This window comes from Capra hircus, chromosome 2, assembly GCF_001704415.2.
Source record: "Capra hircus breed San Clemente chromosome 2, ASM170441v1, whole genome shotgun sequence".
NCBI lineage: Eukaryota > Metazoa > Chordata > Mammalia > Artiodactyla > Bovidae > Capra > Capra hircus.
The window spans coordinates 131,006,018-131,149,619 of NC_030809.1; the positions used below are offsets into that span (position 1 = coordinate 131,006,018).

General features: G+C 51.6%; 1 protein-coding gene across 19 annotated transcripts; it reads right to left on the reverse strand.

Moving 5' to 3' along the window:
• BIN1 (bridging integrator 1) lies at positions 60,620 to 115,857 on the reverse strand. Of its 19 annotated transcripts, XM_018065669.1 has the most exons (20): positions 115,623 to 115,857; positions 87,197 to 87,277; positions 81,663 to 81,717; positions 81,352 to 81,446; positions 80,573 to 80,668; positions 79,559 to 79,666; positions 78,722 to 78,814; positions 74,950 to 75,035; positions 74,687 to 74,762; positions 73,233 to 73,315; positions 71,947 to 71,991; positions 70,216 to 70,363; positions 68,828 to 68,956; positions 65,788 to 65,895; positions 65,279 to 65,302; positions 64,389 to 64,496; positions 63,560 to 63,628; positions 63,230 to 63,340; positions 62,901 to 63,002; positions 60,620 to 61,264 (listed from the first exon to the last, which is right to left on the reverse strand). In XM_018065669.1, exons 1-20 carry the CDS (start codon positions 115,704 to 115,706, stop codon positions 61,157 to 61,159), a joined length of 1,809 nt encoding a protein of 602 aa, XP_017921158.1. In that variant the 5' UTR covers positions 115,707 to 115,857; the 3' UTR covers positions 60,620 to 61,156. The 19 variants fall into 19 exon arrangements, with proteins under 19 accessions (XP_017921158.1, XP_017921161.1, XP_017921168.1 ...); XM_018065672.1 differs by lacking the exon at positions 71,947 to 71,991; XM_018065679.1 differs by lacking the exon at positions 78,722 to 78,814 and having other exon boundaries at positions 115,623 to 115,854.

Sequence of the window (143,602 nt, forward strand, 5' to 3'; positions counted from 1 at the left end):
AAAGTGTAATAAAGTAATTTTTTATGTCACTAAACTCTGGGGGCAAACTAAAGTCTGGTGTCTAGTGCCTAGGAAGACACAGGGCACCATGTTAACACCTGGAGTTTCGGCTCCTCCACCCCTCCTGGAGACCCCTCGGTCCTCTTCCCACCCCTCAAAGGTTTCCACCCTACAGCCCTTGCAGCTCCATAAAGGACCCCTGTGAGCATCCATCCTAGGGGGCTGGGCCCCCAGCTTCAGACAGGTCAGGTAAACGTGCCCTCCCAGTTATTCCCTTGTACAACTCAAGACTGAAGGGGGGGACTGTTGACTGAAACTGTATCTTTGCTGATCATATGACTATATGCAGGCAGTGTAATAACAGCTGGGGATGTGGTTAAGATTCAGTTCAGGACTTTCCAGTTGTCCAGTGGTTTGGACTCAAGAGTTTCCACTGTAGGGGCACAAGCTCGATTCCTGATTGGGGAACTAAGATCCCACATGCCACACGGCATAGCCAAAATAAATAAATGAATAAAAATAAAATCCAACTCAAAATATATGATCCGTACCGTCCAGAATTTATAATCTAGTATCTAGTGGGGAAGACACAGGCTCAGACATTTCTAGCTAGCCATAGTCATTTCTGACTATAGACGTCACACATTAGTCTTTAAGAATGAGTGAAGTATGACATGGGGCATCTGGAGGGAGGCCATTGCCTTTGATACTGTGGAGGAAGACAGATCTTACCTGACTCTCAATTTTGATAAATGGTTCAGATTAGAACAGCTAATGCTATGAACTGTAAAATGCTTTTAACATAATAATTCTGATAGTATTTAAGTTATTGGATTTACACAATCCAGTGTCCTAAAATTCTATCATGCTATGCAGTTGTCTGCCTTTCTTATTTTACCCTTAGAAAGAGCCCTAGAAGTAGGTACTATTAGCAGGTACTCTGTTTTACAGAGAGAAAAACTGAAGTTTAGTGAAGTGACTTACCAAGGTCACATAATTAGAAAATGGCAGAGTCGGGATATCCAAAGAGTCCAGGATATTTCAAACTAAATTTTGCACTGTACAATGTCAGGAAAGTATCTGGATTCTTTGCCTCCACAATATAATGATTTGAATATTTAAATATACTGTTGTGGTCTAGTTTCCTCTTACCCTCAAGAAGAAAAGAAATTTAACACAAGCCTTAATTTATAACTCAAGATCTATCCAATAGAGCATTATCTATATCTTTAGATCTACAACAGAGTATTAGTTGTCTAACAGCTTTTCTAGTTAATTGCTAATTAATTATATATTTCAAATTGCTTGTAATATGTTTGCTTTACAGCTAGAGAGCTTCATTGGTAGGTTACAATTATGAGATTATACAGTTCCCACCACTGCTTTAAAAATGATTAATGAAGGCTCGTATGGCTGCTAGAATAACTGACACAACCTTGAGTCTTTACAGTTTCTCCTGTCCTTCCTACCTGGGACTGCATTGTGCGGTAAATCACTTCTCCGTAGTCAAGGGCTTGGCAGTAAACAGATGTTGTTTAATAGTCATCAGGACCAGGTGGCCTCTATGATCTGTTAGTTCCAAAACAATGATGAAAACCTTTGCTAAGGTATTCCTGATACCCACGAGGCTTCCCTGGTAGCTCAGAGGGTAAAGCGTCTGCCTCCAATGTGGGAGACCGGGGTTCGATCCCTGGGTCAGGAAGATTCCCTGGAGAAGGAAATGGCAACCCACTCCAGTATTCTTGCCTGGAGAATCCCATGGACGGAGAAGCCTAGTAGGTTGCAGTCCACAGGGTCGCAAAGAGTCAGACACGACTGAGCAACTTCACCTTATACTAGACTAGTAGCCCATTCATAAACCTTGACTTAGGAATGCATGTCTGGCCTCCAAGCACCTGCTTCCACACCCTGCTGCTGCTGCTGCTAAGTCGCTTCAGTCGTGTCCAACTCTGTGCGACCCCACAGACGGCAGCCCACCAGGCTCCCCGGTCCGTGGGATTCTCCAGGCAAGAACACTAGAGTGGGTTGCCATTTCCTTCTCCAATGCATGAAGGTGAAAATTGAAAGTGAATTCTCTCAGTCGTGTCCGACTCTTAGCGACCCCATGGACTGCAGCCCACCAGGCTCCTCCATCCATAGGATTTTCCAGGCAAGAGTACTGGAGTGGGGTGCCATTGCCTTCTCCGTTCCACACCCTAAGTTAACTACAAAATTATCCAATGGCCCCTCAGGCGTGAGGAACACAGCTGCAAATGCTTCCAGATCGTTGTCCACCCGATCCAATCCCACCTTGTAAGTTACGGTTTTTCAGTTACTAAGTCCTGTCTAATTGTTTTGCAACCCCATAGACTGTAGACTGCCAGACTCCTCTGTCCATGGGATTTTCCAGGCAAGAATACTGGAGTCGGTGGCCATTCCCTTCTCCAGGGATTGAACCCGTGTCTCCTGCATTGGTAGATGGATTCTTTACTGTTGAACCAGGGAAGCCTTTGTGAGTAAGTTACCCTATAACAAACTTGATCCATTGATTATGTGGAGCTGCCTGCCTCATTTTTTTGGTCTTTCAATGCCTCCTCAGTTCGGTGGATACTTTTGCTCCTTTCTTCTCCCAAAGAGGCTCAGGTTTCAAAATAGCAAGGACATTATTTCAAAAATGTTAATTCCTAGTTCACTGGGGGCAGCAAGAACGTTTTCAGATATTTTATCTTCAAAAGTGTCAAAATTTCCTATACCAAAATACACAGACCATAATTTTTGAGCAAAGACTTCTATGGTACACTAGTGGCTCCGTGAATTATATATCATACCATATCAACCATTCCACCCACCTGGAGCAGAAACAAGGAAGCTTCTGTAGCTTGTATCAATATTGCTTTCTTTGAAGCCTAGGGGATCACAATTTCCTCTCCATTTGAGAATAGAATTATAGCCTTTATTCAATAGATTAGTTTATCAACTGACCTTTGGTTTCCAAATTAATCAACAAATATAAAGTAGGGCTTCCCTGTGGACTCAGTAGTAAAGAACCTGCCTGCCAATGAAGGAGACGTGGGTTCGATCCCTGGGTTGGGAAGTTCCCTTGGAGAAGGAAATGGCAACCTGCTCCAGTATTCTTGCCTGGAGAAGCTCATGGACAGAGGAGCCTGGCAGGCTACCGTCCATGGGGTCAAAAAAGAGTCAGACATGACTTAGTGACCAAACAACAACAATACAAGTAGGGACATAATGCCCGGGGAAAGAAAAAGTGCAAACGCATCTGGTATCCCAGACTGGATTAAGCAGTGTGTGTGTGCTTAGGGTGCCACGAAAAGGTAAAACAGCAGATGAGCAATCATTAGCAGAGAGAAGTAGACTCAATGAATATATTACACCGCGTTTATAAATCAGACTTCAAAGTTTTCTGGAACAGGTATGAGAGGTTGAGGGGAGGTGGAGGCATCGTAACCTTTTCAGAGGTTGAGGCCACAAGGCGCTCAATCCCTCTTTATAGCTCAGAGTACAGCAGTTTGGCATAGAATACAGTTGCTCATCCAGAACCCCTCCAAACTCTTCATTTGTAACAGATCCTGGAAACTTTTCATGTAGTTCACAAAATAGTTCTAGTCAACAACGGCATCTGTTCCTAAGTACTTGTCCTTATGTGGCCTTAGTGTTTCGACAGTGGGTTGTTTTGACTGAGGTTTCTATAGAAAAAAAATTGTGGACATGCTTCAGTGGATGGTAATTGAATGAATGAACTAGAACCAGTAGAGCTGGATTCAAAACCCACTTTTTAAAAAATTTCTGATCTGTGACCTTCGATCCCTTGCTTAGGTTTCTACAGCTATAAAACGAAAATCATTACATACTTCAAGCAGTTGTTATGATTCTAAAATGAGACTTTGTGAGATTATCTAGTTAAAGTAGTTGAATCTCTAATTTGGGGATGGAGGGATTAGAAATGAGACACTTATTTAAGGAATTGTATGAAAATCCATCATAACTTCCCCATAATGATTCATTCCTTCAAAGCATATAGAATACCTACCTGTCCAGTATTAGGTACGAAGAAGCTTCTATGATAAAACCTTAAGGAATCAGATTTTTTATGTCCATTTGGACAGAGTTGACAAACTACATAGTCTTTGACAGAATCTGCAACAATTGATTGTAGTTTCAATCTAACCATCTCTCACTGGTGCCTCCTCTCCTCTTTGAGAATAAAAAAGGGAGTGCGCGGCTTCCCTGGTGACTTACTGGTAAAGAATCCTCCTGTCAATGCAGGAGACACAGGTTCAATCCCTGATCCATGCTCCACACGCTGTGGAGCAACCAAGCCCGTGTGCCACAGCTATTGAGCCTATGCTCCAGGGCCCGGGAGCTGCAACCACTGACCTCTCGAGCTGCAACAACTGAAGCCTGTGCTCCCTGGAGCCCACGCTCTGCCGTAAGAGAAGCCGCTGCAATGAAAAGCTTGTGCGCCGCAGCTGGAGGACAGCCCTTACAACCAGAGAAAGGTCCTCGCAGCCACGAAGCCCCAGCACAGCCAGAAATAAAATAAAGAAATAAAATTATGTTTTTAAAAAAAGAGAGGAAGTGAGAGTGTCTGTTTTAAAATCACCTAATTATTTTCAGAAATCAAAGTTTAATGACTTGGTACTTTGACAGTCACAATACAGGTGCAAATGTCAAAACTGCCCACCCAAAATGTCATCCCCTCCATGACTCAAAATGTCATATCCCCTTGAAGGCACCCTCCTCTCTGATCTCTAAGATTTCACAGAGGCTGCTCCGTGTGTCTGAGTCACACTCTCTTGACCTCCCTGCCTCAGCTTATTGGCTGCTACCCAAATTTCAGCACTCTCTTCAGCCATTCCCTGGGCTGGATGGTTCCTCTGTCCTTATTCCCACTGTCTCCAGTCTAAACAGAGATCTTTCTCACCCTTATACTAGGGTATTAAATGAAATCAAGTTTGGTTTTTTCTTAACTGGAAAGATCATTTAAAATGTATTAGTAGTGGAAACATTCATTCACCTTTGAAGTCAACTCTTTTGCTTCAGGAAAATCACTAGAATAATTTCATACACATAATAACCACCTATTGTTCTTGGAGAAAAATGTCAAGTCCTCTTTAATCTGAAGGCTAATACTTCAGACAGAGATGTGAAATGAGCCGTGGACGGCTATACATTTTGTTGTCTTGAGCATAAACTAAATATGTCCTTGAAGGGACAGATAATATTGTTTTCTTTTTTCTAACTATGTATTTAATCTTGACCCTGAAACCCAACCCACCCCTGACCCAGGAGATGTGTATATCTTTTATATAAGAACTTTTTCACGGATAGATTTAGAACAGTCCATATCAGGCCTTCACTTAATATGTTGGAGTAAAGATCTGAAATGGCCTTATGGCTGAAACCATGGGGGTTTTTTTAAACTGAATAACCCGGACTTTGAAGTTTGTCTTTTAAACCATTGCATTGTCTTGTCTGTTGCCCTAAGGCTAAAGAGAACTTGTTCGGTGAGGGTGAAGGAACTGGGTGTTTCCACTGTCAATCATCCTGGGGTAAGCGATGAGGCAGGCTTGGGCACGGACTGGCAGACCTCTTCCCAGTTTAGACAAAGGGGAGGGAAGTGTAAAAACTGCCCTGTGCATAGATGCCTGGGGTGACTGGCCACATGAAACACTCTGACATACAAAATCAATTTTAATATATTTCATATACAATATTTAATATTGATGGAAGATCCTAAGAGCAGAGAGTCACTTTTAGTGGCAGCTGAATTATAAGGCACTTTCTATGTTGTGCTTGAGTTATCCCTAACCCATCAGTGAAGGGTTGAGTATTTCAGGAGACTTGGCTGTGCTCTGGGGAATTAGGGAAGAACTGTGTGCATGTTTCTAGTGTGGAGCAGAGAAGAGCAGCAGCGCTGAAAGGCATTTACAGGACATCAAAAATAAGCTGGAGTATGGAGCTGTAGCGTCTAGACCAGCATGTCCGATCAGCTGGTCAGAGATCATCTAGACGGACTGCGGAACATGGAAGTGCTCTCTGCAGATTTACAGAACTTATTTGGGAAGGAAATCTGGGTAAAGAACAGATTTCCCACAGCTCCCTCTGAGGGCTATTGCTATTGTTTGGGGGAAATATTGATAGAAAAGCATGTGATTTTTAAAGATTAAAAAGCTTGAATTGCATCCTTCAAATTCACTCTGTCTTTTCTACAAAACCATCGACGTACTGATAATAAGGACTGTGGGTTTTTTTCCTTAAATCTTTACAACATCGCAATTTATAGAACAGTGTCTGGAATATAGTGGGTGTTCAAAGATATCTGCTGAGTTACACATGCACAAAGGCTGTCACAGAATTTTCTTCAACTTGAGATGACTTAGGTCAACAGTCATTTAAAACTGGTTTTGAAACCAGAAACTGAAAAACTCAGAAGAAAACACAGGCAGAACACTCTTTGACATAAATCATAGCAATATTTTCTAGATTGGTTTCCTGAGGCAAAGTAAGCAAAGCAAAATAAACAAGGGGGACCTAATTAAACAGAAACACTTTTGCACAGCAAAGGAGACCACGGGCAAAAGGAAAAGACAACCTATTGAATGGGAGAAAATGTTTGCAAATGATGACCAAGAAGAGGTTAATATCCAAAATATACAACAGCTCATACAACTCAATATCAAAACCCCCAAACAATCCCATAAAAGATGGGCATTAGATCTAAATGAACATTTTTCCAGAGAAGACATACAGACGACCAATACACGTGTGAAAAGATGCTCAACATTGCTAATCACTAGAGAAATGCAAATCAAAATCACAATGATATATCACCTCACACTTGTCAGAATGTCTAAAAGACCACAAATAACAAATGTTGGCGAGGATGTGGAGAAAAGGAAGCCCTTATACCCTGTTAGTAGGAATCCGAATTGGTGCAATTAATCTGGAAAACAGTATGGAAGTTCCTCAAAAGACTAAAAATAGAACTACCATATGCTCCAGCAATTCCATTCCTGAGTATATATCCAAAGAAAACAAAAACAATTTTAAAAGATATACGTATCCCTATGTTCATAACAGCATTATTTACAACAACCAAGATATGAAAGCAACCTACGTGTCTATCAACAGAAGACTGAATGAAGATGTGATGCAAACACACACACACGCACACACCTGATGGAATGAGATACCACTTAGCCACAAAAAGAATGACATTTTGCCCCTTGCAACAACATGAATGGACCTGGAGGGTACCATGTCTAGTGAAGTAATTAGACAGAGAAAGACAAACACTGCCAACTGTATGTCACCACTTGTATGTGGAATCTAAAAAATAAAACAAATGAATGAATATAACAAAACAGAAGCAGACTCACAGATATAGAGAATAAACCAGTGCTCACCAGCGGGGAGAAAGAAGTGGGGAGGGGCACGACGAGTGTGGGCAGAGAGGCACAAACTACAATATATTTTGAACTACTCTGTTGTACAGTTCAGTTCAGTCACTCAGTAGTGTCCGACTCTTTGCGACCCCATGAGTCGCAGCACGCCAGGCCTCCCTGTCCATCACCAACTCCCAAGGTTCATCCAAACCCACATCCATTGAGTCGGTGATGCCATCCAGCCACCTCATCCTCTGTTGTCCCCTTCTCCTCCTGCCCCCAATCCCTCCCAGCATCAGAGTCTTCTCCAATGAGTCAACTCTTCGCATGAAGTGGCCAAAGTACTGGAGTTTCACCCTCAGCATCATTCCTTCCAAAGAACACCCAGGGCTGATCTACTTCAGAATGGACTGGTTGGATCTCCTTGCAGTCCAAGGGACTCTCAAGAGTCTTCTCCAACACCACAGTTCAAAAGCATCAGTTCTTCGGTGCTCAGTCTTCTTCATAGTCCAACTCTCACATCCATACATGACCACTGGAAAAACCATAGCCTTGACTAGATGGACCTTTGTTGGCAAAGTAACGTCTCTGCTTTTGAATATGCTATCTAAGTTGGTCATAACTTTCCTTCCAAGGAGTAAGCGTCTTTTCATTTCACGGCTGCAATCATCATCTGCAGTGATTTGGGAGCCCCCCAAATAAAGTCTGACACTGTTTCCCCCTCTATTTCCCATGAAGTGATGGGACCAGATACCATGATCATCGTTTTCTGAATGTTGAGCTTTAACCCAACTCTTTCACTCTCCTCTTTCACTTTCAACAAGATGCTTTTTAGTTCCTCTTCACTTTCTGCCATAATGGTGGTATCATTTACATATCTGAGGTTATCGATATTTCTCCCAGCAATCTTGATTCCAGCTTGTGCTTCTTCCAGGCCAGTGTTTCTCATGATGTACTCTGCATAGAAGTTAAACAAGCAGGGTGACAATATACAGCCTTGACGTACTCCTTGTCCTATTTGGAACCAGTCTGTTGTTCCATGTCCAGTTCTAACTGTTGCTTCCTGACCTGCATACAGGTTTCTCAAGAGGCCGGTCAGGTGCTCTGGTATTCCCATCTTGTTCAGAATTTTCCATGGTTTATTGTGATCCACACAGTCAAAGGATTTGGCATAGTCAATAAAGCAGAAATAGATGTTTTTCTAGAACCCTCTTGCTTTTTTGATGATCTGGCGGATGTTGGCAATCTGATCTCTGGTTCCTCTGCCTTTTCTAAATCCAGCTTGAGCATCTGGAAGTTCACAGTTCACATATTGCTGAAGCCTGGCATGGAGAATTTTGAGCATGACTTTACTAGCATGTGAGATGAGTGCAATTGTGCAGTAGTTTGAGCATTCTTTGCCCTTGCCTTTCTTTGGGATTGGAATGGAAACTGACCTTTTCCAGTCCTGTGGCCACTGCTGAGTTTTCCAAATTTTCTGGCATATTGAGTGCAGCACTTTCACAGCATCATCTTTCAGGATTTGAAATAGCTCAACTGGAATTCCATCATCTCCACTAGCTTTGTTAGTAGTGATGTTTTCTGAGGTCAGGGGTGGCGGCTGAGAGGAGCAACCCCACGTCCAAGGAGTGGTGGCTGCCTGGGCGCAGGAGGGCCGGGAGGAGCTACTCCACGTTCAAGATCAGGAGGGGTGGCAGTGAGGAGATACCCCTCGTCCAAGGTGAGGAGCAGTGGCTGCGCTTTGCTGGAGCAGCCGTGAAGAGATACCCCACGCCCAAGGTAAGAGAAACCCAAATAAGATGGTAGGTGTTGCAAGAGAGCATCAGAGGGCAGACATAATGAAACCATAATCACAGAAAACTAGTCAATCTAATCACACCAGGACCACAACCTTGTCTAACTCAATGAAACTAAGCCATGCCCGTGGGGCCACCCAAGTCGGGCGGGTCATGGTGGAGAGGTCTGACAGAATGTGGTCCACTGGAGAAGGGAATGGCAAACCACCTCAGTATTCTTGCCTTGAGAACCCCATGAACAGTATGAAAAGGCAAAATGATAGGATACTGAAAGAGGAACTCCCCGGATCGGTAGGTGCCCAATATGCTACTGGATAACAGTGGAGAAATAACTCCAGAAAGAATGAAGGGATGGAGCCAAAGCAAAAATAATACCCAGTTGTGGATGTGACTGGTGATAGAAGCAGGGTCCAATGCTGTAAAGAGCAATATTGCATAGGAACCGGGAATGTTAGATCCATGAATCAGGGCAAATTGGAAGTGGTCAAACAGGAGATGGCAAGAGCGAACATCGACATTCTAGGAATCAGCCAACTAAAATGGACTGGAATGGGTGAATTTAACTCAGATGACCATTATATCTACTACTGCAGGCTGGAATCCCTCAGAAGAAATGGAGTAGCCATCATGGTCAACAAAAGAGTCCAAAATGCAGTACTTGGATGCAATCTCAAAAATGACAGAATGATCTCTGTTTGTTTTCAAGGCAAACCATTCAATATTACAGTAATCCAAGTCTATGCCCCAACCAATAATGCTGAAGAAGCTGAAGTTGAATGGTTTTATGAAGACCTACAAGACCTTTCAGAACTAATACCCAAAAAAGATGTCCTTTTCATTATAGGGGACTGGAATGCAAAAGTAGGAAATCAAGAAACACCTGGAGTAACAGACAAATTTGGCCTTGGAATACCGAATGAAGCAAGGCAAAGGCTAATAGAGTTTTGCCAAGAGAATGCACTGGTCATAGCAAACACCCTCTTCCAACAACACAAGAGAAGACTCTACACATGGACATCACCAGATGGTCAACACCGAAATCAGATTGATTATATTCTCTGCAGCCAAAGATGGAGAAGCTCTATACAGTCAACAGAAACAAGACCAGGAGCTGACTGTGGCTCAGATCATGAACTCCTCATTGCCAAATTCAGACTCAAATTAAAGAAAGTAGGGAAAACCACTAGACCATTCAGGTGTGACCTAAATCAAATCCCTTATGATTATACAGTGGAAGTGAGAAATAGATTTAAGGGACTAGATCTGATAGATAGAGTGCCTGATGAAGTATGGAATGAGGTTCGTGACATTGTACAGGAGACAGGGATCAAGACCATCCCCATGGAAAAGAAATTCAATATCACGGTAATCCAAATCTGTGCCCCAACGAGTAATGCTGAAGAAGCTAAAGTTGAATGGCTCAGTGAAGACCTACAAGACCTTCTGAAACTAACACCCAAGAATGTTGTCCTTTTCATTCTAGGGGACTGGAATGCAAAAGCAGAAATTCAAGCGATACCTGGAGTAATGGGCACATTTGGCCTTGGAGTACAAAATGAAGCAGGTCAAAGTTTAACAGTTTTGCCAAGAGAACATTGTCCTAGGCAGGTGGAAATGTCTTTTTCCACTCTCTCAACATTCAGAAAATGAAGATCATGGCATCCGGTCCCATCACTTCATGGGAAATAGATGGAGAAACAGTGGAAACAGTGTCAGACTTTATTTTTCTGGGCTCCAAAATCACTGCAGATGGTGATTGCAGCCATGAAATTAAAAGACGCTTACTCCTTGGAAGAAAAGTTTTGACCAATCTAGATAGTATATTCAAAAGCAGAGACATTACTTTGCCGACTTAGGTCCATCTAGTCAAGGCTATGGTTTTTCCAGTAGTCATGTATGGATGTGAGAGTTGGACTGTGAAGAAGGCTAAGTGCTGAAGAATTGATGCTTTTGAACTGTGGTGTTGGAGAAGACTCTTGAGAGTCCCTTGGACTGCAAGGAGATCCAACCAGTCCATTCTGAAGGAGATCAGCCCTGGGATTTCTTTGGAAGGAATGATGCTAAAGCTGAAACTCCAGTACTTTGGCCACCTCATGCAAAGAGTTGACTCATTGGAAGAGACTGTGATGCTGGGAGGGATTGGGGGCAGGAGGAGAAGGGGACGGCAGAGGATGAGATGGCTGGATAGCATCACTGACTCAATGGACATGAGTCTGAGTGAACTCCAGGAGTTGGTGATGGACAGGGAGGCCTGGCGTGCTGCGATTCATGGGGTCACAAAGAGTCGGACACGACTGAGTGACTGAACTGAACTGAACTGATATTGAATTGTTTGCCTTGGAAACAAACAGAGCTCATTCTGTCATTTTTGAGACTGCATCCAACTACTGCATTTCAGACTCTTGTTGACTGTGAGGGCTACTCCACTTCCTCTAAGGGATTCTTGCCCACCATAGTAGATACATTGGTCATCTGAGTTAAATTCACCCATTCCAGTCCATTTTAGTTCACTGATTCCTAAAATATCGATGTTCACTCTTGCCATCTCCTGTTTGACCACTTCCAGGTTGCTTTGATTCATGAACCTAACATTCCAGGTTCCTTTACAGCATCAGACTTTACTTCCATCACCACTCACACCCACAACTGGGTGTTGTTTTTGCTTTGACTCCGTCTCTTCATTCTTTCTGGAGTTATTTCTCCACCGATCTCCAGTAACATATTGGGCACCTACCGACCTGGGGAGTTCATCTTTCAGTGTCCTATCTTTTTGCCTTTTCATACTGCAAGGAGATCAAACCAGTCCATCCTAAAGGAAATCAGTCCTGAATATTCAGTGGAAGGACTGACGCTGAAGCTGAAACTCCAATACTTTGGCCACCTGATGTGGAGAACTGACTCATTGGAAAAGACCCTAATGCTGGGGAAGGTTGAAGACAGGAGGAGAAGGGGATGACAGAGGATGAGATGGTTGGATGGCATCACAGACTCGATGGATAGCAGTTTGAGCAACCTCCAGGAGTTAGTGATGGACAGGGAAGCCTGGCATACTGCAGTCCATGGGGTTGCAAAGAGTCAGGCACAACTGAGCAACTGAACTGAACTGAGGACAACATGTTGTATTAGAGAATAGATCTCCATAGAACTGTATGATCAGCAAGAAACATGATCATTTGACCTCAGCCACCAGGGACATTTTTACCTATGGTGTATGTCCTCTTTGTTCAAAGTTACCCAGGAGAAGTATTTTTTATTTTCTTTCATTATGGGTGGCTGGTGGCTCAGCTAGTAAAAAATCCACCTGCAATCTGGGAGACCTAGGCTTGATTCCTGGGTTGGGAGCATGCCCTGGAGAAGGGAAAGGCTGCTACTCCAGTTTTCTTGCCTGAAGAATTCCATGGACACAGGAGCCTGGAAGGCTGCTGTCCAAGGGGTCTCAAAGAGTTGGACACAACTGAGCGACTTTCACTTTTATTTTTAGTCACACTGCTGAGAACATTAACCAATTGAATGTTTAACTGCTGTCTTCCATGGAAATGAAGAACAATGAATAGATTAGATTGCCTCCTTACACATCTTTTCTTTAGTTGTGGACTCACAAATTCAAAACCTAACCTTCTCTCCATTCAGTTCAGTTCAGGTCAGTTCAGTCACTCAGTCGTGTCCGACTCTTTGCGACCCCATGAATCGCAGCACGCCAGGCCTCCCTGTCCATCACCAACTCCTGGAGTTCACTCAGACTCATGTCCATTGAGTCAGTGATGCCATCCAGCCATCACATCCTCGGTCGTCCCCTTCTCCTCCTGCCCCAATCCCTCCCAGCATCACAGTCTCTTCCAATGAGTCAACTCTTTGCATGAGGTGGCCAAAGTACTGGAGCTTCAGCTTTAGCATCATTTCTTCCAAAGAAATCCCAGGGCTGATCTCCTTTAGAATGGACTGGTTGGATCTCCTTGCAGTCCAAGGGACTCTCAAGAGTCTTCTCCAACACCACAGTTCAAAAGCATCAATTCTTCGGTGCTCAGCCTTCTTCACAGTCCAACTCTCACACCCATACATGACCACAGGAAAAACCATAGCCTTGACTAGACAGACCTTAGTCAGCAAAGTAATGTCTTTGCTTTTGAATACGCTGTCTAGGTTGGTCAAAACTTTTCTTCCAAGGAGTAAGTGTCTTTTAATTTCATGGCTGCAATCACCATCTGCAGTGATTTTGGAGCCCCAAAAAATAAATTCTGACACTGTTTCCACTGTTTCTCCATCTATTTCCCATGAAGTGATGGGACCCGATGCCATGATATTTGTTTTCTGAATGTTGAGCGTTAAGCCAACTCTTTCACTCTCCTCTTTCATTTTAATCAAGAGGCTTTTTAGTTTTTCTTCACTTTCTGCCATAAGGGTGGTGTCATCTGCATATCTGAGGTTATTGATTTTTCTCTCGGTAATCTTGATTCCAGCTTGTGCCTCATCCCGCCCAGCGTTTCTCCTGATGTACTCTGCATAGAAGTTATAATAAGCAGGGTGACAATATACAGCCTTGCTGTACTCCTTTTCCTATTTGGAATCAGTCGTTGTTCCATGTCCAGTTCTAACTGTTGATTTCTGACCTGCATATAGGTTTCTCAAGAGACAGGTCAGGTGGTCTAGTATTCCCATCTCGTTCAGAATTTTCCACAGTTTCTTGTGATCCACACAGTCAAAGGCTTTGGCATAGTCAATAAAGCAGAAATAGATGTTTTTCTGGAACTCTTTGCTTTTTCCATGATCCAGTGGATGTTGGCAATTTGATCTCTGGTTCCTCTGCCTTTTCTAAAGCCAGTCTGAACATCAGGGAATTCACGGTTCACGTATTGCTGAAGCCTGGCTTGGAGAATTTTGAGCATTACTTTACTAGCATGTGAGATGAGTACAATTGCGCAGTAGTTTGAGCATTCTTTGGCATCGGCTTTCTTTGGGATTGGAATGAAAACTGACCTTTTCCAGTCCTGTGGCCACTGCTGAGTTTTCCAAATTTGCTGGCATATTGAGTGCAGCACTTTCACAGCATCATCTTTTAGGATTTGAAATAGCTCCACTGGAATTCCATCACCTCCACTAGCTTTGTTCGTAGTGATGCTTTCTCAGGCCCACTTGAGTTCACATTCCAGAATGTCTGGCTCTAAATGAGTGGTCACATCATCGTGATTATCTGAGTCATGATCTTTTTTGTATAGTTCTTCTGTGTATTCTTGCCACCTCTTCTTAATATCTTCTGCTTCTGTTAGGTCCAGACCATTTCTGTCCTTTATCGAGCCCATCTTTGCATGAAATGTTCCTTTGGTATCTCTAATTTTCTTGAAGCGATCTCTAGTCTTTCCCATTCTGTTCTTTTCCTCTATTTCTTTGCATTGATCGCTGAAGAAGGCTTTCTTATCTCTCCTTGCTATTCTTTGGAACTCTGCATTCAGATGCTTATATCTTTCCTTTTCTCCTTTGCTTTTTGCTTCTCTTCTTTTCACAGCTATTTGTAAGGCCTCCCCAGGCAGCCATTTTGCTTTTTTGCATTTCTTGTCCATGGGGATGGTCTTGATCCCTGTCTCCTGTACAATGTCACGCACCTCATTCCATACTTCATCAGGCACTCTATCTATCAGATCTAGTCCCTTAAATCTATTTCTCACTTCCACTGTATAATCATAAGGGATTTGATTTAGGTCACACCTGAATGGTCTAGCGGTTTTCCCTACTTTCTTCAATTTCAATCTGAATTTGGTAATAAGGAGTTCATAATCTGAGCCACAGTCACCTCCTGGTCTTGTTTCTGTTGACTGTATAGAGCTTCTCCATCTTTGGCTGCAAAGAATATAATCAATCTGATTTGGGTGTTGACTATCTGGTGATGTCCATGTGTAGAGTCTTCTCTTGTGTTGTTGGAAGAGGGTGTTTGCTATGACCAGTGCGTTCTCTTGGCAAAACTCTATTAGTCTTTGCCCTGCTTTATTCTGCATTCCAAGGCCAAATTTGCCTGTTACTCCAGGTGTTTCTTGACAATAAAAATTTAACCTGTCATGATGGCCTACAGTTTATAACCATTTATAGTTTTCATTTCTCCTCCCTGAATATAATCAGAGCACAGTGTAATAAAACAATTTACATTTGCTTTAACATCATGTAAAAGTGAAAAAAGGCAATGAAGTCATCATTTTTAAGTATCATTACCTTCATTCTCAAGTACTTTCCATTTTTTTACCTTATTTTTCAACTTTAAGACCTGAAATACAGTTCCTGGGTCACAAATTATAATTATCTTGCCTTGTATCTGAAAACAAAGTGCAAGCATAAAGATTTCTTGCTTTGGTGATTTCTGTAATTTATACATAGCGTTGATGAGGCCCTGGGTGTAATTCAAATGTACAGACAGCACCCGCAATACCATAAACATAAGCTTTTCTCAGAGCAAGTTGTTACCGAAGCACAAACCAGGATAAAAGAATTAATCATTAACTCTTCAGGCAGCCTTTACATTTTCTTTATGTAGTGTTTTCTATACTCACCTGTACTCGTCGTAATATTGTGCCATTTTTACCAGCTAGTTAAGATTTCATTGTATAAACAGTAGCTGAATATATTCATGTCAAAGATAATCATGCCTTTAAAAGGTTTCTTTGTCAGGTATTCATTAAAGTGGGTTTCACATCAAAATGATAGTCACTAATATAGGGCAAACATCTTACCCATTTGGCAGGTTTTTAAAATTTTTTAATTTTATTAGCACTGTATCAAATCCTCAGCCTATATTATGTCTCCTTAACAGCACAGAAATCTGTTTTATGAATGCACACAATTGGTGGCCATCCAAAGTGGAAATAATCTGTGTATCATTTACAAATATGTATTGGAGACTGTAACAGCAATGATGCTGCTCATGAATGCATCAGAAATTCGTTATTAGAAATATCTCCTTGCACCAGTGGTACACCTTATAAATAGTGCTTCCGCTTTCTTAATAATTGGTCTTCAAAAATTCATTCTGCGATAAATTCTCTAAATAAAGACTTCTTCCCAGCTGATGTTTACCACTCCGGGTTGCATGAAGCGCTGGCATTTTGCTTCAAGACAGGAGGTAACAGGAATGAACACAGCACCAGCAGCTACATTTCCTCCGGATCAGATACGTGAATGATGTGAACATTGTAATGGGTGGTGTGGGTGACACGGAACTTCACAGAAGCGCCCACACGGAGAGCAGCCCGTCTTCAGAAAGCACAGGAGACACCGTTTTGTCTCATTCTAAAGCAACTCACAACCTTCTCCAGTTTTCCGGTGGAAGCTTTCAGACACAAAGTTTTTAATCTAAACCTGATGGGATATGATGAATTTTTAGGAGGTAGTTTGATTTCTAGACAGCAGGCAGGAGAATAGAAAAGGGCAACAACTGAGGACACAGCTGTAACTATCTCTGAGATCTCTGAAGGAGTAGAGTGAGACTACCTTGATTTTTAGTCATGTAGACAGTGATAGGGGCTTCCCTGGTGGCTCAGCTGGTAAAGCATCTCCTGCATTGCAGGAGACCTGGCTTCCATCCCTGGGTTGGGAAGATCCCCTGGAGAAGGGAACGGCTGCCCACTCCAGTATTCTGGCCTGGAGAATTCCATGGTCCATGGGGCCACAAAGAATCGGACACGACTGAGCGACTTTCACTTCACTTCACTTCAGGGACTGATAGGCACTAAATTAATGACAATGTAAGATTTCATTCTTACGTTTCCTCTCAGGAGGGACCCATACTTGCCCAGGGGGCTTGGCGGCAGAGGGTCAGGGTGGGGGTGAGTCATGAATCCCTCCCCAGGCCCTTCTGTGCAGACACCTGAGAAGACTGTGGACTGCTGCCTAGGAAGCCCTGCGCACTGAGACCTCGCGGGACTCTGATCGGCCGGGCTATGAATGTGTCGACCATGATTGCACATGCAGGGCTTTAGCTGTTTGTGGGGAGTCTTGCAGTGATTTTTAGCTTCGTTTGCTTTTGCTTTCGTTTTTCGCAAGCCAAAGGATATATCTAAGTGAGAGCTGGCTTTCAGCATTGCAACCTGACATTTTCCCAAATATTTACTGTCATGGCTTCAGACATTTCTGGGTGTGTCTTTTAGAATTCCCCTCGACTCCAGCGGCACATTTTTTTCGATACAGTGAGTACCATCAGTCTTCATCCTTTGAGGGAAGATTTGATTCTGTTTTACTTACGTGTGTTTGCTTCCCATTGTGGAGAACACATATAACATAAACTTTGTCATCTTAAAGTGCACAACCTGATGGCATTCAGTGTGGCCACAATGCTGTGCAGTTATCACTGCCGGTCTCCCCAGAGGCTGGCAAATCAGTCTTTGCAGGATGTCTGCCCTCCCTCTTGGTTGCCAGCATCCGAAATAAAGCAAACTTTCCTTTCCAGGAACCTCTCCTCTTTAATGGCTTTTGAGTGGTTAAGCAGCCAGACCCCACTTTCAGTAACAAGCTGAGCTTCCTTTGCTTTACAGCGTGTTCCCACCAGGTAGCTATTTTACACACGGCAGTGTATGTATGTCAACCCTAACCTCCCAATTCATCCCACTGAATGATACTTTTATCCAGCTTTTGTGAAGGAGGCAACATTTCCTTCTCACTTTGTTGGGACTTTTTTTTTTTTTAACTGCCAATGTTTCATAAGATCCTGACATTCTATGGCTCAAATGGTCAAGGATCTGCCTGCAATGCAAGAGGCACGGGTTCGATCCCTTGGTCAGAAAGATCCCCTGGAGAAGGGAATGGCTATGCACTCCAGTATTCTTGCCTGCAGTATACCACGGACAGAGGAGCGTGGCAGGCTCCACGCAGTCGCAGAGTCAGACACGACTGAGCGACTAACACTTTCACGTTCACTAGGACTTCTTTAGTTAGCAGAAGAAGGAGGGAAAGAAAAGAGGCCAGGAGCCCATAACTTGCAAGATGGAAAAGAAACGGGTAGAGCTGAATAGTGAAATAAATGGCATAGTATTTTGAGTCTACAATTATTTAGGACTTTAGCTGAACTACAATGGGCTTCCCTGGTGACTCAGATGGTGAAGAATCTGCCTGCAATGAGGGAGATCCAGGTTTGATTCCTGCATCTGTAAGACCCCCTGGAGAAGGAAATGGCAGCCCACTCCAGTATTCTTGCCTGGAAAAACCCATGCACAAAGGAGCCTGGCGGGCTACAGTCCATGTGGTTGCAAGAGTCGGACATGAAGTGACTAAACAACAGCAATGGTGACGTATGTCAGCTAGACTTATTATGGAAGCCATTTTGCAATAGATACAAGTATCGAATCATTATACCGTACACCTAAAACTAATATGACATTTCCCTGGTAGCTCAGCTGGTAAAGAATCCACCTGGAATGCAGGAGACCCTGGTTTGATTCCTGGATCAGGAAGATCTGCTGGAGAAGGGACAGCAAGCACCCACCCGTTATTCCTGGGCTTCCCTAGTGGCTCAGCTGGTAAAGAATCTGCCCGCAGTGTGGGAGACCTGGGTTCGATCTCTGGGTTGGGAAGATCCGCTGGAGAAGGGAACAGCTCTCCACTCCAGTATTCTGGCCTGGAGAGTTCCATGGGCACTGTAGACCATGGGGTTGCAAAGAGTCAGACACGACTAAGCGACTTTCACTTTCACTTTACGTCAATGATACTGAAAAAAAGAAAAAGGAATAAATGTAAAAGTAAAAGCAATAGAAACAGAAAGTAAACAACAGAGAAAATAAATAAAACCAAAAGTTGATTCCTTTAAAAGACTCTGAAAGTCAGTAAGCCCCTAGCTAGATTAACCAAGACAAAAAGAGGAAAGACGATAAACCATCGAGGAGATACAGCTATGGCTGCTACAGACGCAGAGAAGGTGATGAAGGGAGTGATGGGAGCTCCACGGCGACAGTCAACCGCACAGAGAGTTCCCGAGAAGATGCAGGTCGTAACTAACCGAGAAGAAATAGAAAACCTGGATACACTTATGTCCGTCTTTTTTTTCATGTTTTATAATTTAAAACCTTCCTAAATAGAAAACTCCAGGGCTAGATGGCTTCCCTGGTGGATTCTATCAAAACTTTACACAAACTATTTCAGAAACTAGAGGAGATGAATATATTTTTCAACTCATTTATAAACCCAGCTGAACCCACCAATATATTTTAAGTATGATGAGCAAGTGGGGTTTTTCCCAGGAATATTAAGAAAACAAATCATTGCATTCACAGAAGAAAAGAGGAGGGTAATCATATAATCATATCAATCGATGGAGGAAAAGACATTTGACAAAATGCAATATCTACTTGTGCATTTTTCTTAAAAAATCAGGAATAGCAACCTCTCAGAGGGAATTTACAGAAAATCTACAGTTAACATCATATTTTAAGGTAGAAGACTGAATACTTTCCCCTAAGATCAAGAGCAAGGCAAGAATGCTCACTTACCACTTCACTTCAGCACAATAATGGAACTTCTATCTAGGGCAATGGGCAGGAAAAATAAATGAATAAAGCCATAAAGATTAGAAAGATATTACACTGTCTTTTTTCACAGTAGACATAATTATGTACATATAAAGTCTTAGAGAATCTACAAAAACTATTAAAACTAATGGCTAAATTTAACAAAACTGTAGAATACAAGCTCAGTAAAGAAAACCTGGGGCTTCCCTGGTGGTCCAGTAGTTAAGTCTTCATCCCCCTAATGCAGGGGAGCCAGGTTCGGTCCCTAGTGAGAAAACTAGATCCGACATGCCACGACTAAGAGTTTCCGTGCCACAGCTGAAAATGCCACATGCTGCAACTAAGCCCAGGCACAGCCAAATAAGTAAATAAATACCCCTCTGGATTCAATGGACAAACAGATTCAAGGGATGAGATCTGATAGACAGAGTGCCTGAAGAACTGTGGACGGAGGTTTCTGACATTGTAGAGGAGGCAGTGATCAAGACCATCCCCAAGAACAAGAAATATAAAAAGGCAAAATGGTTGTCTGAGGAGGCCTTACAAATAGCTGACAAAAGAAGAGAAGCAAAAGGCAAAGGAGAAAAGGAAAGATATACCCATTTGAATGCAGAGTTCCAAAGGATAGCAAGGAGAGATAAGAAAGATTTCCTCAGTGATCAATGCAAGGAAATAGAGGAAAACAATAGAAGGGGAAAGACCTGAGATCTCTGCAAGAAAATTAGAGATGCCAAGGGAACATTTCATGCAAACATGGGTATAATAAAGGACAGAAATGGTATGGACCTAACAGAAGCAAAAGATATTAAGAAAAGGTGGCAAGAATACACAGAACTATGTAAAAAATATCTTCATGACCCAGATAACCATGATGGTATGATCACTCACCTAGAGCCAGACATCCTGGAAAGCAAAGTCAAGTGGCCCTTAGGAAGCATCACTACCAACAAAGCTAGTGAGGGTGATGGAATTCCAGTGGAGCTCTTTCAAATCCTAAAAGATGATGCTGTGAAAGTGCTGCACTCAATATGCCAGCAAATTTGGAAAACTCAGCAGTGGCCACAGGACTGGAAAAGGTCAGTTTTCATTTCAGTCCCAAAGAAAGGCAATGCCAAAGAATATTCAAACTACCACAGAATTGCACTCATCTCACACTCTAGTAAAGTCATGCTCAAAATTCTCCAAGTCAGGCTTCAACAGTATGTGAATCATGAACTTCCAGATGTTCAAGGTGGATTTACAAAAGGCAGAGGAACCAGAGATCAAACTTCCAACATCTACTGGATCATAGAAAAAGCAAGAGAGTTCCAGAAAAACATCTACTTCTGCTTTATTGAGTATACCAAAGCCTTTGACGCTGTGGATCACACCAAACTGTGGAAAATTCTTAAAGAGATGGGAATACCAAACCACCTGACCTGCCTCCTGAGAAATCTGTATGCAGGTCAAGAAGTAACAGTAAGAACCGGACATGGAACAACAGACTGGTTCCAAATTGGGAAAGGAGTATGTCAAGGCTGTATATTGTCACTCTGCTTATTTAACTTATATGCAGAGTACATCATGAGAAATGCTAGGCTGGATGAGGCACAAGCTGGAATCAAGATTGCTGGGAGAAATATCAATAACCTCAGATATGCAGATGACATCACCCTTATGGCAGAAACTGAAGACGAACTAAAGAGCCTCTTGATGAAAATGAAAGAGGGGAATGAAAAAATTGGCTTAAAACTCAACATTCAGAAAACGAAGATCATGGCATCTGGTCCCATCAGTTCAGTTCAGTCACTCAGTCAGGTCCAACGCGACCCCATGAATCACAGCACACCAGGCCTCTCTGTCCATCACCAACTCCCGGAGTTCACCCAAACTCATGTGCACTGAGTCGGTGATGCCATCCAGCCATCTCATCCTCTGTCATCCCCTTCACCTCCTGCCCCCAGTCCCTATCAGCATCAGGGTCTTTTCCAATGAGTCAGTCACTTCATGGCAAATTAATGGGGAAAGAATGGAAACAGCAAGAGACTTTATTTTCTTGGGCTCCAAAATCACTACAGATTGTGACTGCAGCCATGAAATTAAAAGATGCTTGCTCCTTGGAAGAAAAACTATGACCAACCTAGATAGCATATTAAAAAGCAGAGACATTACTTTGCCAACAAAGGTCCCTCTAGTCAAAAATATAGTTTTTCTAGCAGTCATGTATGGATGTGAGAGTTAGACTATAAAGAAAGCTGAGCACCAAAGAATTGATGCTTTTGAACTGTGATGTTGGAGAAGACTCTTGAGAGTCCCTTGGACTTCAAGGAGATCCAACCAGTCCAACCTAAAAGAAATCACTCCTGAATATTCATTAGAAGGATGACACTGAAGCTGAAACTCTAATAATTTGGCCACCTGATGAGAAGAACTATTGGAAAAAACCCTAATGCTAGGGAAGATTGAGGGCAGGAGGAGAAGGGGAAGACAGAGGATGAGATGGTTGGATGGCATCACTGACTCGCTGGACATGAGTTTGAGCAAGCTCCAGGAATTGATGATGGACAGGGAAGCCTGGTGTGCTGCAGTCCATGGGGTCACAAAGAGTCAGACAATGGCTGAGCGACTGAACTGAACTGAACCTCTCTGGGGAAATAAAAAAAGAAAACTTTTTTTCCCTCTTGTCCCACAGGAGTCATTTTCTTTCAAAATTTTTATTAAAGCTTTCCAAAAGTATAATTGACATATAATAAACTGCACATATTTAAATTTTACAAGTTAGTAAGTTTTGACGTCGGTGGTTGGCTTGGATGGTAAAGAATATGCCTGCAATGCAGGAGACCTGGGTTTGATCCCTAGGCTGAGAAGATCCCCTGAGGAGGGCACGGCAACCCACTCCAGTACTCTTGCCTGGAGAATCCTCATGGACGGAGGAGCCTGGCGGGCTACGGTCCACGGGGTCGCAAAGAGTCAGACACGACTGAGCGACTAAGCACAGTGAGCACATATACCTGTGAAACCAAAATCGGGGTAATGAATATGCCCATCACCCCTCAAGTTTCGGTGTGCCCCTTTGTAATCGCTGTCTTCTTTCCATACTCCTCCATCTTCAGGCAGCCACTGGACTGCATTCTGTCAGTACAGATGTTTGCATTTCTTAAAGTCTTACATAAGTGGACTGACATGTATGTTATGTACTTTCTCTGATTTCGTTCGCACAGCATAATTATGTTGAGATACACCCTGTTGTAACCATTTGCATATCTTCCTTGGGAAAAACTCTGCTGAAGTTCTTTGTCCGTTTTGTACTCGGATCATTTGTCTTGTTGTCGAGTTGCTTTAATAGACCTTCTCTATATATCCTGTATATTAAGCCCTTCTTGGACATATGATTAGAAGCATTTCTGCCGTTGTGCAGGCTGCCTTTCTACTCTGTTCAGTGTCCTCTGGTGCACAAAAGTTTCTAATTTTGAAGTTCGTTTTGTCTTTCGTTTGCTGCCTGTGCCCTTGGTGACGCACGGCCAAATTCAAGGACATTTCTGTCCTGCCTTCTCAGAGTTTTATAGTTTCAACCCTTACGTTCCTATCTTTGCTTTCCAAGTTCATTCTTGTTCATGTTGTCAGGTGAGGCTCTGTCGGCCACAAACTGTCACTTGCCATGGGCACTTGCCGTCTGCCTTTACAAGGGCTCGCTTATGCGCTGCTGCAGCCGCTGAGCCTCATCTCCTGCTCAAGGGCGTTCAGGGTGGAGACCATGAATGGGGTACTCTGTGCTCTGGGAACAGGTCTTCAGATAGGTATTTTCAGGAAAAGATTTTTGTGAACCCCGTCCTTATGTCGGGGCTTCCCAGGTGGTTCTAGTGGTAAAGACCTTGAGCACCAAGGCGGGATTCGATCCCTGGGTTGGGAAGGTTCCCCTGGAGGGGGAAACGGCAACCCACTCCAGTATTTTTGCCTGGAAAATCCCGTGGACAGAGGAGCCTGGCGGGCTACCATCCATGGGGTCACAAAGAAACTGAAGTGACTTAGCCCAATCCTTATATGTCCTCGTATCTAGAAAATCACTTAATCCCTTCATGGTGACAGCAGCTTCTTGGGACTAGCAGAAAATTTTGGCAAAGATAAGTGCTTGATTGCATGAACTTCTTCACCAAAATCACATGTATATTGACCATCCCCCTGTGAAATGGAGTATTTCCTGCCACATCAGGAAACAAGGATGTCACGGTCACCAGGGACTTCAGACTTCCGGGTGTGAGCCAGTAAGCCCTAAGGGAATTCAGAAAGAAGTATACCTGCTATCTAACAGCCATCAGGCTGCAGCCATTCCCTATGAAGGGAGGAAGTGAAAACTGCAGGGTGTTGGCCCCAGATAGCTGAGATGAATATAAAAATGATTTCAGTGAGCCCAGATGCTTGCATCTTCCTGTACACAGAAGAGAGCTAAATAACTTGAGAAACCTGGTTTTCCTTAATTAACAATAACCTTTTGATGTTCAGGCTACCTGCCTCTTTGTTGCAAACTTCTGTATAACCTGACTCCTTCCCCTGCCTCCATGGAGCAGTTTCTCAGGGCTACTTGAGATGCTCTTGCCCAGGTATGAAGTCCTAAGAATTTCCCACTGAATAAAACAACTCTCTACTTTCAGGTTGTGACCGTTTTTTAGGTCAATACCCTCTACTTCTTTAGAGCAGTTTTCTCAGAACTATCTGAAGTGCTGTCTCCTGAGCTGCAGTCTTAATTTTCCCCTAAATAAAATTAAACTCGCAATTCTCACACTGAGCATTTTTCTAAGTCAACAGGCCCAACTTGATTCTTTTGCATCTGAACATCCAGTTTTCTCCACATCATTTGTTGAAATGTTGTAGCCACACATCCCAGGAAACAAACTCACTCAAGAACGATGAAGATAGTGGAGGGCAGTTTATTACACCAGTGGGCCCAAGGCAGAGTCCCCTTAGCCAAGGACGGCAACCGACTTTTGTGAAAGCCTTATATACCTTCAGTGTACGGCTCAAGCCCACATCCCCAAATTCCTTAAACCTAGCCTGGAACGTGTTAACGGGAGATACGATCAGGTGACAGCCATGATTCATAATCAGAAGGGTCAGCTGATTGAACATTGCAGCCTACTCCAATGGGTGCCGTCAAGGTTACAAAGGTGATTGACTGCATAGGGGGTCATTACATTCCTTTTGGTGATGCGAAATCTTGGTATGGAATCTGGTGTTTATCAGTCCCGGAGGCCAGTTCAGCCACAGGTATGTTATCGCATGCCTACCAGGCACATAGCCAAAGCTCACTGAAAGTGCAAGATGGACTTTCCTTCTTTTTCCAGAAGGAGTCAGCTCGGTCTGTTCCTTTCCTCCCTGAGAAGAAGACTGTCCTTTCCCCGTTGAATGGTCTTTGCAGTTTGTCAGAGACAGAGGTGCTGTCTCCTGGGTTGTGTCCTCATTTTGAGACTTAAACCACAGGCTTTTTTTTTTTTTTTTAAATGATCGAATGGAATCTTTCTGAATGCTGGTGAATGCATGGAACTTAATACAAACAGGTATGGTACTGGAGTTTATCTTTCAAATCCCAAATTGAAAAAACACCAAGTAAAAAATAGAAATATTTAATTACTAAAAAATTTTTTTCTCTGTCATAATTCTTCTGCTCCCTGTGGGCCTCATCTGTGCCACTCCCTGGATGTCAAGGTCAGGCCTTGGATATAACTGCTGGATGGGTGGTTGAGAACTCAACCTGAGCTCCTGATGCTGGGAGCCATATTGAAACTGATTCAGCTTTCTGACAGAAAATGGTCGTTCACAAGCATAGACCATGATCTTTTAACTGAGATGACACTGAACCTGATTCAGCTTTCTGACAGAAAATGGTTGTTCACAAGCATAGACCACAATCTTTTAACTGAGATGACACTGGTCTCAGGACTTAATGAAGCTCAGGTTCTTGATGTCTTGTCACAGAAAGAATTCAGTGAGAGACAGAGTGACAGGTAAGAAGTGAATTTACTTTGAGAGAAGCATACTCTACAGAAGACTTCCCTGGTGGCTCAGATGGTAAAGCATCTGCCTACAATGCGGGAGACCCAGGTTCGATCCCTGGGTTGGGAAGATCTCCTGGAGAAGGAAATGGCAACCCACTCCAGTATTCTTGCCTGGAAAATTCCATGGACGGAGGAGCCTGGTAGGCTACAGTCCAGGGGGTTGCAAAGAGTCAGACACGACTGAGTGACTTCAATGTCAATGTTAATGTCAGTACTCACAGATACAGTGTAGGTCACTTCAGAAAGCGAAAGTGGCACCAGGGTACGGGGTTGTCAGTTTTTCGTTGCCGTTGTTGTTGTTCAGTTGCTAAGCTGTATCTGACTCTTTGCAACCCCGTTGACCACAGCAAGCCAGGCTCCTCTGTCCTCCACTGTCTCCCGGAACTCGCTCAGATTCATGCCCACTGAGTCAGTGATGCTACCAACATTTGTCTCTCTCTTGAGTATGATATTTTGAGCAGGGAGCAGCCAGACCTCAGTTCAGTCACACTTCTACTAGTTACCCCCTGTTCCTTTGTTCCCTTTGCAGCAAAACTCAGAATCACCCACACTCACTGTTCCCGTGCCTCTCCTGGCATCCTTTTTTAACCCACTCATTGGAGTTTCTGTCCCAACCGCTCTGCTCTTGCTGCCAGGTCAAGCTCACAATAACTGATGTGGCTAAATCTGATCTCAATTCTCCTCCTCCCCCTCCACTAAGCAGTGCTGGACACGGCAGAGAATCCCCCTCCCTCATGCCCTCTCTTCATTGGCTTCTAAAACATCTAAGACTCTAGCACCAACTCCAATGTGCAGGGGTTTTTTTACCCCTACACCAACAAGCAATTCTCAGATACCAGTTCAGTGTGCTACCATTTAAGTCAGTTCTGACACCACCTACCTGCAGACAGCATCGGATCTCCCAGATGAGGCTCAGTCCTACAAGGCTGCCCTCCTGCCCGACTTTACACGCCAATCGCAAGTCCAGGGTGTTACCTGTGATTCTGACCGATCGGCTAGGAGATTGGAGGTTCCCATGGCCCCCTTCTTGGATGTGATTAACTTGTAGAGTTGCTCACAGAACTCAGAGAAACATTTTACTCTCCAGATTCTAGGTTCATTACAAAGGCTATAACTCAGGAGCAGCGAGAGGGAAGAGACGCGTAGGGCAAAGCATTTCGGGAGGAGGACGAGCTTCCATGCTGTCTCTGAGCACGCCCCTCTCCCCGGATCTCCCTGGGTTTATCCACCTGGATGTTCTCTGAACCCTTTTTGGATTTTTACTGGAAGTTCCATGCATAGGCATGGGTGATTACATTTGTTGGCCATGGGGACTGATTCAAGCTCTAGCCTTACTCCTCCTCCCTCGATGTCAGGGGACTTGACAGTTAAGGTTCCAGTTCTCTCGTCACGTGGCCACCAGCCACCATCCTTAGGTGCTTTCCAAAACCCACTTCATTAACATAACAAAGACAGGTTCCAAGGGCTTTAGGAGCTCTGTGCCAGAAAAGGGGACAGACTAAATATACCTTCCTTTTTGTAAATCACAGTATCACAGCTTCCAGCTCTGGGCTGTCCATCTCCATCCCCATTTCCTCGGCTGAGTCTTCCTCTCCCTGGCTGTTTCCGGTGAAGGCAAAGCATCCGTCGCCAGTGCCCCTCTCTCTCCACACCCTTTGTGGTCATTTAGGCCATGGCGCAAAGACCACCCTTTTGCCCATAGCTCTTGGATTTAGCTATCTGCTCCCCAGACATCTTCCCAGCACTGCAGGCCACCTGGACTCCTGCCCCTTCCACACCTCCACCAGATGCCTCGTGGGCAAATCATCCCTAACAGGTCCAACAGTGATCTCCGCCAGAGATCAGACGAAAAACCCAGAGTCAGCTTCCCCCCTGCTCTCTTCCTCCTACAGCCCCACACCTGAACTTCTGGGACATTCTCTTGGCTTTGACTTCAAAACGTGTCTGGAACCTGGCCATGCCCACCACCTCCGCTGCTATCTCCCTGGTGCAAGCCTAGGTGACTAACACAGTGTCCTAATGGGGCCCTTGCTGCCGCGACAGCCAAGGAGAGCCTTTCGAAATTCGAGTTCTATTGTGTCACTCCTCTGCTCAGACCCCTGCCATAACCCCCATCTCACTCAGAGTCCTTACAAACGGCCACCACTTGGCCCCACCAGCCCCACCAGCAACTCTTACTGTCCGCCCCTCAACCTCCACTGCAGCCACCTGGCTGCCTCACTGCTCCTGGGACACCCAGGAACATGTCCACCTCCATGTCTCTGCACCAGCTGCTCTCGATCTGGAACATTCTTCCTCCAGAAAACTCCTCAATGAGGCCTGCCCCAATTACCAAGTTGGATCGTGCACCCTGTCATCTCCTTGCTGTGTCAGGATCTTGCCCTGCATGGGAGATCTTTAGTTTTGACACGCAGGATCTAGTTCCCCAGGGATGGAACCCGGGTCCCTTGCATTGGGCGTGCAGACTCTCAGCCACTGGGAAGTCCTTCGCTCTCCTTATTCCTATCACTTTTAACATTTTTGAAAGAAACTGACTACAGTTACTGTCTACCGCCCTCTGCTGGAACATGGGCGCCTGGACAAGGTTCTCCACTTGATTTTTGTTCCCTGGTTTAACTCCAGCCCGGAGAACAGTAAAATGCATGCGGTAGGCACCCAGTAAATATTTGTTGGATGAATGAATGAATGAGATGATATCTCTTCCTCTGTTCACTGTGAGGTGTAGACACGAAGGCTGAAACGTGCTCCCAGCCTGAAGGGAGCGCCCAGGCCTGCTGCAAGGCAGAGCCAAGACAACGGTGAAGACAAGCTGAGCCAGACGCTGGACACGTCACCCCATTGCGCTGGGGAAACTGCTGGAGATGGGAGTTTTGCTACTAGCAACTACGACCCTTCTGTGACAGGAGGGGACAGCAGTTGTCTATGAAGGCTGCGAGAAATCGCTCCAGAGGCATATGGAATTATTATTAAAGTTGCGATTGACAGCTGGTGGGTAGGGCCGAGTTGCCCACCATATCCGCCTGTGGGACCCCCAAAGGTTTGCTTTCTCCTGCTGACTTCTCTCATCCTCCACACCGCAGGCTCCCACGCAGGATTTGTTCTGATAACATCCTGTGTAAACAACAGCCCTCCTTAGCCTCCATCCCAATTAACAGGCAGGCAGCTGAAAGTAACCCCCACACCTGCCGTTCCGGAAGTGCAGCCCAGAGGACACGGTCCGCAGTGGATGGGGACACAGGCAGTTCCTGGAGGGTGCTTCTCGCGTGCGGGCATGGGTTCCTCGTGAAAGCCCTCCACTCGGCTTCTCTCCTCCTCACCCCACGGGCCAAGCTGGTGACCCTTCCCTGCGTCCCCCAGCCTCTCAGCCTGCACACTGCCCCCACTCCCACCCTGTGGGAGGCCTCCTGTGATGGGCGCACCAGCCCCCAGCCTCGGGGTAGGTCATCCGGATCTCTCACACGCCTCGCCCCGCAGCTCAGCGCTCAGAGACCCCGGTCCCCAGTTCTGGCTCCTCCCTCTCCTCCTGGATGATCGGGGGTAAGCCCAAGCCCTTCTGTGAGCCTCCATTTCTCTCCTGTGACATTGGCAGGAGCTAAGATTACCTCCGCAGTCTATTAGGGCCTGGTCTCAGCGGGGCAAACCTAGAACTGATTGGACAATTTTATCATTCTGCTCTATAAGCTGTGCTTCAGGTCTAAGCTCCTCCGCCTCATTTTGAGCCACCCCTGACCTGGCCCTCCCTGCCACCCAAGATGGTCACACACACGCATCCTCCGCACACTCAGCCCAGGTCCCGCCACTGCCTGCAAGCTATTTCTCTCCCTTCCCAGAGGCCTGGCCCGTCCCAGAACACTCACCCCTCCTTTCTTCCTTCCCAAACACCAACCATCTTTCTCCTTTCAGGGTCCCCCTCATGCCCTGCTTCCTCCAGAAGGCCCTGTGCTCTGGGCTTAGCCTGAGCTCTCCTTTCTCTTTATTAGACTCAGGCCCCAGTTCAGTTCAGTTCAGTCGCTCAGTTGTGTCCAACTCTTTGCGACCCCATGAATTGCAGCACACCAGGCCTCCCTGTCCATCACCATCTCCCAGAGTTCACTCAGACTCATGTCCATCGAGTCTGTGATGCCATCCAGCCATCTCATCCTCTGTTGTCCCCTTCTCCTCCTGCCCCCAATCCCTCCCAGCATCAGTCTTTTCCAATGAGTCAACTCTTCACATGAGGTGGCCAAAGTACTGGAGTTTCAGCTTTAGCATCATTCCTTCCAAAGAAATCCCAGGGCTGATCTCCTTCAGAATGGATTGGTTGGATCTCCTTGCAGTCCAAGGGACTCTCAAGAGTCTTCTCCAACACCACAGTTCAAAAGCATCAATTCTTCAGCACTCAGCCTTCTTCACAGTCCAACTCTCACATCCATACATGACTACTGGAAAAACCATAGCCTTGACTAGATGGACCTTAGTCGGCAAAGTAATGTCTCTGCTTTTGAATATACTATCTAGGTTGGTCATAACTTTTCTTCCAAGGAGTAAGCGTCTTTTAATTTCATGGCTGCAGTCACCATCTGCAGTGATTTTGGAGCCCCCCAAAAATAAAGTCTGACACTGTTTCTACTGTTTCTCCATCTATTTCCCATAAAGTGATGGGACCAGATGCCATGATCTTCGTTTTCTGAATGTTGAGCTTTAAACCAACTTTTTCGCTCTCCTTTTTCACTTTCATCAAGAGGCTTTTTAGCTCTTCTTCACTTTCTGCCATAAGGGTGGTGTCCTCTGCATATCTGAGGTTATTTCCCCCATATTTAGATCACTGTCGATGACAGCATAAATCCTCCCCTTAGGTCAACTAGTGATGTGCCTGCAGCTTTCGGAAGTTTGCCAGTAAGGCAGAGCAGTGATGTGACCAGAACAGAGGCTGTGTGATCTTGAGTCAATTAGTCAACGTCTCTGAGTCCCAGTTTAGTGGTCAATAAAAACAAGAATAATAACATGGGCTTTGGGGGACGTTATGAGAATTAGATGCAGAGGTTAAAGTGTCTGCCTGCAATGTGGGAGACCTGGGTTCGATCCCTGGGTCGGGAAGATCCCCTGGAGAAGAAAATGGCAACCCACTCCAGTATTCTTGCCTGGAGAATCCCATGGATGGAGGAGCTTGATGGGCTACAGTCCACGGGTCGCAAAGAGTCAGACACGACTGAGTGACTTCACTTTCACTTTCCAAATATAAAGTACCCAGTACAGTTTCTGGAACCCAATAGGCCCTTAATAAATGGAAATTAATGTTCTAGCCACCATAGAAAAGGACTTCTTAGCTGTGTCACAAAAAGCTATATTCCAACTGTTTTTGCTGGGCTAGGCTAACAGAGTCTTTGGATAAAAAAATATTCCAGCATCTACAAAACTGCCTCTTTTTATGATAATTCCAACTGTATAAGGATGTCATAGAGCACAGCCCCCACTTCCGCCCATTGTCACACTCTACTGAGCCTGAATCTAGCCTCGGAAACTTTCTCGGCACAGTTTTGGAAGCAGCCGCTAACACATCAGAATGGGCACACATTGTATAGTGAAGAAGTTGGCTGGTCATTGTCTTAGGTGTCTTGGAAGTAACATCCTCGGGAGTTTCTGAGAAGTAAGAGCATCTTGGTTATTCATGCTGAGTCCAGTAGTTTATGCTAAAAGGTTAGTCACGTGGGCCCTGAGATAGCTCAAGTTGAGGGAGAGACCAACCTGTGATTAGAGAGTGGGGCTCTGAGCCTTGTGTGATTAAGGGGCCGTGTGCAGCAAGTTCAGCCTTGACTCAGGTTTGGCTGGACTCAGTCAGCTGTGCCTACATAATGAAATCTCAGTAAAAACTTACTGCGTGGTGAACACACTGATGTGCCAGGAGGCTGGCTCAGCCCCAGGGAGCAGAGGCTTCACACGTGAGGCCCTCCCAGACCTGACCCTACATGTGTCTTCATTTGGCTGAATTGTACCATTTAAAACAAAACTATATTGATAAATCTAGTACTTTCTTTAATTCTATGGGCCGCTCTAGTGAGCTATTGACCCTGAGGTGGTCATGAGAGCTCCTGAATTTGCAGCTGGTTGGTCAGAAGCACAAGTGGCCTGGGAGCCCCAGAGCCTATGGCTGGTGTCTGAAGAAGGGGGAGTCTCATGGAAGAGGGTGCCCTCAACCTGTGAGGCCTGTACTAAGTCCAAGTGGTTAGTGCCAGGACTGCGTCACACTTCAATCAACAAAAGCAGATCCTGTGGGCCTGGTGTGGGCCAAGCTACCGCCAGACCATGGACCTACAGTGGAGTCAGAGGAAGACGAGAGGGGGTCTGTTGTCCTGCCCAGAGGTGCTCAAGTACAAAATCCACCCTCAGTCACGATGCTCCACGTGCAGAGTGGGTACCAGGCCTGAGCCTACAGGAGAAGCCTGTGTGTCTGACTCTCTTTGCCCAGGTCCTTAATGGTCCCAAGCACCACCCCAGCCCGTGGGGGTCGAGAGCAGTCAATACTTCAGCTCCTGACCTCCCAATGGACCATCCTTGGCAGTGATCCCATTGCTCACAAAATCCTACCTGATGTGGGCTTTGTCTGCTTCCCAATCTTGGTTTGCCTCATCCTCTCTCCTGCTTCCCTTTGGGGTCACCTCCCAAATAAAATTCCTGCAGAGTCTGTTTCACACATATCACTGCTGGGGGCAACTCTGCAGCGCCGTGCTTGGGACCATGTCGGGGCAGCTTGAGGTCTGGTGTAACCTCCATGCCATGAGAGTCTGGATGGGCAGAGAATGGCAATGTGGCCTTTCTGGGGACAAGACAGTCCTGGGCAGGGGGAGGAGGGCTCCCAGAGCCAAGAGGGGAGTTCTGGAGGCCCGTGGAGCAGCGTTAGAGAGAGCCACAAACACAGTGGGGGCAGTCTCAGCCCCCTCTGGTGGACATGCGGGGCTGGACAGTCGGTCCCTGTGGGGTGGCCGGGGGAAGGACACAGGGACAAGCAGGCCCTGCATCCTGACCCCCATCCCTGGCAGGCTGCTCTCTCCGGGGGCCCATTGGGTTGGGCGCCACCCCAGGCTTGCGTTTTGACCTGCTGACCTAATGTCCTGGGACCTTTGGTTGACCTATCCGCAGGACACTGTCCAGCCCAGGTCAGTACAGACCACACTCTGCCTGAAGGTGCTATTACCTGAAAACTGGGCTGGCCTGTTGATGAGTGTCAAACCAGTAGGTACAACCAAGCCAAAGACTGGGAGAAGGAAGGATGGAAGGATTTTTTTTTACTTGCAGCAAATTAGGAGAACACTGGAGATCTTTTCCAAAGCAGTGTCTTCCCAACAGCAAAACTGAGGAAGTTTTAAGCTAAGGGTTCTTGCATATTCATGGCGGGGGGAGAGGGGGCCTTGAGCAGAGGAGAATTTAGCATAGAATTGGGGCAATGGTCAACAGAGTCCAAGCTTTAGCTGATTTCAGTCAGGAGGGTCAACACCATCATTCCATCCTCCAGCTGGGTGGGGGCTTTGATTCCCCCACAAAAATGTATCATTATGTACAGTCCATCCTAAAGGAAATCAACCCTGAATATCCACTGGAAGGACTGATGCTGAAGCTGAAGCTCCAGTACTTTGGCCGCCTGATGCAAAGAGCCGACTCACTGGAAAAGACTCTGATGCTGGGAAAGGTTGAGGGCAGGAGGACAACAGAGGATAAGATGGTTGGATGGCATCATCAACTCAATGGATATGAATCTGAGCAAACTCCAGGAGATAGTGAAGGACAAGGAAGCCTAACGTGCTGCAGTCCATGGGGTCGCAAATAGCCGGACATGACTTAGCAACTGAACAACAAAATTAGTCCCCAAGGAGAAGGAAATGGCAACCCACACCAGCGTTCTTGCCTGGAGAATCCCAGGGACGGGGAATTTGGTGGGGTTCCATCTATGGGGTCACCCAGAGTCGGACACGACTGAAGCGACTTGGCAGCAGCTGCAAGGAGGAAGTAGGACACTGCTTTATCACTGCGTTATTGCTGGATGCCTTTTCCCTGTTCCTGCATTCCTTTGTTCCCTTAAGAGAGTTGATTACTGGGATCTGTTCAAGGTCAAGCATCGTGACCAGGCTTAGATTCCGAAATGGCTTCTCCTATGTCAGGAAAGCTGTGCCTTGTTCTTTCTCCAGGGACTCCCTAACTTACCTTCTTACAGTGCTTTCTGAAGGGTGGGGGCCAGCCCCACTCTGTCCACGTCAGCCAGCGTGCAGGGCGCTCTCCCCTCACCCTCCTCTTCAGGGCACCTCATTCTAACTCACAGATCAAGTGTGCCAGCTGAGGTTCTGACTCTCTCCACCCCAGAGGGGAAGACCGCCAGGTGAAGAGGCCCTGGAGAGTGAGGCCTGGGTCAGGGCCTGTCCAGAATTCATGGCAGACTCAGGCCTGGGTAAAGTTCCAGCACAGGTTTTGGTGCTTGAGAGGGTGTAAGTGAGAGGACAGCTCTGTATGCCCCCAAGGGGGCTGTGGAGTGGGTGTCTCCCCAGACCCTGCCTCCCCAGCTGACCTGGGGGCTCTCGTTCTCTGAGTGTGGACACTCCCAGGGGGTGTGGGCAACCCAACAAACACCTCGAGGCCTCAGTCTCCACGCTCACTGTGAGAAATCCAAGTTTCTGCACAGACGACCTGCTGTCTTTCTTCTTACACAGCCCAGAAGGCGCTCTGGGCTCTTCTCTGCCTACATCTGCCCTGTCTCCTGTCTCCTTGGCCTTGCTTTCCTTCTGGGCTTTGTGGCATGAAATGAGCACAGCCTTCCGCTGAGACACTTCCGATAGTAAGGGGAGGGAGGAGGGGCTCTGTGGTGTTTCACCTCTAAAGAGGCCCCTCATCCTGTGACAGAGTTAATGCAAAACAATAACAAACCAACAAAAAAATCCATGATACACAAAATATAAAAATTTCCATTAAAGACGGGATCAGTATTACTGATTTTTCTTTTTGCCTCAGCTCCAATATGATTTGGCACTAAGCTTGTCTTTATTTAAAACTTCAATATCTTTTTAGTTCATCTTGGAAATTTGACCTCAATTTTTATTATTTTTGACATTGCGTTAAAATAATACATATCTTGATTCCTGAGTTTTGGGGTGCCGTTTTAAATTTTGCACCCAAAGCAACTCCCCATTGCCTCACCCTAGTGCCAGGCCTGCCCCCAAACTAACATGGAACTTCTGATGAAGGGGGCTCTAGACCAAGCCATTCCCTGCCACGCTTTGTGCAAGAGGGATAACAAATCAACCTGAACCATGAACAATTAAGACAGTTGTGGGAGAGGAGATCAGATCAGAGAGAGGGAGAGACAAAGACACACAGAGAGAGACATGAAGAAGAAGCAAAGATTAAAGAGAAGAGAAAAGACTGGGGCCAAGCGTTTGACGTCAGAAGCTCATGCAAAGGACTCCCCACCCGCGGTACAGCCTTGCCCTGATCTGAAGGCTTTCTCTCCAGACTGGTAATACTTGCAATCAGCCAGACAGAGTAACAGGAACATTTGTTGTTGTTGTTTAGCCACTAAGTCATGTCCGACTCCTTGCAACACCATGGACTGTAGCCCACCAGGCTCTTCTGTCCATGGGATTTTCCAGGCAAGAATACTGGAGTGGCATGCTATTTCCTACACCAGGGGATCTTTCCAACCCAGGGATTGAACCCTCATCTCCTACAATGGCAGGCACAGTGAGTAATTTAATAGCTTCCAAAAACAAACCCACTGTTTATCTTGGATGGCCTAAGGAGTGGAAATGATCTCGATGGGGCCAAAACCACATAGAAAAGTTTTAAATACTAACTAATTCTGAGCATGGAAGCCTTGCTCACCTTCCCCACTGTCATCAGCTGGGAGAACAAAGCCATAGTGTACAGAAAGGTCTCCTTCTGTGTTCAGGGTCACCAAGTGTCCTAGTTTTCACAGCATTGTCCATTTGGACTTACTGTCCCTCTGTAATTATAAATATCATACCCTGTCACTCTTAAATCTGGCCCAGCTTGGACCAACGACTTATGTGAGTCACCTTATCCATACATAATGGCTGCATGAGTTCTGTAAGCCTCAAAGCAACCCTTCGAGGCAAACAGAACAAGTAGAATTATCTCTGTTTATAGAGGAAGAGACTGAGGGTCAGAGAGGTTATGATCCTACTCATAGGACTATTAAGCAGAGGAGCCAGTATTTGAACATTGGTCCACTGTACCAGGCAACTACTATTCAGGTTCAAGGAACAACTTAAAGCCAAGAAACTTCAAAACCAGATCAGAACTGTCACAAATGTCAATCCAGAAATACACCCTAAGGTACCAACGATATGTATGGCTCCTGAGCTTTGCAAATCTGAAAAAGGAAGCAATGGTAGCTCAGCTCAGTTCAGTCGCTCAGTCGTGTCCGACTCTTTGCGACCCCATGAATCACAGCACGCCAGGCCTCCCTGTCCATCACCAACTCCCGGAGTTCACTCAGACTCATGTCCATTGAGTCGGTGATGCCATCCAGCCAGCTCATCCTCTGTCGTCCCTTTCTCCTCCTGCCCCCAGTCCCTCCCAGCATCAGAGTCTTTTCCAATGAGTCAACTCTTCGCATGAGGTGGCCAAACTACTGGAGTTTCAGCTTTAGCATCATTCCTTCCAAAGAACACTCAGGACTGATCTCCTTTAGAATGGACTGGTTGGATCTCTTTGCAGTCCAGGGGACTCTCAAGAGTCTTCTCCAACAGCGCAGTTCAAAAGCATCAATTCTGCAGCACTCAGCTTTCTTCACAGTCCAACTCTCACATCCATACATGACCAATGGAAAAACCATAGCCTTGACTAGATGGACCTTTGTTGGCAATGTCCCTGCATTTTAATATGCTGTCTAGGTTGGTCATAACTTTCCTTCCAAGGAGTAAGCGTCTTTTAATTTCATGGCTGCCGTCACCATCTGCAGTGATTTTGGAGCCCCCAAAAATAAAGTCTGAGGTCAATTTAGTTTGTCAGAATCCCACGTTCCCACAAATGGCAACCATCCTATTTTCCAAGAGTTAGTTTGGTGATAATCAACCAGACACACTCGCTTTCTCCTAAAGTTTGTATTCTAGGCTGGTACTAATTAACTCCCTTCTTGGCTAAGCCGATTTTCCTCAGTGGAACTAGAGTCAGTGCAGAGAATAGGACAAGGTAAGCCAGGAGCAGTGGGCAAGTGTCAGACCACAACAGACCTTGAGGGACTTGACAGAAGCTATGGTTCCTAAAGGCGAGAGCAATGGACAGCTACTGAGGAACTGTTCACAGAGGGGTGATGTAAGGGGATCCGTGGCTTTGGAAGCCTGTAGGGGACAGAAATAGAACAAAAGGGCAGGCTGGCAATAGAGCGGAAACTTATCAGACTTGGTTGTGATTGGCTCTGGGAGGGAGGAGAAGGAGGTAAAAATATTTTTAGAGTCCCCCTTCTGGATGGAGAGGATATTTGAAGGAGGAGGAGGTTTGGGGGGCCTCAAGCTCTGCATTTTGTCATATGTGCTGGGTCCAGTCTGAGGCACCTTTGAAAGATCCGTAACAGCAGATCAGGTAGGCACATTTATGCTGGAGGTGAAAAGAACTGGCTACTTATCTGCATCCGCATAGTCACTGCGCCTGTAGCAGCTCCCAGGATGCAAGTTCACTCAAGGCCATGGCCTCCAGTGGGGCTGGACTGAGACTAGAGTCATGCTGATTCCTTTGCCCAAAGAATTGCGTAATATTGCTTGGAATTTAAAGAAACAATTACCCACCAAAATGTAAATTGGTGCAGCCACTATGGAAAACAGTATGGACCTTGCTCAAAAAACTAAAAATAGAGTTGCTGTATGATCTAGCAATCCCACTCCTGGGAGTATATCTGGAGAAAATTACAATTCAAAGATACATGCCCCCCTATTGTTCATAGCAGCATTATTTACAATAGTCAAGACATGGAAGTGGAAGTCACCCAACTGTGTCCGACTCTTTGTGATCCCACGGACTATACAGTCCATGGCATTCTCCAAGCCAGAATGCTAGAGTGGGCAGCCATCTCCTTCTCCAAGGATCTTCCTGACCCAGGGATTGAACCCAGATCTCCTGCACTGCAGGTGGATTCTTTAGAAGCTGAGCCACCAGGGAAGCCCAGACAAGACACGGAAGAAACCTAAATATCCATTAACAGATGAATGGACAAAGAAGATATGGTGCATATACAGTGGAATACTATTCAGTCATTAAAGAGAATGAAATAATACCATTTGCAGCTACATGGGCAGTCCTAGAAGGGAGAAAGACAAATACCATACGATATCACTTATATGTGGAATCTAAAATCTGACACAAATGAATTTACAGACAGACTCACAGACAGAGAGAGCAGACTGCTGGCAGTGGGGAAGAGGGGGAAGGAGGGAGGGACTGGGATTTGGGGGTTAGCAGATGCAAACGCTCACATACAGCATGGATCAACAACAGCGTCCTACTGTGTGGCACAGGGAACTGTGTTCAGCATCCTGTGATGAACCGTAATGGAAAAGAAGATGGAAACAAATGTGTCTATGTATAACTGAGTCACTTTGCTGTACAGCAGAAATTAACACATTGTAAATCAACTGTATTCAATAAAATTAATTTTTTGAAAAAATGTACCCACCAAAACATGAACTTCAGATACCCTCTCTTTGCTCAAACTGTTTAGTCTTTTTGGGCTATAGTAACTATTTCCACAACACCTCTGAGAGCTGTCCAGACCCCTCCAGCCCTACTTTATCTCTTTTGGAAATTCCTTCAGTAGAGTCTGTTTTATAAGCACTTTCAGTAAAGCTGGGAGCTTGAGGAAGATCTGGAAGCAGGGTACACACCCAGCATGTCTCATTCAGGGTACAGCCTTCATCCAGGGCCTCTCAGGCCAGCCTACAACCGCTTTGGGTTTGCAGCATCTGTTCATTCACTCCTCGATATCTCCTGGGAGACCACTAATACCCTCATTTAACAGACAGGAAGTCAAGGCACTGCCCTGGGACACAGCTGGCAAGGAAAGAGCTCTCCCTGGGACCCAGCACCTCGGACAGGAAATGAGTGAATCTTGGAGAAATGGCCCTTGGTAGCCACTTGGCAGCAGCCAGGAAGCAAAAATGTAGGACTTTGGCTTTGTTTTCAAAAGGAATTTTTCCGCTTTCATTTTCAAAGGGCATTTTTTAGAATTCTCACTTGTAAAGTTGTGAGCACTCAAGCTGTTACTCAAAAATACTGACACCAAAAGGAAAAAAGTCCACTAAAAGTGAACTTGCTTAAAACAGAAACTAAAATTTAGAGGAAGTATTAGGAAGAAAATCTTCTAGTTAGATTTAATTTGAAAAATAAAGCCAAAAATTATAAAAATAAAATTATTTCATTTTATCTCAAATAAAATCTAGTTTACAATTTTAATTACCCCTTCTGAGGATTTTTTTTAACTTTTTATTGTGAAAAATTTCAAGCAGAACAGTAAACAGAATGGTATAAAAAAACTCCATGTATCCATTACCTAGACTGAATCATGGTTGACATTTTTTTACGTTTACTTTTTTTTGGCAAAGGTATTTTGAGGTCAGTTACAGATATTGTAACATTTTGATGTGAATCTTTTCTAAAAAATGACTACCTACCTACATAGACACAAAGCCATCATCAAACCTAAGAAAATCAACAAAAATTTCCTAATATCATGTTATAACCAGAACACGTTTAAATGCCTCCCTTTTATACCTCCCCCAAATGTCTTGCAGTTGGTTTGTTGAAATAAAGACCCAATCAAGAACCACTTGTAGACAGGAGAACAAGATGGCGGAGGAGTAGCTGGACGTGGAGCACATCCCTCTCCACGGATTCATCAGGGACACACCTTCAGACACAGAAGTGCATGCGGAACACCAGCTGAGAGCGGACAGGAGTGCCTGACCAGAGGAAAAGAATATATGGAACCACGCAAAGCTCGGGAGGATGAAGGAACTAGGGGGAGACAGGAGTGTTAGTAAGACTGGACCTGCCCTCGGCGGGTGGGGGAACTGAAGCAGGGGTCCAGTCCCCACATCGGGGCAATTGTCTGAGTCAGAGGAGAAACGTATAAGGCTGAGAGTGAAACAGCTGCTCTGTGGCAGCCTAAATGGATGGAAAATAAGACAGTCCTTGCCACAGCTGGGGATAGGGATGCAGTTCCCCTAGAAGGCGCAGCCGCTGGGAACTGGAATTTATATTTATATTAAAAAGCAGAGACATTACTTTGCCAACAAAGGTCCGCCTACTCAAGGCTATGGTTTTCCAGTAGTCACATATGGATGTGAGAGTTGGACTATAAAGAAAGTTGAGCACTGAAGAATTGATGCTTTTGAACTGTGGTGTTGGAGAAGACTCTTGAGAGTCCCTTGGACTGCAAGGAGATCAAATCAGTCCTGAATACTCATTGGAAGGACTGATGGTGAAGCTGAAAGTCCAATAATTTGGCCACCTGATGTGAAGAATTGACTCATAGGAAAAGACCCTGATGCTGGGAAAGATTGAGGGCAGAGGGAGAAGGGGACGAGAGAGGATGAGATGGTTGGATGGCATCACCGACTCAATGGACATGAGTTTGAGTAAGCTCTGGGAGTTGATGATGGACAGGGGAGCCTGGTGTGCTGCAGTCCATGGGGCTGCAAAGAGTCAGACACGACTGAGCAACTGAACTGAACTGACCCAGGAACATGGAATATCACTCCATCTCTTTATGTCATCTTTGATTTCTTTCATTAGTGTCTTATAATTTTCTGTGTACAGTTCTTTTGTCTCCTTAGATAAGTTTACTCCTAGATATTTAATTCTTTTTGTTGCAATGGTGAATGAGATTGATTCCTTAATTTCTCTTTCTGATTTTTCATTGTTAGTACATAGAAATGCAAGTGATTTCTGGGTACTGATTTCATATCCTGCAACTTTGCTAAATTCACTGTTTCAGTTCAGTTCAGTTCAGTCACTCAGTCGTGTCCGACTCTTTGCGACCCCATGAATCGCAGCACGCCAGGCCTCCCTGTCCATCACCAACTCCTGGAGTTCACTCAGAGTCACATCCATCAAGTCAGTGATGCCATCCAGCCATCTCATCCTGGGTCGTCCCCTTCTCCTTCTGCCCCCAACCCCTTCCAGCATCAAAGTCTTCTTCAATGAGTCAACTCTTCACATGAGGTGGCCAAATTACTGGAGTTTCAGCTTTAGCATCATTTCTTCCAAAGAAATCCCTGGGTTGATCTCCTTCAGAATGGACTGGTTGGATCTCCTTGCAGTCCAAGGGACTCTCAAGAGTCTTCTCCAACACCACAGTTCAAAAGCATCAATTCTTCCATGCTCAGCTTTCTTTATAGTCCAACTTTCACATCCATATATGACTACTGGAAAAACCATAGCCTTGACTAGACAGACCTTTGTTGGCAAGGTAATGTTTCTGCTTTTTAATATGTTGTCTAGGTTGCTCATAACTTTCCTTCCAAGGAGTAAGCATCTTTTCATTTCATGGCTGCAGTCACCATCTGCAATGATTTTGGAGCCCAGAAAAATAAAGTCAGCCACTGTTTCCACTGTTTCCCCACTATTTGCCATGAAATGATGGGCCTGGATGCCATGATCTTCGTTTTCTGAATGTTGAGCTTTAAGCCAACTTTTCCACTCTCCTCTTTCACTTTCATCAAGAGGCTCTTTAGTTCTTCTTCACTTTCTGCCATAACGGTGGTGTCATCTGCATATCTGAGGTTATTGATATTTCTCTCAGCAATCTTGATTCCAGCTTGTACTTCCTCCAGCTCGGCATTGCTCATGATGTACTCTGCATAGAAGTTAAATAAGCAGGGTGACAATATACAGCCTTGAGGTACACTTTTTCCCCTTCAGAACCAGTCTATTATGCCAAGTCCAGTTCTAACTGTTGCTTCCTGACCTGCATACAGGCTTCTCAAGAGGCAGGTCAGGTGGTCTGGTATTCCCATCTCTTTAAGAATTTTCCACAGTTTATTGTGATCCGCATGGTCAAAGGCTTTGGCATAGTCAATAAGGCAGAAAAAGATGTTTTTTCTGGAACTCTCTTGCTTTTTTGATGATCCAGCAGATGTTGGCAATTTGATTTCTGGTTCCTATGCTTTTTCTAAAATGAGCTTGAATGTCTGGAAGTTCATGGTTCACGTATTGCTGAAGCCTGGCTTAGCGAATTTTAAGCATTACTTTGCTGGAGTGCCAGATGAGTGCAATTGTATGGTAGCTTGAGCATTCTTTGGCATTGCCTTTCTTTGGGATTGGAATGAAAACTGACCTTTTCCAGTCCTGTGGTCACTACTGAGTTTTCCAAATTTGCTGGCATATTGAGTGCAGTACTTTAACAGCATCATCTTTCAGGATTTGAAATAGCTCCACTGGAATTCCATCACCTCCACTAACTCTGTTTGTAGTGATGCTTCTTAAGGCCCTATCAAATTACCTAAGTCCCTATCAAATTACCAATGGCATTTTCCACAGAACTAGAACAAAAAGTTTCATAATTCATGTGCAAACACAAAAGACCCTGAAGAGCCAAAGCAGTGTTAAGAAAGAAGAATGGAGCTGGAGGAATCAACCTTCCTGACTTTAGGTTACACTACAAAGCTACAGTCATCAAAAGAGTGTGCTACTGGCACAAAACAGAAATACAGACCCGTAGCTCCATTGAACAAGATAGAAAGCCCAGAAATAAACACATGCACCATGGTGCCTTATTTTTGACAAAGAAGGCAGGAATACACAATGGGGCAAATTCAATAAGCCTCTTCAGTAATTGGTTCTGGGAAAACTGGACAGCTACATGTAAAAGAATGAAATCAGAACACTTCCTAAGAACATACACGAAGATAAACTCAAAATGGATTAAAGACCCAAATGTAAGACCAGAAACTATAAAACTGTTAGAGGAAAACACAGGCAGAATGCTTGATGACATAAACCAAAGCAAGATCCTCTATGACCCACTTCCTAGAGCAATGGAAATAAAAACAAAAGTAAACAAGCGGGACCTGATTAAACTTAAAAGCTTTCGCACAGTAGAGGAAACTATTAGCAAGGTGAAAAGGCAGCCCTCAGAATAGGAGAAAATAATAGCAAATGAAGCAACTGACCAAGAATTAATTTCCAAAATATACAAGAAGCTCATACAACTCAATACCAGAAAAACAACCCAATCAAAAAGTGGGAAAAAGACCTAAACAGACTTTTCTCCAAAGAAGGCATACAGATGGCTAACAAATGTATGAAAAGATGCTCAACATTGCTCATTATTAGAGAAATGCAAACCAAAACTACAGTGAGATATCACCTCACACCAGTCAGAATGGCCATCACCAAAAAGTCTACAAACAATAAATGCTGGAGAGGGTGTGGAGAAAGGGAACACTCTTGCACTGTTGGTGGGAATGCAAATGGATACAGCCCTACCACATGAAAGATGGTGTGGAGATTCCTTAACAAACTAGGAATAAAAACACCATATGACCTAGCCGTCCCACTCCTAGGCATATACCCTGAGGAAACCAAACTTGAAAAAGATACAGGTATCCCATTGTTCAATGCAGCACTATTTACAATAGCTGGAACATGGAAGCAACCTAGATGTCCACCGACAGATGAATGGATAAAGAAGTATGGTACGTATACACAATGGAATATTACTCAGTCATAAAAGGAACACATTTGAGGGAGTTCTAATGAAGTGGGTGAACCTAGAGCCTATCATACAGAGTGAAGTGAGTCAGAAAGAAAGAAAAATATCGTCTTCTAACACATATATATGGAATCTGGAAAAATGGTACTGAAGAATTTATTAACAGGGCAACAGTGGAGAAACAGACATAAAGAACAGACTTATGGACATGGGGAGAGGGGAGGAGAGGGTGAGATGTATGGAAAGGGTAACATGGAAACTTACATTACCATATGCAAAATAAATAGCCAATGGGAATGTGCTGTATGGCTCAGGAAACTCAAACAGGGGCTCTGTATCAATCTAGAGGGGTGGGATGGGGTGGGAGATGGGAGGGAGGTTCAAAAGGGAGGGGATATATGTATACCTATGGCTGATTCATGTTAGGAATTGACAGAAAACAACAAAATTCTGTAAAGCAGTTATCCTTCAATTAAAAAATAAATTAATTTAAAAAAGAAGAAGAACCACTCATCACATGTAGCTGCAAAGACTTCTAGGTATCTTGTAATCTAGACGTTGCCATGTCTAAAATGGTAAACACTGGCTACATGTGGCTCTCTGAATTGATTGAAAATAAAGAATAACAATGAAATAATTTTAAAAACACAGCTCCTCAGTCCAGTGCTCAATAGTCACATCTATGTGAGAGAACATTCCCATCATCACAGAAATTTCTACTGGGCACTGCTGGTCTAGAACATCCCTCTTGCTCTCTCTGTTATCTTGTTATGTGTTGTACTGACCTATATTGGGACATAGATGACCCACCTTTCAGAGCTGTCTGTTGCTTTGTGGTGTCATTTAATTTGTTCCTCTGCCCCCTGTTTTGCTTATAAACTACAAGTTAGACCTAAGAGCTCAGTTAAATTTAATTCTTGGAATCAGCAGGGTGGAGATGGGGGTGATTCATCTACAAAGTGTGTGCTGACACTATTGTCGTGTGACTAGGCATACTAACCTTCACACTGAACTTGTCCCGTACAATCATACACTCTCCTAGAGTCATGGTTTTGATATTCAAATTGTTCTACTTACTGTACATAGGAACTTTCCAAAGTCCCGTGTGTAAAATCTTCCAGAGTCACATCTATAAAATCTGTATCTTCTGCATGAGTGCACGCTCAGTGGCTTCAGTTGCATCCAACTCTTTGGGACCCCGTGGACTACAGCTTGCCAGGCTCATCTGTCCAGGGGATTCTCCAGGCAAAAATATTGGAGTGGGTTGCCATTTCCTTCTCCAGCGCGTCTTCCTGACCCAGGGACTGAGCTGTGTCTCCTGCATTGGCAGGTGAGTTCTCCACTACTGCCCCATGTGGGAAGCCTAAAAGGCAGGGGGAGAAGCAAAATTTCTCAAATGATTTTAGAAGCCTGACTCAGTGTCTTTTTTGTGTGTTCTTCTGTCTGTGTGCTCTTCAGGGAAGGCTTCCTATCCCAAAGAAAGTGAACCTCAAGAAGGATGGTAAGACCAAGACGGCCTCCGTAACTCCACTTGGAAGCAATGAACTCCACTCCCCCAAAATCAGTCACCTCCACTTTCTCTAATCGCCTCCATTTGCACTGCATATGGTACAGTGGTATTGGTGAGGTCATGGTATCATATACGGGATTTTTTTTCTGTGCAAATCAAGTACAAGAAGAAACTAGGGGACTCTAGCTTGGCTTTAGAGAATTTACAGTGGGCTAATAATTATCATCAAACCAGTTGGAATGGGTTGCCATTTCCTTCTCCTTAATAATTATCATCAAACCAGGTTTTAATCGTTCTGACTCAAGTGAAAGTGCTCAGAATTTCACGCTGTGAATCCACGGTTACAACTCTCACAGGCACTATTTTCTTGCTCTATTTTCAAAGCCGAAATACCTATCCATTTTTTTTTAATGGTTATCTATTTGGGAAAAAAAGAAACAGAGTAAAGGGAAAATAAAGATATTATTTGCTTGAGCTCCAAAACCACTGCAGACAGTGACTTCAGCCACAAAACTAAGAGACACTTACTCCTTGGGAAAAAAAGTATGACAAATATAGACAACCTATTAAAAAGCAGATAACACGTTGTCGAAAAAAGTCCATACAATGAAAGCTATGATTTTTCTAGTAGTCATGTGCAGATATGAGAATTGGACCATAAGGAAGGCTGAGCACTGAAGAACTGATGCTTTCAAACTGTGGTGCTGGAGAAGACTCTTGAGAGTCCCTTGGACTGCAAGGAGATCAAACTAGTCAACCCTAAAGGAAATCAACACTGAATATTCATTGGGAAGATTGATGCTGAAGCTGAAACTCCAATACTTTGGCCACCTGATGAAAAGAGCCAGCTCACTGGAAAAGACCCTAATGGTAGAAAAGATTGAGGACAGGAGGAGGAGGAGATGACAGAGAATGAGATGGTTGGATGGCATCACCAACTCAATGGGCATGAGTTTGAGCAAGTTCCAGGAGATGGTAAAGGATAGGAAAGCCTGGTGTGCTCGGGGTGGAAAAGAATCAGAAATGACTTAGTGATCAGAAATGACTGAACAAAAACAATGGAAGCAAGACTTCTGTGAGTGCAGCTTGTTAAATAGTTTTTTCTTTGAACTTTAAATATTCTATATAATTTTAAATATTGTAGTCACAAAAGAAAATTTCTCTTAAAATTTGAAAGTAAACCAAAATGAATTAGACTGACTGCATATGAAGTGTGGCTTAACCACATAAAGAAAACAGTTACTTGAAGTGGCTTTAAAACACAGCATTTTTGCTATACATCCCAAGAAGGAAATATTCTGTGGATAATAAAAAGGGAAATTATAGGCTGCATCCAATAGTATTAATGTTTTTATTAAGTGATTAATGTTGCCATCATCAGGAACCATAATTTTCACCATAAAAATGATACAGTATAAAACCAAGGAAGTTAGGCAAAAATCCCAGGCACCCAAAGCAAGTGCTCTGGGACAACCCAGAGGGATAGGGTGGGAAGGGAAGTGGGAGGGGCTTCAGGATGGGGGGGACACTTGTATACCTGGGGTCAATGCATGTTGGTGTATGGCAAAAACCATCACAATATTGTAAAGCATTTATTCTACAGCTAAAATAAATTAATTTAAAAATACATCAGAAATAGCAGTAGGAAATCATATTTTTCTCTTAAAAAGTATCTGTTTCCTAGCTCCATCCACTAAAAAGGTCTAGAAGAAATGCCCATACACTATTAGTGGGCACACTTATGGGGCTTCCCTTGTAGCTCAGCTGGTCACGAGTCCGCCTGCAATGTAGGAGACCCCGATTCGATTCCTGGGTCAGGAAGATCCCCTGGAGAAGGGATAGGCTACCCACTCCAGTATTCTTGGAGTCCTCTGGAGGCTCGGTCAGTAAAGAATCTGCCTGCAGTGTGGGAGACCTGGGTTCGATCTCTGGGTTGGGAAGATCCCCTGGAGGACGGCACTGCACAGAGCACACTTATACATAGGTCATGCTCTCCAGACAGCACTGACTAGGGGTATTGACCAATTACTGGTCTAGGACTCAACATGTAAAAAGTGAGACTGAGTCATCTTGTAACAGAAAACAAGGGAAAAACTAAACAATAGAACTACCATATGATCTAGCAACCCCACTCCTGGGCATATACCTGAAGAAAACTCTAATTTGAATAGATGCATTCACCCTAGTGTTCACAGCAGCGCTATTCACAATAGCCAAGACATAGAAGCAACTTAAATGACCATCACTAGATGAACGGATAAAGAAGATGTGTTACATATATATAACGGAATATTACTCAGCCATAAAATAGAATGAAAAGTGCCATTTGCAGCAATAAGGATGGGACAAGAGATGATCACACTAAGTGAATAAATCAGAAAGAGAAGGACAAATATCATATGCTATCACTTCCATGTGGAGTCTTATAAATGATACAAATGAACTTATTAAGAACACACAAATAGACTCACAGACATAGAAAAGAAACATGGCTATCAAAGGGGACAGGGGTTGGGGGAGATAAATTGGGCATTTGGGATTAGCAGATGCCCACTACTATATATAAAACAAACAACAAGATCCTACTGTATACCACAGGAAACTGTATTTCATATCTTCATAATAAACTTTTGTACTGTTCAGTGGTGTCCAACTCTTTGCGATCCCATGGACTGCAGCACGCCAGACTTCACGGTCCTTCACCGTCTCCTGGAGCTTGCTCAAACTCATGCCCATTGAGTCGGTGATGCCATCCAACCATCTCATCCTCGTCGACCACTTCTCTGTCTGCCTTCAACCTTTCCCAGCATTAGGGTCTTTTCCAATGAATTGGCTCTTCGTACCAGGGGCCCAAAGCATCGGAGCTTCAGCTTCAGCAACAGTCCTTCTAATGAATATTCAGGGTTGATTTCTTAAGATTGATTGGTTTAATCTCCTTGCAGTCCAAGGGACTCTCAAGAGTCTTCTGCAACACCATAGTTCAAGAGCAGCAGTTCTTCGGTGCTCAGCTTGCTTTATGGTCCAGCTCTCACACTCATACATGACCACTGGGAAAAACATGGCTTGGACTATACCGACCGTTGTTGACAAAGTAGCATCTTGGCTTTTCAATGTGCTGTCTAGGTTTCCTATAGCTTTTCTTCCAAGGAGCAAGTGTCTTAATTTCATGGCTGTAGTCACCATCTGCAGTGATTTTGGAGCCCAAGATAATAAAGTCTGTCACTGTTTCCATTGTTTCTCCATCTATCTGCCAGGAAGTGATGGGACCAGAGGCCATGGTCTTAGTTTTTTGAATGCTGAGTTTTAAGCCAACTTTTTCACTCTCCTCTTTCACCTTCATCAAGAGGCTTTTTAGTTCCTCTTTGCTTTCTGCCGTAAGGGTGGTGCCATCTGTGTATCTGATATTATTGTATCAGAGAGTATTGATACCTGTATCTGAGGTTATTGATATTCCTCCCGGCAATCTTGATTCCAGCTTGTGCTTCATCCAGCCTGGCATTTCGCATGATGCACTCTGTATATAAGTTAAACAAGCAGGGTAACAACATACAGACTGATGTACTCCTTTTCCTATTTGGAACCAGTTCCTTGTTCCATGTCCAGTTCTAACTGTTGCTTCTTGACCTGCATACAGGTTTCACAGGAGGCAGGTCAGATAGTCTGGTATTCCCATCTCTTTAAGAATTTTCCAGGTTGTTGTGATCCACATAGTTAAAATTTTTAGCATAGGCAGTGAGGCAGAAGTAGTTGTTTTTCTGGAATTCTCTTGCTTTTTCTATGATCTAGTGGATATTGGCAATTTGATCTCTGGTTCCTCTGCCTTTTCTAAATCCAGCTTGAACATTTGGAAGTTCATGGTTTATATACTGTTGAAACCTAGCTTGGAGAATTTTGAGCACTGCTTTGCTAGTGTGTGAGATGAGTGCAATTGTGCGGTAGTTTGAGCATTCTTTGGCATTGCCTTTCTTTGGGATTGAAATGAAAACTGACCTTTTCCAGTCCTGTGGCCATTGCTGAGTTTTCCAAATTTGCTGGCATATTGAGTGCAGCACTTTCACAGCATGATCTTTTAGGATTTGAAAGAGCTCAACTGGAATTCCATCACCTCCACTAGCTTTGCTCTTAATGATGCTTCCTAAGGGCCACTTGACTTCACACTCCAGGATGTCTGGCTCTAAGTGAGTGATCACACCATCGTGGTTATCTGGGTCATGAAGATCTTTTTTGTATAGTTCTGTGTATTGTTGCCACTTCTTAATATCTTCTGCTTCTGTTAGGCCCATACCGTTTCTATACTTTATTGTGGAAACCCTCTCTAAGCTTTCCCATTCTACTGTTCTCCTCTATTTCTTTGCATTGTTCACTTAGAAAGGTTTTCTTATCTCTCCTTGCTATTCTTTGGAACTCTGCATTCAGATGGGTGTATCTTTCCTTTTCTCCTTTGCCTTTCACTTTTCTCTTCTCAGCTATTTGTAAGACCTCCTCAGACAACCATGTTGCCTTTTTTCACTTTTTTTTCCTTGGGGATGCTTTTGATCACCGCCTCCTGTACAATGTTACAAACCTCTGTCCATAGTACTTCAAGGACTCTGTTTATCAGATCCAATCCCTTGAATCTATTCGGCACTTTCATTGTATAATTGTAAGGGATTTGATTTAGGTGATACCTGAATGGGCTAGTATATTTCCCTACTTTCTTCAATTTAAGTCTGAATTTTGCAATAAGGAGTTCATGATCTGAGCCACAGTCAGCTGCCAGTCTTGTATTTGCTGACTGTATTCTCCATCTTCGCCTGCAAAGAACAAAATCAATCTGATTTTGGTATTGACTGTCTGGTGATTTCCATGTGTAGAGTTGTCTCTTGTGTTGTTGGAAAAGGGCGTTTGCTATATCCAATGTGTTCTCTCGATGAAACTCTTTAGCCTTTGCCCTGCTTCATTTTGTACTCCAAGGCCAAACTTGCCCATTACTCCAGGTATCTCTTGACTTCCTACTTTTGCATTCCAGTCCCCTGTGATGAAAAGAACACCTTTTTTGGGTGTTAGTTCTAGAAGGTCTTGTAGGTCATCATAGAAACATTCAGCTTCAGCTTCTTCAGCAATAGTGGTTGGGGCATAGGGTTGGATTTCTGTGATACTGAATGGCTTGCCTTGGAAAGGAATCGAGATCATTCTGTCATTTTTGAGATTGTACCCAAGTACTTAATTTTGGACTCTTTTGTTGACTATGAGGGCTACTCCATTTCTTCTAAGGGATTCCTGCCCACAATAGTAGATATAATGGTCATCTGAGTTAAATTCACCCAATCCAGTCTACTTTAGCTCACTGATTCCTAAAATGTCGATGTTCACTCTTGCTATCTCCTGTTCAACCACTTTCAATTTGCCTTGATTCATGGATGCAACATTCCCGGTTCCTATGCAATATTGTTCTTTACCGCATTGGACTTTACCTTCACCACCAGACACATCCACAGCTGGGTGTTGTTACTGCTTTGGCTCAGCCCCTTCGTTCTTTTTGGAGCTATTGCTCTGCTCTTCTCCAACAGCATATTGGGCACCTACTGGCCTGGGGAGTTCATCTTTCATTGTCATATCATTTTGCCTTTTCATACTGTTCATGGGGTTCTCAAGGCAAGAATACTGAAGCGGTGGATCATTCCCTTCTCCAGTGGACCATGTTTTGTCAGAACACTCCACCATGACCCGTCCGACTTGTGTGGCCCTACACGGCATGGCTCATAGTTTCACTGAGTTAGACAAGGCTGTGATCCTTGTGATCAGTTTGGTTAGTTTCCTGTGGTTTTAGAATACCACTCAGCCATAAAAAAGAATGACATAATGCAGCTTGTAGCAACAAGGATGGAGCTAGAGGTTTGTGCACCAAGTGAAGCAAGTCAGAAGGAGAAAGACAAATATGATATCACTTATCCATGGAGTCTGAAATACAATGCAATAAACTTATCCATGAAACAGAAGCAGACTCACAGACACAGAGAACAGACTGGTGGTTGCCAAGGGGGAGAGGTATGGGGAGGGATGAGGCAGAGGTTTGGGGTTAGCAGATGCAAACAGTTACATGTAGAATGGATAAAGAACCAGGTCCTACTGTAGAGCACAGGGAGCCTTACTCAGTATCCTGTGATAAACCACAACGGCAAAACGATCCAAAAAGCATGTGTGAACGTATGCCTGAACCACTCTGCCGTACAACAGTGATTAGCACAGCATTATAAATCAACGATACTTCCATGAAAAAAAAAAAAAAATCCAGGCTGAGACTCATTGCGAAGACTTCCCACAGAAGCTAATTCCAGGGCCTTGGCGATGGCACAGGACAAACTTAAGGAGGCCTGTAAATTAACAAACTTTCTTACTGCACCTATATAAATAATCAGGTCAAACTGAATGAGGCCATAGTTTTGTGATCAAGGGGAGCTGGGGGTGATGATTATGGTCCTAGAGGAGAAGACAAGACCATTTAAAAAAATTGCCAGAAACTTTATTGCACAAAAAAATAATTACTGATGGAATTATGGGTGTCTGCTTGTAAGGGGTACGTGCCTGTGGCTGACTGTGGCTGCTGTTCTGGGGAGACTGAGTCAGCTTGTACTTGACAAACAGAGATACATGTGATTCCTGGTCCCAGGGCACAAGAATTTTGTCCAGGAGAGACTGAATCTCTGTGAATTTAGTGCCCATTGAAGCTACCTGGTAGCATCTCGCCAGTTCCTTATTAACTGATTACATAAACTGTGTTGCTTTTTATTTGTTTGATATGAAGAGTTGACTCATTGGAAAAGACTCTGATGCTGGGAGAGATTGAGGGCAGGAGGAGAAGGGGACGACCCAGGATGAGATGGCTGGATGGCATCACGGACTCGATGGACGTGAGTCTGAGTGAACTCCGGGAGTTGGTGATGGACAGGGAGGCCTGGCGGGCTGCGATTCATGGGGTCGCAAAGAGTCGGACACGACTGAGTGACTGAACTGAACTGATATGATTTTACCTCTTAAAAAATATTCTATAACACTTCTTATTTCATGCAACAATTCTGCCAATTAAGTATTGTCATCACTATTTCACAGGAAACAATCTGAGGCCCAAGGCAATGTCCTTCCATCAAGGCCACGGGCTTGGAGCCCAGAGCCAGGCTGAGAACAGCCTGGCACCAGCTTGTGGGGGCCTGAATGCCACCCAAACATCTGCCTTGTCAATGCCCTGGGCCCCTGCCCCTTCTGGAACCACCCTTTCCTTTGCTCCCAAGTGGAATGGCTCTCTGCTCCTTCCTACATATTTTGAACATTTCAGACCCTGCCTCACCTTCACAGGGCTGAGGACTTGAGGGGAGAGGGCCCTTCCTCCAAGCGCTGTTCTCAGGATCTCTTGCTCCTGGATTTTCTCAAAGCAGACTTGACACACAAAAGGTTCAGAATGAAAGGCAGGATTTTCAGCCCAGCACACAGAACTAGAAGGGCTTCCAAGGTGGCTCAGTGGTAAAGAATCTGCAGGATGCTTGGGGCTGGTGCACTGGGATAACCTAGAGGGATGGTATGGGGAGGGAGGTGGGAGGGGGGTTCAGGAGTGGGAACTTAAGTACACCCGTGGCGGATTCATGTTGATGTATGGCAAAACCAATACAGTATTGTAAAAAAAAAAAAAAAAAGACCCCACACAGCTAAACGAATAGCTATGTACTTTAAAGTAAAAAAATAAAAAAAAATAAAAATAAAAAAAGAATCTGCCTGCCAATGCAGAAGACAAAGGAGATGCCGGTTTGATTCCTGGATCAGGAAGACCCCCTAAAGGAGGAAACGCCAACCCATTCCAGTATTCCTGCTTGGGAAATTCCATGGTCCGAGGAGCTGCAGTCCGTTGGGGTGGCATGAGCAGACACGACTGAGAACACATGCAGAGTTAGAAACAAACTGAATGCTAGTTTCCAGCGTCACAGATGCAGGATTCGCTGCCAAGAATGTTCTTGCCGCTGGTTCTTGGGCCTGACTGCCCTCCGTCCTCAGGCCCCTCTCCCTGCAGACCCCTCCCCACCCCTCTCTCCACCATCCCCTCCTGAAGGCCCCACCCCCTCCCCCTCCCCCACAAGCAGAGGAAAAGTACTCCCTTGTGCAGAACAATTCACCTCTTTGTCTCTTTCCTTCAGCCTGTGAGTGAGGGGAGAAACCGTGGTTAGACCCAAGCAAACCAAACAGGATCTAAAGATGTTTTTTCCAACAAGAGACCTTATTCCTCATTTGGAGGAACGTTTTGCTTTCTCTTAGTTGAATCCTTTCCAATTGCTGACTGTAGACGACTTTTCTACTGGAAACTGTCTTCTCCCTATCACACAAAACCCGAAATTCCCCAACAGAAGAGGACCATCTTCCAACACAGAAAACTTCCACTCACGCTTCTGTGGTCTGAACACGCTCCCCGGGAGGAAATCCCAGAACGTGCTGAACAAGTGTAGTCTTTTGTTGGAATAAGGACACACACACCAAATACACTGTTTTTTTTTCGCTGCAGTACAGTTGTCCGCAATGTGCGTGAGTTTCTACTGTACAGCAGTGGTTCATTATACATATATACGTTACTTTCTACATTATTTTCCTTCATGGTTTATCACAGAATACTGAATATAGCTCTCTGTGCTCTACAGTAGGAGCTTGCTGTTGATCTTTTCTATATATTATAGCTTGCATCTGCTAATCCCAACCTCCCAATCCATCCTTCCTTCCCCTCCCCCTTGGCAAAACCACAGGTCTGTTCTCTGCATCGGTGAGTCTGATTCTGCAAAATGCCCTATTTTCAAAGATAAAAGTTCACTTGGATGAACTGTTGGCTGAAAAAATTATGGACACATAAAAGTCAATCTTTGCCTTAGGATCTCATGAGCTCTCAAGAAATCCTTGTGAACAAAATAGAGAAAGATTAGCAGATGAAAGGGGGGTGTCAAAGAGGGGAAGCCAGCCTTCCAGAGGAGACCATCTGAGGAGCGTGGAGCTCTGCAGGTGGCTGGCTTTGTTTTTGCTGTTGGTCATTTGTTAAGTTGGTCTGACTTTCTGTGACCTCATGGACTGCAGCATGCCAGGCTTCCCTGTCCTTCACCAACTCCCGGAGCTTACTCAAACTCATGTCCTTTGAGTGGGTGATGCCATCCAACCATCTCACCCTCTGTCATCCCCTTCTCCTGCCTTCAATCTTTCCCAGCATCAGGGTCTTTTCCAATGAGTCAGTTCTTTACATCAGGTGGCCAAAGTATTGGAGCTTCAGCTTCAGCATCAGTCCTTCCAGTGAATATTCAGGGTTGATTTCTTTTAGGATGGACTGGTGGGGTTCAGAAATTTTATCACAATCTCCTAACTTAAATATGGAGAAGCTGGCTTCAAAGCCTTTAAGCAGATGAGGGGAGGTCCCCTGAGGGGTCTGAGCAGATCGGGAGTTGCTTCCATCGCCCCAGGTGCCAGGCATCACTCACATTAGGACACAGGCTGACATGGACAAAAGTCAGCCGTGGCTAGGTCAGAGCCCACTGAGCGCTGAGACGCCTCAGGCAGGGTGACCGAGGCCACGGGGAAGTGTGGCCAAGAGGATCACCAGCCTGCTCTAGAGTTTTAAAAACCACAGATCAAAACAGGCAAAAATGAAGCAGGTGGCCGGGCCAGGGGGGTGAGAGTATGACTCATCCATTCCAGGTTTACTAAACGATGAGCTGTGGCTTCTGCAATAGCAGACCTGGCAGGCGCTTGGCAGGCACTGAGCCGAGAGTGGGGAAGCCCAGCACTCTGAACGCCCCAGCCTAGACTTCAGGCGAAGCCTCGGGCAGAGGAGCGGACAGTTCCACCCCTACTCATGGTGCAAGCGCCAAGGGCCCTGACAGACAGATGGACCGGCGGAGGGTGGGGGGGGTGCGGGGAGGGGGGAGGGGGGCGAAGCTCAGAGGAGGCAGCCAGCACCTAGGACTAGACACACAGATGCTACAGGCTCAGCGGCAGTGGAGGGGGACAGCACATCCCTGCAGGACACTAGGGCACAGCAGAGCGGAGCGGAGTTAACAGCCGGAGAGGCCAGGCAGTTTCCCTGTGTTCCAGGGACAGCAAATTCAAAGCAGGGAGCTGAAGAAGATGGGGTGGAGAGATAGCCAGGAACCAGACCCTAAGGGCCTGGGTGAGGGATTGGGTATGTGGGAAAAATGGAGACCACCAGGGACTTTAAACAGGAGAGTGATTTGATCAGAAACGAGCTCCTGAAAAATCGCACTGGCAGCCCTGGTCTGCTTCAGGCATCAACTAAAGGCAGCAAGGTGGGCCAGGACGCTACGCGTCACATTCCTGCAGGAGGAGGCGACAGGCCTGAACTGGGGGCAGGGTAGGGAGGAAAGGGGTTTAGGGCTCTTTAAGATGCCTGCAGAGGACTTGGACACAGACATAGGAGCACCAAGCCACCAACACCATTCTAGTAACAGAAACCCCACCAACGTGATAGGCTTGCTTCATTCCAAGCAAGGAGAGAGGCAAGGGCCCTTCTTTAATTTTTTTTTTTTTTTTTCGGCTGTGCCTATAGCTTGCAGGACCCTCGTTCCCTGACCAGGGATTGAGCCCAGTAAGACTGCCAAATTCTAACCACTGGCCCACCAGGGAATTCCCAAGCGCCCTTCTCTTAAGAAGGCTTTGACTTTGGGGAGAAAAGATGCCCTCCCTCATCTCGTTGGCCAAAACTATGTTGAAAGGCCACCCATAGCTGTGAGGAACACTGAGTGACTTCAGGGGAGTTGACTGGTACCCTGAACACAATCAGAGTTCAGCTGGGGAGGAAGAGCAGCTGAGTATCGGGGGAGGACCCCGCAGCGTCTGGGGTTGGCCCAGCCCAGTTTAGAGCTGCATGGCCATCGAGAAGATGGGCAGTTAGACATCCGCACCTGAAGTTTGGGTACGGACACTGGCCTGAAGCCACAGAGTTGGGTTTGCCAGCTCACAGTGAAGGATGACCTTCTATAAGCTTCCCAGCCCATTCTGGCCTGTAGACCCACCAGAGTAAGAATCAGGCTATCATCCTATAGCCAGAGTAAGAATCATCCTATCAGGCTTCCAAAAGGGGAATCCCACTGCCTTGGCTCTCCGATGGTCTGTGTGTGTGAACCTTGACCCGCCACGGGCTTATCACCTCCTTGTGGGAAGAGCTGGGCCCCTTTCCCGGTCACCTCAGCAGTTCACACAAGGCAAGGCACAGGGATGTGAGCTGACAGAACCTCTGCCCACCCTGAGACTCCAAGGCCTGGCATCCATGTCTGCCCAGGGTGAGCTGACCTTGGCCGGCCAGGTGCCAGGGAGGCCTCTCCCCACTTCTCCCCAGCAGCAGTCAGGATGTCCGTCTGTAATCAGGGGTGTCCAGGAAGGCGGCTTCTGGGCTCACTGTTAGTTACCCTTGCCAGTTTTACTGAGAAGGGCCTTCCTCAGTGATTTGAGCATCTGCACAGCCAGAGCCAGGCCTAGAGAGGCAGCAGTGGCCCGCCTGGCAGGGGGTCGCTCCCCGGACCCCCAGGGATCCAAGGGCAGGCCAGGCCAGGCCAGGCCCTCTTGCCTGCTCTTTCCACCGTCTCCGGCCTCACCAGCCACAAGCTTTCTTTTTTTTTTAACTGGAGTAAAATTGCTTTACAATGTTGCATTAGTTTCTGTTGTACAAGGAAGTGAATCAGCCAGACTTATACACATATCCCTCTAGCACCTCCCTCCCCGACATCCCCCTCATCCAGGTCATCCCAGAGCACCAAGCTGTGCTATACAGCAGCTTCCCACTGTCTGTTTTACAGATAGTAGTGTATATATATGGAGAAGGCAATGGCACCCCACTCCAGTACTCTTGCCTGGCAAACCCCATGGACGGAGGAGCCTGGTAGGCAGGCTGCAGGTCACGGGGTTGCTAAGAGTCAGACACGACTGAGCGACTTCACTTTCACTTTTCACTTTCATGCATTGGAGAAGGAAATGGCAACCTACTCCAGTGTTCTTGCCTGGAGAATCCTAGGGACGGGGGAGCCTGGTGGGCTGCCGTCTATGGGGTCACACAGGGTCGGACACGACTGAAGCGACTTAGCAGCAGCAGCAGTGTATATATGTCAATCCTAATCTCTCAATTCACCTCACCCCCTCTTCCCCGCACCCCAAGTCCACAGGCCCACTCTACGTGTCTGCGTCTCTATTTCTGCCCTGCTAATAGGGACCTAGTTAAATTTAAGAGCTTCTGCACAGCAGAGGAAACCATAAACAAGACAAAAAGACAACCCTCAGAATGGGGGAAAATATTTGCAAATGAAGCAACTGACAAAGGATTAGTCTCTAAAATATACAAACAGCTCATGCAGCTCAGTATCAAAACAACAAACAGCCCCATCAAAAAAAAAAAAAAAAAAGGGCACAAGACCTAAACAGACGTTCCTTCTTACAGGAAGGCATTTCCCAACTCCTCAGCATCCCATTCCCACACCTCCTCATCCCCCCTCCACTGGGTGCTGTGGTTGGACCGCCCCGCCCCAGGGCTCTCCCCTCTCCCAGGTGCCCTCTTCTCGCCCCTGGCCCATCTCCACCCCCTGCCCCTCAGTCTGGCCTCTCTCCTGGGCTCCAGGCCCCTCCAATCCCACTGATCTGACCCCCTAGACTCACCTACGCTTCCACCTGCTTCCGTCTGAAGTGGGCCTCAGGTGCCTCAGCTCCCAGGGACCTCCAACAAAGATGCCCCCCTCCCACGTGAAGCCAGGTGGTGCAGACCCCCAGCCTCAAGTCTCCAAATGGCTGGCGAAGGTCTCAGTACACACTGTCTCCAGTGGCGGGACAGGTCCTATCTCTGGGCTACAGGGGAGGGTCAGGTGAACATTACACCCTGAATACGAAGAACAGCCTTTCATGGGTTGTGTTTGCCAGTCACATGCTGACCTCATTGAGATCAGCCCGAGACAGATTGGATGGGGTGAATAAAAGCCAGGATCTCCCAAGTGTCAAATACTCTCTCTCACACAAACACACACATACATACACTCACACACATTCACACACACACTCACACACACACATTCAGAGTCACACAGATTTACATTCACACATGCTCACACACACACACATTCACACATGCTCACACACACATTCACAACACTCACACGCACACACATTCACACACTCCACATACATCCACACACACACTCACACACACACATTCAGTCACAGACTTACACACATTCACACACACATCCACACACACACATTTACACATTCACACATACAAACACACATTCACAACATTCACATGCACACACACACATTCACACACACAGTCACACAGATTTACACACATTCACACACACACATTCTCACACACACATTCAGTTACACACAGACTTACACACATTCACACACACACATTCTCACACACACACATTCACACACACACACCTGTGGTCTCCATCCAGGCACGTTTCCTGGGTCTCAGGGGAAGCCATCACAGAGTGCACAGTCAGTGGTTTGAGCTCCCCAAATCCATCCCTCTTCTTGGAAGCTGTATCCAGATTTTTATTCAAGTGTCCTGTCTCCCCTAGCCCAGCCCCATTTCCATGTCCAGGCCATGGAAGTGGTCCACCCCAGAGGTCCCACCCCTGGTTCAGCACTAGGGACCTGACCCAATTCAGGCCAATGAGACAAAGGAGATTTGCTGAGGACTTCGGGGAAGGAAGTTCCCCCAAGAGCATCTCAGAGGGCCTGAGCTGCAGCCCAAGTGCCCACCCACCTCAGACACTGAAGACAGCCAGTCGAAGCTTGCTGAGCCAACAAACCCGAAGTTCGGTCACAACATCCCTGCATAGTTAGAGCCTGGTGTTAGTGGTGGGGGAGGCTAGAGGTGTGAATACTAAAAAGTTCCAGGGGCAGGGCCAAGGCTCTGCAGGCCAGTGGAACCAAGGGGAGTAAGGCCAGCGTGGTTACCAAGTCCAACCAAGAATGAAGAGAAGGGGGCCAGTAAGCTGGACAGTGTCCAAGTCACTGCGGAAGGCCTGGGAGCTGGCTGGAGGAAGTGTGGCTAGGGGAGGCCCTGAGATGGGCCAGGGGCATCTGCGGCCCTGGGAATGGAGAGAGAAGACCAACAAGTGTGACCTGCAGACCTCTTAGCTCTCTCGGACTGACACACACCTGGAGATGCACCAGCTCCCAGACACTCGGTGCAGCTCAGACCTCTAACCTGCTGCTTACTCAGTTGGGCGGGACCACCACACCAGGTCCTACCCCTGGAGCTCTCTCTGCAGAGCCGGCTCCCACCCCCCTCCCACAAGATGCTCCCCGCAGGCCCCACCTGACAGAGCAGGGCTCTTCCAGGCACAGTACCCCACCAGCTGACACATCTTTGAATCTCATCTTGTGAGGAACCTAATGTGAATATTTCCTACTGAATAAAAATTTCTCATCACGACATAAATGTGAAGACTCTCATGTTGGCACCTTGGAGGCAGCTCCCCCACATACCCCAGGGCACGGCACCCCAGGTTTTTGGAAGCTCAGTGGAGATTGCTAGGTCTGGGCTTCAAGCTTGATTCCACCACCAATGAGCTGTGTGGCCTTGGGCAAGAAAATTACCCTGGCAACGTGGAAAGAAGGAAGGAAGGGAGGGAGGAAGGGAAAAGCTAAGTTTTCTAACAGGGACACCTAGAAATGAGCTCCCCACGCCCCCTTTCCTCACTGCGCTGCTCCCAGGAATCCTGCTGCTCCCAGGAATCCGGCTGACAGAGCCAACACTGTCGGCCACAGGACGAGGCAGACCTCCAGCAGTGACAACGCTGCCACCCGAAACAAAGCTCAGGAGTTTTACCCAAAAATAAAACTAAGCTTCTGACAGGCATCCCCTTCACCTGCTTTTCCCATAGAACACATCTATGCAGACATAAATCCCTGCCACTGGAAGCCCAGGCTGGCCCCCGGGCCCAAGAGCACAACTCCATGACCCCCAGAAAGGACCCAGGCCGCTGCTGTGTGCGTAGCCCAGGTGCCCCGAGGGTGCTGGAGGCCCGGGCTACATGCAGCGCAGGCCCTGCTGCTGGAAAGGCAGGCAGGTGGGGAGAGAGGGAAGGCTGCCCACCACGCCCAGGCCTCCTTGCGCCTGGGGGCCAACTGTCCAGGTTCACCCCCACCCCTCCTTGAGCCTGATACCACATCTGTGAAATGCAGTCCTGGGACTGCCTCCTGAGTTCTCCCTGTTAAATAATGTTACTAAGGACAGCACCCAACAGCCTCCTTGGCACCCTTATCTGCCCTTCCTGTCAGCTGGTCCCCATGCCCTGTACCCCAGCCAACCACCAGTGAAAACATCAGTGAATGGGGCCGAAGCCCAGGGGAACTCAAAAGGAAGTGGAGGTCACACGCCGGTGGGGGGCTGTGCAAGACATAGCGCCTGCCGGGTGGGCCGTCCCAGGACAAAAGCACAGATAATCATAGCTCCACTGCATGCCAGACGGAAAGTGAAAGCTGCTCAGTCGTGTCCGACTCTTTGTGACCCCATGGACTATACAGTCCATGGAATTCTCTAGGCCAGAACACTGGAGTGGGTAGCCTTTCCCTTCTCCAGGGGATCTTCCCAACCCAGCGATTAAACCCAGGTCTCCTGCACTGCAGGTGGATTCTTCACCAGCTGAGCCACAAGGGAAGGCCACGTGGCGGACGGAAATGGAGGGGAAAGAAAATAAACACACACTTTCTGAGCGCGTCTGTCAGTTTCTGTTGGTTTCGTTTTGTTTTGAACACTAAGATTTATTTTCAAACAGCACACAGACACCTGCGGGGCTGGGCCGGGCCAGGCTGGTGACTGGGCCCGAAGTCTCTGGAGACCCTGGAACCCACCCACGGCAGCTGCCAGGAAAGGAGACCCTGGCCCAGGCGGCACGGCCCAAGCTTCAGGCAAGCGTGGTGGCTCGGTGGCCCCCAGGCCCCGCCCCGTGGCCGGGTACACACGCTGTGGCAGCGGTGACACCCCGTGGGCGAGGGCGGGGAGGCGGCCAGGAGCTCAACTAGGGAACACTGCAGCTTCGGGAACACGGTGACTGCCGGACTCGCCGAAACCAGGCTCTTTGGAAAACAACCTCATCTTTGGGAGAACACCTCCTGGCTTAGGTCTCTCCTCTCAATTTCCCTTTACTTCTCAAAAATTTAAAAACAAAAACAAAAACAGAAAAAAAGAAAGAAAACACACATTTTTCGGGAGAAGGTGCTGTTCTTCGCGCGCCCAGAGCTCCGCCAGCTGCACTCTCACTGTACTCGCTCGGTAAAGTTCTCGGGGAAGACGCCCCGGCATTTCTCCAGCTCCTTGTGCTGGTTCCAGTCACTCTCCTTCACGCCCATGAGCCAGCCTTCATCCTAAGGGGAAGCGAGCAAGGTTGCATGGGGAGGAGGGCACTCACACCTACAGGCTGGGCCCTCCTGCAGCCAGCTCATTTCTCCTAGGCTGTCAGACCCGCCTTAGGACGCCTCTGCCAAGCAGCACTTCCTGCTTTTCCTCTCAGGACCCAAACTGACCCCCCCCTACCCTCAGGAGCCATCCCAGCCTTCAGCAGGCAGATTTAACCCTTTGTTGTTTGGTGAGTCCTCCTCACTGCAGAAAGACGGCTTGACTGTCGCACTGGTCCAAACACCTCTAAACAACTCCCTCAGTCCCCACGAAAGAGCTTCTCATTGGCTGGTGCCCACAGAGGCCATCACCAAGGAGCATATCAGCTGTCCTCCCTGCCTTCTACAAACAGTGCATTGACCACTTAAAAGCTTCCAGAGTGACCTGAGGTGTTCCACCAAGCCCTCCAAGCTGAACCTGACCTTTGCCTTAATCCTGACCCCTCACTCATCCATTCAAGCCCTGACAAGCCTTGACCCTGGGCCTGCGGTAGCCACACACCCTGCCTGAAGCCAAGCCCATTGCTGCCCCTGCAGCTGGGCCATCCCTGGGACCTACGCACTGGTTACCTGCCTTGTCCTACACCCGACATGGGTCCTACGTGAGCCGCGTCTACTCATCACAGACGGCTCTCGCTGTGTGCTGGGGGACCAGGACTCTGCTCTTGAGAACCCCACCCAGCCCAGGGCTGGCCCACCAGGGAGATCAGCGGAGACCTGGGGCTTTAGGAAAAGTAACTAATTCAGCACCAGGCCCAGGAAAGCCTTCTTATTCAAACCTCCCAGCCCACGGTGGGCTCAAAAAGTACCTAGTAGCCTCAAGTTCCAGCCCAGGACGCCCCAGCCAGGTTGGCCTCACTCCACACCCGGCCCTCCTCCCCGACTCAGTCACTCTGATAACTAGATCACACAGACGTGTTGATGACTAAAAGCTCAGGAGTCCCGCCAGCTCTACTCCGCACCATAGCTGCCACCTGGATATCCACATGGGCACCCCCACGGCACCATCAATGCCCCACAATCAAGGGCTCCTGCTGAGGGGCCACGGCAATCTGAACTAAGCAGCCTGCCCGGAACCTAGCGGGGGCAGTTCTGTCCCACGCTGAGCCTCCCAGGATCGCTGGGACCCACTCTGAGGATGTTCACTAACAAAGCAAGGCCGCAGGAGAAGGGTCTGGGATGCTTCGGGGTGAGGACCAGCTGGGGACAGGGCTGGAGACTCAGGGGTCTCTCCCTGTGGGCAGGGACGTGTGTGGTCCTTGTGGACGGGGCAGGGGCAGCGGGAGGCTGCAGCGCAGGCTGGGCGGTGGGGGAGGCCCATGGAGAGGCAGCCAGGGGTCCTGTCCTGGAGGAGGGTGACCGAGGGGGGGCAGGGAAGGGAAAGATGACGAAGGAACTGAGATGCAGAGGGCCCAGAGGAAGGCAGACGGAGCCTGAGGAGAGGAGGAAGCAGGAGGCGAGAGACGGAGGTGGGAAGAAGAGGGTGAACAGCCCGGGGGGGCTGGAAGGGAAGGAGATGCTCGGTGGTGGGCAGAGGCCACAGGTTGGCTGGCGGGGCTCTGCTGCCCCCTGCTGGCCGCCGTGCCTCCCGCAGAGCCAGCCTCACCTGCTCCTCCGGGTTCTGGAAGGGGATCACCAGCACCACATCCCCAGCCTTGAGCTGCAGCTCGTCCGTGTCAGTGGCTGTGTAGTCGTGTTGGGCCTGCACCTGCAGAGGGTGGGGGAGAGCTGACACCCCCTTCCTCGGCGACCTTTGTCCCCCCTGCAGTCCCATGGGCACCGGGAGCAAGTGAACGCAGCAGGAACAGGGCTGGGGCACCACCTCACAACTGGGGAGCGGGGTGGCGGGGGTCGGGGGGAGAGGCGTGGGATGGGTGCGGGCCACCCCCATAGCCGAGCGCCCAAGGAGATTGCACGTCAGCAGGCCAGACTCACCTTGAACATGAACCCCGGGGGCAGGTCCAGACGTCCTGCCCCACTGCCGCTCTCCACCGTGCCATTCACAGTTGCCGAGAAGGTCTCCACGACCACCGCGGGGAGAGAGCTCTGGCGGGGGAGGAGAGCAGGTCAGTGACGGCGGGGAGGGGGTCCCGGAGGGCGGGCCGCGCCGGCAGAGGAGGGGGGTGTCTGCGCCTGACGCCAGACCAGCGGGCCTCCAGGTTCCTCGACAGGAACTGTGACCTGGACCAGCACAGAGCAAGACACGGGCTAGGGAGCCGCGAGCGGCGGGGAGGAATCACAGGGCCTGGGTCCCTGGCATCTTACGGAGGCTGCTTCACTTGCGGTCGTCTCCCCGGGCTCCTGGGCTCCAGCCGCCTCCGAGGCCTCCGCTGGCTGCAACATAAATGCCACGTGGGGTCAGACGCAAGACAGGGCGTGCCGGCCAGAACAAGGAGACGTTGCAGAGGGCCAGTGCCTCTGTCCAGTACAGGGAGGCCCTGAAGGAAAGGCCCTGGGCATGGGAAGCAGCTGGAGAAGGCGCTGGCAGGCACACAGACCCCGGACCCCAAGTGATGAGCGGCTGAGAAGCCCAGCACAGGCCCCTGGGCCCCCTCACAGCCTCTGCCTTCTAAGCCCAAACCCTGGTCGAGCCTCGGCTTCCTTCTTCCCACCTGCCCAGCCCCACTGGCCCCTCACAGGTGGCCCCCATGGTGAAGGCCCAGGCAGGGCACCGCAGACGCTGCCTGGCTGCAGTCAGGCCGACCTGGGTCTGCCCTGAGACTCAGCCATGTCTGAGTTCTGGGAGCGATCACTCAACCCTCCTGGCCGCCAGGAGGAAATGTCTAGGTTAGGCTGAAGATTAAAGGAGAATTCAGGAAAGTGCCCACTGTAAACCAGGAGGCCATCTCAACACACCTCCTTCCCTCCACTGGGGGCCTGAGCTAGGAGGCTGGTGCTGGCCAGCAGACGAGGGGCTGACCGGATCTGCGCCCCTCCAGCACCAGTGACAGACAAGCCCTGTCCAGGGGCCTCCTCGCTAAAGGCTCACCCTCAGTCCCACCGTGGTCCCTCCTGCGCCCCTTCCTCCGGCCTCTTCCTGCATGCCACACCCCCAAGAGGCAGGGGAGGGGAGGGGCGCTGACAGGGCACTTACTTGGGCAGGCCCCGGCTCGGCCGTCTGGCTGGGCCAGGCCACAGCAAAGGTGCCCTCGGCAGCGCTGGGCTCCTTGGAAGGCAGGCTGCCAGCTGGATTCTCTGTGGGCTAGTGACGGGCCAGCGGGGGGAACGGGGAGGGAGGGCCGGGGCCGGCAGGGGTGGCGGGTGTCAGGCGGGGTGGGAGACAAGAGAAGAAGGCGATGAGCGGCCAGCGTGGGCCAGCTGAGTGCCCAGAGGGCAGGGAGGTGTGGATGTGCCACAGGAGCGCAGCCCCTGCCAGGCAAGCGGCACTGCCCGCCGGTGCCAGACTTCCGCGGGCCTCCTCCAGCGGAGCTTCGCGAGCCCCGGGCCTGGGCTGCCGGCCCCTTCACGCCAGCCCCTCCTGCTCCTGCAGGAGCTCCATCGCCGGCTGTGGGGCATCCCCTGCCCCCCGAGCCTCCGTCCCTGAGCCCCCAGGTGACGGCGGGCCCCGTCCGGCCTCAGGCCGCCTGTCCTGCTCCTCGAGTCGCCTCCCCTCTCTCCTGTGTCCCACCAGCTCGCTAGTCCCACTGCCCTGCAGGGCCTCTACTGAAGAAAACCCCTCCACCCCGAGACCCCCTGCACCCCAGACCTGGGCCCAGTACGGGGACACCCCATCCACCCTGGGGACCAGCTGGTGACTATCTAGGGCCATTCACAGCCCCTGAAAACTGGGCTGCACCCTGGGGAACTCTTCAGAGGCTGAACTGAGGGGCCCTTTCCCAAAGGGCCTGGCTGAAGGCGCAGGGTCCCTAAGGGCGGGCGGCGCGGCCGTGCGTGCACCTGTGAACAGTGCGGCACGAGGCGGCACGGGGCCGCACATGGCGCAGCGGCTCCGCGAGGGGCGGGCACAGAGCCAGCACAGCTTACCTCCCAGAGGTCCCACGGAATCGACTGAGCGCAGAGAGGGGAGAAGGACAGTTAGCACGGAGGTTAGAGACAGGCAGGCAAGCAGTCCCCAGGGACCCCACCCCAGGCCCACCCCAGGGCCCTCGAGCCGGCAGGTGTGGGGCAGAGCAGCGCTAGGCTCCGAGGCCTCCAGAGGACCGAGGCCTGGACACCTTCAGGGAGACAGCAGCCACAGGCCAGGGCGCGCCCACACCCAGGGCTGCCGCCGGGAGAGGAACGGGGCGCCCAGGCGGACGGACCGTGTGAGCTGCCAGGCGGGTGTGCAGCTGACCTCCTGAGGGGCCTCTTACCGACTTGCTGTCAGGACCAAGGGAGGTGACAAGAGCGGGGACCAGGACTCCAGGGGAAGGTGAGTGGGAGGAGAGCCCGGGACCCCAAAACCCCCAAAGGAGGTTGGTGGGCAGACGTGAACCCAGGCCCCGGTGCCCAGAGGCCAGTGGGCCCATGGGCGGTGGTGGGCTCGCACCAACCTGACCGGAGGGCGTGGGCGCTTTCACAGGGCTTGCCACAGGCGGGAGGGGGTCAAAGTCCAGGTCCAGCAGACTGGCCTGCTCCGAGAAAGGCCCCGGGGCCTCAAACTTGGCAGCAGCGGCAGAGAGGAAGGCAGTTAGTGACGGGCAGCAAGCGCTCAGCTGGGGCGCACACAGCAGGCTCCTCTCCCAGACACACCCACTGACACACGGACAGGCCCGTCCCACACGCCTGGCACCAGCCCACCCTCACAAGGACACACCTGGGGCCAGCTCGCCCTCAGCTGGGCAGCTACCCCCAGACCAATGCCCACAGGCCGAGGAGATGTCCCGGTGCGCGCGCCCAACAACTCCCCTGATCTCGTGCTCCTTCCAGAAGTGGCCCAGCCACGCTCCGGCCTGGACACGGCCACGCAGCCCCTCTGGCTCAGAGGAGCTTTACACAGGCACGGGCTGTCCCAGATGGACAGGTGGTCCCCCAGTGACCCCTACCCCCAGCCCGTTCAGGGCCGACCGAGCCAGCACACAGTGCCCGGGAGCCCCATCGTAAACACGGGGGTCCCCAACACAGGAGTACCGTGTTCACAGTGCAGGGCCCTCTCCAGCCACCCACAGTCCCTTCAGCAGGGCTGAGCACAGCCCAGGGATGTGCTTGGAGCAGGCACGGTCCCCAGGAGACCGCAGCGCGGTGGCACTACCCACACTGTGAGAAGCCAGCAGCTCAGTAAGGGGGGCCAGACGACCATGGAAGATGTCTTCCCAGAGCCGGCCCCAGTCCAGTGGACACACCGCCTCCCTACGCGGATGGCGTGCTCAACTGCATCCCCGTCTCATACAAGGGGCTTCCCGGGGACCAGGAGTACTCTGCCTGCCCTGCCTTGGCCCAGGGTGCTATCCCTAAAGCAGAGCTGAGAGGGCCACAGCCCCACAAGCCCAGGGCAGCCAGCTCCCTCCCTACCCCTTTGATGGTGCCCAGAACTGATAGGACTCGCCCTCCAGCCCAAGGCACCTGAGAGCCTCCATTTAGAAGGGCCCAAGACCTGGGAGCATGGGCAGGGCACTCCTGGAAGGCCTTCCCAGCTGAGCTGTGGCCTGTCCAGGGAGGCCAAGACCAGGGTCCTGAGAAGGACTGGAGTTGCCAACCCACAGCTCAGGGGACAAGGGGCTGAGCTCAGAAACCCCAGACAGAGTGGACTCACTCCCGCCCCATGGTCACCCCCAGCCACAGACTCCCCTTTAGGTCAAGCCCTGTCCAGTGAGCCCGGGAGGAAGGTCACCACTGTCTCTCCGGCATCAGTCCAGGACTGTGGAGGCTGAGCTCTGAGTGCCCTCCAGCCAGGGACAGGTAGCATTTCTCTCCCCAAGGTCGCCCCACTGCACACCCTCTCTCAGAAGTCAGCCAAGCCCAGACAGAGGGCCCCTCAGATTCCAAGTCACCAGGCCAGGGCAGGCTGCGTCCTCTGCCCCACCTCCCAGCAGTTCAGCCTCCCCCCCTCAGGCCAGGAGCTGTCCCCTGAGCGTAGGGACACAGGCTACTCAGCCCTGGCCAGCAGAGCAGCCCCGTCAGCACAGCGTCATGGACGGACCAGTCCACCCCCGCCCCAGGTAACAGAACCCATGGGGGCACTGCCCAACCCACCAGGCAGGGCCTCAGCTCCCAGGAGTGGGCAGAGAGACAGCAGGAGAGGCATGCAGGGAGCAGGGCAGGGCAGACCGCCTGGCTGCAGCTGAGGCCCGCAGTTCCTCACCGGTTCAGTGGGAACAACCCCTCCCAGGGAGGACTGAACACTGAGCCGGGCCAGAGGGTCAGCGGCTGGCTGCACTCCCCGTGCAGCGTCTACCAGCCCTTACGTGCCCCTGAGGCGGAGGCGGGCTCCAGGCGGTGAGCACCCCAGCTGCAATCTGCCCTCAGGTCGTGGTTTCCCCAAGAGCCCAGGAGCACCTTGAGCCAGCCTCAGCTATGCTCTGCAGAGGGGCTCCCTCCCAGGTCCCCAAGCCAGGGCATCACCCGCCTGCCCCCAGCCATCTGTACCGAAAGTTCCAAGCTTAATCCGAAGTCCTCCTGCGGGGGCTTGAAGCCCACTCGGCCACGGCCCCTTGTAGCAGGAAACGCTGTCCTGTGCTCCCAAAGGCCTCTTTGGCCACATGCACACTCCAGTCCTGCCCCTCCCCTCCAGGCCTCTGAGCTTGTGCAGAGGAAGACCCCTGGCAGGGAAAGCCCACAGGAGCACCGCAACGCGGGGCCCAGCGCAGCTTGGGACTGGCTGGACTACACAAAAGGTGAGCGCAGCACAGACTGGGAGGCCTGGAAGCCAGGCTCAGAGAGGTCGGCGCACTGCGGCCTCTGTGAGCTGATCTGACCGCGGGCAGCCCGCCTCCTCTGCCACCACAGCGACCTTCCCTGCTCCGCCCTCCCTTCGCCTTCTGGGAATGGGCGTTGCATGCCTCCGAGGGCGGCTACAGCAGCCTCCCTGCTCTGTGACTCGACCACCGCCGCACCCCCGTGCGGTGACGGCACTTCTGGAAGCTGGAGTCTTGGTGCCTTGGAGGGCTCCCGAGCTGTGCACTGGTCCGGTGGCCTCCTCACCTGACGCTGACCTCATGCCCTTCCTGAGCCTGCCTCCCACCCCTCCCAGCCTACATACGAGCGGCCGCCTCTGGCTACACACTGCGTCTGCTCATAGCCACTTGGCAAACTTCACCTGCTCCAGGAAGTCTCCCCTGATTGGCCCAGGTCCTCTGAGCCGCCCACCCCTCTGGGCCACAATGTCAACGGACACTGGAGGCCACTGTTGAGTCAGCCGTCTCTATGAGGACCATTTGCCCGTGTCCCTCCGTTAGCCACATGCTCAGAGAGAAATGAAGAATGATGGGCGGGGGAGTGGGCGGATGTGCGAGAAGGAGGCTCAGAACCAATCCCTGCAGTCGGCCTCCTGGCTCCTGAGGCGGAGGCACAGGGCATGGGATGGAGGGGAAGGCCATGCACACCCCGAAAGAGCAAGAGAAGGTGGAGAGCTGGGCCGCGGTGGCCGCGGCTGACCTGGGAAGGGGTGGTCACGCTGATCTCGGGGACAAACGTGTCGTCAAACAAGCTGAGGATCTGCTCCTGCTTGACCTCCTTGGACGGGGTGTGTTTGGGAGGCGGAGGGACTGGTGGGCCTTTCCGAAGCTGTGGGTCGGCAGCAGGTGAGGGGGCCGCGTGGAAAGGCGCAGCGGAGCGTGGGGGTGGGGGAGACAGACAGAGACAAAGCCACCGTTAGTCAGCTCCCGGCCACGGCCCCGCCAGCAACCGAGGAACACGGACGAGGAAAGTCACTGCCCCCAGAACTCCGACACAGAGACCACAAGGGCCCCGGGAGCAGCCGAGGCCCGGCGGTCAGGAAGCCTGCAGAGAGAGAGGCGGGTCGGAGGGCAAGGCAGTGAACGACAGGAGGAAGGGAGAGAGCAAGGCAGAAGAGAAGGCAGGACGGGCCTGCCAGGCTGCCAGGGGCCGCGTCGGAGGGTCCGGCTCTCGCTGCCCTTGGTGGGGAAGCCGAGGAGAGAAACGGGCGCTGCGAGAGAGCCGGCACCCAGGCCCCCTGCGCTCTGCCCAGCCGCCTGCCCCCGCCCCCGGAGGAGCTGCAGTCCAGACTCGGGAGGCCGCCGTGGAGGCAGCACGCAGCCAGGCCCCGCCGAGGGCCACACACCTGCCCACCAAGCCTGGGTTTCCTCACTCGTCAAGTTGAGGCGATGAGTATCTACCTCACAGGCTAGTGTGAGGACAATGAATGAAAATACAGAAAGGCTGGCGCGGGGTGCGGCCCAGAGTAAGTGTCCGAGTATGGGCTCTCATCACCCTCTTAGTATCGCTCTCCTAATCAGCTGTGAAGCGGGCCTGCAACCGGCAGAGCTGCGGCCGGGAGCCTAGTGGCTGGTTGCAGGTTGTGGGGGGAGGGGGGTGGCAGTCAGCCCGTCAGGGCTCAGATGGGGCTGCACAGTGGACCCCACTCCTCCATCTCCCTTTCCGGCTCCTGGGGACGCTGCAGAAACCTGGAAGAAACTGGGTTAGGGGAGGGCCCTCACCGAGCCCCTCCTCTCGCCGGCCCTTTCAGGGTCCTGGGTGCCCCCTACCCCCGCAAGAAAGGAGGTGAGGCAGAGGAAGAGGCAGCCACCTCGGCAGACCCGGATGCTCTGGGGGCTGATGGCCCTGGAGCCTGTGTCTCCGCAAGAAAGAAAGATGGAGAGAGTTCAGCAGCCCAGAGGCCAGGGAGAGGGAAGAAGGGGTGCTGCAGCAGGGTGGGGGCGCCAGACTGTCACAGAGGCCCCTGGGAGGGGCCGGGACCACAGAGAGGAGCCTGGGCCCACAGGGACAGGGACTGGAAGGAGCCGGGATGACGGCAGAGCAGGAAGAAGCAAGGGAGGGGACAGGCCACCAAGACAGGCGCCTACCTGAGACGGGGACTTGGGGAGGGCAGCCCCGGGGGTGGCTGCGCCAGCCGGCTCGGGCTCATGGTTGACTCTGATCTCGGGCGTGGCAGCAGGAGAGCCGTCGGGCGGCGGCGAGGGGCTCTTGTTCCCTTTTGCAGGTGCACTGTCACTGCAGAGAGAGAGGAGGGAGAGGGAGCCCGATGGAGGGAGGTGGAGGTGTCCGAGAGAGAGAGGAAACCTGTGTGTGTGTGACAGGCTGTGTGCACCCACCAATGCCCCGGGGACCCGCGTATGGAAATGTGCGCGCACATGTGTGTGTGTCCATGGAGATCCTGGGAGACTGAGGGTGCTCGTGTGTCCACAGACTCACTGTGAAAATATGGCACCCGTGTGTGCTTGAGTGCGTGTCCCCACGCATCCGTGTGTGAACGTGCACGAGAACAGGTGGAGATGAGGCGACAGGCATGCACTGGGGACGCGCAGACGTCTGCAGCAGGGCCTGCCCTGGACGCAGCGACAACCCCACCCCAGCTGGAGGAGCAGGGCGGGTCCCCGGGAGGCATCGCCAGGCGGGACCCCCAGCCTCGTGCAGGGGCGCCGAGCCCACAGCAGGAGCAAGCCAAACATCGTAGAAGCAAAGAGAGTATCATCCGACACGGCGCGCAGCAGCCCCTGTGCTCAGGGCGAGCCTGCTCCTCAGCCTGGCCCCAGGGGCCTCTGGGCACGGCTGCCTGCCATCCGCCCCTCACCCCAGCCAGCCCCACCTCCAGGGCCCGGCTGCCCACCACACCAGAGGGGCTGGCTCCGAGCTTTTGCTCCTGCGGGTCCTCCCAGGTATCCTGGGTGACCAGCAGAGGCCACAGGCAGAGGGGCTAGATAAAGGGGGTGTCTCAGAGCCTGGATGAAGAGGGAGAAGCCATGTCAAGTCTCAGTACTGACAAGGACAAACGGCAGGCACAGCCCACCACCTGGGCGCAAAGCGGGCAGAAATAAAAATGCATGTTGTGCTTGCCTGGAGAGACTCTAGAACAGTGCTGACCGAGACTGACCTACAGGGGGCTGCTTACATTTATGTTTGAAAAGTGAAAGCGAAAGTCGCTCAGCCGTGTCTATATAGTCCATGGTATAGTCCATGGGATTCTCCAGGCCAGAATACAGGAGTGGGTAGCCTATCCCTTCTCCAGGGGATCTTCCCAACCCAGGAATCGAACCGGGGCCTCCTGCATTGCAGGTGGCTTCTTTACCAACTGAGCTATCAGCGAAGCCCATATTTTACGTTTATATGAAATAAAAATGCAGCTCCTCGGTCACACAGGCTACATTTTAAGTGCTCCCCGGCCACATGGGGTGGACGGACACAGTGTTGGATGGGGCAAGTCCAGAAGGAACCCTGTCGCCTGCCTGGGGGGCCTTTGCCTCCTTAATGACTACATATACACCCAGTATATGAACACGCACACAGGCACACAGAATTCCTACAACTTGGCATGCTGCAGCGACTCTCTCCCCGAGCCTCCCAGGCCTCCCTTCCGGCGGATCCTGCACTCCTGCTCGGGCTGCAGGTGGTCTGCCCACCCTCCCCGCCACCCCCGATGCCCACCGACACCTCTCTGCCCTCTGCCACCCCGACACACACCACACGAGGGAAGGCGGGTTAGGGGTTAGTGGCGCCCTCGGCTGGGCCAGGCACATGCATGGGGGTCTGGGGGCTGTCCTCAGAGGCCCCCACAGCACGGCACTCCCTACTGGTACCTGTTCTTCTTTCTGCGCAGCCGGGAGAACAGTTTAGTTTTCTTTCTGTGGGGGTGGATGGGACGTGGAGGCCTTCATTTCGGGGAATGAGGATGTGGGACTGGCTTGACCCCTTCCCTCGCCGGCAGCCCCTCTGTGCTCGGAGGAGGACTAAGGGCTGAAGCACCCCCGACTCCCTGGGGGTGAGGAGGCCCCAGGCCTGCCCACGATCCCTGCTGTCCAGGGCCAAGACGTTGGCATCTGGCCAGGCGCCCCGAGACGGTGTTGGCAGAACAAGCAGCAGATGCCCCCTGGAGCAGAACCTGGTGGGTGGCTCTTGGCGGGACAGCGCCAGCAGCCCTCCCTGCCCGGGGTCCAGCCACAGAAGCTCAGGACCCGGGAAGGAGCCGGGTCAGCGGACCAGCACGGGGCCTGGGTCAGCGGACCAGCATGGGGCCCTGGGAAAAGGCCACTGGGCTGCCCTGGGGGCCACTCTGGAGTAAAGGAGGCTCACGAGCCTCCTCCGCAGCCCGTCCCTTCCTCTCAGACCAGCTGTTTCCCAAGGGCAGCCTGGCCCCCACTGCCTGCACGGCCCCCATCCTCAGCCACCCTGTGTGTGCCGCCTTGATCTCCAGGCAGGAAGGTGACCTGTGAAACCGACGCCCTGGGGCCTTCATTTCCTGCAGGGCAGCCTGTGGGCAGCTCCCGCACTATTTTCAGGGAGAAGTGGGGCAGTGGCAGTCACGGAATACTGACTGCCTTCCTCCTCCCCAGTTACCCCAAGAACCCGATGCAACCACCCTGCGTGGCCGATAAGGAGAGCGAGGTGCACAGCAGCTCCACCCCACGCTGTGACGCACAGCACCTCAAGGACAGAGATGAAGGGAAGCCCCAGGCTCGCTGTGGTTTCCCGGGGGCTGCGGGCCAGGCGCATCCCCTCCTCCCTCGAGGTTTACCCCTCAGGAAGCAGGGCTCTCCTCCGTGCGGTGAGTGGTGGAAGGGGGCTCCCCGCTCCGAGGATCCCCTGAATCCTTCAGTCCCAGCCCTGCCTGCAAAGCAGTGGAGGCACCGCTTCTGGGCTCCACAGCGGAGGAAGCCAGGCCTGCACTGGGGGAGCCACAGACTGCCCAGGGTCGCTCCTTCTCAGATGGGGCACAGCCAAGGAGGAGGGGCGCCTTCGCCTGCTCCCCTGAGCACAGGGAGGCCAAGCCAGAAAGGCCCAACCCACAGGGGACCGCAGGAAGAGGCCTTGCCCCAGCCGACCGACACCTCCCCCAGCCCCCAGCACCCTCAGGGGACTCACACACCTCGGCTGGGCCTTGACTGTGAACGTGTTGCTCCCATGCTGCTTCTCCAGACTGACGAGCACATCGTTGAGGTTCTGGTTGAGCTGCAGGAGGGGCAGCAAGCAGGTTGGGTGGGGGCCACCAGCCAGCCCCATCTCCCAGCAACATCCCTGCTTCTCTTCTAGCCTAGCCCTGCCCTGTGCCTCTGCCTGGACCAGAACAGGCTCGTCTCTCTCCATCAGTGGGAGCTGGGAGCCAGCACACCAACCCCAGAAAGAAAACCGAGGAGGAGGAGGAAGTGGGCTGCGCTGCTGAGCAGTCACGGTCTCTGGGGACCATCTTTCTCTTCTTTCTGCTCATAGGCACTTCCTAAAATGCCACATAAAGCTTGTACTGTTGCATTTCGCTTGTTGTTTTTTTTTTTTCCAACTTTGCAAATGAACTGTTGATCCTAACTGCTGAAGGCGTTTGCCAAGATGCTTTCAGGCCACATTACAGCTGACAGAGATTTCACCAAAAGCACCAGCAAGATGAGGGACTGACCCCATGCATCTTGTGGTTCTGCTTACTGAAAATACTTCCCTCTCCTTCAGCCACTAGGAAGCCCAGAGCTGAATTTTCCTCCTGACTTTACAAATATTTTCTTCCCAAAACACATCTCTGCTTTTTTCTTTTAATTTTTCACAAGTTGTCTCATACTGAAGGGAAGAAGGAAAAGGGGAAACAGGAAAAATCAGGCAGAAAACAATGCTCAGGGTGGTCCCTCAGGACAGGCCCCAAGGTGGCCAAAGCTCTTTTCCTGTCCTGGGCCTGGAATCCCCCATGGTCTATAGCCTCATTCTTCTGGGCCCTGGGGACAGTCAGGCCCACCCACGGCACAGGGAAGGAGGAAGTTGCCAACATGAAGTTTTTACACCTCAGCTTTGCAGTTTAACTGCCATTTTCATCAAAATGAAAATATAACAACATAGGAATTTAAGCTAATCTGACCCCATCTTACATCAGATTCCAGTAGGTAAGGCAAATCTGCTTTCATGTCTTAAGGAATATTTAAAAATTTTTTTAATTGGAAAAATTTTACTAATTTATTTATCTTCAGCCTACAAATTGGGAAACCACCACCGTTTTCTAACACTGAGCTCCCTGGGCCAAGGCTGCCTGAGCACATTTCTCCAGTTTGAGGGCCATTGGCCCTGCCCAAGCAATGAGAAGAGAACTGGAAACAGGGCAGGGGCTAGGGCTAGATCCGTGGGGCTGGCTTGCAGCCTCCCGGTGCACCCAGCAGCTCCTACTGGGCCCTGACCCTGTTCCTCAAGGGCAGGGGCTCAAAGAGGGGGCGCTGCGGTAACCTGTGTCTCTAACCCCGGCAGGAAAGAGGGAGCCGGGCCACCCTGTGCCTCTGACCCTGACCCTCAGCAGGTGTAGCGTGGCCCCGGGTGAGGGAGTGGAGTCTGCAGGGGAGGAAAGGGACCTACCTTACTCATTTCCTTGTGGAAGTTTTCCTCCAGGCCCGCAATGCTCTGAAATGTGTTGACATAGAAACCCACACGGCTGCAGGACAGAGGGAAGAAGGGCCAGGTGGATTGCAGGTCAGGGTGGACAGCCCGGGAGAGCCACGCGGGCGGCCACGCCTCCACCCTCACCAGCCCCAGCCCCGGGAGGGCGTGGAGCAGAGCAGCACAGCCCCGCAGCCTCGGGAGGGCGGCCGAGGCTCTGCCCGCCCTCTCCAGCCCCTCACCTGTTCCACAGGGATGGCAGCTCCTCTTGAAGATCCACATTCATCTCCTCAAACACCTTCTGGGCTTTGATGAGCTCCTCCTCGGCCTGGGGGGCGGGATGGGTCACTCCCCTCTGCGGGGCCTGAGTTCCAGCCAGCCCAGGCTAGGCCAGGCCCCCACCAAGACCTACTCTCCCCAGCGCGCTGGAACCAGGGCTCCGGGCAAGACAGGCTGAACCTGCCATGGACGCCTGGGCAGACCTCCCCGAGCTCCTCCCCCGCACCCCGGGGGCGCGCTGGGCAGGGGCCGGTCAGCAGCCACGGCCAAGGAGAGAACCCCCATCTGGTCCAGGTGCCCCAGGGGGGACCCGAGGAAGGAATGGAGCACACGAGAAGGCGCCAGCCAAGGGGACAAGGGGGCTGAGGCCCAGGCCGGCCACGAGGCCCAGACCCAGCCAGCTGGGACCCTGTCCCCTCACACTGGAGCCCCTCTCAGGCTAAGGGTCTGCCTGCTGCCCAGCTCTCTGGCCCTGGCCCATGCCGGCCCTCTGACTCCCCCTTCCCCTTTCTCAGGGCCGGCCTCCACCCCCAGGCTGACTTCACCTCCATGGGAGAAGCTTTCCGACCCTCTCCTCTGGCCCCTCTCTCCTCTGACCCCTCTCTCCTCTGACACTTCCCCAACAGAGGCAGGAGCTTGGGGACATGCGGAGAGCAGGGGAGAGGGCAGGTGAGGAGGGGGCTGGGCTGCTGGGCAGGGCGCCTGTGCCCCTTTCCAGGCCGGCCCGCGCCCTCCATGCCTGCACACACACCAGTTGGTGGCACTAAGGCCCCATGGCAGAATCCTAGAAAGGCGGGAGCTGGGCGGAGGGCAGAGGTGAGTCACAGACCCCGGCCCCAGAAAGGGCTCTGCTGGCTTATTCTGGAGAGCGCTGCAGGAAACGGTGACTCAGGGGGGTGACTTGGATTCGGGGTCTGAGTCACAGCCTAGGAACGTGGTGGCCTCGCCCAGGAGAAAACTTCCCTCCAGCAGCCTCATGTTCTCAGGCCAGCTGGCCTGAACGCCAAACTGCTGCAGAGCAGACCAGAGCTGCCTGTCCCACTTAAGCCCACCCAGCTGTCCATGCAGCTTCAGGCACCAGGATCAGCCCAAGTCACATCCTATTCCTTCTGTGTCTGGCCCAGCCAGGATGACTAGGGAACCGGAGGGGAGAGGGGCCACTAGGCTCCTGACTCCATCACCTTCAGGTTGTTGGAACTTGCTAGACGGAGCATGAGCATCTCATCTAACTTTTTAAAAATCTTATTTAAAAGTTAAAGGGGGTATAAGAAATCAAAGAAATGTCTCTAAATATGCATGCCTCCGGCCACACCTAGAATGGATCAGACCTGGGGTGCCCTCCAGGCCAGGAGCCAGATTATCCCTGCCTTAATTCTCTGAGAACCCCCGTGCCTGATGGGGGCTACCACCCTCAAAGCAGTGACTCCCACACTTCCAAACGCCAGAGCCTCACACGTCACGTGCACTTTCCATTCAAGTGCCTGCTGGCTGGTTCAAGTCCCACCTCCTCCAGGACACTGACCTCCCTGGCTTCCGTACCCACAGAGACCACCCCTCTGGTCCCCACGATGTTGGTCCCAACTCCCCGAGTGGACAAGCATGGCTAAGACGGTGCGGACGGCGCAGCAGTTCATAGCTGGACACCAAGCCCTGTTCACAGAGCTCAGCAATGCTGCAAAGGGCAGGGTGGCTTCGCTTGAGAGTTCCTAGAAGTCAGGGCCTGTCCTTTATTTCCTTTGAGTCACATGCTTCATATTCTGGCTCTTTCAGAAACACTAGGGGCGGCAGGAGGCGAGGGGAGAGCTGCCCCTTGCTGGGGAGACCCTGCAGCCTCCGTGGCTCCACCACACGCCTCCGCACACGGAGAGCAGCGAGACAGTGACGCCCTTGCCATGCAGCCTGTCACCAGGGTCCTGCAGGCAGCTTTGAGGAGAACATGACGTGTGGAGAGCAGCTTGGAACCAGACCAGGGAACACCCAGAGCTGGCCAGCTCAGGAGAACACAGGCTCCGGAGCTGGTGCTGTCCCTCCAAAGTCAAGTCAGCCAGCAAGGGCGGCACAGGGCCCCATGTACCCCAGCTCCCTGCCAGCCAGTGGCCTGAAGGCTCCCCAGCCCCCAGCCAGGGGTAAGGCAGGGTGAGGAAGAGAGAAGAGACGCTCAGATGAAAACCGGATCCAAATGGGAATGTCAATTTGGCCAAAAGGCAAAACATCTGCCGTCCAACATCCAGAGACGAGATCCCCTGGCCTCTCCTGCCAATCCCCCAGGGTGGGGGGTGAAGGGGGGGATGGGACCCTCCCAGCTGGATTCCCCAACCACACCCATCCCAGGAGCCCCAAATCAGCCACGGCCACCACCCCTGGCCCCACAGTCTCCCAGGAGCTTATCCCACTGGACTAAAATGTTCACCTGGCATCCTCCCAAACCCATTTCAGGGAACATTATGCAGAAATCCTGGCCCTGGGTCAGTGGCCCCATTATTCCCCCTCCAGCCCGAAGTCCTGAACTCTACAGGCGGGCCAGGCCAGTCTCCCGCAGGCTGACCTAATCCAAGCCATCTCCCCCAGAACCAAAAGAGGTGGAGCTGTCACTCAGAGCCTCTAAAGTCAGCCCACAGCTCTGGCCTAAGAGAAATCAGGCAGCAGGGTGAATAAGAAATTGGGCCACGAGCCCATGCTAAACCCAGCGCTCTCCACATCACAGGTATTCAATACGTGTGAGTTGAAGATGATGAAATCAGAAGTGGCCCAGAAAACATGGGGCAGCTACCCGGATAGAAACCCAACCTCCTGAGTGGGGCCTATCTCCTGCCCCCTCCCAGAACCACAAAGTGTTGCTATAGTCAAGTCAGTGTCACTGACTGAGAACCATGAGGCTACCTCTCCCAGGACACTGCTTCATGGTGCTTACCAGGACCCAGCCCACTCCCAAGTATTGCCAGGATAGTAGTATCACTTTTGTGCAAAGAGCCTCCTCCAGGAAGCCCTCCGGGACCACTGTGATATAGACTGTTTGCCCTCCGTGGAATTCCTAAAGAGCAAGTCCTTTCGGGCCCAGGTCTCAGTATCCCAGCCAGACTGAAGAGCCCTCTCAGCATCCCCCCAGGGGCACCCTGGGGCCTATAGGTCCAAGGGTCACCATGACTCTGGCCAACTGTGGCAGGACCACCCACTGGGACCCCCAGTCCAGGGAGCTAGGAGAATGACCCAGGGCTTGAGGTGGGTGAGCCCCAACTCAGTCACTAAACGACTCTGGGAACTGGGCAGGGGATTCTGCCTCTCTGAACGGGTTTGTTTCCTCAGCAAACCCAGGTTAACCTCACAGTTCTTATGAGGTTTGAAGGACAACGTGTTAAAGACACCACACCTGTCCCTGCAAGAGCCCTCACAGAGGACAAACAGTCTAAGGCTTTCCTGGACTCCTGGAGGCTAGGATTTCAGAGTTGGAGCCGGGATGACCAGAGGTCCAGGCGCTAGGACAGAGAGGGGCCATCCCTGGTTAACCGGAGCCCCTGCCCCCATCCGCATCCTCCTTTCGACCTCAGCTCTCTGAAGCAGGAGGTCTCCCAGCAGAGACATTTGAAAACAGCCCTGCCTCCCAACCGGGGAAAGAGTCGAGCCCTCCCCCACCCCTCCGTGGGGCTGGGCAGACGGGCACCCAGCACCACCCAGCACCAAGGGCAGGACAACAGACCAGAAGGCGCCAGCACGTGCAAGGTTAGAAGCCAGTGTCACCTGATTTCGGAGCAGGTTAGTTTGAGCTACGAGATGAGCCTGCAGTTTGCCTTGGCACCACTGGGGGGCGGCTTTCTCAAGCAGCGAGACAGGCTAGGGGTTGGGAGGGGAGGTCAAGGCCAAGGAGAGTAGAGAGAGAGGAGGGAGATGGGGAGAGAGAAACGACACAGACATTAAACACCACATCCAAACGTCTCCAGGGCAGTGACGGAGCCCTGCCACCCTCCAGAGGGCCAGCCCCCCACAGCAGGTAAAGGCCCCTGAGGCTGAGAGAATTAAGGGGAGCCCGGAGGAAGTGGGTGAACTCCAGCTGCAAAGCAGAATATGAAAATCGTTAGCAAGGGCAGACGGACTCAGCAAGCAGGTCCTGCCCTGGGGGCGCTCACTGCGGTGGAAATGTGGGTGCACCCCCGCACCCCCACCCGACCCGGCTTGTTCCAGCTGAGACAGGTTCACGTTGGATCCGGTGATGGAATTCCACTCGGAGCACACCAGGCCAGGAGGGGCTGGGCCAGTGAAACCCAAGCCAGGCCTGCTCTCATCCTGGAAAGCGGCCTCAGGACAGGCGGAGGGGCCAGGGGACGGGCCAGGCGGGGGCCCCACCCATCAGGCCCAAGAGGGCTCCCACTCACTCGCCCTGTGACCTGTGACTCGGAACTAGTCACCGGCTGTGAATCCCGCTGCAAAGGGGGCCGAGGACCCCTGCCCTCCAGGGCGCAGTGACAAGCCTGCAGAGGGGGTGGTGGACCAGCACAGGAGGAAGGCCCCCTGGGGGCTTGGGCCCCCTGCGGAGACGCCCAAAGATTCTCCCTCAGCAGCCACCACGGCCAGCCTTACCTTAGCAATTTTGGCTTCATCCTTCTTTTTGGCGGTTTGAAGGGACTCGTAATGGTGCCGGGCACTGTCGTAGTCCACCAGCTTCCGCCCGCGCTTGGCGATACGTGACTGAAGTATGGAAGGAGGAGGCGGCTGAACAGGGCCTGGAGCCCATGCTGAGATGCTGACCCAGGCAAGTGGGCCTGGATGAACCCGGAGGGCTCAGGGCCGCCGACCCCTGAGCTGACCCCTGAGCCGACCCCAGGCTCAGCAAGTCTGTCTCACAGATGCCCGAGACACTCATGTGAACATTTCTGGCAGCAAAGAGCTCACCCCTTCAAGGCTTCTCTCCTCGTGAGCCACCCCGCCAGCCTCCCTCCTGCACTCCCTGTAAAACTCCTTCAGGAGCCTTTGCACTGTGTGGCCAGGGGCCAGCATGGAGAGTGGCCCCTCCAGAGGATGGGGCCCAGCACCACGGTCACTACCTGAGCTCTAGAGAGCTCTGCCTGTGTGTCGGGAGCACCTGGGGTCCCAGCTGCCTCCGTGGAGATCCTGACACACCAACCAGTCCTAACGCACCTGGGCCCGGCAAGGGCAGCTGGCGTTTTGAACACACGCAGTCACACAGATACATCCAGATAAGAGGCAACACACACAATGATACACACCTTCCCTTCCAAGCACACAGAGTCTCATACAGGGCATACAACGCCCAGGCCTTCCAGCCCCTTAATACACTTCATCAGCCCCAGAGTCACTCCACAGTTACACGGCCCCACACGCACATGCTCCACGAGGTCTCTTTCCATAGTCCGGAGACCCACAAGTACAGGGTTTCCAGCTCAGAAAGGCCCAGGCCTGGGGACTGGAAGGCTAGCCTCAGAGGGAGCAGCTCCTGAGGATGAACTGGGAGGCGAAGGGGAGGCCTGCCTCCAGCCCTGGGCTGCCCACACGCCCCTGCACCCCTCTCCCACTCCCGCCCCCCGACACAGGCTGCCAGGCCGCAGCAGGGCGGAGGGCCAGAGCACCGCTCACCTTGATGTCAGGGAACTGGCCCAGGTACGTGTCCATGGTCAGCAGCGCCTGGTCCACCAGCTTCTGGTGGTAATCCATCCAGAGCAGGTCATTGTTCTGCAGAAGGCGAGAGCTCAGCCGTGCACACCGGGGCGCTGGGCTGCACCAGGGCCAGCGCCCCCTCCCGGGGACCCAGGGGCCGTCGCCCCACAGCTGGGCGGCGCCTCAGAACCTCAGACTGGTGGTAGCGGTGGTGGCTTAGTTGCTAAGTCATGCGAGACTCTTGCAACCCCATGGACTATAGCCTGCCAGGCTCCCCTGTCCATGGGATCCTCCAGGCAAAAATACTGGAGTGGGTAGCCATTCCCTTCCCCGGGGGGTCTTCCCGACCCAGGAATCGAACCCGGGTCTCCTGCATTGCAGGCAGATTCTTTACCAACTGAGCGATGAGGGAAGCCCAACCTCATCTATAAAACGGGGTCACAAGTCCTGCCTTTTCACAAGGTGACCTTGAGGATGAGATACGCCCAGGACTGGTGGGGCCAGGGAGGGAGGCTTCCTGAGCCAGGCGGTACGACTCAGAGAGGAGAGATGCCGCCAGACACCACAGGAAACGCATCTCAGCGTGACGGTGTGTCAGAGGAGAAAATGACCCCCAGAGAGGGGAGGGGGCTTGCCCAAGAGCACCCGGCACGTGGGAACCGAAGGGCTGCTCCGAGAGGGTGCAGGGTGCGACGGGCGGCCAGTTGAGGTCAGAGGCCCCTCGGGGCAAGGACCAAGGCCGCTGGGCCCACACTCACCTCAGCGATTTTGCTTGCTTCATCCCTGCCAGGCCAGTCGGGCTCGTACACCTCCTGCAGACACTCGTTCAGCTTCTTGGAGGCCTCATGCATGGCTAGCGGGCAGACAGGCCACACTGCAGGCAGGGCTGGTGGTGGGGGGTGGGGGGCAGGGGGTACCCTTGCCCCCACCCCTGAAGGCCCAGGAGGTATGTGGGCATACCTGGCAGCCCTGCTCGCCTTCCCAGCTCTGCACCCATCAGCTCCATGAGGGGAAGGCCCCTCTCTGTGTCCCAGGAAGCCCACCCGTCCAGGCCGGGTCTGCCCCTTACCTTTGACCGAGGCCAGGTAAGTCCGGAGGTCCTTCTGCAGGCGGGTGCCCTCGGTCTACAAAGAGAAAGAGGAGGAGAAGGGGAGGGCCTGGAGCACAGCCCACACCTGCCCTCTGCCTCCCACACCCTGCGGACACCTGCCACGGAGGGGCTGCCCACTGCAAAGCATCAGGGGCCTACAGGAGACCACACAGGAAAACACCGTGGGTCTGGGGTACAGCGGCTACTGCCTCTCTGGCCACAGATACACACTGAGCTCCCACCCGGGGAGCCCTGTGCCTGAAGGGACATTCACCTTCTCTCCCAGGCACTATTCTCAGCCCTGGAAGGAAGGCAGCAAGACAGGGACCCTCCACCCTGGATGAGACACTGGAGCACAGCCTGTGTGTATGATGGGACCGGCGGGTGGCAAGCCTGCCCTAGGGCAACCATGAGCACAGGAAGATGATGGGGGTACAGGGACCACCCAGCACCTGGTCCTGAAAGCTTGGGTTCTGCCTGAGGCCAGTTGGCTTCCAGCGCATCCCACCAGAGACAGGCGGCCGGGGGCAGGCCTTTACAGGGTCAGGAGGGTTCTGATGGACAGAGGACGAACTGGTGGGGAGAGGAGAGATCCAGAAGGGGAGGCCTTTGAAAGGAATGCAGAGAAGGGTGGGGTCGTGTCCAGGCCTCGCAGGACACCGGCCCTGTTGAGAGGGAAGATGCAGGGGAAAGGGGAAAGGGGGGAGTGGCCCAGGGAGCGAAGCCCTCGGAGCTGGGAGGGCAGCCTCAGGGGCTTCCTGGAGCAGTAGGGCCAGCAGAGCGGTGAAAGCACAGGGGCAGCCCCAACTCCCTCTGGCATCAGCACGAGGCAGGAGCAGGAAAGCTGAGCTCCAGGTGTGAGGACGGGTGAGCTGGTTGAGGCCAGCAAGGAAAGTCTGAGACTCCCGCCAGGGAGATGCTGAAGTTTCCAGAAGCCGTGTGGAATGCAGGAGAAAGCACACACAGGCTGTGGGGCTGTGGAGACCCAGCTCTGTCCCTTACTAGCCACATGTGTGTTCAGGCACTTCAGTCGTGTCCAACTCTGTGCGACCCCATGGACTGTAGCCCGCCAGGCTCCTCTGTCAATGGAATTCTCCAGGCAAGAATACTGGAGTGGGTTGCCATTTCCTTCTACATACTAGACATGTAACCCTAAGAAAGTTCCTGAATCCCTCAGAGCCTCAGTCTCCTCATCTGTCAACCGGGTCAAATGACCCTGGCCTGGGAGACCACAGGCACATGTGCACGGAGCTGCTGCAGGGCGCCCGGCACATCGCAGGCGCCCGAAGTGGCCTCACTGTGGCCATGGAGAGCAGCCTCGGGGGGTGGGCTCTACACTGGGCACCAGATGGGTGCGGAGGGGCACACAAGGGAGCCAGCCCTCTGGAGGGCCGTGAATGGCTGAGCCTGGGGCTGACCTCCCGGGCCCCTGCCAGCCCACACCTCAGGGACACCTTGTTTGGAAGTCCCGCTCTCTGAGGGAGGCCTAAACAGACCACGGCAGCAAGCCGTAGTCCCAGGAGACCTGCGCCCCTACAGAGCTCCACCTGCCAGCCTGGAGCTCCTGCCTGAGACAAAAGTGGTCTCCACTCCGGCCAGTCAAACAATGCCCCTGCCGAGAGCAGGCCAGGATGCGGGCCCCAGGCATGGGCCCACCGCAGCACCCTCAAATCTCTCCTGCCCCCCTGCAAACAGGGCCCCTCCTCCTGGCCAGAGCCCTCTCCTGCCCTGAAGTCCTCAGAATTGGGGCAACAGTTCCTCACTGGGGCCAGAACATCCCACACATAGCCTCTCGATACCAGGCGCCACCTGAGGAAAAGGAAGCTGAGAGGCTCGCTGGCGCAGGGAGAGCTGGTGAGGACCTCCAAGGCCCGGGCACGTGGGCCGCAGTTTGCTGAATCGGTCTTGACAGGGCCAGGAACACAGGCAGCTGCCTACTCGTTACAACGAATGCAGCCGTGGGACACCACCCAGAGAGGGTTGCAGGGCATCACACTGAAAACGGAGACCCTCTCCCAAACTCCTTCAGTCCCCAGGGAGTATGCAACGCTGGCCATGTAGGAATCTCCCGAACGTCCTTGTTCAATGCTGATTAGAGTAGGAAATCAAGGCCAGCCTCCCTGGAAGCACTCACACCTCCCTGGAAGCCCATCGGGGTCACGTGTGGGCCCGAGATGGGGGCAAGAGGAAGGGTCTACCCCACTCCCCAGGTAGCCTCCCCAGTCTTAGCAATTAAGTGCTGTGGTGGTAGAGACGAGGATTTAAGTGTACCTATGATGCGATGCTCTTGTATTCATCCGATGTCAGAATCTTCCAGACCCAGCTTCTCTTCCCACCAAGCCTCATCAGCTTGCTCCCCTCCCCACTGTCCCCCAACATCTGTCTACAAGGCACCCAGAGAAAGGGGTCACCCACAGGATGGGTTGCTGTGCTTGCCCAGGCTTCAGGCTGTACCAGGGCCCCTTGTGCTTCCCAAACAAGGCCACGCTGTGAGCAGGCACACTGGGCACAGATGTGCAAGGGACGCCCGGAGCCCTGCCTCCCCTGTGCCAACTGCAGCTGGTCCCTAATGTCGACGTCCCCCCTACTGGGGCCCCCAGCCAGCTGCTTCCTCAGGCGGCCCTGGCGGCAGGCTACCCTCCACCCTGGCTCTGAGAAACATCTCTCCAGAGATCCCTGAGCTCTAACCATATGCCTTGCAGAGCAGCTGGGGGAAGGAGAAAGTTCTGGAGCCACTGCCCTCAGCCTGCTCTCCTGGCAGCCCAGGACTAACACCAGGTGTGGCCTCACAAGCCGGCCAGCAGGCACTCCACACCCCCCACACCTCCCTCCAAAGGCTGTCCCCCAACTCCCTGACATCAGCCCCCATCTTCCCGGGAAGCGCTCCCTGCATGGACCCCTCTGGCTCCAGCCAGACTCCGGCACCTCCATAGTCAGTGCCAGAGGATCTCCACGTGAGAGCCGGGGATGCCCACTTGGAGGAGAGCCCTGGGTGGGCCCTGAAGAATGAGAAGGAACCAGACCTGCCCTATCTCACTGACAAATAGCAACTCTGAGCCCTGGGGAGCCAGGTCCAAGCGGTCCCCTAGGAGGAAGAGGCTGGGCCATCTGGAGGACCCAGAATGGCTCCCAAGAATCTGAGCTGGATTTAAAGCACTTGGGTAGGTGAGAGTGTGAGTGAGCCCTTCAGGGCCTCACAGAGAGGACAAGACCAGGGATGCCAGACCTGAAGTTGAGTGGGCTCAGAGGGGCCATGTAAACTGGGTCCCTGTGAAAGCAGGCAACAGCAAGGCGACCCACCTCCTCTCCTAGGGCCCACCCCCAGAAGAAGGGCTGGGGGACGCGTGTCCTTGAAGCCCAAACTCCCGCCATCCCTGGCCCCGACTAGCGCTGGCCCACTAGGCTTGGTGTTTCCAGGTGAAGAGCAGGGCTCCCCATGCTCAAGCTCACCTCGCCTTTCCCAGGGCTCCCCACGCCCCGCAGCTTTCTGAATTCACTTCCCTGAGAAGAGTGATCCTCACTTAGCAACCCTTTCTAAATCCTGAACCTCACCCCAGGCCCCAGACACCCCCACACACCAACCAAATCCAGAACTGTCCAGTTGCCCTAACTCCTAAGGGAGGGTTACCCTGAACCTCAAACGAGACCTCATATTTGCCCACTCCTGCTTCTGCCCTCGGCCCCTGAGAAGCTGACCACACCACCCAGAGCACCAGCTCAAATGACCACCGTATCCACAGCCAGCGAGCCCAAAGCACTGGCTATCTTTAGCCCTAGCTTCACTCCCCAGCCGCTCTGGGCAAGGATCAGTGACTGCCTGCCAAAAGCCAGGGGGCCGGAGGGGACTTCAGTGTTCTTCAAGCCTCCACTTTGAAGGTGAGAAAACTGAGGCCCAAGGGGCGAGCGGTCACCCAGAGCCAAACAAGCAGTCTCTGCTACGGGCTTTGAAACACCTCCCATTACTGGCCTCGGGGGACAAGTAGCCATGGGGGCTTCCAACCCTGCTCTGAGGAACCCCTCAGTTGAGCTTCTCTGGCAGGTGAGGGCAACTTGGCCCTGGGCCCTCTCCCAGCATGTTCCCCTACCCTCTCCCAGCACGCACACTTGCCCTATCCCAGCATGCCCTCTGATCCTCTCCCAGCATGCTCCCCGGCCTTCTCCTAGCATGTTCCCCGGCCTTCTCCCAGCATGCTCCCCGACCCTCTCCCAGCATGCTCCCTGGCCTTCTCCCAGCATGCTCCCCGGCCTTCTCCTAGCATGCTCCCCAGCCTTCCTACCATCATGCTCTCCGGCCCTCTCCCAGCTGTCCCCAGCCACGGGCCAGTGGGCTGTCAGTTTTTCAAAGGAGGCCCCTTCTCCCAGGGGTTCCCTTCCAGACACAGAAGCATTGGTGGGTATCTTCTGTGCTTTCTGAGGCCTCAGATGTGGACCAGGAGTAGGAAGAGGTCTGGTCCCTCCCAGCACCCAGTGTAGGCCCACCAGCCCCTTTCCTAGCAAAGCTTAGATCTTGACCTCACTGCCAACACCCATGCCCATTCCTGTGGCCTCTTCTGACCTCCATTCCTGTCTTTCACTCACTGGGACTGGTCTGCAGAAGCCACAGAGCCGTGGCCCAGCTCTCTGTCCCTGCTTCCTTGGCCTTTCCCCGGGAGGAGACAAACACCAGAGTCATTTCACTCCCAACTTCTACTATCTTCAGATACAGTCAGCAAAATGGCTTATTCTAGACTTAGCACATCTGAGGGGGGAATGTCTCGGGTACAACCCAGTCAAGGTATTTAGGGCCCTTTGGGGTCAGGATGTCCTCCCTTGGATATAACCACTGCCCCCAGGCTGTCCACATAATTAAGGCCCTTCTGTCACCAGCCCTTTGTCTATAAAAGGAAATGCTAAGGATGCTGCTTAACTCACTTGCAGTTTTTAGAACCAGAGAAGTATGAGTCTGAATCCACTCCCAAAGCTGCAAGGCCTTGGGCAGATTAACCAACTTCTCTAAGCCTCAACTGCTTCATCTATGAAAGGGAAACTGATACCAGTTGACTTACAGGGGTGTCAGAGGGATCCGCAAGCCATCTACAAATGGCCCGGCCTGGAGCCTGCCACTCGGCCAAGCACAGTCGACACTCAGCGGGTGCCCAATGAAACCCAGTCTGCTCCGCTCCCGTGTTAAACCTTGCAGATGCCACTCTCCTCACAGGACACTTCGAGAGAGCCCACCTGCCTGGACATTCAAGGTTGTCCAGAATCTGGCCATGATCTGACGCTCGCTCCCACTCCCACCCCGCCCCAACCTTACATCTTACCTAAAGTAAACCCCCACACTCTCCCCCTTCCCCTAGTCCATAGCCAGCGCCAGTGCCCCCTCCTCCAAGAAGTCTTCCATGACTCACCAGCCCGCACTGATTCCCTCTCAAGCTCCTCTACTCCACAAATTCATCTCTTGACATGTCCCACCTGGCAGCCACAGTTCCATCTTCACAAGCTCCCGAAGGCCAAGGGCCACCCATACTCACCAACTGCTTGTTGAAATTCTGGACACACTGCTCAAACTGCTCATCCTTCGTCTCATCCGCCTTCCCCAGTTTCTGGAGGACCTTCCAAGGCAGAGGGAGAAGGGAAGAATGTTACACTGAGAAGGAAAGTGGCCAAACCAAGAGCACCAGGTCACCAACATCACAGACTCCTCTCCACCCCAGCGGGGTTCTGGGAGGCCCACGGCCAGGATCACCCAGCCCAGGCCACTGGGACCACCAGAGGGCTTGTGGTTGCTGTGACCCCCAAGGGCAGCACTGAGATCTCTCCCTCCTCTCCTCAGGGCTCACCCATCTGTTAAGAGGGGGCGCGCAGGACAGGCTTGCTGTAGTGACGGAAACCAGGAGTACGAGGGGTTGGGTGCCCCTCCCAGCTGGTAACACACCACAGCCCTGGCTGCTACACTCCAACCTGGCAACTGAAAAGTGAGCCAAACACCAGGGGGCCGGCAGGGGCGGCCCCACCTCCCCACACGACTCCATTTCTTGGGCCCACTGCTAGCGAATCCCAGAGGGAGGTAATCACTCCAGGACCAGGATGGGCGGGAGGGCTGGTGGAGGGTCACTAGCAGTTAGCTTCCTATTCTAGCCCGTATCTAGACGCCCTCCCACCCCCTGGCACGCACACCAGCACACACACATTCACGCACACAGAGGCACCCAAGAGCATGCACACACGGGCTCACAGACACACACCCTATCCCGACATCTCAGAGGCTGACTCTCCCCTCGGTGAGTCACGGCTGTCCCTTCTTGGTGGGGCCAAAGAGAGGACGTGGCAGGCACAGGTGGGAGATGAGTGGGTGAAGGCAGAGAGAGACCCAGAGTCTGGAGAGGGAGAAAGCTCTAGAAAAAGAAGAAGGTGGACCGGGAGCCTGAAAGCCCCGAGCAGAAGGGCTGGCCCACCAGGTCCTCCCAGACTCCCAGCTCCCAGCTCCACTGCCTCCAACTCCAGAGTTCTCTATGGTCAGAGAGAGAGGGAATGCAAGAGGCAAGGATGGGTGAGGGCAACAGGGGGAGAGCAGAGAAAAATAAGAGGTGGGGCACAGATTAGGCAGGGAGAGGGTGAAGCGTGCAGGGAGAGGGGGGGCAGAGGCTCCCCTCCACAGGCCTGGGCAGGCACGTCCGCAGGAAGCAGAAGGGACAACATGGAGATGAAGGTCGGCACAGAGCGACCCAACCAGCAAGAGTAAGAAGGAAGCAGGTGGCTCCGGTCAGGGGCGGCAGGGGGAGGACAGAAACAGGTGAGCCCCCAGCAGGGGTGAGCTCAGACGGGGTTGGAACGCCAGGTCAGGATCCTGGACGGAGGAACGCCCAGTCTCAGAACAGAGCCGGGACCCCCCCGAACCCCGACTGACCCTAGGATGGCCTGCGCTGCCCTGCTCCCCTCCCGCACCTGCCCAGGAGCCACAGTGGGCCAGTCAGCTCTCTGACCCTCTCTCTCATCATGTAACGAATTCGGCCATCTCTTGCCAGGCACTTGCTCTGTGCCCTGGGCATCTCTGCTGGGGAAGCAGATCAATCAGACAAGGGTCCATTCCCAAGACAGAGGGAAGTACATGAGACTGTGGGAGCCCAGGATGGAGATCGTATCCAGCCTGGGTAATCAAGGAAAACTTCCTGGGAGAAGTGGCAGCTCAAACTGAGAGGAGCGCTGGCCACAGGAGGACCAGAAAGAGGTCCATCGTCAGGGAATTTCAAGACGCTCAAGGTGGCCAGAGGTCGCAAAGGATAGAGAGGAAAGGAGGCGGGGAGCGGTGCACATTGGGGAGTGGCCCCCAGTAACGCTGCCAGGACACTGTCCCTCAGGCAAGGGCAACCGGATGCCAAGCCTGACAGTGAGTGAGGAGGAAAGCAAAACCAAACCACGAGCAAGAAGACGGGCCCTTCCCTCAGTCCAGGCTCCCCCTTCCCTTGGCAGCCCCGTGGGGACAGGGTGGAGCTTCGGGGGTGCCTGGCCCACTTGACCCTGAGCACGGGCAGGTGGCTCACCCCCATCCACGCCAAGGAGAGAAATGGACCGCCAGGTGGGAAAGAAAGAACTTCCAAAAGCCAGCACGGCCCACCGGAGCAAACCAGAGGCTCCTAGGGAGCAGGACCAGAGCCTGGCCGGCCCTCAGGCAGGAGGACTGGGAGGTGACGCTATCTACCCACTGCCCCTCCTTCTCCCTGCAGAGATGCTCGCGATCAGACGAACTGCCAGTCCCCTCCCCGCCATCGGGGTCCTGAGGAGGCCAAGGCCCCAGGTATCCACACCTGGCTCCAGGCATCAAACACAGCCGCGTGGTTCACCAGCCAGCTGTAGCCACCAGTGAGACCTTCAGGCCTTGAGAAAGAGGCCAGCCATGGTGACAGGCAGTTAGAAGAACCCTGAGAAAAGGGACTCTTACCGTCTCTCTGAATCTCAAGCATCTTGTCAAGAAACAGAACATTAGCACCCACCTTAAGGCTCACGTGAAACACGTCTCCATGTCTAGCCTATAACAGGTACTCAAGTACAGGGCTTTCAGAGCTGTCTCTACACAGCTGAGTGCTGGGCCTGACATGAACCCACCCTCCTAGTCCAGATGGATGGCACCCCAAGATGCCAGACAGAAGGCAAGTACGCACACTCTGTACTCAAATACACAGGCAGGCAGGTGCACACAGCCGACTCCTGTTCATCCTTCAACACCTCGCTCAGGCGACACGTCCTCTGCGAAGCTGCCCTCCCCCTCCTCCCCCAACTCTACCACTTAGGGCCTGGGTCCAGCTCTCCTCATTGCCTGGGGGTCTGCCTCTGGCCCCACCCAAGCCTGCACAACCTGAGGTCGAGGCCAGTGTCCAGCCTTCCTGCTTCCCCAGCTCACCAACAGGGCTGACCCCGGGGCCGACACACAACACGTTCTCATCTGAGCTATGAACTTTGAGGTCAGAGTCACGACCAAAACAAAAGAGCCCGTCTCTCAGTTTCCTGTTACGTAAAATGAGAGGGTCTATATGGAGAACACTCGACCTGACACGCAGAGAGCTCACCACGAAGGTAGCCATTAGAATCAGGGGCTAGACCTGGCATTCACAGGAATCTGAGGCCTGGTCTCAAGGAATCAGTTGGCTCCAGTGGGTCCCACTGGGCCTGCAGGATGCTGCAGAGGGGGATGGCCAGTACGGCTCTGTGTGAGCTCCAGCCAGCTGCTCACCTCGCCTCTGATAGCTCAGTGCCCGCCTGTGACACGGGGGTGACCACTGTGCCCACGGCACGGGGAGGCTCAGTGCGTGTGTCTTGTTTCCTCCTCACTGTACCTGCCTCGCGCCACAGAAAGGAGGAGGAGGGCACACACCCTGCGGCCCTGTCCTCGGGGAAGCTCCCAGTGCGGCTACGGGGAGAAACAAGCTGGGCACCACCCACCCCAGGACAGAGGCCGGGACTAAACTTGGTGCAGTGAAGCCCCACAGCCCCGACGGCTGCGTGTTTCCCACCCTCAGAGCGCGGCTCCTGCTGCACCTCAGACACAGGGAAAGAGGCCTTTCCCACTGGCCCCGGGGGCACCCGGACCACAGCCTATCCTGCCCTGCCACCTAACAGTTGCTGAGCCCTGCGTGATCTGTCCCCACACTCACAGACCCCAGGGCAGCTCTGTCCAGCTGCCACCAGGGCCCTCACCTGGGACACACACACACACGCTCAGAGCCCTCGCCACGCCAAGAGGGGAGCCCTAGTCACAGGCCTGGGGGACACAAAGGCCATGCTCAGTGCGTGGGGCCACCCTGCGTGGGGCTCGGCCAGCCACTGCAGGCAGCAGGCGGGCCGCCGGGGCTCAGGGGATGCCTGGCGGCTGAGCCAGGTATCAGAGGCCGGGCAGGAGTCAGGTGAGGAGGGGCCTGGAGGCAGTAGGCTTCCTGATCCCTGCCTCCGGCTACAGAGATCTGTGGGGGCAGGGCAGACACCCCTAAGTCACACTAGTCTCACTTGTCTCCCTCGTAATAAACAAAGGGACAGTGTGACAGGGGACGGGTCACAGCCCCACCACACCGAGGTGGGAGCTGCTCAGCCCCAGCCCAGCACAGTCCAGGAAGCCTTTTTGGTGGCCCTGCTCCTCTCAACACATCCTCAGTGCAACAACGGCCGAGAGGGCCTGAAAACCTCGGTATGACCAATCCCCAGCAGCACCGAGTGAGGGGAGCTGGTGGCAGAATGAGCCCCCTCCTGACAACATCTGCGGGCCGGCCTGTCAGAGGCTGGGCTGTGACTCAGGGCCAGGGGGCCCTCCCGGGGCAGGGCAGGAGGCCCACAGGACATGGCTGAGCACCTCTGAGTACCAGGGCTCAGGGACAGCTTCCTGCGTGCCCCTCCCCAGCCTCTCCCACAGCCCACAGGCCTCGGCTGCGGGGTCTTTCCAGGCCCGCTCCTCTGCTCCTGGCCAGCCAGTGAGCCAGAGGACAGGCCACCCATGGGAACAGCTTCCACACAGCTGTGCTGCGCACCCGACCACCAAACCCAGAAAGGGCGCCCAGGGCTAGTGTCCTTCGAAACAGGGGCAAGTTATCACTCACTGCTCACCCAGCACAGCACTTTACAGACCCCACACACCCCTCCTCCCAGCTACGGTCTCTACCTTCGTGGGACAGACGACAGGCAAATCAGGACACCTAGGGTCTCACACTCAGGAGCAGGCAAAGGGCTTCTCCCAAGCTCCAGACTGGAAGAAGGGCACCCAAACTGGAGGTGGGGGGGCACCCAGCAGACCTGGCCCTCTCCACGCCACCCCAGCTGGGCCAGCAAGGGTAGGGGAGCACGCCCACAGGCCTTCAACCCTAGGCTGACCCCAGGAGCCCTCTGGGACCCCTCTTTGCCCTCAGAGCATGGCCAGCCCCCTACCTGTGTGGGAACACACGCCCACATCTGGGCATGTGGCACAAGGTAAGAATAATCACTTTCTAGAAGCCAAGGTTGGGGAAAAGAGCTGAGCCTGGAGGCCCAGGAGAGAAGCCCCGGTCCCCAGGCTCTGGGCCAGACAGGAAAAGCTCTTCTAGCGACCAGCAGAGATGAAGGACCACCCCCCATCCAGAGCATCCCCAGCACCCCCGTCCACACTCTTTCTCACACACACACAGACAGCTCCCCCGGCACCCACCACCCAGCGGCTGAGACCCCAGGGGGCCTTCACCTTCCTCATCATCTCCAGGCACTCCAAGGCCACGGCCTCAGTCGAGGTTGGTCGCAGAATGAGCTGTGCCGGGCGGCTGGGCGTCACTATCGTACTTCCTCCTCCCCCGCCGACAAAGCCTGCGGTCGGGACCACAGCAACAGGATGCACGCCCTCACAGGCTCACAGAGGCTCCCAGGTGGGCAGGGGCGCACGGACAGACACACAGACTGTCTGGGTGATGGGTGGGCAGGTGGAAGGCTAGCCTTTCCCATGGGTCACACAGCTGGGATCCATTTGGAGGGAGACACCTCAAGAGGCAAGAAGGGGCCATGAGAATTGGACCAAAGGCCACCTGGTGACTGGAGCTGTCCCCTCCCCTGGTAGACATGCCAGGGTAAGACACTCCGCCGCAAGTGCCCACGGCCTCAGGGTCTCTGGCTCACTCCCTGACATCTGAGGGGTCCCCCTGTCTCCTGCCCACCTGCTTGACCCTCCCGCCCACACACAGAGTATCAGCCTTGCCCGAGAGCTATGCTCACAACTGGTCTCACGGTCCTCCTGCCCAGATGGTGCCCAGGCACCTGGCCCCCGTGATGGACACTCAGTCCCACACTCCTCCCAGCTTCCCAATAACCCAGGAGCCAGTCGGGCAGGGCCTCAGCAAAGCCAGGAGAGAGTAGGGAGCGTTAAGCCCCAGCCCACCAGGCACTGCCACATTGCATAGGCCCCCTCCCCAACTTCTAGTCTCAAATTTAAACCCTATACACTGCAAAAGAAGTTGGAAGAATAGTACGATAGACTGCCATCTGTCCTGCCCTCAACTCACCAACTGTCACCAGGAGGCCACCTTTACTTTTTCTCTATTTAAATAGTCTGGTTCGTTTGTTTATATGTGAGCCCAACCCCTGGAAAGGAGCTGCAGACATCATGACTTTTAACCCAGTCCTTCACGCCTAACTACTCTGGCACATTTCCAAAGAATAAGAATATTCTCCTAAACCCCCATAATACCAGAGAACACCCAGTGTTTACTCTTGTTACTATTATCCAGCACACGTCCACGTGCAAACACGCCTACTTGTCCCCTACATCTCCCTTATGTTTGCGTTATTTGTTTTTTGATCTGGGATCCAAATGTGGTTCACACACTCCTTTTTGAATTGAAATATAGTTGATTCAGTCCTAAAGGAAATCAATCCTGAATTTTCATTTGAAAGACTGATGCTGAAGCTGTAGCTGCAATACTTTGGCCACCTGATGCAAAGAGCCGACTCATCAGAAAAGACTGATGCTGGGAGAGATTGAAGGGGGGAGGAGGAGGAGACGACAGAGGACGAGATGGTTAGACGGCATCTCTGATTCAATGCACATGAGTTTGAACAAGCTCCGGGAGATGGTGAAGGACAGGAGCCTGGCATGCTGCAGTCTATAGGGTTGCAAAGAGTTGGACAGGACTGAGCTACTGAACAACAAGAATGGTTGATTTACAATGTTGAGTTAGTTTCTGCTGTAAAGTGATTCAGTTACACATACATATATATGATTCAGTGTATATATATATATGATTCGATATATATATACATACACCCACGCATTCCTTTTCATCCTCTTTTCCATCACGGTCTATCACGACATACTGTGTAGAGTTCCTTGTGCTATACGTGCACGGATGCATGACCAGTCTCTTCAGTCGTGTCTGCCTCTGTGTGACCCCGTGGACCGTAGCCCACCAGGCTCCTCCATCCATGGGATTCTCCAGGCAAGAATACTGAAGTGGGTTGCCATGTCCTTCTCCAGGCAATCGTCCCAACCCAGGGATAAGCCTGCATCTTTCGTGGCTCCTCCTTGACAAGCAGATTCTCCACCCACTGAGGGATGGCCCTGCGCTATACAGTAGGATCTTATTGTTTACTTAGAGTTGGTCTGCTAACCCCGAACTCCCGATGGACCGCCCCCTCGTGCCCCTCACCCTCGGGGCAGCCACGAGTTTGTTCTCTGAGCCTGTTTCTGTTTCACAGGTGGGTTCGTTTGTGCCGTATTTCAAATCCCATGTGGGTGATGTCACATGGTATTCACCTTTCTCTTTCAGACTTCCTTCACTTAGCATACACACTGCACTGGGTTGTCGTCGTGTCTCCTGTCTCCTTCAATCCAGAATACTTCCCCACACCTATTCACTGTGCATTTTGGTTCTCTTTCATTGTATTGACAGTTTTTTACTGGAGCAAAGTTGACTTACAATGTTGCGTTAGCTTCAGGTGTATAGCAAAGTGATTCAGTTGTAAGATATATATATATTCTTTCTCAGATTCTTTTCCTTATAGGTTATTACAAAATACTGAGTATCGGACCCTGTGCCAAACAGACATTTTTTTAAGCATGCAAACCAGTCCCGTGGAGCATGACCTACACTCTAGGTTCATCTGCTCACTTCCTCGTGATTGAGTCCAGATTAAACACTGTTTTGGCAAGCATACTGCAGAGGCAACGTGTCCTTCGACGGCATCACCTCGGGGCGTCTCCTGCTTCCGGCACTGAGCTTGCCCACATGCACAGGTTGGGCAGTGTGTGCCAGACCTCTGGTGTGACTAAGGTGACTTTCCTCTAGGTAATTAACTAGTCATCTGAGGGTCAATACATCATCCCTGCATGAATGTTTACAGCCAGTAACTCTTTACCTGATGCTTTTATGTCCATTTAATACTCTACTACTCAAAGTGGGGTCCATGAACCAACAGCATCACAGCCCTTTGGTCATCTGGCAGAAATGCAGAATTTCAGGCTCCGCCCTGGAACTGTTGGATTTGACAACGCGTTTTGACAAGACCCCTTATGCCCTGTGTGCAAATGAAAGTCTGAGAGGCTCCGCATCTCTCCTCTCTGCCGGGACTAACTGTTATTGAGGGCCTCTACCCTCCTCCATATTACCTGGTGTTCTATACAGGTCATGTCTTTATAGGGACATCATTACGGACTCTTGCCTCCATTTTGCATTCAATGTTTTATAGCCTATTACTATCATTATTCTTTTTGATGTTCAAACTGTCCTAAATTTGGCCAGTGGGAGCCTGAGGACGTGCCTCCACTAGTCTTTGGGCATGTCCTTGTTTCCTCACACTGCGAGATGTTCCAGGCTCAGGGGGGTATGTCCCTGCCCTGGGCCTACCATCAGCCCTTTCCCAAAGAAGCTTGGGTTCCCTTCAAGGAGAGGTGTGCTCACTGCTTCTGGGCATCCTAGTCCTAGTCCTTTCTTGCCGTTTTTATGCCTGGCCTCCTCTGAGTATTCTCACCCCTACTTTAGAGATGAGAAAAGGAAGGAATTTGGCCACAGCTCGACCCCAGGAGAGTCTGGTAGCTTTGTGGTCGCCGAGCAAGTGTGGCTCAGATCTCGTCTGCTGTGGCAAGTGGGCTAGACTCAGGGCCCTAGCAGCTGCCCGCTGGGTCCGTCACTGGGTCACGGTTGAGGCCACACCACCCGCTGACTGATCCCTGGGGATGCAGAGGCGCCTCTGGCCCAGGTGGCTGGCCTGGCTGACCCCATCTGGGCACTAAGCTGCAGTCTGGGTCCCTGGGCCTCTTCCTCCAGCAGGCCTTGGCACCCCCATTTCGAGTGAAGAGGCTGTGGACAGGCCAGGACTGGGCCCAGGGCTCCTGGCTCCGAGGCCCTTTTCACTGAATGCCACTCTTGGGGTACAGCTGTTGCCCACAGCCTGGCTAGTCACTGCACTGGCGGGCAGCTTCACCTTGTCATCCAGCAAGGAAAACTCTGCCTCTCCCTCTGAGGGCCCACGAGCTCACGCACACGGACATGCTGGACGTCTCTGCCACCAGAGCCACAGTACTTACGCCTGAGACTGGCGATCTGCTGGCCAGGGGGACACAGTTTGCAGCCTGGGAGCTGTCGCTGTGCCCTGGCGTTGAGAGGGGACCAGGCAGAGAGGGGCTAGATTGAGGGGCCTGGCCTCCCTGGCCCAGTTGTGAACGACAGTGGGGAGAAGCAGCTCAGGCTTCTTCTGCCCAGGAGCAGAGCCCAGAACACAGGGCTTCCAGAAGGCACAGCAAGAGGCCTGGCCGATAAGACTCCTCAGCCCTCCTGCGGTGCCAGACTCAGCCTGTCGACTTCCCAAAAGGGCAGTGACTTTTTAAGAAAGATAAATGTTAAAATGCTGGCCTTGGGCAAAAGCCAGGAACAGCATTCCACCCCCAGGAGGCAAGAATGTCCCCCAACGTAGGCCCCCAAGTGGGCCTGTCTGCACCCTCATGTGTCCACACGCTGGTGCTCACCGACCTGTCTGCACAGACACACACACGCTCCCTGACACGGCTCCTGCCCATGACCCTTCGGTCGACTCCAGGCACAGTCGGAAGGTGGCAGGAACCATCCAGAAGCCACAGAGCCAGGCAAGAAGCTGAGTAGGGGCCAGGAGACATTGCGGAAGAAGAATCCAGAATGCAGAAGGGAGCTGGAGAGAAAACCAGAGAAAGAGAAAGCAACAGGCTCCCAGGGGAACCAGCCGGGCTCATGGCCTGGGAAGGGCCGGCTCTGGGCAAAAGCATCTCAGAGGAGACGGGGACCTTCTGACTCAGATCCTTCTCCCTAATCCAGTACACACGCAAGGCTGTCCCCAAGAGAGAGACCCCTCCCCTGATTCCTCTGCACCCCCATCCTTGGACCTCCATCTTCCCAGGCTGGTGGCTAGAAGGTGGTGACTGTCATCCCACCTTCCTCTTGGGGAAGTGCTCTGAGCTCAGCTCACACTCTTGAGGGGACCCCTCACCATGAGATGTCACCTCTCAGCCACCCACCTGCCAGGGAAAGCTCCCCTTGGATTGCAGCTGCTCCTCCTTCAAAGCTCCACAAAAAACCACACTGCAAGGCACAACCCCAGGGAGCCTGCATCAAGGATTCACCTTGAGGGGGCTCAGCACCCTTGACACTCCCTTACAGGTGGGCTCATATCACCAGGACATCCAAAGGTGTAACTTTGGGTCTTATTTTACAGATGAAAAAACAGGTTCAGAGAGATCGCTCAGCTAAAGAGCAGAACAAGGCAGAACAAGGACCCCAAGCGGGATGGATTTCAACGCCCAGACCCGACTGATGATTCTTTTTTTCTGCCAGGGGCTGCAGCTCGCAGTCTGTGGTATCTTAGTTCCCTAACCGGGGATCGAACCCAGCCCCTCAGAGCAGTGACAGTCTTAACCACGGGAGTGCCAGGGAATTCCCTCGACTTCTGATTCTTAAACGGGGATGACAGGCAGCATGTCTGCCCACTCAAACATTCCTGCCCCACCTGCGTTCCAAAGATTTAACTGGTGAAGAAACCACTTTTGTGTCATAAGCAACAAAGACTGTGTATCAGAATGCAAAGTTTGCAAGGATTTTTGCAATGAAATATAAAAAAAAAAAAATGTTTCCAAGTCCCACCCACCCTGAATCTCCAAGGCCTCATCCCACAGTAATCTTTTTTTTTTCTTTCACAAGTCCTCGTGTTCTAGAAGTCGTTGTCCCCTGACACCAGTCCACGGAGATTCATCATCCTTTCCCGTGGGCCCCCGGTTGAGAACAGCTGACCTACTGAGGAAGCCAAAGGGCCTTTCTTGGGAGACTGTCACTCTAAAATTATCTCCTTCCTCTTTTAGTGATTTTCCCTTTCCTTTTGAAATACTGGTGAGAGTAAAAAGTGACGTTTGGTGTTCTTTTTTTACGTCCTTAACTGGTACATAGAGACTTGGCTGCCGTGTATGTCAGTCTCACAACAATGCCTTGAAATACAACTGTCTGGTCAAAACCAGCCTCTCCCAGCCTCCCAGCTAGGCCCCTGGGAAAGGTAGGGACTGGGTGGCGATGGCGATGGGGGTCTCCTCCTGCACACCCACTGCCAGGTGGAAGGGAAGGGCTCTGACCCCAGGTAAGAAGTTTCCAAATGATTCCAGTTGAGAAACCCTGCCCTCCTCTCCTTTCCTCCCCTTCCCCTTCCCAGGAAGCCTGACATTCCAGCCTGTTCAGCAGATAAGCTAGTGGCCAGCAGCCAGAGCAAGGCCACCCAGACCCCAGAGGAAGCTAGGGTGGGCTGCGGTGGGTGGGGGAGGCTGGAACAGCTGAGAACAGAGGCAAGGGAGCAGAGGGGCAGGGGCCAAAGTGGGGAAGCGGTTGGGAGTTCCAGGAGGGGGCTGGGCTGGGCCAGTGGGGTGAGGCGGCACCCACGAGGCAGAAGGAGTCGTTAATCCACAGGCATCCCCAGAGGCTGCCAAGCATTCTCTAAGAGAAGGTGTTCAGAAGAGGAAACTTGAGGCCTAACATCCCTGGTCCCGGGGTAAGTAAACAGGATCTAGAATCTGAACACAGCCATCGGTCCCCAAACCCACTGGCGCAAAAGGAGCCCCCTTCCATGCATGGGAGCCTGGGGAGGGGGGTCAGGCCACAAGGGGTGCCCTAGAGCCCCGAGAGGGTGCAGGAGCGGCCCAGCCTTGGTCATGACTAGCCTCCTCTCCTTGGGACCACCCATCAGGCTGAGTGCATTCCTAGATGTCAACAGACCCAGAACCTCCAGGAGAGGCCTCCATGAGGATAGGAGAGCTTCTGGAAGGGCCAGGGCCACCCAGAGGGGAAAGCCACCTCCTTCAGCACTCAGGCACCACCCCGCCGTCCAGACCCCACCCTTCCAGCCTTCACCCCACCTGACCCACACTCCAGGGCAACAAAGGAACTTTTCACCAACTTCTCGGGGTGGGCCCAGGCTGCCCCGCTTCTCACTGCCCGCTCACCCCCCACCATCCCCCATGGGTCTGGCCCTCACAGAGAAGGGGAAGTGGACTTGGCCCCTAGGCGCCGAGCGCTGGGACTGGAGCTGAGGCTTGGTGGTCTGTGACGTCCTCCCCCAGCTGCTCGGCTGTGCTCTACAGTGAGCAGAGCAAGATCTCTGCCCTGGAGGGGTCAGTGCTCCAACGGAGGCATGTCCAGCGGCAATCGAACAAAACCAGCGCAGGGCACAGAAAGGGTGGGGCTCAGGAAAGTGACCTGATGAAGGAGAGAGAGCACACCAGGCAGGGGCCACAGCATGTGCAAAGGCCCTGGGGTGGGAAGAGCAAGGCTAGCGTGTGAAAGAGGACAGGAGGGTGGGCGGAGGAGGAAGATGCTCTGGAACGCAGGAGTTGAAGCCTTTGCACGATTCCTCAAGCAATCCCCTCTATAACCTCACAAAGCAAGTACTACTATTACCCCACTTTGCAGATGTGGAAACTGAGGCACTGCCTTAAAACCTCCACGGGGTCACACAGCCAGGGAGCCTGGCTGCAGAGGCTGTAAGCACTGTATGAACTGCCTTGCAGCCAGGGCAGGGCCATGGGGCTTTGAGACTCCAGGGGGAGGAGGAAGTCTGGAGAGCTGTGCTCTGACTCACAGTTTTAAAGTCCCAGGCTGCCCAGACCTCAGAGCAGGCTGGAGCAAGGTGAGGAGGGGTGAAGGATGGGGTGACAGGGAGAAAAGAGAGGGGGACAGCGGGAGTGAGCGACGAGAGGAAAGGAACCTGCGGGTCACTGTGAGCTGAATGTCCCCAGAGATGTTGGGCAGGGAGGTGGGGACGGGCGGCCAAGGCAGGCCCACCGCTGGGCTCCTGAGGCCCCCTCCTCACCCACGGCCCCCCAGGGGCTCCCACCCCTGGCAACCAGCTCCAAGTCTGGTCTGGCCGGTGACCAAGAGAAAGGGAAGAAAGGAGGACCCTCTGGACCCCTGCTGATGGGGAGAGTCAAGGCGGGGCGGGAGAGATAGGGAGCAGGTCCAGGCTGTGCATCCCTGCGCAAGGAATTCCATCTTTCGGAGCCCTGAGTCTCATCAGTAAAACTGAGCCAAGACCTCTCCCTCAGGAAGTGTGAGGATGAACTCGGGCTGCATAGGTCAGAGGGTCTAGCACAGAGCGGGGCGCTGGCCTCCCCCCACCCCCCGCCGCCCCTTGACCCCTGCTGACCTAGGACTGTGCCCACCCAAGCCAGTCCGCTCTCTCTAACCCCTGTCCCTCCCCAGCCCAGCCCACACATGCCTTTCTGCGCTGGTGCCTGGTGCCCCGAGCTCCCCATGACTCACCCAGGCTTACAAGGAGACAACTCGCCCCACCGCGCCCTACCTCCCACTCCTGGCCCCACCTCCCTCAGCAGACTCCCCGCGACCCCCCCCACCCCGCGGCTCTGCAGGGACCCTGCCAGCAGCCCCACCACTATGACCCTGCTCCTGAGCCCAAACAGCAGCTGGAAGTTCTGGCCTCTGAGGCCCTGCAGCAGCCACCACGCGCGGCCCTGGGGCGCCCTGATCCCTAACCTCCCACGCTGAGCCCGGACACAGCCCACGCTACAGAGGAGCCAGGGAGGGCTCCCAGCCAGGGCACCCCGGATAGCAGTGCCACAAGCCCACCCGCTGGCCGCTTGAGGAGGGGCTGGGTGGGGCTGGGTGAGGACACCGCAGCCCTGCCCTGGGCCCAGCCCTCCAGGCCACCTGTTCAGAGATGTCAGCACCGCGCCCCCCCACCAGAGCCACCGCCCGCCCACCTGTCCCCTCCATGCAAGTGTGGGTGCTATTCTCAGCTCCAGGCAGGCGCCAGGACGCCGGCCATCAGCAGAGGGGTGGAATCCGCCCCTCGAGCCCGGCCAGCTCCCACCACCCCTCATCAGCTGCTTCCTGGGCTGGGTGAGGGGACAGCCCTTGTGGAGCAGCAGCAAAGCAGGAGCCCACCCCCAGCTCAACAGAGCACGGAGCCAGAGCCCGGGGAGGGCAGCGGAAGGTCCTGCCTCCACGCACCCCCCTGGGGCCAAGTCTGACCCGGGAGGGACCACGGGCACCCCCCGCAATATTCATTAAGAAATCTCTTCCCCACTGATGCCAGGCCAAGTCACCTCCTCCATGTCACCTCCTCCAGGCAGCCTTTCCTGATCTCACCTCAGGTACATGAACTCACTCAGTCCTGTAAACACCCTCAGCCCTTTGCCTATGTCTGTTCAACCTAATGTGCAACCAGGCTATTCCTTCATTTTACCACTCGGAATCGTCCATAGCTACATCTGTGAACCGGGAATGATTAACAAGTACCTAAAGGACATAAGCCGTGGTATTTTTTCCCCAACACAGTATTGCTTTTGCTTATTATTGTCATTCACAGGAGCTGATGCCCAGAGTCAGCTTTAAATAGTTCCACCCGGTCCTGCCAAGCAAAAGCGCAGTCACACACCCCACCCACAACACTGCAGTGGGGAGGGCCACCACCCCTCCCCACCCTCAGTCCCGCGGACACTCCCAGGCCCCCGGCTGCCCAGGGGGCAGCCCCAGGGGCTCCCCTACCTCTGCCCCTGGACTGATTCCAAGTCCCCAGCACCTGTGAGGAAGCTCCACTTCGCAGATGTGGTGGGTCAAAGGGTGGGGACTCACAGGTTCTCGCCGGTTCAGAACAAGGTGGTCCTCTCCCAGCCCAGGCCCAGGCCCACTGCTTTCCCCTGGTTGGGGGTGGGGTAGCTGGAAGAAGGCTGGGAGGGGGCTGGGAGGGAGCACAGACCAAGCAAGGGTGAAGGTGAGCACGGGAAACAAGAGTGGCCAAGAAGGGATGGGAAGCTGGGCGGCGCCCCCGCCCCGGCAGATGCGGTGACTGTTCAGGACACCAGGAGGGCTTTCCCAGGCTCTCTCCTGCTAAGCCTGCACCGCTATTCTTGGGCTGGGGTGGAGCAGAGAAACAGGGTGGGCAAGGCGAGGCCTGAGGGGAAGGTCCTGGTCCTCCCAGCCCAGCAGACGCAGGAAATCAGGAGCTGGGGCCTTCCCTCCCAGCCTGAGACCACAAGGGACAATGAGGGGGCTGCCAGAAGCCTGGGCAGTCACCACTCAGGGTCCCATCTCTACCCTCCAAGTGGAGAGGTGAGGATCAGGTGGACGCAAAGGGCCCCTACATCTCTGACTTATCAGGACGCAGGCCGAGCATCAGCCCTGGAGTCTATCTTGCAGTCTAGAGAGGTCCTCGGGGTGAGACCACATCCCTCCCTGAGAGGAGCTGAGGCAGCTTACCTGGCCTTTTCCTCCCCAAGGGCCCTCCTTCCCAAAAGAAACGCGATTCAACAGGAAGGGGAAGCTGAGCTGCCAGAGTCACCAATTAAAAAAAACAAAGACAAAATCACAGAAAAGTGTCAAAGAACAGAAAGAGTGGAGCAGGGCATGGCTTGAGGTGAACACCCAGGGGTAGATCCCTAGCCAGCCCATGGTATGACTCTGGACACTTACGGAGCAGCTGAGAGCTGCAAGGGACTCCTGCTACCTCCAAGGAGCCTGGGTCAGGTGGGGGGAGGCGCTGAGCACAACGGGAAGGGGTCCAGGTGTCACCTGGCCCCTGCCAGGCCCCCTCTGACCCTCCCTCTCTCTTCTTCCCCCATGGCCTCACCATCTGGATCCCAAGCTGAGCCAGCACACCTCCGCCACTGCTGGGCCAAGGCTGGTCCGGACTTGGGCAGGAATGTCCAACAGGACCCGCAAGCAGAACGCCCCATGCCCGCTAAGGCACCTTACACCCCCACCCCAAACTGCAGTGTCCTACGGCGTGAAATGGAGGCACGTGTCCCCCATTAAACCCTCACACACAAGAGCACCGAGGCTCAGAGCGGACAGGTAACTTGCCCAAGGTCAAGGCCTTGGGAGGAGCAGAGCTGGGACCTGAGCGTGGGCTTTCCACCCGCCACACTGTGAGAGATACTCTGCTAAGACTTTCCCGTTCCTGGGGCACAGAAGCCCCTCACCCCAACTGACTGCGCTAAGGGCCTACTATGCACACGTGGGTGCAGGGTCACAGACTCCACCGTCCAAGGCTTGGGCCTAGCAGGGGGCACTGTCACCCCGTTTTATGGAGAAGCAAATGGAAATGAGGAGGTCAAGTAAGTGACCCAAGTCCCCAGCGGAGGGGAGAGGCGGGGATCAGAAGCGACGTGCGCTGAGAGCCACCCCGCACCCCGGCCCCTCACCAACCACCGGGCTCCGAAGAGCCCTGCACTGGCTGCAGGCTGTGGGGAGGCCTGCCCTGGTCTCAGCGCACGCAGCAGGACAGGGTGACCTGAGACTGCAGTGACTCAAGTCAGGACGCAGGCACTGGCTTCTGCCCGCTGCTGACCACGGGCTTCCTGCGGGGCTGACTCAGCTCTCCCGCAGGCCAGGCAGCCCAGCACCCACACCTCAGGGCAGCGCCCCTGCTCTGGCACCAGGCCGGCCCCCAGCTGGCCCACCAGCTCCAGGGCAGCACCACCCCCAGCCCACAGGAAGGGCCCTGACCCCTCTCAGCGGTGGCCTGCTCCAGGCCCACGGTCCCCTCCAGCAGGAGGCCTGGGCTGGTAAACCTGGGAAGACGGTGACATTCCAGCTCAGCCAGGCCCACTTCCAGAGCAGACTGCTCCACAGAGCCCATGGTGGGGATACACGCACACACACACACGCACACGCACACACACACACACGCACACGCACACGCACACGCACACGCACACGCACACGCACACACACACACACACACACACACACACACACACACACACACACACACACACACACACACACACACACACACACACACACACACACACACACACACACACACACACACCCCCTCCTGGCTTAAGTTATATTTCAGGAAAACATTTTCATCTTGTCCCAGGTTCAGCAAATGCAGCCAATTAATTGCGGATTCCGTCTCTCAGTTTAGATCAAGATTCAACTTGTATTTCTGACCATTAATTCCTCTTCAAGTGTCCCTCCCCTCCCCCGCCCTGGGCCCCCACCCCCACTCCCGCACCCTCCCCAACTGTTTCCCCACCCCCCCCACAGCCCCCTCTCCCTGCACAGCGTTGGCATCTGGGACTCTTTCTACTGAGGCCCCCTAAGGAGCGCTGTGTCAGGCCAGCCCTGTCCACATCCGACGTTGACCTTCTGGGGTCCCCATGACTCCTCTGGGAAGCCAGGTTCCCCCACCACCATGGTGGAGCCATAGGAGAACCAGGGGCCATGTGAAAAGCTCCAAGGTGGCTTTTCTGCAGGGTCATCTTCTCCTCCAGTGTGTCAGCCTCCTCCCCAACCTCCTCCCCCCCCACACACACAACCCCTTCCCCCAGGTGTTTGCCCCACAAAGGCAGCCCCCACATGCTGGCTTTCACTTGACAACACTTAGGCATTCATATTTGCACTACAATAGTCTATTTCCAGCACCATCCAACCGCCTTCTCCCCCATTCAGGGATGGGGGTGGTAGCTCCCAGGAAAGGCCAGCCTGGGGCAGAGTCGGAGAACAGAGGGGGAAAAAAAAATCCCAGGGCTTCCTTGAGCTCCAGCGTTCTCATCTCCCCAGTGGTACCATAATCCAGTCGTGCCGACCGCACTGGTCACTGGGAAGAACAAACGAAAAATGGCAGGTGGGAGGGCTCTGAGTAAACCCACGGAATGCCGCAGAGATGCTCACCTGCCCTCCCTTCCAGAATCATCCAAACCCAGCTGGACCCAGTAGAACTCTGTTCTGCCAGGGGAATTTCATGCTTCCCCGTTCCCAGATGAGCAACTGAGGCTCGGCGGCCAAGCCAGGCTTCCACCCAGGTCTCTAAGCTCCGGTCCTCCTTTAGCTGCACCTCCGACTCCTCAAATGAATGAGTGAATGAGGGATGGGAGACCCCTCAACCCAGCCCACCTGGAACCATTTGCCCTCCCCTGCCCCAACCCACTCAATCAAGCTCTGGCTCAGGGGGCGCTTTGACTTCCCTCCTGTGGGAAACGATACCACCCTTCCCAATTTAGCGTTTTCAGACTATACGGGGGAAACGGGACCAGAAACTGCACTGCAGTCCAACTTCGAGAATCTGGTCATCAGCAAAGAGAGACAGCCCAAAGCACAAAAGCCAGAACAGTCCCTACCTGCGGGTTCCCAGGGGATCCCCAAGACGTTCCCTGGAACAGAACCTGCGTTCCCCCCCAGCAGGCCCTGACCATATCACCTCCTCCTGGACTCTCACCACAAGTCCATGAATCTGGCCATCAGCAAAGAGAGACAGCCCAAAGCACAAAAGCCAGAACAGTCCCTACCTGCGGGTTCCCAGGGGCTCCCCAAGACGTTCCCTGGAACAGAACCTGCGTTTCCCCCCAGCAGGCCCTGACCATATCACCTCCTCCTGGACTCTCGCCACAAGTCCATGAATCTGGTCATCAGCAAAGAGAAACAGCTCAAAACACAAAAGCCAGAACAGTCCCTACCTGCGGGTTCCCAGGGGTTCCCCAAGACGTTCCCTGGAACAGAACCTGCGTTCCCCCGCAGCAGGCCCTGACCATATCACCTCCTCCTGGACTCTCGCCACAAGTCCATGGGCAGGAACCCCCGTTCCCATTTACAGAGGAGGAAAGGCGGGCTCAGAGAAGGCATGACTTGCCCAGGACCCCAGAGCAGGCGGGTAGTTCCTGCGATCAACCTCCTTCTTCCTCTTTCCTTGTTCAATCTCTCTCCCTGACTCTTGCCCACATGCCAAGGGCCCAACCCAGGTCACCATCTTCGTCCACCTTATCACCTACATCTGGTCCCAAGGTAGTTGTTGATAGGCTGGACGACATGTCTTGAGAGAGGTGGTGCTGCCTCAGAGCAGATAAGGGGATGGGGGGCCACATGGGGGCAGAGAGGGAGCAACAGGGGTCCCCTAGAGGGGTCTCTGCAGCCCCGCCCCCTGGGGCCAGGTCAGACCTCAGTGCCCAGTGCCAGGCCTCGGCCCGCCCAGGGCTCCAGTGTGTTGGCTGCAGTCCCGGGGAGAGGCTGAGCTGAGCAAGGGTCCAAAGAAAGTAGCAGCAGCTGTTGGAAAAAGGGCTGGCAAGGCTCTCCGCTCACTCCAGCCCCCTTCCGGCTCCACAGTCTCTGCAAAGCTCCTCAGGCACAGGCCTGGGTGGGAACCCAGACCCCTCACCAGCCAGCCGCTCGCCCTGAGCCTCGTCCACTCCTCACCCGGCCATCTGCGCTCAGAGCCAGGATCCCAACCAGCTGGCATGACCCCTCACCCTCTGAGGACCCAGCCCGGCTCTGATCCAGGACCAAGGGGGCCTCTACTTGGCCATCTGGTCTGGTCTCAAAAGGCGAGTGCAACGGGGTGCCTGGCCCCGGGGGTGAGCTGACCCACTGACCCCTCGCAGCTGTCCAGCTCTGCCAGCTTAGCAGCGTCATCCCCTCCACGGTGCCACCCTGGGGCCTTGAAACACAGAAGGGCAGGCCTGCATGCAGTGGGAGGGGATGCAGGATGTACAGCAGCCTTCCGGGAAGGCCACGACCCCAGCCCTGACGTAGAGGACTCCAGGACGCCAGCCCTGCCTTCCTGGGCACAGCTGGATTCTGGCCGCCTCAGGAGGGCAGGCCACTTCCTCCAAGCTGTCTTTCCTGACTGCCCAGGCCTTATGGAAGGTGCCGGTGCCCTTCCCCCAGCTCTCCCCAGTGCTGCGACGGGCACGGAGTGTGGCGCTGGGAGCTCCTTGAGGGCAGGGCCCGTTCTCCTCCTCTGAGTGCCCTCAGCACCCAGAGAATGACAAGGGGAAGCAAGGCAACAGGATGCCAGGAGCTGAAGCAAGGAGCAGCTCGAGTGTCCCTAGGAAGGTGCCCGGGGGCTCCAGGATGGGGGGGCAGCCTGCAGGGGCCCTGAGAGCCCCAGCCCAGCCCGGCAGTGACAACAGCGGCGAGTCCCTGCCCCCAGCACTGCGGCGGCGGGTGGCTGCTGCCTGCCGCCGGCTGCCACCCACTCACTCCCCAGCCGCTGGGGCTCAGCTCCCACCCTGCTGCAGCCTTCACAATGCACAGGCAGGCGTGTCTCCAGCTCGCCACCCATCCACCGAGCACCTCGCCCACTGAGCGGGGCCAGCAGCAGGGACCCAGCCCATCACCACAGGCTTGGGCACAGCATATGGCAGTCAGTCAGTCGTGTCCAACTCTTTGCAGCCCCATGGACTGTAGCCACCAGGCTCCTCAGTCCATAGGATTCTCCAGGCAGAAATACTTGAGTGAGTTGCCAAGCCCTTCTCCAGGGGATTGTCCCAACCCAGGGATCAAACCTGGGTCTCCCGCATTGCAGGCAGATTCGTTGCTGTCTGAGCTACCAGGAAAGCCCCTGGGCACAGCATAGGGGGACACACATGCCCCCGCCCAAGGGCACCGTGCGCAGCACCAAGGTCAAACTCCAGCACCAGGCTCCAACCCCCACCGTCCATCCAAGCTGTGGGCTCGCTCCTACCCAATCTGGGGTGGCCCTGGGCGCTGGGTCACAGCCTGGGCCTGAAGGTGAGGTCCAGGAGGCCGAGGGGTCTGAGCATGGCCATGAGTCTTGGGGCCGGCAAATCACAGAGACCCTCAGGTCAGTAAGCCCCAAGACCCCGGTCACCCCAAAGCTTTCTCATATCAGAAGAGATGACCCAGGCCAATGTCTCTTCGGCAACTGGCCTAAAGCCAAGGAGGGCTCCCCAGCAGGGCCCAGCCCACTCCTAAGAAGGCCAGCATCTAGGCCCAAGCCCTGCAACCCGTGGCTCAGGGCAGCATCATCACAGCCCTGAGACTACTGTGGGAGGAAGTTCTGTGTGTGATGCCCAGGCCCCTGGGGATGGCCTGTGCCAGGGCCATCATACACCCACCCGCCCCCGAACCTGACCCCAAGACCTGGGCTCTGACACCCCTTGTGCTCGCTGGAGGCATGAAATCCTGCAGCCACACTGCCCCTACCCCTCCCAACCCACACCCGGAACCCACGACCTCCAGGACCTCTGCCAGCCATCTGCCTTTCTCCATCCCCCTGAAGAATCCAGGCATCAGGCAACACGGATGCACTGAGTGCCTACTGTGCACACAGCTGGGGGCACCGTAGTGACTGCAGCAGACAGCACCCAGCCGCGCGGAGCAGATGTTCCAGGGGCTTGCCGAGCCACCGCCGAGCTTCAAGTGCGGACCAGGAGAACAGCCAACCCACCCCAACTCCTGGCAGCCAGTTCACAGGGTAGGCAGCAAACTGCCCCAGGGCAAGAGGCCCCCAGACATTTAGATTCCACACCAGGAAAATCTTCTCAGCTTGGGGGGGCAGCGATCAACACTGTGACTATTTCCTCCCCAAGAACATAGGAAACAGCTAGTAGTACCATCATCTCTTGAGAGAAACACGGCTGCAAAAATATCAACAAAAGTAGGTACAACCTCAGGATAAAGTGTGCTCCTTTATATTGAGCAAAGTAGACAGCCTTCACATCTGGGAAAACACACACACACCCCACCATTTGTCCCCCCTTGTAGGAACTCCTGTCCCTAGACTTGCCCCACGAAACCCCAGGCTGTCCCCTCACCTCGTCCATCTGTCCTAAGTCACATTAGTCATATCCGACTCCTCATGACCCTGTGGACCATAGCCCGCCAGGCTCCTCTGTCCATGGGACTCTCCAGGCAGGGAATCTGGAGTGGGTTGCCATTTCCTTCTCCAGAGGATCTTCCTGAATCAGGGATCAAACCCGTGTCTCTTATGTCTGGCAGGCAGATTCTCCACCACTAGCACCCAAGGCCTACCAAATACGTCCAAACAGAAAGACCACACTCTGAAGTATAAACTTAGACGCCAGGTGGGGACCCGGGGACACACAAGCAGCCTCAGACCTCATTTAACGGGGGAGAAGGTCTTGGGACCCAAATCTATCAGCTGACACTGCTCGCACTGCCTCCTGGGTGGAGACCCACGTCTTATTTGCAGTGCGTGTCTCGGGCGTTCCCCCAGCCTGAGGGCCTAGTCACCAAGAGAGACGCAACCTCCCAGACAGTGGACCAGAACAGCCCATGGGCAAGTGACACCACTGCTCTGAGCCTCAGTTTCTTCATCTGCCAAGTGGGAGTCATGATGACCTCCCAGGCTGCAGGGGGGATGAGAATTCTCACCAAGCACCTGGCACTCAGCAGGTCTGCAACAAAATCAGGCTATTTTTAAGTTAATATTTGACAAAGGCTTCCCTCGGAGCAGGAAGAGCCTGTCTTTCTCCTCTCAATTCCCCAGCCCTGACCCCTGCCAGCCCTTGGCACTGAGCCAGCTTCACTGCCTCTCTGGGAGCTGGCAACCTCTCTGGGGAGGCCCCAGGAGCCCAGGGTGCCAGCCAGCTCCCGGCACAGGAACCACCAGCCCTGCCCCTCGCTTGTGTGTCCAGTTAGTCTCACAGCATCCTCTGCGGCTCACTCCACTGACTTCAGGTGAGGAAAGTGAGGCTCAGAGCGCTCAGCGCAACCTGCCCAGGGAGGTAACTGGTGGAGCGGGATTCAAGCCCAGCTCTCTAGAAACTGAATGGTTGTCACTACCTTGCATCACTACCTCGCGTTGCTGCTTGATGTGGAAATTTTGCAAACGGTCCTCCACAGGCTGGGCCGTCTTCAGTGCCTGCCCCTTCCCTTTTATTGTCCCCTCCTACCTCCCTTCTTACAACCACCAAGCTGCCCTGGCCTGCACCGTCAATGCCCTGCAGGGTGGTTTCAGCATGAGTGCCCTTTTCTTTGCACTTTTAATCCCAAAGGGAGACTTGCCAAAAAAGGAGCTTACGTATGGGTGACCTACCAGGGTGACATCCAACAGGAAGCCCTGGTCCCCCAAGTGCTCTCTCACCTGGGGACCAGAAGCTCTGGCCCAGCTTCTCCAGGACCAGAGGCTTCCCTGGTGGCTCAGCGGCAAAGAATCTGCCTGCAATGCAGCAGCTGCAGGAGACGCAGGTTCAAATCCCGAGTCAGGAAGATTCCCTGGAGGAGGGCATTGCAACCCATTCCAGTATTCTTTCCTGGAGAAACCCATGAACAGAGGCGCCTAGTGCTACAGTCCATGGGGTCACACAGAGTCAGACATGAGTGAAGCGGCTTAGCACACACCCACACACCTGCACGCACACACACCCTCACCAATCCCTTACACCATGTGAGCACTGGCCCTGGGGTGCTCGGGAAAGACTGCCCTGAACCATCAAATTCCACTATGGAAAGGCTACCCTGCCCTGTATCTACCTGCCACCATACATTTCGTTTCTAGACTGCCTACCCCCTGGGAGGAGGGGAGAGCATCCGCTCCAGGTGGTGAGGACTTGGCTTTGTTCAGCCCTGTATTCCCCTCGCCACACAGCGCCTAGCGCACAGTGGGTGTTTAGTATTTGTTTTCGGAGTAAATGAAGAAGTAAACCCCGTGGTCACTTTACTGATGGTCAGAGGGAAGCCTGGGGGCGGGGGGAACACTTACCCAGGGCCACAGGATTTACACGTACATGAGTTCAGATTCCCACTCCCACCCCGACCCGGAAAACTGTGCGGTGCCCTTACCCATCACATGCTGCCCCTCTACACACACACACACAGACACGGGCACCCACACATGCACACACTCCACCCTGGGCTGATCCACCCAGCACTCAGCAGGGATTAGCTGTCTGCAGGGCCCTGTAATGGACACTGCAGGGAGAAGGCCAAGGAGGAAGGCCGGGGGAAGGCAGGCCTCTGGGCCATGATGCGGCTGGGGCCACGGTGTGGCTCTGCCCACTGAGACTTGGTCTGTGGCTGACTGTTGTCCAAGGCCCTCCTCTCCACAACAGGTGTGGGGAGGGGACCATTGTTATCACCTTCTCACACAGAAGAAACCGGCCTCAGGAGGGTCCTGAAACGTGCCCAAGGTCCCAGCTGGTCGGAGGAGCCCGGAGCCCTGCGCCACTGCTGCCTGCCTACCCAGCCCATGCCTGGGCTCTGCCTCGGACATACCCACCCCAAGACCCAGGGGGGAAGGACACAGAGGTTCTAGAACATCAGGGAAAAAGTACAGGCAAGGCCAGGCTAAGGCAGGCAGGAGGATCAGAGGCACAAGTTGTGCGGGCCGAGCTGAGCTGAGGGCCAGGAGCCTGGGCAATGCCAGAGAGGGGAGGTGAGAAGGGGACCCAGCGGGGTCATCTGAGAAGACAGAGGTGAAGAGTCGAGGCCTCAGCCTCTCTGAGAAACCATGGAATACACAGATCCCACCGGCGTTCAAGATTCAAGCAAAGCCAGCCCAAATCTACCCCCCAGCCACCTCCTGACACACCCCATACCTTCCATTAGTGACCAGCAGCTCACTCTTCCACTCCACACACACTCCCTGGCCCACAGCTGTCCCCCACCCCCACCCCCACCCCAACACCGTCCCCGGGCCCCAGGCAGCCCCATGAGCCGACCTGGGCAAAACAGCCTCTGCCTGCTTTGGGCCCTGCATGAACCAACAGCGTCGACAGAGGAGGGCCTCAGCTCTGCCTGGGCTCAGCCCAACCCAGCCTGTTGGGGCCCAGGAAGTTTGGAGGCCATGCTTGCAACTTCCCCACACCCACGGACCTCAGCCAAATGTCCGCTGAGCCCCCAGAAACACCCCACCCAGAGATGACGCCTGGCTGGAGAGCCTTCCCTCCAGCACTGGCAAGAGGAACCAGCAACGTAAATAACTCGGGTTCAGAGAGAAGCTGATCCGAGCCTGGAGAGGTGCAGAAAAGCATGTGCAGGACCAGAGCAAAGAGACAAGAGCAGCGAGGCAGAGAGATGGAGGCCAAGCCGACGCGGGGGTGCACACGGGAGAGGGCACTCGGGGTGAGAGAGAGGCACCCCGACGGGGAGAGCAGCGCGGATCTGAGGGGAAGAGAGTCGCTGACTGCAGCCTGGGGCCTCAGACCCGGGCGGGCTCCCTGCCCCCCACCCTTCCGTGTGGCCTGGCTCCTCTCAAGGCCACTCTGAGCAGAAGGCCTGGCTCCTACTGAGGAGGTCCGTGGCTACAGCGTGGGAGACCTTGGCCATCCAAATGAGCATGGCACCATCACGGCCACGTGCTGGGTTCCTATAGATAACTGCCACTGCACCTTCCCCCTAGGGGGCATCAGCTGTGACCCGCCAGTGCTATTCTGTCCACAGACAGCCCTGGGCCCTAAGCCTCCAAGCTGGTCCTCCCCACTCTCAGCAATTCAGGGCCGGCAGTGCGGGGTGGTGGGGTGCACAGTCTCCTTTCCTGCGCCCTTCATGGGTCTGGCTCCTCCAGCACAGGCTGGCCTCCCTCGCACACGCCCCATGAGGACTTCTGAGCAGTGGAACTCAGGGGCAAGCGGGCCAGATTCTACCCCCACCCCAGCTGTCCCTTCTCCCCAACTGTCCCATCCCCTCCCGACCAAGACCCAGCCCGCCAATCCCTAATCCTCTCTGTCATCTGACCCAGGCTCCACCCCAACTTGACTCTGCCCAGCCACCTACTGAGGCCCAAAAATGGAGAGAGTCATTTATAGAGGGTCCGACAAGCCAAATGCACGAAGGGAAGATGACCTCAGGGTACTGAGCACCCTGCGGGCAGCTGGGGGCTGGGAGGTGAGCTGTGACAGTGCCATGCTGGGCTGGCAGACCCCAGGGAGGCCCCCACTGTGGTCTTGTGAGCACTTCACACCAGGGCCAGAGGCCACAGGCCCTTACAGCAACAATTAGCTCCCTGCTGGCCAGAGCCACGTGCACCCTGCTCCCCTCGGCACCCCGGACCCGGTCAGACCCAGGCACTCCACACAAGTCCTGGTGGGATTTGCTGAATGAGAGAAGGCTGAGGAGCACTCTGGTCAAATCACCCACCCAGCATCAGGGCTCCCACACCAAGCCCCCAAACACCCCTGTGTGTTCCTAACCATTGCTCAGCACTGGCTGGGCCAGGTGAATGTGGGGTACGCACACAGATCTGCCCAACCCCCAGGGAGCACCCAGACCAGCGGTGGAGGCTGGCAGGTGGAGGAGCAATGGCAAGCCCCCTGAGGGACTCACTGGACTAGGGGATAGGATAGCTGGTTCCAAAGGCCCCAGTGAGCAAGCTTTCCTCCCCCGCTCAGTCCCCCTCTGAATCCTGGTGGACTGGGCTGAGAGGAGATGGGGCGAAATCCAGGGCAAGGAAAAGGAGAGATGGGGCCCTTCTTCCTGCACGGATGTTGCCTAGGCCCTCCAGCCAAGCTCCTGCTTGTCCCTGGTCAGGAAATACCCTGACATGGCAACGGGACAACTGGAATTGCCCAAGGCGAGGTGGGGGGGCAGGGTGCCCATGAGACCACTGACAATGCGAGTTACATGTGGCCCTGAAGGCCGCCAGAAGATGCTGAGGAGGCAGCCAGGCCAGCCGCCGCCAGGCTTCGACACAGACTGAGCCGCTGAAGGGCAGAGGGGAGAGAATGGTGTGGGTCGAGGCACCCGGCTTCCTGGACCAACAGGGGAGGCGACTTTTTCAGACTCAGCCAGGTGGCCTGTGCTGCCACTCTGACTTCTGGAGGGGAGGGTCTCCCCAACCAGAGCCCATGGGGCAGAGAACAGCCACAGCGCTAAGCAACTCCAGTCCCACCAGGCCCAGGCTCGGGCAGGGCCAGCCCTTGGCCAAGGCCAGTATCTACAGCTGAGCAGCTGTCAGCCAACGGCCCAAGGCCGCAGAACAGAGGCTAAAGACGGAGGGGCGGCAGCTCAGGGGAGTCAGTGGGAACATGTCACCACACACCCGCAAGGGATGTGGACGGCCCAGGCCTGCCACCCCTGAAATCCCTGAAAGATGCTGCTGCAGAAACAAGGCAAGTAGGGCAGGGGGGACACAGCAAGAGCAAAGGGAGGGCTGGGACATCACTGGAATGGAGGCAAGGAAATGGCCTCAGCCTCGTTCGGCTTCCCATTCATCTTCCTCAGCCCCTTAGGTGCAGGAAGCAGGCTTAGACCCAGGCACCTAAACGGATTAGCCAGTCATGGGGGGAGGGGGTGGGAAGGAGGGAGCAAGAGCAGCCGCATCTGCCCCACCCCCCCAATCTGGGCGACAGAAGCCGTCCCAGCCTCCAGCCAGCTATCTGTGGGGCTCTAATCCCTCCGCCCGCCCTGGGGAGGGGAGGAGGACAGCTGGGGCAGGCCAGATCTGGAGTCTGGTTGAGGGCCCTTCCCTCTACTCGACCCACCACCTCCTTAGTCCGGGACCACGGGGATGAGAGGCAGACTCTGAGGGAAGCGCAGGGGAAGCTCTAGCGGCCGCCGCCGCCCCCCACCCACGACGATCACGTGGCTGCATCCTTAGGGAGCCCGCAGGTCTCAGCTGCAAAAGTCATTGTTTATAAACAGCCACAGCCCGGAGTGGGGAGGCCGGCGGGTCTCCGGGTTCCCACCCGCCGTGCGTCGGGCGGGAGAGGGGACAGACCCGGCCGGGGGTTGCTGAGGGGGGGCCACCCTGGTAGGATCACAGATTCTGCGATCTCAGATTTCAGAGTCGGAGTCGGCAGGGGAAGTGGCGTCAGCAACCGGCGCGATCCAATTCAATAAACCAGAGGTGGCTGGAGATGGAAAGCCGGCGCGCGCGGACCCCCGCCCCCAAACCCTGCATTTCCTGCAGTCAGGTTGCTACGGGAAGCCCCGGCTCCATCCGCCAGCCTACGACCAGGGGCTCTCCCGGCCGAGGGGTCGTGTTTCCTGCGGCGGCCTGCCGCGCCTTCTCCGCTCCGGCTGGCTCCTCACCCGGCCGCGGGCTCCCAGAGCCAAAGCCGACACCCTCACCACGGGCGCCGGAAATGCGAAGCCCCTTCTCGGGCGAGGGCACTGCCCGAGGGGCCCGCAGCTCTCCCCTCCCGCGGGAGCCGGACCGGAGCTTCCAGGCCGCGGGCACCCCTGGTGAAAGGAAACCTGACCGCTCCCTCAGCCCGCGGGGACAGAAGGTGGAGAGGCGGGTGGAGAGGAGGGCACGGCGGGCGCAGGAAACCTCAGAGGCCTGGAGCCGCCGCGCCGGCACTCGCGAGCAGAGGGACAGTCTCGGGAATCCCGGATCTAAGCGGCCCTGGGGACAAGGGCCCGACACCCTCCGGGCTAGCGCCGGCCCCGCCCGCAGGGAGGGCTAGGAGCGCCACCTCGCCTCCCAGCCGCCCGGCCTCGGCCTCCCGGGGGGTTAGCCCGGACCTCGCGCCCCGAGAGCCGGGGCCGCCTCTCCGCTGCAGACAAGCAGCAAAGATACAAAGCGGCTGGAGCTGCGGGGGGAGGGGTGGGGGGAGGGGGGAGAGACAGCTGCGCCCTCTCCGGCCCCCGCCGGGGTGAAGGGACGCGGGACGCGGACGCGGGGGCACACCCAGAGCGCCGCGGGGCGCAGCCTGTGGACCCCCCAAGGTCCTCGGCAGCCCTGGTCTGGAGGTGACAGCGCCCGGCCGCGGACGAGGACCAGCCGCCGGCGCGGGGGTAGGGGACAGGTGTCCAGACGGCGCGGGGGCAGGGGCTCGGGCTCCCTCACCTTCTCCTGCGCCCGGGTGAGCTTCTTCTGCACGTTGCTGGCGATCTTCCCCGCCGTCACCCCCTTGCTGCCCATCTCAGCCATTGCGGCTCAGGCTCGCCGGGTGGCGGGGCGGATCTCCCAGCCCCCAGCCCCGGCCCCGGGCTCCCGCTCCGCGCCGCGCACCAGACCGCCGAGCCGACTGGCGAAGGCGGAGCGTGCGCCCGGCGAGCGAGCGAGCGAGCGAGCGACGCGGGGACCGAGGGAGGGCGGGCCGGACGGAGGGAGGCGGAGGGAGAGAGGAGGGGCCGGGCCTCGGGTGCCGGTCAGCGCCCCCCGCCCGCCCCCGCCGGCCGCGACCCTGCCTTTTAAAGGGCCACCGCGGAGGCCAGACCCGGTCCGCCGGCGGGGAGGGGGCGGCGCCCGCCGTGGCCGCGGCTGCAGCGGCTGGCCGGACTCCCAGGACACTCCGCTGACACCGCCCCGGGGCGGGAACTAGTACGACCGCCCCGGGTCCGACGCCGCCGCGAGCCCTTCTTTCAACCCAGTGGATACCTCCCGCGGCCCAGGAAAAGAGGCCAGATGGAGGAGAAAAGTCCTTTCACAAACCGAAGATAAAGCGGGTGGCGATTGCTGAGCGCCCCGGGAATCCGGGAGCCTGCGCAGGAGCGCGCTCACCGAGGGTCCCCTTCTTGACCCTCGGCCTCTTCCTGGCCTCTAGGTTCACCCTTCTCGACCGGGTTCTCGGGATGCCACCGGGGAACTGTTCCTCTTGCCTAGTCACTTGCTAACCAGACGCTGGGTCTTCTAATCTGCGGATAATTATTATGATAACAACAGCCGAACGGTACTGAGCGCTGAGGAGTGCCTGGCACTCTGTTAAGTGCCCCCTTGGCAACAGCCCTATGAAGTAGAGCTATTATTGTACACCTTTTACAAGTGAGACACAGAGGCCTGGAACCAGACCTCTGACTCCACACCCCAGGCTTTCCAAACACTCTATCCTGGGTGGTCGGTCTCCTATTCCGTGCTAGAAGAAAGATGAATGGTCATTATTCAAAGGAAAGAAGGTTAACCTACCAATGACAACTGTGCCAACAGACTGATGACACTTATTCAAAATTAATAAATATGCATTGGGTTTACTGATCCCACCCCCACGGCTCCCCAAAGTCATGCCAGGGGCTTGGAAGGATGCTGCAGCATTTTGTTGCCCCGGAGGCCAGTGCCTGTCCCAGGGATGTAGGCTGAACTGAGTAGAGAGAGGAGTTCTGGAAGCCCTCCTGAGGAGGCCTGGACATGTCCAGCACCCCATAGGAGCCAGGGTAGAGGGCATTGGCAAGCTTCCAGGAAGAGTAGCAAAGGCTTTTGCAGACCATCCACCAAGCTGAGACCCAGCAATAGAAGGTTCCTCCTGGGCTCCCTGGGAACAAGCTCCTCTCTAGAGCCTGGCTTCTCCTCCACTTTTTCCTGCAAGACTGCTCGGCACTTCAGTCCTCCCAGCCTATTCTTATTCCTATTTTGCAGACAGACAGACTGAGGAACTGCAGCTGCTGAAGGTCAAAGAGATAAGCAGAGATTCAAACCTAGACCCTCCTGCACCAGAGCCCTCAGCTAGTAAGTACATGGACCTGCTTTCGAGGAAAAGCACCAAGCACACAGGAGCAGAAAGCATTTTGTCAAAATTATTATTATAAATTCATGCTTGATTCCTGAATTGCAAAAACAAAACCAAAGTAGTGCAGTTTCTCAGGCAGCTTTCTCCTAAATCCTCATCAGCTTTCACCTCATAGTCGTTCTTCTTCTAATTTTACGCATGGCGCTTTTCTAACCATTCTCTAAAGAGCGATTTCTTCCAGCCCTCCTCTGACGAAAGGAGAAAATGCGCAAAAGTCAAATCAGATTACAGTCGGCCCCCAGGGAGAGTGGGAGATTCCGCTTCGCTGGACTTGGGTCACTTGACAGAAAAATCGGAAGCAACTTGAATGGTTATCAATAGCATAGGGTCAGCTAGACAGCAAAGCAACCAGAGAGACCATTAAGGGAATCATTGTAAACAATTAAGGAGACTGTGTAGCAACATGAAATAATGCTTAGGTATAATTATGTGTGAAAAGGAGAAGATAGGAAATTTCGCATGTACTGCCTTCGCAACCACATAAAAATAAATATAAATGCTCATGATCAAAGACTGGAACAAACCATGCACAAGGAAATTGATGTTTTAAGGTCAAGGCATCATGGCTGACTTTTTTCCCCTTGTGTGCTAAGTCGCTTCAGTCATGTCCAACTCTCTGCAACCCCATTGACTAGCCCACCAGGCTCCTTTGTCCATGGGGCTTTCCAGGCAAAATTACTGGAGGGGGTTGCCCTTCCCTTTTCCAGGGGATCTCTCCAACCCAGGGATTGAACCCATGTCTCCTGCGTTGGCAGGTAGGTTCTTTACCACCAGCGCCACCTGGGAAGCCTTTTTCCCCTTAACTTCCTAAATATTCTATAATATGCTCCGTTGCCTTCAGAAACACACATGACTTTTATCTTTAAAGAAGACAATTCTTTGATCTGATCTCTAGTTTGGAAATACTTTTTTAAGCACAAAACCATGGGAGGAAGTTTTGAAATAAAAAATACTTGTTTGGGGGTATGTAAAAATTCAATTTTTTTAAACCTCAACAAGTACCATTGACTCATAGGACAAAATTTGGAAGGAAATGCTCCCGAGATGTTATTATAAGGCCAAAGGCTAGGAATATAGGGGATTTTTACTTTCTTTATGGTTTTCTATAGTGTCTGATTTTTTTAGCAGGACAGTCCATTGTTTTTACTATCAGGAAAAAAGATTACTTACATTTTGAAAAGAAAGTTGACATAAAAAATTAAAGTGTAAGAAGTTAGGGGAATATTTTTGAAAATAAAGCTCTCATAATTCATAAGAGAAACACTAAGATTTTCACAAATAAATGGCCAAATGGTAAAAATGGACAGTTCACAAAATTGGAGATTCAAATGATCAATACATGAGTATTAAGAGTTCAGTCTTACCAGAAAAACAAAATTGCTTCTTAAATCAATGAGATACCATTCCTGCCCTCACTTTCATCAAATCAGCAAGTCATTTAAAAAATTATGTTATTTAAAACCAGAGAGACAGACACATACTGCTTCTGAGACTATAACAGATACAGGGTTTCTGGAAAGCAATCTTGCAATATGTATTAAGAATTATCAAAATACTCTTCAATCCTAGAATCCCAAGTATAAGAAACATCTCAAAATTTTAGCAAAGTTTAATCACACAGATGTTCATCCCATTATAATAATGCAAAATTGACAGTACGTTGGCTGTTATTATTGTCCTTGTTACTACTATACTAACATACATATTCCCCCACTCCTTCAGTCTCTTGACTTGCATTTCAGTTATATCTGACTCTTTGTGATCGTATGAGCTATAACCCACCAGGCTCCTCTGTCCATGGGATTCTCCAGGCAAGAATACTGGAGTGGGTTGCCATGCCCTCCTCCGGGGGTCTTCCCAACCCAGGGATCGAACCAGCATCTCTTGTATCTCCTGCGATGGCAGGCAGGTTCTTTACCAGTAATGTCACCCGGGAAGCCCCTGCTTACTGAGTACCAGTCCTGGGCTTAGCTCTGCCAGTGGTCGATGGCAGGCAGGTTCTTTACCAGTAATGTCACCCGGGAAGCCCCTGCTTACTGAGTACCAGTCCTGGGCTTAGCTCTGCCAGTGGTGCACGCAGTGAATCCCCTCCCTCAGGAATTCACTATGTGGGGGCTAGATGGGGCCCAGGAGGGCTGGGAGGCTCTCTGAGGGAGTGATGTTGACCACTGGAAGCCCTGACAGGAGAACAGGGAGGGAAGCCTGCTGCCCAGCAAAGCCCTCCAGTGCGGAGGCAGGAATAAAGGGACAGACAAACAAGTGGCCAGCGTGTCACTGGTCTGCCTTTCCGTCTGTCCTCTCAGCATCCAGGTCTCTCAGTCCCTGCGTCCCTCCAGCTCTCCACAACCCAACCCCAGGCCTCTGCACAAAGTCCTTTAACCAGATGTGATTAAGCTATAGAACAGCCAAACATGAAATATTTACCAAGACAATAACACTCGTACATCTTTGTGGTGGGGAAACGCTATAATGTGTTGTTAATAGAATAATGCAGGATATTAACGTGTGCACTGGTATGGTGCCAATGGGTATTCAAATGTGGCTGGTATCTCTGGGTGGAGTGGGAAAAAGGTGGGTTGGCCTTTTTTTTTTTTTTCTCTTCTCCCTTTTTTATCTTGCAAATTTTGTTCATGTACTATTTTTGTAATCATCAAAATCATCAGGGATAGCTGATAACTCAGTTGGTAAATGAGTTACGTCCCTGCAAGGCAGGAGACCCTGGTTCGATTCGTGGGTCAGGAAAATCCGCTGGAGAAAGGATAGGCTACCCACTCCAGTATTCCTGGGCTTCCCTAGTGGCTCAGACAGTGAAGAATCTGCCTGCAATGTGGGAGACCTGGGTTCGATCCCTGGCTTGGGAAATCCCTTGGAGAAGGGAAAGGCTAGCCATTCCAGTATTCTGGCATGGAGAATTCAAGAGCTGCAGAGAATCAGACATGAATGAGCGACTTTCACAATCATGAAGAAATGCTATTAAAAACACAAATTGAAATGAGGACAGTGTTCCCTGGTTGGGAAACCACAATGTTGTGGAATGTGTTCCATGCCTGCTGGTCTGCATGTCTGAATGGTGATACCTGGGGAAATTATTTTTTAAACCATGAAGGACTCAGACTGGGGCAAAGGGCAGTCCTCCTGTCCCTTGGAGAAAAAGCACCACGAGATATTTTCCTTCTATCCTCCAAAAATCAAGTAAGAGGCTTGAGCTGGCACTGTGACTATCGTCATCACCAGCATCGTTCTGTCTTACAAAGCGAGACTTGTTGTTTAGACTCATTTGACTGTCGCAGGAATCCTGTGTTCAACAGCAGTAGGGCTTTTCGCTGTTCTCTTTCAGGTGGAGACCTGGAGAAGACAGCTTCGCCTGAAGGCACATGGTTGCTGGGTCCTGTGCTGGGATCACCTGGCACCTGGCCTTCTTCAGAACTGGGAACAAAACATCTTCTTACTTCTTCCTGGAACAGCAAGCTTCATCTTTTAGAGAGACAGGGAGCATGCAGAAGAGTCTACAGGCAGAACCAGAGGGGATATGTATTTCCAGAAGCATTATTTCTGGCCAGCATATATGTGACATAGTGTCCAAGAAGGGTCCCCTGACTCAAATTATCCTCACCCCTTCTCACATATACAATGTCACCATGATGTGGTGGGAGGGCTCGTCAGCCCTGGAGTCGGAGGTCAGCTCCACAGTTCACCTCTTGGGTATGTCATATACACTGTTCCAGTGTCATCTGCATTACGGGAGGTATATTACACTCTGTAGATTATTGTGCAAATAGAGAACAATAGATGTAAAGCCCCTAGAGTGTGAGAAGTGACTCTGTAAATGGTGATTCTATGTAGTGACTAGCAGATGCTGTAAATTTACTCTGCCTGGCTATTGTCCTTCGTCCTTAGGATGTCCTTCCTTGTTTGGTGTGGCTTGATGCTGTCTTGTCCCTTGTACCAGGATGAATACATACTCCAAGCGGGCCATTCACCCAGGCCACACAATTGGCTCAGACATGAGCACATGGGCCCAGCAGAGCCAGCAAGAGTCTTCCCTGGCCTCATCGGTGTGTATCCCTGCAAGACACAGAAGTTCCTCTTTCTGCTGGTTTTGCTAAGAAGACACGAGGCATGAGTGTGGAGCTTCCAGAAGTCAGCTTGCTCACCGTGTGAAAGAGCCAGCTTAGGAAATAAAGTCAAGAGTTGAGAACTGGAGAGATGGAGACAGAGAAGCAGAGACAGAGAGACAGATAAACCAATATTGTTGGAGTACATGGCTTCAATCCTGCCCACTCCCACCTCCCACTGTCCAACTAAGCAAACCAATGCACTTTTTTCTTGCTAAAGCCAACGTGAAGGCACCTGGAACTGTCATGACTGATATACTGTTATCAAAATAATATCCTTCTGAGAGACAACCCAATGAGTCCCTAATGCTATAAGTATCCTGGATGTAGAGTTTCCCTTGAGCTCATCTGAATTAAGATGAAATGGCCAAACTTGTATAGCTTTGAGTGAAAGTGGGGAAAAAAAATAATGACACTGGCCTAAATGACATTAGGCCTAAACCAGGACTGTCCTGGGCAAATTGGGATGTCCACGTTCCTCGTTACAAGGTGAAAGTGAAAGTCACTCAGTCGTGTCCAACTCTTTGTGACCCCATGGATTATACAATCTATGGAATTCTCCAGACCAGAGTACTGGAGTGGGTAGCCTTTCCCTTCTCCAGGGGATCCTCTCAACCCAGGGATCAAACCCAGGTCTCCCACATTGCAGGCGGATTCTTTACCAGCTGAGCCACAAGGGAAGCCCAAGTTACAGAGCAGACTTTCAGAATACAGGTGGCAAGAGGCTCAGGACGTGCCATTCACATGCTGGTCCTCAGTGCTCATGCCCTTTCATTCCTCCCTTCTCTACAAATGTCCCCTCCTGGGTGGTGGACGGGCACAGGAGAATGGACGGGTCTTGCAGGAGACTTTTACATAGATGGGAGGGCAGCCCTCCAGGGGACCTTCTGAAAGGAGAGCTGTCTTCAGGCCCAACGTCCTGGCTTCCAAACCTACTGACCCAGATGGTCAGATCCAGTTCTTCATCCGGTCCAACCAGGGCCTGCAGGAGGGGCTGGGGAGCAGGCCAGTCACCAAGCCGCCCACCAACCCAAGGATCTCTTCAAGACTTCCAGCAAAAATGCTCACTCCCTTTGGCCACAGGCAAATGAGGTCTCCAAGAGAAAAATAAACTTTAAGATAACTGACTTCTTTGTGTTCCTCCCCAACGTCTTGAAACTTTTGTTGACCGCCTGTGGCCTTTGGTGTGGCTGAAGGTAATGAGCCCAAGAAGATGATGGCAAACAGCACAGGCTTCGGGGCCAGAAGACCCAGCTCTGGTACTATTAGTGGTGTGACTGACCTTGAGCCTGCTCCTTTTAAACGAAGCAATAGGGACTTCCCTGGTGGTCCAGAGGCTAAGACTCCATGCTCCCAATGCAGGGGACCTAGGTTCAATTAGCTAGACCCCACACGCCACACTAAAGATCCTGCATGCTGCAACTAAGACCCAGCAGAGCCAAATAAATAATAAAAATTTTTTAAATAAATAAATGAAACAAAAATAGCAAGAGGCAAGGTCGTTGCTGAGGATTAGAGGTAACCTAGCTGTCCCTGCCCAAGACTTAGTGGCCTCGGCCAGTGGTTACTGTCATGACATCCTGTCCTGAGGGTCAGGAACAGGGGCTCTGGTTTGGGGCCCTCTTTGCTAATAACAGGCTTCCCTGGTGGCTCAGATGGTAAAGCGTCTGTCTACCATGCAGGAGACCCAGGTTCAATCCCTGGGTCAGGAAGATCCTCTGGAGAAGGGAATGGCAACCCACTCCAGTACTCTTGCCTGGAAAATCCCATGGACGGAGGAGCCTGGTGGGCTACAGTCTATGGGGTCGCAAAGAGTCGGACACGACTGAGCGACTTCACTTTCTTTTCTTTCTTTCTTTCTTGCTAGTGACACACAGTCGGCTGACTTTTGCCAGCTTTACAGATGGGTAAGCGAGGTGCAGGAAAGCAAACAGCCCTTGGCCCAGCAATACTTCAGTGAATCATGGCTGAGTTCCTTTAGAAGTAAGATACTAGCCTTTGGAAATATTTATTGGAAATTTGTTATAATTGCCTAGAGTGGGAAAGAGTTTTACTAGACAAAGTGTTGTGGCAAGATTGCACATGTATGTTTTTAAGCATTTCTAAAGATTCATTTATCGATAAACAAGCTAGCATGCTATGGGAAGGAATACTAAGAAGACTGGACAGTTCCTTGGAACTGGGCTTCACTGACAGCATACGAGGAACCCTTCAGTAGTGTGTAACAGAAACCTCACAGAAGCTGGCACCAGAAAATGCATCTGTACTACCCTGGGAACAGTTATACACATAATGACATTCCTTGTAAGAAAAATCGTGAAAAGTTAGAGCCAGCCTAAATGCCCAAATGTGGGTTGGTTAAATAAGTTAATTTCTAAAATTGTGGTATATTTTGAATATTAAGCTACCATTAAAAATTGATAAGTAGAATTTCTTCAAAATTTAAAAAGTCTTTTCTTCTAAAGATACCATTATGAAAATGAAGAAGTAATCTCCTCCGATAAAGCTACTCGTGATACATATATCTAACAAAGGACTTGGATCCAGAATGTATAAATAATTATTGTAACTCAATGACAAGAAGTCAAACAATCCATTTTATTAAAAAAATAAAATAAAATAAAAGCCATAGAGAAAAGGGCAAATGATTTGAAGAAATCTTTGGCCACAGAAGGTGGCAATGGGCACAAGAGAAGATGCTAAGCCTCATTCGTCCTTGCGGTGGGCCATGCTTAGTCACTCAGTCATGTCTGACTCTTTGCAACCCCATGGACTATAGCCCACTAGGCTCCTCTGTCCATGGGGATTTTCCAGGCAAGAATGCTGGAGTGGGTTGCCATGTCCTCCTCCAGGGGATCTTCCCAACCCAGGGATCAAACCCAGGTCTCCCGCATTGCAGGCGGATTCTTTACCATCTGAGCCACCAGGGAAGCCTGCATTAGTCCTTAGGGAAATGCAAATTAAAACCACGATAAGCTAACACTACGCACTCCCCAAAACGGCTAAAACTAAAGTGACTGGCCACACCAAACGTTCATGAGAAAGTGAGGCATCCGGAACCCTCCCCAGAGCCATTTCTTCCCTCGTATCAGACCTCTCCTCCTTTTCTCATAGCAAATTTCCCTTCTCTTCCTTTCTTTTCCTCCTGCCTCTTCTCCTACTCAGGTTCATCGTTTATGCCTGAAAGCTACTTGTGGGGACAGCTGCGTGGTTCACCCTGTGAGTCCTGGATGCAAACACCTGCGTGGAGAGCAGTTGCCCTGCTCACCCAACTATGCCCACGCAAGCTCCAACATACCCTGGGGCTCTGAATGTGTCCTTCCTGAGGCCCTGTACTCACAGACCCAATACTGCTGCCCTCATTTCCTCACCTGGCTGCCTGACAACCCCTCTTCACCCTTCAGTACCAGCTCATATGTCACCTCCTCCAGGGAGCCTTCTTCCACCCGTTGAACCCAGGCAAGGTTAAGTGACTTGCCTCCAAACTCCCCAGAATCCTGTGCTTGCCTTCCCCACACACCTAGCATGCATGCATGCTAAGTCACTTCAGTCATGTCCGATTCTTTGCAACCCCATGGACTGTAGCCTGCCAGGCTCTGTGTCCATGGGATTCTCCAGGCAAGAATACTGCAGTGGGTTGCCATGCCCTCCTCCAAATAATTTTCCCAGCCCAGGGATCGAACCTGCATCTGTTTCCTGCGCTGGCAGGCAGGTTCTACACCACTAGCACCACCTGGGCACCCACCTCCCCAAATGTCTTTCTGTAATAGTGAATGAAAGGCTCTCTGGGACCCAACTCTTCACTAACACAGTTAACACCCACTGTGCTCCTCCTGGTCATGGTGCTGACCAGAGCTAGAAGAGGTTATGTTCTTTGGAGGGAAGAATCATTTCTTGCTCAGACACGAAGAAGTGACAACGCCTGCGTGAAATTGTGGTTGCCTTTGAGTGGACCTGATGCCCAGGCTGAGAACCATGGCCTCCAACTGAGATTCCTGAGACTAGATTTAAGGAGCTCTGACCTCCAATGCCCTCCATCAGCAGAGTACAGATCAGTCACTCAGCATATATAACCAGGATGTGGCCACTGCAGTTGGCCCTGGGCACCATCCCCCTATCCCCAAGTTCAGGAAAGGTGCTTAGCACCGAAGGGCAGAGACCTACCTGGAGCTGATGGCTCATCAGTGGGCAGGCAGCATTTATTCAAAGTCCTCTACTTTTTTTGTCTTTCAACATATGCCCCGCCCTTGTCACCTCCTCTCTTTCCCTTACTGACATTTGTTTCATTAAGTACGTCGCATTTGCTTGTGGTTATACGTCTTTGACTGTGTGTAATTGACTTATTTCCTCCTGATCTGTATTGCTTCTGAAGCCAGCTTCCACCACTGCAGCCTGGTTCCTGGCCCCCGGGAGCTGGCGGAAGCACCGGGGACACGGCCGAGCTCTCACTGGTGGGCCTCTGGGGGTAGGGGTGTGGTGGACAGACAGTGATGCACATTCAGAGGGTGCAGGTGGCCGGCGCCACTCTTGCAATGAAATCATGTTTCTTGCATTTTATATTTTACAGAATAGGACACAGAACATAATAATAGTTTTTGTTCATTCTAAGTAAACATCTGACAATGTCCAATTCAATGGGTTCTGCCCCCCAAACACAACAATGCTTTCTTAAATTAAAAAATGCCAGAAAAGAAGTGCATTCAAAGGTAGTAGGGACAGATTTTCATCCACAGTCCTGGATGTGCAAGAAAGAACCAACATCCTTTACTCTTCTCTCCCAACCCTTCTTTCCCCGGCGCGTTCCCTGGCAAGTCTCCAGATATGCGAAGCTCTGGTCCTCACACGTGTCCTACGGCAGCTTCCACACCCTAGCATCGCGTTCCTTCCCTTCTCTCCAGCCGGGGGTCCTTGTGGCGCCCACCCACCTGCATCATGGGTCTGTTCCAGGGCGTGAGAGAAGCAGCCCCCTCCTCTTGTGACTGGATTTCAGGATGCCTGGCTTTGGCAACCTCTGGGGCAGACCTAAGGATTTGCTTTGCCTCTTCCTCCACGCTGGGGCCATGCAGAACCTTCCGAAGCTTCCCTGGGGCCCGCTGCCCAGACAGGACAGGTTTCTCCTGCCTTACGCGTGACAGCTGAGGGACTCTGGGCAAGGTGTCTTCTGCTCTCGATTCTCCCGAACGTGGCTTTCTGTCAGCCTCACTGTCCCCGCAGATGGGTCCTGGCAGCAGGGTCAGGGCCTCTTTCAGAACCTAGATGCAGCCATGTTCTCTTCTCGTCCTCCACAATCTCACCTTCAGATTAGCTTTCTGATCTGACAGGAGGAACGCTTGCTCTAGCCTATTTCATCCGGTACCATTCCAAGTCTACTGGCTTATAAACAGGTCCAGACGTTTAAAAGTCAAAAGCCAACAGCCTAAATGTTCATCAACAGATGAATGGGTAAAGAATATGCGATGGAATACTAGCCAGGCGTAAAAAAGAATGGAATAATGCCATTTGCAGCAACACGGGTGGACCTGGAGATTACCATACTAAGTGAAATAAGAACAAAAGAGACAAATGCCTTACGACGTCCCTCAGACCATATGGAGTCTAAGAAGTGACACAAATGAGTTTATCCATGACACAGAGACAGACTCACAGACACAGAACAGGCTTGCGGCTGTCAAGGGGTGGAAGGATGGAGTGGGCGTTTGGAATCAGCAGATGGAAGCTATTATATAGAAAGAATACTAATCAACAAGGTCCTGCTGCATCGCACAGTGAACTGTATTCAATATCCTGTGATAAACCATAATGGGAAAGAACGTGAAAAAGAATCTATTTATATGTATAACTGAATCACTTTGTGGCATTAATACAACAGAAATTAACATAATATTTGTAAATCAACTACACTTCAAAAAAATAAAATTTTTTTTTTAGTAAAAGTCAAAAGCGAAGAATTTGATCCATTCCTTAAGGCGATGAAAATTCATCCATTTGAACCAGGGAAGGTAACGGGTAACAGAAATTGTTGATGAAAGAAGCAATGGTTAGCGTTCCAAACACTATCCTGTGTGTATACACACACACACACACACACACACACATAATACAGTTTACATGAGCCCCACTGTAAACATGAAGCTGGGAGGTGTTTTTTATAGCCTAATACAGCCCCAGCACAGCCTACCTCTAAGTGCAGAAACAAAGGCTGCTGACAGTGGGTTCAGCCTCCCAAGCAGTGAAATCTCCAGTCAGTGCTCAGCCAACACTGAGCCAGCAGGCCCTGGTTGCTAGGGGTTCACAGAGAGGAGAATCCTGCCCACAGGTCCCTGCCCACAGGTCCCTGCCCACAGGGAGTCTTCAGGCTGGAAGGAGACAAACCACACCCTATAAAGTACCCACAGGAGACGATCATCTGTGACATTATAAAGCGCTGTTGCCAAAATTGCTACAGGTGGGAAAGAAACCCTAACAAGAGTACACACACCCTTGGAAGCACTGCAGTTCCTAGAGGCAGGGGAGTGGAAGTCCCAGCAGCAAGCATCTTGCTGGATCCACTCTAAAAGCTCTGACCCCGTGCAAGTCATCTGCAGAAACTAAGACATTCCCAAGCAGTGAGCAGACTCCTGGCCCAGCAGCTCAGAGGAGGCTATGAGGTAGCCCAGGGCTGGGTCCACCCTGCCCCAGGGTCCAGGCGGGGACAGTTTGGCAGACCTGAGGAAGCTGAGTTCCAGGCATTCTTGGAGGGGGCCTGGCCTGGGCTCTGGAACCACGGTATCTACGTGGTATCTAGGTTGCATCTACGCAGCCCCCAGGTCTGTCTCCCTTTGATCCCTCCACCTGGTGCCCATAGCCTGCCCTCCTCCAGGGTCCCCACCTTTCACCTGCACTGTCCTACTGGTTGGCCTTTCCGCCCTCCAGGCTGCGCTCTCCACTGCCCAGGGAGATTGTTTTCTGAATTATTCATAAGATCGTGCCATTCTCCTGTCCTTTACTGCCTCCCCAGAGACTGCAGAATAAATTGCAAATCCCTTAGATTAATACACAGCGCCCCGGAGGCTCAGCCCCCACCTGCCTCCGCACCTTCTTTGCCTGCATGCCCAGCGCTTTCCACCAACTCTCACCTCCAGGGCTCGGCCCCAGCTGTCCTTTCTAACCAGCAGCCCCTTCTTTGCCTCACTGGTTCCAGCTCATCGTTCTAGAGCCAATTCAAGACTCCTGCCACCCAGGACGCCTCCCCAGGTCTGCCAGCTGGGCCAGCATCTGCGTTCTGATGCTCCATAGGTCTTCTTCCGCCGTCTTATCTGTCCCTCCGAGGAGGAGGCCTCCGCCTTATTCATCACCGTGTCCAACAGCACTGGTGCACTCCGTGCTTGGGAGAAGCAGAGGAGAGTGGGAGGCAGAAGACAGGGTGTTATATTACCCAGACTCTTTTGTCAAGACGGTACTCTCCCCTGGGGCGAGCGCGGTTGGCTGCATCAGTGCGCCCGCCAGGCAACCACACTGTGCCTGCGCCCACGGAGACTATCCCAGCCCCGCCACTCCGTCTCCACGATCCTCCCTTTGGGGTGGTGGGCCCTAATACGTTCCATCCTAACAACTTTTTTCCGAAGATTTTATTTTGCCATCATTTTTTCTTTACTTTTATTTTTTTTCCTTAATTTAAAAAATTTTTTATCAGAGTATACTTTTGCTTTACAACGTGTATTAGTTTCAGGTAGCAGAGTGAATCAGTAATATACATACGTACATATACATGCACACACACACACACATATATATATATATATGTCAGCTGTGTTTGAGAGTTGTTTTCCATACAGGTCACTACTGTTTTTCAGAAAACCATTTTTTAAATTTGCTTATTTATTTTGGGCTGTGCTGGGTCTTCATCGCTGTGTGTACTTTTCCCTAGTTGTGGCGAATGGGGATTACCCTCTAGTTGAGGTCCTCGGGCTTCTCTCATTGCGGAGCAGGAGATTTAGGACGTGCAGGCTTCAGAAGATGCAGCACGTGGGCTCAGGAGTCGCAGCCCCCAGGCTCCAGAGCACAGGCTCAGTAGTTGTGGCCCATGGCTTTAGCTGTTCCACAGCGTGTGGGATCTTCCCCGACCAGGGATTAAACCCCTGTTTCCTGCATTGACAAGCAGATTCTTCACCACTGGACCATCAGGGAAGCCCTAGGCTGTTACTCTTTACTTTTAATTTTGAAATAATAGCAACTTCACAGAAAGTGACAAAGTAGCTGAGATCCCATGTGCCCTTCACCCCATTTTCCCCCAGTGATATCTAACTGTGATCCACTATGAAACCAGGAATCTGCCTTGGTCCAATATACGTGTATCAGCTCAGTTCAGTTGAGTCACTCAGTCGTGTCCTACTCTTTGCGACCCCATGGACTGCAGCATGCCAGGCTTCCCTGTCCATCACCAACTCCCAGAGCTTGTTCAAGCTCATGCCCATCAAGTCGGTGATGCCATCCAGCCGTCTCCTCCTCTGTCACTCCCTTCTCCTCCTGCCTTCAATCTTTCCCAGCATCAGGGTCTTTTACAATGAGTCAGCTCTTCACATAAGGTGGACAAAGTATTGGAGCTTCAGCTTCACCATCAGTACTTCCGATGAATAATCAGGCCTGATTTCCTTTAGAATTGGCTGGTTTGATCTCCAAGGGACTCTCAAGAGTCTGTATATATGGGTATCGTTCTCTGCCGTTTCATCACACTTGTAGATTCACAGTAACTATCACCGTGGTCAGGATGCAGGACGATTCCAGCCCACAGAGTCCTCCCTGATTCTGTCCCATCCTGATCACACCCTCCCATCGCACTCCTCCACTCTGGCAACCACTAACCATCGTCCAATTTCATGATATTGTCATTTCAAGAATGCTATATAAATGGAATTGCAGAGGACATGATGTGCTGAGATGGGCTTATTACCTCCATCATTCTTCAGTGTTACCAAGGAGTATTCCACGATGTGGATGGACATACCGCACCTCTCTTAGGGTTTCTCTTATTAAGGGCCATCTGGGTTGACTCCAGTTTGTGACGACTACAAATAAGCTGCTATGAACAATTGTGTACATGTTTTTGCATGAACATAAATTTTATTTCTCTGATATTTATCCCAAAGTGTTGATACCTAGATGTGCAATTGACAGGTCATATGATAAGAATATTTGTGGTTTTTTAGGAAACACCAAACTATTTTCCAGAGAAGCTGTTCCAACAAAGTATGCAAGATCAAGGCTTTCTGCACCTTTGCCAGCAGTTGGTGTTATCATTATTTTTCTTTTTTTTAATTAATTATTTCATTTTTAGCTGCACTGGGTCTTCCCTGCTATGTGCAGGCTTTTCCAGTTGTGAAGAGTGGGTGCTCCTCTCTAATTCCGGTGCACGGGCTTCTCACTGCGGGGCTTCCCTTGTGGCAGAGCGTGGGCTCGAGGCTGGCAGACTCAGTAGCTGTGGCACCTGGGCTTGGCTTAGCTGCTCTGCAGCAGGTGGGATCTTTCCGGACCAGGGATCAAACTCGTGTCCCCTGCATGGCAGATGGATTCTTATCTACTGTACCACCAGCAAAGTCCTGTTTTTTCATTTTAGACATTCTGATTGGAGTATACTAAAAGCTCCAATACTTTGGCCAACTGATGGGAAAAACTGACTCTTTGGAAAAGACCCTGATGCTGAGAAAGACTGAAGGCAGGAGGAGAAGGGGACGACCGAGGATGAGATGGTTGGATGGCATCACCGACTCGATGGACATGACTTTGAACATGCTTCGGAAGTTGGTGATGGACAGGGAAGTCTGGCATGCTGCAGTCCATGGAGGTTGTAAAGAGTCAGACACGACTGAGCGACTGAACTAAGCAACCAAATAGCTCATCACAGTCTTCATTCGCATCTGCCTGGTGGCTAAACACGTTACCATCTTTTCAGTGCTTCTCAGCCATCTGTACATCCTCTTCCGTGGAACATCTCTTAATATCTACCTGTTTTCTAATCAGATTGTGCATTTTTGTACTGTTGACTTTTGAGAGCTTTGTATGTGTTCTGGATCACTGTCTGTTGTCAGACATGTGGTCAGTAAATGTTTCCCATGGTCCAGTCTGTCTTTTCCTCCACGTAAAGGGTTTTTGTTAAGGCTTTCATATGTGTTTGTTTGGCTGTGTCAGGCCTTGGCTGCAGCACCCGGGACTTTCGTTGTGGTGCGCAGGCTCCTCTGTCTGTAGTCTGTGTGCTTCTCTCTAGCTGTGGCACTCACGCTCTAGAGAGCACCGGCTCAGCAGCTGCGGTGCACAAGCTTAGTTGTGTGTGTGAGATCTTAGGGGCGTCCCAGGTGTCACTAGTGGTAGAGAACCCACCTGCAATGCAGGAGGCATAAAAGATGCAGGTTCGATCCCTGGGTCGGGAAGATCCCCTGGAGAAGGGCATGGCAACCCGCTCCAGGATTCTTGGAGAATTCCATGGACAGAGGAGCCTCTTTGCATCCACAGGGTTGCAAAGAGTCAGACCTGACTAAACCAACTTAGCACACACGCACATGTGATCTTAGTTCCCTGACCAGGGATTGAACTCCAGCCCCCTGAATTCAAAGGCAGATTCTAAACCACTGGATCACCAAGAAAGTCCCTTAACAAAGACTTTTAATTTTGAAGTTAAATTTATACTTTTTTTCATTCAGAAATTACATTTTTGGTGTTATATTTAACTACTCTTCACCAAACCCTTAGTCTCAAAGATATTGCCCTATATCATCTTCTAAAAAGTGATAGCTTTATGTTTAAATCTACAATCCATTTTAAGTTAATTTTTGCAAAAAATGTGAACTGTTGGATTGCTATTGATATCCCATTACTCCAGCACAGTGGTGTAATGGTCTTTTTTCTTTTTTTTTTGGCATGTTCCCTTGGCTAGATCTTCCAGTTCTATGCTGAGCAGCAGTGGTAAAGATGGACATCCTTGACTTGCTCCTTATATCCCAATGCTGGGAGGAAAGCATTGTCTTTCACCATTAAGGAGATATAAGAAAGCCTTCCTCGGCGATCAAAGCAAAGAAATAGAGGAAAACAACAGAATGGGAAAGACTAGAGATCTCTTCAAGAAAATTAGAGATACCAGGGGAACATTTCATTTCAAAGGTGGGCTCAATAAAGGAGAGAAATGGTATGGACCTAACAGAAGCAGAAGATATTAAGAAGAGGTGGCAAGAATACACAGAAGAACTGTATGAAAAAGATCTTCACGACCCGGATAATCATGATGGTGTGATCACTCACCTAGAGCCAGACATCCTGGAATGTGAAGTCAAGTGGGCCTTAGGAAGCATCACTACGAACAAAGCTAGTGGAGATGATGGAATTCCAGTTGAGCTATTTCAAATCCTGAAAGATGATGCTGTGAAAGTGCTGCACTCAATATGCCAGCAAATCTGGAAAACTCAGCAGTGGCCACAGGACTGGAAAAGGTCAGTTTTCATTCCAATCCCAAAGAAAGGCAATGCCAAAGAATGTTCAAACTACCACACAATTGCACTCATCTCACATGCTAGTAAAGTCATGCTCAAAATTCTCCAAGCCAGGCAATACGTGAACTGTGAACTCCCTGATGTTCAAGCTGGTTTTAGAAAAGGCAGAGGAACCAGAGATCAAATTACCAACATCTGCTGGATCATCAAAAAAGCAAGAGAGTTCCAGAAAAACATTTATTTCTGCTTTATTGACTATGCCAAAGCCTTGGACCATGTGGATCCCAATAAACTGTGGAAAATTCTTCAAGAGATGGGAATACCAGACCACCTGACCTGCCTCTTGAGAAACCTATATGCAGGTCAAGAAGCAACAGTTAAAACTGGACATGGAACAACAGACTGGTTCCAAATAGGAAAAGGAGTACATCAAGGCTGTATATTGTTACCCTGCTTATTTAACTTCCATGCACAGTACATCATGAGAAACGCTGGGCTGGAAGAAACACAAGATGGAATCGAGATTGCCAGGAGAAATATCAATAACTTCAGATATGCAGATGACACCACCCTTATGGCAGAAAGTGAAGATAAACTAAAAAGCTTCTTGATGAAAGTGAAAGAGGAGAGTGAAAAAGTTGGCTTAAAGCTCAACATTCAGAAAACGAAGATCATGGCATCCGGTCCCATCACTTCATGGGAAATAGATGGGGAAACAGTGGAAACAGTGTCAGACTTCATTTTTCTGGGCTCCAAAATCACTGCAGATGGTGCCTGCAGCCATGAAATTAAAAGACGCTTACTTCTTGGAAGGAAAGTTATGACCAACCTAGATAGCATATTCAAAAGCAGAGACATTACTTTGCCAATAAATGTCCGTCTAGTCAAGGCTATTGTTTTTCCAGTAGTCATGTATGGATGTGAGAGTTGGACTGTGAAGAAGGCTGAGTGCCAAAGAATTGATGCTTTTGAACTGTGGTGTTGGGGAGGACTCTTGAGAGTCCCTTGGACTGCAAGGAGATCCAACCAGTCCATCCTAAAGGAGATCAGCCCTGAGTGTTCACCGGAAGGACTGATGTTGAAGATGAAACTCCAATACTTTGGCCACCTGATGTGGAGAGCTGACTCATTTGAAAAGACCCTGATGCTGGAAGGGATTGGGGGCAGGAGGAGAAGGGGACGACAGAGGATGAGATGGTTGGATGCCATCACTGACTCAATGGACATGGATTTGGGTAGCCTCCAGGAGTTGGTGATGGACAGGGAGGCCTGGCATGCTGCAGTTCATGGGGTCACAGAGAGTCAGACTCGATTGAGCAACTGAACTGAACTGAACTGATTAAGTATGATGGTAGTTGTAGGTTTCTTTTAGATGTTCTTTATCAAATTAAGGAAGTTTCCTCTATTCCTAGTTTTCTGAAAGGGTTTTTTTTTTTTTAATTGTGAATGGATGTTGAATTTTGTCAAATGCCTTTTTCTACTTTAATTGATACAATCATATACTTTTTCTCCTTTAGGTTATTTATATGATTAAGACTGTTGATTGACTTTTTTTTTATATTGAGCCCGTTTTGCACCCTTGGAACAAATTACAGTTGATCATGGTATATAATTCTTTTTATATATTGCTGAGCTCTTTTTGCTAATATTTTGTTAAAAACCTTTGCATCTACATCATGGCACATGTGATAATCTGTACATTTAGCATCAGTATATTCTGGCTGTTACACCTCCAGTTTTAGTTGGGGACAATGGGAAGAGCAAACAGTAAAGGCTGCATGCCCCCCAAGTATGTCCCTTGTGCAAATGTTATCCAGAAACCCCACCCAGTGAATCATCTTACTTTAATCCCATTGGCCAGAACTGAGTCACACGTGCTCACCAACAGGGAATTTGGGAAAGTGCGTGTTCAAACTGACCCAGTGCTGTAATGAGTATGTTGATAGAATGAGGCCCACTGGGTAAGCCACGTGTGTTGGTGCCTGTATTATCTGCATGCCACCTGGCCACTTATGCCTGCCAGCCACAGCAGGCTGGAAGCTGCGTTCCCATTTAGGGTCATCCTGTCACCAAGGACTGTATCTCATGGTAAACAGAAAAGGTTTCATGCATCACTGTGAGCATCAGGTCAAGAGAAAGCCAAGTAACTGCATGCTGCTGCTACTAAATCACTTCAGTTGTGTCTGACTCTGTGCAACCCCATAGACGGCAGCCCACCAGGCTCCCCCATCCCTGCGATTCTCCAGGCAAGAACACTGGAGTGGGTTGCCATTTCCTTCTCCAATGCATGAAAGTGAAAAATGAAAGTCGTGTCCAACTCTTAGCGACCCCATGGACTGCAGCCCACCAGGCTCCTCCATCCATGGGATTTTCCAGGCAAGAGCACTGGAGTGGGGTGCCGTTGCCTTCTCCCAACAACTGCATAACGCTGTGTAAAATGGTTTAACGATGGCTTGAGTAGGGAAAGTACTTGGACAATTGAGCCTTCTCAGGACACTGTTCCATGGACATGCAGCACCCAATATTAATATAGCAGCAAGAGTGCTACCAAGTGCTACCCTGCAAGGTATGAACATCCCTCATCACATTGTGCGTTTACATTGCTATTTTGATTTTACAGTTTTTCCAACTTTCCTTAATGGACAGTTTCAAAAACAAAGAAAAATGGGAAGAATAATACCACAGATCAAAAACAAAGAAAAATGGGAAGAATAATACCACAGATCCTCATATACCCATCACCTCAGTGAAAGAATTGTGAATTCTTGGCCACATATATATGTAGTGAAAAAATTATATATGCATTGTATGGATATAATATATATATCATATATGAATTTTACATATAAACCATGTACATAATATTATACACATTATATATGATATTATATATTCAGTTCAGTCACTCAGTCATGTCCAACTCTTTGCAACCCCATGAACTGCAGCACACCAGACCTCCCTGTTCATCACCAACTTCTGGAGTCTGTCCAAATCCATGTCCATTGAGTCGGTGATACCATCCAGCCATCTCAACCTTTGTCATCCGCTTCTGCTTCTGCCCGCAATCTTTCCCAGCATTAGGGTCTTTTCAAATGAGTCAGCTCTCCACATCAGGTGCCAAAGTATTGGCGTTTCAGCTTCAACATCAGTCCTTCCGATGAACACTCAGGGCTGATCTCCTTTAGAATGGACTGGCTGGATCTCCTTGCAGTCCAAGGGACTCTCAAGAGTCTTCTCCAACACCACAGTTCAAAAGCATCAATTCTCCGGCGCTCAGCCTTCTTCACAGTCCAACTCTCACATCCATACATGAGCACAGGAAAAACCATAGCCTTGACTAGATGGACCTTAGTCGGCAAAGTAATGTCTCTGCTTTTGAATATGCTATCTAGGTTGGTCATAACTTTTCTTCCAAGGAGTAAGTGTCTTTTAATTTCATAGCTGAAATTGCCATCTGCAGTGATTTTGGAGCCCCAAAAAATAAAGTCTGACACTGTTTCCACTGTTTCCCCATCTATTTCCCATGAAGTGATGGGACCGGATGCCATGATCTTCGTTTTCTGAATGTTGAGCTTTAAGCCAACTTTTTCACTCTCCTCTTTCACTTTCATCAAGAGGCTCTTTAGCTCCTCTTCACTTTCTGCCATAAGAGTGGTGTCATCTGCATATCTGAGGTTATTGATATTTCTCCCAGCAATCTTGATTCCAGCTTGTGTTTCTTCCAGCCCAGCGTTTCTCCTGATGTACTCTGCATAGAAGTTAAATAAGCAGGGTGACAATATACAGCCTTGACGTACTCCTTTTCCTATCTGGAACCAATCTGTTGTTTCATGTCCAGTTCTAACTGTTGCTTCCTGACCTGCATATAGATTTCTCAAGACGCAGGTCAGGTGGTCTGGTATTTCCATCTCTTTATGAATTTTCCAGTTTCTTGTGATCCACACAGTCAAAGGCTTTGGCATAGTCAATAAAGCAGAAATTGATGTTTTTCTAGAACTCTTTTGCTTTTTCCATGACCCAGTGGATGTTGGCAATTTGATCTCTGGTTCCTCTGCCTTTTCTAAAACCAGCTTGAACATCTGGAAGTTCATGGTTCACATATTGCTGAAGGCTGGCTTGGAGAATTTTGAGCATTACTTTACTAGCATGTGAGATGAGTGCAATTGTGTGGTAGTTTGAACATTCTTTGGCATTGCCTTTCTTTGGGATTGGAATGAAAATTGACCTTTTCCAGTCCTGTGGTCACTGCTGAGTTTTCCAGATTTGCTGGCATATTGAGTGCAGCACTTTCACAGCATCATCTTTCAGGATTTGAAATAGCTCAATAGGAATTCCATCATCTCCACTAGCTTTGTTCGTAGTGATGCTTTCTAAGGCCCACTTGACTTCACATTCCAGGATGTCTGGCTCTAGGTGAGTGATCACACCATCGTGATTATCTGGGTCATGAAGATCTTTTTTGTATAGTTCTTCTGTGTATTCTTGCCACCTCTTCTTAATATCTTCTGCTTCTGTTAGGTCCATACCATTTCTCTCCTTTATTGAGCCCACCTTTGCATGAAATGTTCCCTTGGTATCTCTAATTTTCTTGAAGAGATCTCTAGTCTTTCCCATTCTGTCGTTTTCCTCTATTTCTTTGCACTGATCACTGAAGAATGCTTTCTTATCTCTTCTTGCTATTCTTTGGAACTCTGCATTCAGATGCTTGTACCTTTCCTTTTCTCCTTTGCTTTTTCCTTCTCTTCTTTTCACAGCTATTTGTAAGGCACACCACTGCAAGAGGCGCCTAAAATATTAGCTGATCCCACTGGTTTGGCTAAGGTACAGACAGCCTGCTCTTCCTAATGTGAAGGTATGTTTTTGTCTTGCAATTAGCAGATGAGAGGCAAGATGGTAGTTTGGCTCCATGCAAGTCAATTAATGGAGGTTTAGCATCTATTGATGACCCATTCCCAAATCAATTTTTTCACTGGGGATTGCAAAATAATTGTTCTTTAACATTCTTCTTACATTTCCTGCTAAATAAATAGTATAAATGTTTAATTCTTTCCCTTTATTTCCAGAATAAGGTATTGGTGGAATAGTCATAGTGAAGTCGCTCTGACTCTTTGCGACCCCATGGACTGTAGCCTATTAGGCTCCCACGTCCATGGGATTTTCCAGGCAACAGTGCTGGAGTGGATTGCCATTTTCTTCTCCAGGGGATCTTCCCAACCCAGGAATCAAACCCGGGTCTCCCACATTGCAGGCAGACACTTTCCCGTCTGAGCCACCAGGGAAGACCAAGAATAGTCATAAATGGTAGCAAAAGAGGTGGGTTTTTTCCTCCTTTTTAAACATTGCTATGGGCTTACGCATGCTCAGTCACTCAGCTGTGTCCTACTCTTTGCAATCCTATGGAATGTAACCCACCAAGACCCTCTGTCTCTGGAGCTTTCCAGGCAAGAATATTCAAGTGGGTTGCCATTTCCTACCACAGGGGATCTTCCCTCCCCAGAGATCGAACCCGCATCTCCTGCATTGACAGGTAGATTCTTTACCAATAAGTCATGCTGGAAGCCCATGGGCTCATGACTTTTTATTTATTAGATGTTTTTAACCAATTCATTTTTTATTCTTTTTGACACTCAAATTGTCCCAAATTTGGCCAGTGGGAGTCCTTTTTAGCTGACTCTTTGTCCTTTCGACATCCTCTATTAGTCTTTCCAGGTGTATCAGTAAGGGTTATCCTGAGAAACAGAATTAATTATGTATATGTCTGATTTATTTTAAGGAATTAGTTCACATAGTTGTGGGGACAAGCAAGTTTGCAATCTGTAGGGTACGAGAGCAGGCTGAAAACTCAGGCAGAATTTTTATGCTACAGTCAAGCAGGTGGAATGCCTTTTGATCCATTTTTTGTTCTTATGGCCTTCAACTGGTAGGATGAGGTTACCCGCATTATCGAGGGTAAGCTCCTTTACTTAAAGTGAATTGATTGTAGATGTAATTATTATACATCTACAAGACAATTTCACAGTAACATCTGGATTAACATTTGACCAAACAACTGGGCGCCATAGTCTAGCCAAGTTGACATATAAAATTTACCATCACAAAAGACTTTCTTTCTCACATAAGAAATTCCAAGCTCACCTTGTATTTTCTCACTCCATTCGTAGAGTCAGTCATTTCTCTGAAAGTTCTAATTTCTTTCCATGGGAAATGGTATTAGAATCCAAAATCTGAGTGCTGGGTGTGTTCATTGCTACTGAGATATGATTGCTCCTGGGCCCTGTCAGTGGGCAGAGCTAGAAAATTCACATTTTTTAAAAAGCATATGTTCTTATTGATATTTTCAATTCAAATTCAATTTTAGAGGGTTTTTCCTCCCTCTTTGTTTTAAACTTGTATCTTTTCCCCTTAAACTGAAAATTTTTATTTTATTTAGTGTATTTACTTACTTTCTCGTACAACATGCATCAGATAATTTCAAAATCACATTATTAGTAGTACTTGGATGACTCAAACTATTAAACAGAGTTTAAGATTTGTTTCCAATTCCTTTGTTGTTAGAAGTGTAGGCATGCTGAATGGGACAAAAGAAAAAGCAAAATAAAACCAAATGTCCCGCAGTCCAATTGTCACTTTTGATAATTTTCAGGAAAACATTATCATCCCTTATGTTAAATTAATGGTATTTTTAATTTTATTGGTTTTGTGATGTTTATATGTGATGTCCACATTTGTTTTGGTTTCATAATAGTATAAGAGCTATCAGTGTAAGAAGTTTATGCTTAATTTTATATTTGTGTCTATTTATGAAACACTATTCTGAAAACAAGCTAGTCCTTCGTTTTAACTAAAGTCTTATAATGAAGTCAGTTGTAGGCTCTTCTTTTTTGAATTGCAAACAATGCTGATTTGATCCCATGATCAGGAAGATCCCCAGAGGAAGAAATGGCAACCCACCCCAGTATTATTGCCTGGGGAAAATTCCATGGACAGAGGAGTCTGGTGGGCTACAGTCCATGGGGTTGCAAAGAGTTGGACATGACTAAGTGACTGGGAATAAGCACGCACAAGGTCACTGAAAAATAGCAAAAATTCAGTTTTTATACTTTTCCATAATGAGTCACTTTTTTATAAGCCTATGTCATTCTCGCAAGCTAAAAAAAATGATGCATAAAAAACAAAGTTATTTTTTTAAATTTAGTCTCATGCCTGAGGTAAGGGAGAATTCCTTCCTTTGAAAGATGGCAAATCCTGCTGTAAGCCCCAATTTGGTTTTTAGAAAAGGGAGAAAATGCAGATGAGCTCCATAAAGAGTAGATGTCCCAATTGCTTTAGAGTTAATGATAAGTGAGTGCCTGCCTAGCATAAAGGGGCTGGAGAGGGGAGTCCAGACCCCTGACTCATCCTCGGGACAGAAAATGAAGGGCTGGCCCATGCCGTCTTCTCTGCCCCATGCTTCGGTCCAGCTAGGGAGCTGGAACCATCTCTGAGGCCCAGGTACCACCTGCCTCGGTGTGCTGCCCACCAGGAGGTACTGCTCACCTGTGGGTACTGCCCACCTGAGGGCACTGCCCACCTCAGGGTACTGCCCATGGAGAAAGTACTGCCCAGCTGGAGAGCAGTGCCAGCGGGAGGTACTGCCCACCCGAGGGCACTGCCCACCTCAGGATACTGCCCATGGAGAAAGTACTGCCCAGCTGGAGAGCACTACCAGTGGGGCGTACTGCCCACCCAAGGGCACTGCCCACCTCAGGGTACTGCCCATGGAGAAAGTACTGCCCAGCTGGAGAGCAGTGCCAGCGGGAGGTACTGCCCACCCGGAGACACTGCCCACCTCAGGGTACTGCCCATGGAGAAAGTACTGCCCAGCTGGAGAGCAGTGCCAGCGGGAGGTACTGCCCACCCGAGGGCACTGCCCACCTCAGGGTACTGCCCATGGAGAAAGTACTGCCCAGCTGGAGAGCAGTGCCAGCGGGGCGTACTGCCCACCCAGAGACACTGCTCACCTCAGGGTACTGCCCATGGAGAAAGTACTGCCCAGCTGGAGAGCACTACCAGCGGGGCGTACTGCCCACCCGGGGGTACTGTCGCACACAACAGCCCACTTTCTCACCTCTTCCTTGGCTGGCCCTGCAGGGGATACTTCAATCCAGCATTTTGGTCCCTCTCCCCTACAGACATGTCTACAGTTCTGCACACCTATACACACATGTTTGTTTCTAACTTTGATTTCCCCCACGTGCTTCCTTCCCCTCTGACCTTCACACGATGACCTCACGAAGACAGATCATGAGAGCTATAAGGCCCTCAGACACCACCTTGTCCAGCCACCTCACGAGCAGCCTGGGAGCCCCAGTCCAGAGAGGGCCGTGAGCTAGCCAACAGCCACTCTTCCAGTCACACAAACCTCCTGTCCTCAGGCCTGAATCCTGCTGCTGACCTTCCCTCTGACGTACTCCAGGCACAGTCCTCACAAAAGGCCTCTGTCTCACAATTCCGTCAGAAGGAGGAGAGCAGGAGGGGCAGGACTGGGGTGGGTTGCCGCTGCCTCTCCCATTAGGGCTTTTCCCCTTGCTTCTTGCTGCCTCCCTTACAGAGCCTGAGAGAGTTAAATACTTACTTTACCCCTCCAACTGAGTGGACATTGGACTTAGAAATGGGACGTAAGTGAAAATTTTCTAAGGTTGGTAAGGTTTCTGCTTTTCTTGATTAAAGGGCTTCCCTCATAGCTCAGCTGGTAAGAGTCTGACTGCAATGCATTAGACCTGGGTTCGATTTCTGGGTCAGGAAGATGCCCTGGAGACGGGAATGGCAACCCACTCCAGTATTCTTGCCTGGAGAATGCCATGGACAGGGGAGCCTGGCAGGCTACAGTCTATGAGTCGCGAGAGTCGGACACAACTGAGCTACTAAGCACACATATGCAGGGCTTTCCTGGTGGTCCAGCGGTTAAGAATCCACCTTGCAATGCAAGGGACACCAGTTCGATCCCTGATCTGGGAAGATCCCACATTCCTCAGGAAAATTTGCACAACTCAGCACAACTACTGAAGCCCGTATGCATGCCCTAGAACCTGTGCTCCACGAGAGAAGTCACCATGAGAAGCCCTCACACTGCAATTAGAGAGTAGCCTCCACACTCTGCAACTAGAGAAAGCCTGCACACAACAGTGAAGACCCAGCACAGCCAAAACTAAAAATAAATGACAAATGTGTGGGTTCTTTTGAAATGGAAACATGCAGCTTTTCCTCCTTCATGCTGCCTTGAACACGAAATGTCTGGAGCCACAGCAGCTCTCTTGTTGTCATTAGACAATAAGCAAGAGAGTTGCTGATAAGCCTGCACAGACATCAGGAGTGGCTAAACCAACATAAGCAGTTACCTGACCTGAAGAATCTTGCTGTATGACTAGGCCTCTATAAAGAGACTTTTCTGTTATTTATAGCAAAAAGCCTGCTTAATTCACACATAAATAAACCACTTACAAACAATTTAATCCAACAGATATTTACTGAGCACTTGTCATGGATCCGAATCTAAGGATCTAGATGAGGATAAGACACTGCTCCTGACCTCAGAGAGTTCACAGCACTGAGATTACACTTCTGCTCTTCACATAATTCTGTAAGATAAACATTCAAGTCCCCTCTTGGCAGGCGGGATGCACAGAGGTTCAGAGAGGTTGCAGGAATTTGCTCAAGGTCACAAAGCACTTGGAGGGAAACCACCTGGCCCCTGCGGCACTTAATCCACCAGCAGGCCAGCAAGCAAAGACCTGATGGACAATGACCGTCAACATGCAGCGAAAAGGGTGCTCAGACCCCTGCCTCCAGGGTTCTTTTTTATTCGAATTGGAAAACCCAGACAAGATGAGCTGGTCAGCAAGGGATGCTGAAGTGAAAAGTCGTGAGGGGAGAACCTCCAGGAATGAGATAACACAGGGGAAGCAGAGAGAGACAGAGACTAAGACACTGAGACACTGAGAAAGAGATTAAAGGAAAGGAGGCGAGCGAGGATGGGGCCAGCCCCGGGGACCCAAGCCCCACTCCTGCCCACTAGCTCTGGCAAGGGGCAGCTGGACAGACAACGGTCACAGAGGAGGCAGGAGCTGTAGTCACGGTAGGAGGCCAGAAGAGACCTGGGCTTAGACCCAGGGCAGAGTCACCAGGAACCCACGGTGAACCCCTTTTCAGTCTGTAGGAACATGGGCCAGGCACTGCTCCCTGAAACCCAAGCAACTCCATCCCAGATTCAGATAACACAAATGAGCTGAGGGCAACTCAAGCAAACCAGGAGAGTCCATGATGCCTACAACTGGGAACCAAGGGGCCCTCCTGCCCCTGCGCTCACCCCCCCAACCCCCGACTCCTCACCGCAGCCCCTCACCCCCTAGAACACTCATTGAGCAAGGACCTGGAGGAGGAAACTTCTGAGAATAGGGCTCCCCAGGACCCAGTACCCCAGGCTCCGATCCCCATGAAGACAAATCTTAGTCCTTGCACTTACCTCATGACCTACACTGACTCTTTTGAAAACTGGGACTTCAAATAGGCTGGAAAAGCAACAAACACAAAATATAACCAAGACCTCTGTTCTGCTTTTTAAAAATCCCCTTTTCCTCTTTTTGATTTCAGCAGAAGAGGGCTAGAGAACAATGCAAGAGGAAGGAGAAAGGAGAGGGGAAGGGAAGAGGAAGTCTGTGTCCTGGCTGGGAGCCCCTCGTCCTCCTCGCGGTCCTCGGGGCCTGAGGGAGCCAC

Excerpts from the sequence above, each read along its gene's own strand:
- BIN1 (XM_018065669.1), bottom strand. The coding sequence starts at position 115,706 with ATGGCTGAGATGGGCAGCAAGGGGGTGACGGCGGGGAAGATCGCCAGC. Across the intron at positions 75,036-78,721 it reads CTAACCTGCTCCGAAATCAG|GCCGAGGAGGAGCTCATCAA; the intron begins GTGACACTGGCT and ends CCCGCCCCCCAG. Across the intron at positions 65,896-68,827 it reads GCGTGACCACCCCTTCCCAG|TTTGAGGCCCCGGGGCCTTT; the intron begins GTCAGCCGCGGC and ends GCTGCTGCCAAG.